This window comes from Natrix helvetica (assembly GCF_964273705.1).
Source record: "Natrix helvetica genome assembly, chromosome: 9".
NCBI classification, from domain to species: Eukaryota; Metazoa; Chordata; class Lepidosauria; order Squamata; family Natricidae; genus Natrix; species Natrix helvetica.
Window position 1 is genome coordinate 7,537,877 of NC_138560.1, and position 144,179 is coordinate 7,682,055.

The window sequence follows — 144,179 nt, forward strand, 5'->3', positions numbered from 1 at the left end:
ACTATGCCTGGGTAATCCGGGGAACCGAAAGACAGAACTAGGGAGGAAGAAAAAAACCTGAATGTCTTAGAAGATGGGCCATGACTGCACTCCTGCAACTCTGGAAATGAGGAATAAGTCGTCTGATACTGGAATTCTCTAATATCCCAAACCTTAATGGGGTTTTATTGTTGCATCGTATCTTATGATTCCCCCCGAATTAAGACCATAGCATAGAGACAGGCACAATATTTGGGGTGAGGGTGAAAGTACAGATAGAGGTCAGGAGTGGCTCAGTGGCTAAGACGCTGAGCTTGTCGATCAGAAAGGTCGGCAATTTGGCGGTTCGAATCCCTAGCGCCACGTAACGGAGTGAGCCCCTTATTAAGGATTGTCATCAGACCGGAATATCGCTGATCTGGGGTACTTCTGAAATAACCTTCCCATTGTGGCTTTCCATTTTTGTCAGATTCCCCCTCATACCCACAAACCCTGCTGCTTTTTGCAAATTTCCCCAAATAGTGTTGGGCACAAGTGGGAAAAAATATATGTAAAAGGCATTGTAGGCAGATGCTAACCAGGTATCTTTGCTGCCAGTATGGATTCACACAGGTATCCATTCTGATGTGGATCAGCAATGACAATCTTTGCTCCCCCTAGAGTCAGGAACGACTAGCACATATGTGTGAGAGGAACTTTTACCTTTATCTTACAGATAGTTAGAAGAAGTAGTTAAAACCTAACTTAAAAGGGGGATTTATGACCCGGAAGCAAAGCTCCGGTTGCCCCCCATCCATTGGTCATGTGACCACTCTTTGCTTGCTTGGCAAGACGGCCACATATATCGCCATTTGCCGTGTCTTGTGGTTACATGACAATGTTTTGCAATGCTGTTTTAAAAACCGGGCACGTTTGGTTTTTGGCAAAACTGTGCCAGAGGGAGCGATCGGTTTGCTTTGTGGAAGTAGTGTTTGCCCTTACAACCACGGTGTTCACTTACTGAGTGCCACAAAAAAGTTGTCAAATTGAGTCAGTCGTGTGACCGACCCATTTTATGACCTTACAATTATTATTATTATTTATTCACATTTCTAAACCGCCCCCTCTCCCAAAAAGGGACTCGGGGCGGTGTACAGTCCACAATAAACAACAGATAAAATACAAATATAAATAGAACTATAAATATATGTATGTATGTGGAGGAGGTTAAAATTTAGAGTACTGTACAGAAGAATAAATACAAGGCTAAAAGCCCTAAAAACAATTAAAACTAAAACATTACCCTTAAAATAACCAGATGAGAATATACTACCAGGAGTTCATAGATATAACATTTATAATCATGCCAGGCCAGCTAATCGGAACAGGTGAGTCTTCAATTTTTGTCGGAAGGAGCGGAAGTCCGAGGTGGTTCTAATGTCGGGGGGGAGGTCATTATCCAAGGACTAATTCTTCCTTTTAAACAAACCATGAACAATTGGCAGTGTGGAAAAGGAGAGGGTCAAAAAAAAGGCAATAATGGCAAACATAATTATGAAATCCAAACCACACACTTCTTTTTGTACATTGTGCCATCTGTAAAAAAAAGGGGGGACAAACCATCACACATCATTGTGGCCAATATTTGTACTTTTTGTTTAATCACCAACACCCTGTGGATAAAACCAATTCCTGTTGGTTTTATCAGCACATTGCCTTAACAATATTTTTAATGTTGAATTAAAGCTGGATATCAATCACGCAAATTTTTTAAAAAGGCTAACCTGTTTCTGTGTGGCCTGGAATCTTTGAGAAAGACAGAAACAAAAGCAGATACTGATATTAGATATAGATATTGATGATCTACGATAGATTCGGATATATTGATCCTCTGTATGTACGGTATGGTATATCTTCGTTACATATTCAACCTTTATAAATTACTATCAGATGCTGACCAATGCCTTTTTTAACTATTACATGTGGACACATCAGGGGGGGGGGGTCCTGCCAGTTCTAACCTCTTCAATTGAAGAGGTTCCACAAATCTACAGTGCCATTTAGAACCGGTTCCAAATCCCTCCCCCCGCCCGTCCGCACATCATCAAGATGAAGAGCGAGAGGAGGAATTCTGGGAGTTGAAGTCCACAAGTCTTAAAGCTGTCAAGTTTGAACACCCCTGGGGGTTTTTTTCTAAAGGGTTATGGATGCAAGGGTCTTGTAACTTGACAGCTTTAAGACTTGCGTGCTTCAAATACCAGAGTTTCTGAGCCAACATTTTGGTTGCTAAGCAAGAGCGTTGTTAAGTGAATTTCACCACATTTTACAAGTTGACCATGCCCACCCAGTCACATGACTGCCAAGCCACTCCCACAGTCACATGGCTGGCAAGCCACTCCCACAGTCACATGGCTGGCAAGCCACTCCCACCCAGTCACATAGCTGGTAAGCCACTCCCACCCAGTCACATGGCTGGCAAGCCACTCCCATCTGGTCACATGGCCAGCAAGCCACTCCCACAAAGCTGGCCACACATACTGAAGGGGTTCTAAAAAAATTTGAAACCCACCACTGTGACACATACACACACACACACACACACACACATACACATGTATACACACATACATACACATCATTTAAGTAGCATGTCATATTATATTATTTCTGCCTAAGCATAAAAATAGATTGAGTTCTTCAGGAAGGAAACATGCTCCGATGACTGGTGGAAAGTTTATTCTCTAAATTAAGTCAATCAGGAAGGACAAAATTGTCTCTTTAACATAACACATGCTTGAATCCATAAATATAACTCTGGCTGATTGATGAAAGGCACATTAATTTTAATTGGCAAGTAAGCACTCTCAAAGAGAGAAACTCTTCTTTTTAAAAGTGAAATCCTCTGGGGAGCTTTTTTGAGGGGAGAATAGTATTTATCTCAAAGATTTATTTCCTAATTGAGAAGATGGTGAGCAAGATAGATACAGATTGTTGTTGTTAGTTGCAAAGTCATGTCCGATCCATTGGGACCCCATGGACAACGTTCCTCCAGGCCTTCCTGTCCTCTGCCATCCTCTGGAGTCCATTTAAGCTCATGCCGACTGCTTTGGTGACTCCATCCAGCCCCCTCCTTCTCTGTCCTCCCCTTCTTCTTTTGCCTTCAATCTTTCCCAGCATTAGGCTCTTCTCCATTGAGTCCCTCCTTCTCATTAGGTGGCCAAAGTACTTGAGTTTCCTCTTCAGGATCTGTTCTTCAGAAGAGAAGTCAGGGTTGATCTCCTCTAGGACTGACCCAAGGGACTTGCAGGAGTCTTCTCCAGCACCATAGTTCAAAGGCCTCAATTCTGTGGCCCTCAGCCTTCCTTATGGTCCAACTCAGGGGTGGATTCCTGCTGGCATTACTACTGGTTCGGTGTTCAACAATTTCACCATACCAAAGAGTCACTAATACTATCTACTGATTTCCATCACAATGCAAGAAACTGTTATGTTTGGGAAGGTGGGGGTTGGGAACATTCTTCCTTTTTCAGCTTTCCATCCTTCTGAAGTGGGTAAAATGAAGAGCCCGATTGTTGGGGGCAATATGCTGACTCTGTAAACCGCTTAAAGAGGGCTGTAAAGCACTGTGAAGTAGTATATAAGTCTAAGTGCTATTGCTATTTTTGTACAGTACTCGAAGCTCCGGAGTTTCTGAAGGCACTGGAGTCAGCATCTCCTGGAAGCATCCAGCCCGCTAGGTGTGTCTCCCCCAGATAGCTGAGCATTTTGCTACACTACATTTAACTCTATTCTGTCAACAAAAACAGCCTCGTCAATCAGCCAGACTTCCACCGCAGATCAACCTGCTGCAGAGTTGCGTGGCACAAAAGCAAACAGAGTGATGTTATCTGGCAAAATGTCCCAAAGGTCAGGGATTGGTTAGAGGGGAAATCAGACCCGGTAATGACTTCTCTGACAGTTATCTAGCCAATGAAAGAAGAATATTGACCAAATTGCTGTTTGACCTCCCCTGCCTACAGCTGTTGTTTGCCTTCCCTCTAAGTGGTGGGCACGGTTACCCTCTCCTCACCCCAGCTCCTCCCTCCAACAATGTTTGTTGACTTGCTGATAGCTGGTATCTTTAAGTGCCACTAAAACTTGTGGATGAAGGATGCTTTACCCAGGGAGAGGGTGTAAGGATGACTTACAAAGTAATCCCATTTGCATGCCTAGCATTTGGCAAGGGAACAGGTACCCCACTCTACCTTCATTCTTCAAATTGTAATTTTCTCTGGTACTTAATGAATTGGTGAAAGGGGAAGAAGATTTCCAAATCGGCCTGGATTATATGGATTACAGCATTACACATGGGTATAGGGATTCTTCCTTTCCTTAAAAAAACCTCCCTCCCCAGCAAGTAGAAAAAAAATCTACAGCCCAGCATATTCCTCTTCTGTTCTATATTTCTAGCAAGTTGATTTTTATGCAAAGGAGCTTTGAGTCATGGGGGACACATTCTGTTATTACCGCGTTTCTCTGAAAATATGACCTACCCCAAAAGTACGTCCTAGCTTGATTTTTACATGTGCACCCAATATAAGCCCTACCCCCGAAAATAAGCCTTAATTAAGAACCCGCCCACTTCAGGGTGACCGGGTAAAAATTAAGCTAGGATGGAGATGGAGGGTGGAGCTGCCCTACTACTTACCCTCAGACAATTGCAGCCATACCTCACACACCTATGCCCATTTCTTCTGCCGCTGGCAAGCCTTTCCTGAAGACCTTGCCAGCCACAGAAGAAATTCCTGAAGGCCTCTGACAGCAAAAAGAAGACCAGGGGCAACAGTTGCAAGTGAGTTGAGTCCATGGATGACAAACCCCCCCCCCCGCCCCCCAAAATGAGACCTGGTGCCTTTTTTTGGAGGCAAGAAAAATATATAGGGCATTATTTTCAGGGAAACACAGATAGTAGGAAAGTGAATTCTATGAGAGATTATACCCACAGCCTTCCTAGAAGAACTTCAGGGAAGGAGAAAACCAACTTGACTCCATCTATTGTCCAGAAAACAAATAAGAACAAAAAAAAAGAACCCCAACATATCTTGGGACTGAGGTAGAAAAACATGAAGCTGTTTCAGTGGGAAAGTAAACCTTCTGAACATTGGAGGACAACCCAGAATGAGCTTGTCCCTAAATATATAAAGATGTGCCATCATACATTTGGGAATGACTTCATAACAGATAATAGGGACTCCTTGACTTACAGTGACAATTGGGACCAGATGTTCCATTGCTGAGAAGGCAGTTGTAAAGTGAGTCATACCAGGAGTGAAATCCAGCAGGTTCTGGAGACCCCGTAGCAGAAATTTTAAGTGGTTTGGAGAGCTGACAAATACGACCTCTGGCTGGCCCCAGAGTGGGTAGGGAAGGGGGATTTTGCAGTATCCTTCCCTTGGAGTGGGGAGGGAAGGGGGATTTTGCAGTATCCTTCCCTTGGAGTAGGGTGGGAATGGAGATTTTGCAATATCCTTCCCGCAAGAGTAGGGAGGGGATAGGGATTTTGCAGTACCTTTGCCCTGCCATGCCCACCAAGCCATGCCCACAGTAGTAAGAAAAATTGAATTTCACCACTGTCATACCCAATTTTATGAGTTTGTTTTTGAACAACACACCAACCCAATGGGCTCAGTTTGCCCAACACATGAAGCCACATCCACAAAATCATCGCTAGCTATCAAGGTGAGATAGCTCGATTTAACATACCTGGCTGAACATATCTAACTCTACTCTTAGAAGTACGGAAGGAAAACTGTATCTGGGATTATTGCTTAATTTATTTTGAAGAATTGATTGCTAATAGATCTTACATGGTTGGAACCGGTAAGCTAGAAGTAACTGTGCCATGGCAGAAGATACAACGCAAGACAATTTGATGGCCTAGGTAGCATATTCGGGTTGTCTACTCAGGAAGAACCATGAAAAAGTCCTATTTGTCAGAATTGAAAGAACCAAACTATATGAACAAGACTATGGAGATTCTCAGTCATCCAAGTCATAGTTGTCCCAAAGGTGCTTTTTTGAGCTGAAGAAGCTTCTTGGACGAGAAGCAAAACGTCTTCAAAGAAAAATAAGAAACTCCAGTTGCCTCTTGGGGGGAAAAAAGCATCTATATGAAGAAGTTTCAGCTGCTCTATAATAGTTTCTAAGGGGTGGGTTGAATATCAGACAGAGAAGAGCAAGCTTTAGCAGTCATGAAAAAAACTAGTGAATTAGGTTTGATGTGTTGACAGCTGACCATTATACCAGCCGCATACCTCCTGTTGTTGACTTGGACATACAATATAAACATACATTCTGGCTTTATTAGCCCTTTACCCAGTGGTGGGATTCAGCCAGTTCACACCTATTTGGGAGAACCATTTGTTAACTTTCTAAGCAATTCGGAAAACTGGTAGTTGGAAACCTTTTGTTTTTTTTTCACTTTGCAGGGCTAATCCTGTAAGGAAGGCAGGAAGGAAACATTCTGGTGTTGTTTCTAGCCTAATCTTTATTGCCCTCCTTACAGAAACTGCCTCTCCTTCATACATTGTAACAGCTAAGGTGAAGCGCCCATCGACCTGAGTGACGTTGATTTAGCCACTCCCACCCAGTCACATGACCACCGAGCCCCACCTACTCAGCTGGTCGTTAGGGCAGAGAACCGGTTGTTAAATTATTTGTATCCCACCACTGCCTGTACCCTATTTCATCTTTCTTCTTTTACCCACAGAACTCTGATCTACATGGCTGTAAAGAGAAAGCTTTTTAGACACACCCAACTCTAATCCCTTCCCACTCCCTAGCGGGAGAGTCCTGATCTCTGCAAACTTGAGTAGATCAGTGCTTCAGAGCTGCATACTGGATGCTGCCTTCAGATTCAGAATCTGTTTCTAAGTCAAAGTTGATGGGACGGGAGCGTGACGCTAGGTTCACCAAGGAAGAATAGTGCAGCTCCTCTTCTTCTTCTTCTTTCTTCATCACATTCTCATAATCCACCTTGGTGTCATTCTAAAATAGGAGAAGAAACTTGCTTAGGTAAAGGATATTAGATTCGGGTGAACGTTATACAACTTACGAACACAACTGAGTCCAAATTTTTTTTTATCATTAAGCGAGACACTTGTTAAGGGAGGTTTGTCCCATTTTATCATCTTTCCTGCCACAGTTTTTAAGTGAATCACTGCAGTTGATAAGTTAGTAATTCGGTTGTTGAGTGAATCAGTTCTTCCCATTGACTTTGCTTGGACAAAGATTGTAGAAGGTGATTGTGTGACCTTCAAATACAACAAGGGTGATAAGTATGAACTCGTTGTCATGCATTATGAATTTTGGTCACAATGATCATGGGGAAGCCACAAGGTCATAACTGTGAAAAAGAGTACTAGGTCACTTCCTTTCAGGAATGTAACGTGGAACGGTCACTAAGTGAACTGTTGTAAGTCAAGGATTACCTGTCCTTAAATGTGAACAGGTCCAGTCATCAGCACCTTCAAATGACCTGAGAATTATTCCACTCTACAATTCTGGAGAGCCATGATCTGTCAGTGTAGACCACATTTTTTAACCTGGCCTAATGGGTCAAGTGAGTGGGACACGGTGGCTCAGTGGCTAAGATGCTTAGCTTGTTGATCAGAAAGGTCAGCAGTTCGGCGGTTCGACTCCCTAGTTATTGTGTAACAGAGTGAACTCCCGTTACTTGTCCCAGCTTCTGCCAACCTAGCAGGTCGAAAGCATGTAAAAATGCAAGTAGAAAAATAGGTGCCACCTTTGGTGAGAAGGTAACAGCATTCTATGTGCCTTCAGCATTGAGTCATGCCAGCCACATGACCACAGAGACATCTTCGGACAACACTGGCTCTTCAGCTTTGAAATAGAGATGAGCACCGCCCCCTAGAGCCGGAAACGACTAGCACATACAGTATGTGCGAGGGGAACCTTTACCTTAATGCATCAAGTGAAACTCATCTTTTGAATGTCACCTAATCAAAACTGATCTGAAGTCAAAGTACTTCTATCAAAGTTTGCCTTGTGGTTTTCCAAATTCCCTTAGGTTTTTCTTAATTATTCTTAGTGAAACTTTTTTTTTTATTTTTCTTGGGGGTGGGGGGGCATTTGTCAGCTTACTTTATGGGTGGAACCTGGGATGAACACTGCCGACACTGCTGTTTTCTATTACACAGATTTTTGTTATTCTGAAGCCTACTTAGATGGCCATACCTCCTAAACTGTGAGAAAGTTATACTTAAACTGAAAAAATCCCATACTCTCATTATTACAGTTTTAAAAGCTCTATCATCTCTCTCTGTCCTCTCTTTAAAATGTGCATGGCACCTTTAAAAATAAAGAAAAAATGGCTTGCAAAAAGTGCACATGCCAACACAAAAACGTATGGAAAATGTGCATGTCAATTGCAAGCAAAGATCTTTGCTGGCTTTCCATTTTTCAAATATATCTACACGCTCATGCAGAAATGGACTGAAGAAGATTTCATGCCGGGAACTTGGAGAATCAGTCCAAACTGCCCATCCTTGTTCGTGATTCTATTTCTGCTTTACATGTTGCTAAAAAAAGCTACAGGGACTTTATGAAAATAAAAGCCGGCAAGCCCAGGAGGGAAGAGTTTCAACAGCAAAAGCCCTTGGGACCACATCATAGAGTAGAGAAACTCAACCTAGAAAAAGGGAAGGATATGTTTGTCTTTTAAAGAGAAATGCATTGCTATTTCAAGGGCGATCATTTCTCATGAATTGTACCAACCCAAAAAAAAAACATTCAAAAAGAAGAAGCTAAATCAAAAGACCATGACTTTCTCATAAATGATTTCATCATCTCAAGCCATCACGCCTCCTGACAGGCTGCCTGGTGGGGATAGAAGTTGTAGTCCAAACATATTTGGTAAGGGTCCCTGTTCTGACCGAGGCTTCCCAAGAGCATGAATCAAACTCCTTGTCCCGAAAAAACCTCCTTTTATTAATTGACTGTGAATTCTGCTCATTCACATCCAGCAAAGTCTTTCAAAGGAAGATTTACAGTCACAGACCTTCTCTGGCTTGGAGAGCTGACGGGCCGATATCTGCAAAACTTGGCAAGGAGTCTCAGAGAGTCACGAACCAATTAAGCGAACTAATTGTCTCCTGCAAACTCTACTCCCCTTTCGCTCCTTTTTTATTTCCTCTGGGAGGGGCCGTTCATCGTCCACCTGTGGCCTTACCCCAAAGTCGACCCCTGTTTTTTAGCTGTTTCCTTCGTCTGGCAACTCTGCGCATGTGCACACTGGGAACAGGCTCCAGATGTTCTTCTGCCTCACTGATGTCTGACTCTGAAGGCAACTGATAACTGTCAGATGGCCCTGGCCCCCTCTCTGCCTCCAACACCTCATCAGAGCCTTCCCCAGACTCCACGACTGGCCCATGTTCCTCCCCAACCTCCTCACTGTCCGAATCTGCTGCCAGCTCTGCTGGCCCCTGGTGGGCCACAACAGTCCCATCTGGTGGCTCCTATATACCTGACCCTGGTCTTTGAATAGAAAAATGGTAGAAAATAATATTGAGTATTATCACCAAAAATGGCATTAGGAATGGATCCTTTTGTAGGAGACTTATCTCTGTTCATCTGCATGATCTACTCAAACCTTTCTATCTCTCATATGGAATGAAAACAGGAAAGAAATAAAGAATTTTGCCTTCCCCAAATAGATACGTACCTTCCATATGTCCTGGTTGAACATTCTGAGATCTGCAATCCCAGCAATAACTGAACTATATGCCCACCCCCGTTCATAACCCACAGGGATCTGGATTAAAGGAGATGTACCTTGAGGTGGAGTGCAGGTTTCTTTACTACACTGTAGATCACGCTATTATCTGAGGAATCTAGTCCCACATTTGGCTGCATGACACTGTAATCAAGAAGACATTAACTGTGTGAGATTATTTGATGGCCTTGCTATAATTTTTCTTCTCTTCAGAATAACTTTTTAAATACACACACACACTATATATATATATATATATATATATATATATATATATATATATATATATATATATATATATATATATATATATATATATATATATATATATATATATATATATACACACACACATACACACATACATACGCTGATAAATAAATAAAGGGAGACTAGTATAGTTCTATTTCAAGCTATTTAGCTCTCATCCTAGCCGTACCCTTAATGGGATTTGAACCTGGGCTGTATTACATATTAGGCAGGAGTCTTAGCCACTAAGCCACAGGAAAAATATGGAAAAGAAAAGAAAAGATCCTATGATGTCATAATAAGAGATAAATTTGTGTTGCTAGTTGACTTCTACTTTGTATGTTTTTGCATAGCACCACCTACATTTCCTTTATTAACTTAGGATCCACAAGAACTTTGCTGTCCTTCTTCAAAGGACTGGAACTAAAGTGACTTTGGAGCAAATTCACTGAAAAATAAGGCTACGGCTTCAAAGATGGACCACCTGTATGGAATTTCAGCAGCTAAGGAGGCAATAATTTGCTGTTTTGTATATCAAGTCAGCTTCATGGAGGTCTAATGGAGCACTGTGTGAATCACAACTGATCATCTTCAAACTGATATAACGTAGCCTCCTGTGGATGTAAGTCACTCCATCTCTACAAGGTAACCTCAATTGACCACTTTGGCTCAGAAGTGACTTCCACTAAGCAAAGGGAAATACACAATACTCATTCCACTGGTTAGAAGAACAGTATTGGGCATTTGATAAAGACTTTGGACATAAGTTGCACTTCACTGCACCCAAACACCCCCTTCTAAGATCCACAGATCCCTAATCTAAAGGATTTTATCTTGACCTCTCCACTGAACCAGAATTAACACCAAGGGTTGTCCAGGCCCAGTGGCATCAGTTGGGGAGGGGTGGTGCATTGTCAATCCATGTGAGCTCCTGATCTTATGGCTGTTCTTTTTTTCTCCTTCCTGCTCTTCACATTCTCTCTCCAAGTGAGCAAGCAAAAGCTCAACTTGTCCATCTTCTCTGTCACCCAGAAGATCCTGGAGATCCAAAGGGAGTGGCAAATAGACCATGGGAACCATGGTGAAAAGGAAGCAGTAGGCAAAGTAAGGGAAGAGGCAGAACCTATCAAGAATCTTCTAAAAGCTGAAGCCAGCAGTGTATCCCTTGCGATTTCTTGGATCCTTTATCACTTCATCATCGTACCTGGAATAAATAGTACGGTCCTGTAACCCACTGTGGGCGAACTGGAGTCTTGCATATGAAATGGTGCCGTCTTGCTCCTCGTTCTGGCAGTCTAGGGGGCTCTCTGTTCTACCTCCATTTGGTCTGGAGTTGTTATTAGGTGGTAGTTCTCGCTTGGCCTAAGGGGAGGAAACAAAACCTCAATTTTCTAGCCAGGGAAGGCTACTAAACCTCCAACTTTCATAGCTGCAGCAAAGAGGAAGAATTTGATCAGTGCAGCTTGTTGGAAAATGAAAATGTGGATGTTGGCCAAATTGTATCCATTCACGACCTATTTGTTGCACGGATGTTCCCCTTTGATTCTTTTGAAAGCTCAAGATGATATATTAATATCTCTTCTCATGTTTCAATTCTACAAGAACTCTATGAGATAAGTTAGACGAGAAAGAGTAATTTCCTTCCCCAATTTCTTTCATTACATCCATAGTACAGTTCCAATCTAGGAGTCACTATGCTCTCTCTCTCTCTCTCTCTCTCTCTCTCTCTCTCTCTCTCTCTCTCTCCCTCCCTCCCTCCCTCCCTCCCTCCCTCCCTCCCTCCCTCCCTCCCTCCTCCTCTTTTTCCTTCCCCTTCCCTTCTCTTTTCCTCCCTCTTTCTTTCCTACCCAATTATTGCAGGTTGCAATGATGCCAACTCCCACTACATCTTGTTCTCAGACATTAGAGAAGAGGCATTCTAGGCTAATAACACAATCACTGGATTTGAAAGAAGGATGAGCATTTAGGGTATTAGAACTGGGAGGAAGCTAAAAGGCCTATGAGTCTTCCTTAATGCCCTCTCCACCTCTACCACACCATAGAAAACAATGGAAAGTGATTCTTAACCTTCCTCACAAAAAATGAGCCCTTCCTCTGTGTCCTGCCAACGTCTGAACGTCTTGTTTTCTTCCTGCAAGAGGAGAAAGGGAATTAAGTCACCTCCAAGTCATGGTTTTGGAACCAGTTCATAGGGTGGATGCTGTGATGCCGCTGGGAACATGCTCCTGTTCCTGTGAGATGGACCTGGTCCTACCAGAAGTGAGGGTTGCTACTTCAAAACCACAGTGGTTCCTGCAGAACTGTCACCACCCAATGTAGACCATTGTACTCCAGTGTCATGCTGAACACCGCTAGCAAGTTGCCTTTCTAAGGATTCACATTGGTTGAATAGAACATCTGTTTGGCTGAGTCTTATTTTGGCCTTTGATTCAATTTGATTGTAATCTCTCTGGCCTAAATTAGGCTGCAATAAAGGTTTGGTTTGGTTTTGATAGTACCTCCCTTCTCAACGTATGGCTTTCTTTTGACGTGTCCCCCATCAGCCAATTATGGAGCAAAGATAATATTACTAAGCAAAAGTCTGCCTTAGAAAAAGTGACTTTCCTCACTAACCTTCGTATCTGAAGGGCACCCTAGTCTACCAGTAGGATGGTGACCATCAAGACTATTGTTGATCATTGCCGGCAGGCCGTTGACTCTCACTTACCATCTCTTCAAGCCATAAGCCAGCAACCCCAGTAAGATAATAAGGGCAAGAACGATGCCAAGGCTAATCAAGGTGCGTTTCATCACTGTAGCCCGGCTGTCTACACAATACAAATGAAAAAATAACAAAGATTAGCAGGATCTCAATTTGATTTTGGGCCCGCTTGAGTCCATGACCTTATTTGCTCATCAAACCTATGCCAATCAATGCCCCATCATATTTCTACTCATATAGCTTGCACACTCAGAGGAACCCAAAAGCGGTAAACTATAGAACAACATTCAGCGACTGCCATTTATTTGCTTTTATAACTTTGCAGAGACTCAATTCTAACTAAGGATAATAGTAACAGGAAGGCTTAAAGCTTATTTTCTCAATTCAACTAGACCAAAAATTAATGTGCAATGTTCTCTGAACTCCTCTTCATGTCTACATGTGAATGCACAAACACACAGACACAAATGTGTATAATTGGGGCAAATGCATACACTGGGGGGAAGCTGCACAGGAATAGTTGGATATATTTGGGAAAGTTGTGTGTGTGTGTGTGTGTGTGTGTGTATAGATAGATAGATAGATAGATAGATAGATAGATAGATAGATAGATAGATAGATAGATATAGATATAGATATAGATATAGATATAGATATAGATATAGATATAGATATAGATATAGATATAGATATAGATATAGATATAGATATAGATATAGATATAGATATAGATATAGATATAGATATAGATATAGATATAGATGATATAGATAGAGATAGAGATAGAGATAGAGATAGAGATAGAGATAGAGATAGAGATAGAGATAGAGATAGAGATAGATAGATAGAGAGAGAGAGAGAGAGAGAGAGAGAGAGAGAGACATACATACATACATACATACATACATACATACATGTATGTAATAGATCATACTATGGAAACTGGTTTGCTGAAAATCCATATATTAGGGAATGTTAATATAAATATGAGAGAGGGAGAGAGAGTGAAGGAGAGAAGTACAGTTTGCAAAATATACGAATTAAATTGCAACGAGGTATCTGGTTTTTCGTTCGGTTTTGTTTCTTATGTTTTCATTTTTGCTTTGTTTTTAAGGAATCATCTATAACAGCGGTGTCAAACTCAAGGTCCGTGGGCCAGATCCAGCCTGCAGGGTGCTTGGATCTGGCCTGGGAGACCGTCCTGGAAACAGCAAAGGACTGTACAGCGAAAACAGAGCTCGAGAGCCCGTTTTCACTGGCAGAGTGCTCAGGCCACCATAGGTGCCCCAACACAAAAGTGATGTTGAGTTACCCACACCTACCATGGCCACACCCACCCCACTCTTTCAAGGTCAAACACCACCCATATGTAGCCCTCAATGAAATTGAGTTTGACACCCCTAATCTATAGCTTTCTTATGAGTTTTGAGCCATGGTGGCACAGCAGTTAGCATGCAGTAGTGCCCGGTAATTCTGCTGACTACCAGCTGCCAGCAGTTTGGTAGTTCGAGTCTCACCTACTCAAGGTTGACTCAGGCTTCCATCCTTCCGAGGTTGGTAAAATGAGGAGCCAATTGTTGGGGCAATAAAACTGACTCTGTAAATCACTTAGAGAGGGCTCTAAAGCAGTATATAAGTCTAAGTGCTAATGCTATTTCTCTTTCCAATCCAAGTATGACAATATAAATTCCACTTTGAAAACGGACTAAATTTCATAGAGAATTCTTCAGTCATGAATTGCTCGTTGAAAAAAAAATTGTACGTTAGGATCAGCCAGACTGATTTCTATTCTCATGAATCTCCAAAATATTTGCAGAAGGTGAAGTTGCCTGGTTCTCGTTTGACTAGTTGTCTCCATTGCCAAGAATTTCTTAATCAAGAATTATCCGCTAAGAACTGTAACAATATTTTTCAAGGGAAATACTCACAGGATACACTAATGGTGAGGAGCTGTGATTCCTTATTAGAGACAAAATTGAATGCTTCGCAAAGATATTCTCCTGACTGCTCAACCTTAATTTTCCTGAGTACTAAGTTTTGGGAATTCTCCATTAAGATTTCTTCTCCTTTCCAATACCACTTGTAAGTAGCCACTAATGGGTAAGCATCATTATCACATTTCAAATAAACATCCATTCCTTCAGTAACAGCTTTCTTGTCTAGAGATAGATGTACGTTACGAGGTCCGTCTGTCAGAAAAAGAAAGAGTCACTGAATTTAATCCAGCATTCGTATATTTGATTCTTTGAGTAATGTTTTTATTTTATTTTAATATAATCATTCCATCTTCATTTGAAGAGTATGTTGTCTGGATACAAATATCTTTGTTAAACAATCAATCACAGCATCCTTCGTTAAATTAATATTGATTTTGCAATATTTAGCATAATAATATTCCGCACATTAATTCTATAATATTAACATAATAATATTCAACATACTAGTCATAATATTTATTTAACTCTTTTAACATATCTTCTTTATTTTGTTTCCCCATTTCTAACTTCCGTTTTTAATTATTTAACCCATTGGTAAAATAGACCCCATACCATATAGTATTCAATTTGTTCTTTCTCCTTAATTGCCATCGTTAATCTATTCATTTCCGCACATTCTAATATTTTCCTAATCACATTCTCAGCATGTGCTGCAAGGCAAAGGAATTTAGAAGGGCTCAAGAAGAGACACAGATGGAGAAATAGGCTTCTATATTCATTATTTCTCAACCTTGGTAACTTCTTGATATTTCCACTTCTAGAATTATTAGCGGTGATCATGTTGGTTGTAAAATTCTGGGAGTTGAAGTCCACCCATCTCGAAGTTATCAAGATTGCAAAAAATGGTTTTGTCAAGTCCATGGCCTTTGCCCCTATTTAGGCAATCGCCTAAAAGCATCTGAGGACCTTAGAGAGGAAGATAGTCACCTTTCACTGTTGTTTAGAACCACAATCTATGACTGACAAGGGAGTAATCAAACAACAGATTCTCCAGTCCTTCCTTGAATATGTCTTGCCCATTTTTAAAATCACTTATCGGGTCAAGATCGCATCTGACAACAGTAAATTCCACTAGATTCCACTCAAATCATACCCAATATGGCAGACTATCCCAGGTTCTGTGAAGTACAGCTTCCATTTTTTTGAAAGGAGAAAGAAGAATTCTATGACCACTATGGTAGGCTTTCCATTTTGTTGTTGTTGTTGACTCCCGCCAAATGTCTGAACAAGTCCTGCAGTTTTCTTAACAACATTTCAAAAGTAGCTTCCCTTTGACTCTTTCCTGGCTCTGAAAAATTGGGATTGCCCCAAGGTCACCCAGATGGCTTTGTGGCTAAAGCAATAACCAAGAATCAAGCTTGAGTCCACTATGACTTCCCCTAGGGGAGAAAGCCCATTGAGCACAGCAAGAATATCATGACTATACACTGAATCTGTACTCACAATTCACATCCAGCCTAATAGTTGGAGACACTGCATTTGTTATGATGTTTTTTGAAATACAACGGTAGCTGCCAGAATCCATTGACTGGGCATTCTGGATGAACAGAACATTTTCTGTAGAGTTCAGAGGCAGAAGTTGTCCATCTTTATACCAGGTGTAGCTGAGTGTCTTGGGGTTGGCCTTTCGCACACTACAAATCAGGTGAACAGGATTACCTTCAAGGACTAATCCCGAAGGTTCTCGGTTGAGCTTGACATCTTTGGGGCCATCTGTAGGATGAAAGGAGAAATACAAGCACATAGAGTGACGCCCTGTTCCTCTTGAACATCTGCCCAGAGTGACCAGCATCGGAGGCACACATTAGCTACACTCAACAACTCAACTAATAGCATCCACTTTCCTTTTAGAACCCAAAGCTATATACTCTTACATTAAATCATTCTCAACTTTTGATGTACCCCCGGACCACTCGAAAGCATTTTTTACTCAGTTTGTTTGCTTGTACAAACCGTAGACGCAGGGGTGGGCTTCAAAAATTTCAGCAACAGGTTCTCTGCCCAGTTGCTGGGTAGGTGTGGCCATGGTGGGCGTGGCCTAATCAGCCTCCTGCACCACAGCAAGAGGGGTGTTTTTCCCTCCCAGGGCTTCGGAGGCTCTCTGGAGGCTGGAAATGGGCCCATTCCAGCTCCAGAGGCTTTCCTCAAGCTTCCGGGAGGGTGAAAACGGCCTCCCCCAGGCTCCCGGAGCCTGGAAAGGGGCCCATTTCCGGCCTTTCAGAGTCTCCGGGAGGCCCATTTTTCACACTTCCTGAGCATCCGTGCAGGCCCTGTACTTAACTGGCATCCAAATGGGCTGCGTGGAGACTCCTGGGAGGGGAGGGGAGGGGTGGTCGGGGCCACCCAGGAGTGGGATTTGGGGATTTGCCAAACCATGCAGAATTTTCGCCAGAGGATTCCCTGACCCCGGGTGAAACCAGAGCAGCCTACGCCTGCATAGGCAGCAATGCCCCACAATGATTTGATTATGCTCAGAGCTTTGTCAATATGAGGTTGTGGCTGAAATATCGAACTAGGAGTAGGAGATGCAGCTTCAAGTACACCTTCAGCTACAGATGCTAATTGAGTGACTTTGGCCAATCACTCTCCCAGGGCTTTTACTGTGGGGAACAATAGAGATGAGAGTACACCTGGGGCTCCTTAAAGTAAGGCAGGTTTATAATTCTATCAAAGAATAGAACAGAATCAAATCAAATAGAATCAAATAGAATAGAATGGAACGGAATGGAATAGAATGGAACAGAATGGAACAGAACGGAATAGAAGAATAGGATAGGATAGGATAGGATAGGATAGGATAGGATAGGATAGGACAGGACAGGACAGAACAGAACAGAACAGAACAGAATAGAATGGAATACTTTATTGACCAAGCATGATTGGACACACAAGAAAATTGTCTCCGGTGCATAAGCTCTCAGTGTACATACAAGCAATAAGTGATGAATCATGATCATTGTCATTATAAAAATACGTTCATCATAAATCATGAGATACAATACTTAGTGGTAGCCATAGGATACTACATAAGCAATCAACATAAATCATACTAGGACACTAAATAAAGCAACATAATCATAAGATACAAGCAACAAAGTTATAGTCATAAGAAGATAAGGAGATAAGTAATAGGAAAGATGAGAAGAAGAATGAATCAATAAAATAAAGCTAGGGTGTCTCTAGCAGGGTTTTCTGTTATATTTCCATTAGGGCACCTTCCAAAGTTACAGCTGAAATTCTCATTCTAACACACCAAAAAGAAGAAAAGTTTTGAGGATATGAATATATTCATTTTAACATTGAAATTGAAATTCAGTCAAAAGTTCATTAATTAATCTATCCACACCCCCTTTTTTTAGAGTTGGTGTGCTACCCAACAATGTGGTATAGCTCTGAACCCAAACAAAATGGTATGCCTTCTATCTAAAATTGAAAGATTTATAGCTTGAGTTTCCTGGAATAATCTGTTTCATGTTCAATTTCTTTATACTTGCTCTAATCCAAGACTTGAATGTGCCAATGCTCTTGTGGGTCTCCCTGGGAACAATTTAGCTGCTTAAAGGCTTCCAGCTCATCATATAATCATTCTTACTTACAGAGGACATCCAAAATGATGCTTGGGGAGCGAGTGCAGCCAACATCATTACATGCTTCACATCTGTAAGACGGGGATAGTTCAGGTACTGCGGAAAATGTCCATGTCGAGTGGTGACCTGTGTATATGATGCTGCCTGACCTTAAAAAATTGTAATGAGTGTTGCTGGGGTAGCTACTGCCCACAGCACAGTTCATGTTGACTTGGTCTCCTTCCTTGATGGGCGAATGATTTAAATGAAAAAGTTCGACATCCTTGGGGTAATCTGCAAAACAAAATCGATAGGATGTTTTTGTTTTTTTAATGCAGTAAATAAGCTATAGCAGTGATGGCTGACCATTTTGTTGTCGTGTGCCGAAAATGCGTGCCTACCCACACACCTAATGCAATGCACGCGTTCCCCCATATGCCCCACCCAGCCTGCACATGTGTGTGTGACCCCCCACCCCCATGTGTGTGCAACACGGGCCATTTTGGGCCTAACAGGCCTCCCAGCAGACTCCTGGGACCAAAAATGGGGTGCGAGGGGGAGTGCTGCCCCTCCCATGCTGCCCCTTGTCTCCCACACGTGTCTCCCATATGTGCCCCCGCATGCACAGCAGAGACCCAAAAATCAGCGGGAGGTGTGCGCGCATGCACAGAGGAGCTGAGCTGGGGCGATGGCTCTTGTGCCCGCAGAGAGGGCTGCACATGCCACCTGTGGCACCCACCGCCATTACAGAACTGTAGAGTTCTCCAGCTTTTGAGAAAGGTTCCTTGCAGGGATGACTCAGAGTTCTCTGAGGCAGGAGTCTCTTTAAGACCTTAGCCAGCTTGAGGGACTCTGGGAGTTGAAGTCCACAAGTCTAAAGTTGCCAAGGTTGGCGACCCCCTGCTCTGAAGCATCTCTGCAAAGTTGTGCCCCACTTTGAATTAGCAGAGGCACTGGTACACGAGACAGGTTGGCAGTAGAAATCCAGCAACCCCTATTTAGTTCTTTGTTGAGATGGTGCAGTGTGCAACATGCTACAGCCCACAAAATATTGAAGTGCTGCGAATTGGGAGAAAATGTCAATAAATAAAAAATACATATAAACAGCAGTACCAGATGGAGATTTTGTAGGCTTCCCAGCTGATAATTAGAACTACTTCAGAACGTTATCTTTTGTTGTCCCTGTTAGGTAGGGAAGACAAATTTTATCATTTGAGGGACCTGTGAGCTTCATCTCCAGGACTTTAGTATTGAAGAAAGAGTTCCATACCTTGGATACTTTTAGGATGCAAAATTTGCCACCAATTCAACTGCAATGGAATCTAGAAATCTGTATTTTACCCTTCCATATAATGGCTTCCAGAGGACATTATATGGATCTCAGTTCTGCATTTCTAAAGTGTGCCTTATTGGAGGAGAGGAAATATAGGACTGGGGCTGTGCAGCGCTTAGTCGCCAAGTGGTTCTTTGGAGCATGAATGGAGCAGCTTTCCATGGTGGTTTAAAACAACTGTGTCTTTTTCTCAACATCCCCAGCAACACTGGGGAGCAGATCAGTGGTGAGATTCAAAGTTTTTTACTACCAGTTCTGTGGGCATGGCTTGGTGGGTGTGGCATAACTTGGTGAGCATTGCTTGGTGGGCATGACAGGGGAAGAATATTGCAAAATCCCCATTCCCTCCCAATCAGCTGGGACTCGGGAGGCAGGGAATAGATGGGGGCGGAGTCAATCAGAGGTGATATTTACCAGCTCTCCAAACTACTCAAAAATTACGCTACTGGTTTTCCAGAACTGGTCAGAACATGCTGAACACCACCTCTGGAGCAGAGCAAACAATGGAAGAGATCTCCTGCTAATCTATAAGTAATATGCAGCCATGCCAGTGGCGGGATTCAGACAGTTCGCACCACTTCGGGAGAACTGGTTGTTAACTTTCTGAGCAGTTTAGTGAACTGATTGTTGGAAGAAAACATTAGGGCAGAGAACCGGTTGTTAAATTTTTTGAATCCCACCACTGAGCCATGAGGACAATGGAAAAGATCTCCTGCTAATCTATAAATAATACACAGCCATGTGGATTAAACAGCTTTCTGGTTTTTTGTACAACTTCCAGTGCCAGGATCTGTTTCTACTTACAATGAACGTTCAGTGTGACAGAGCGATCTGAACGGCCAATCTCATTGTGGGCCACACAATGATAGGTATCAGAATTGTTGGGTTGAATTCTCTCAAATAGCAGTTCCCGTCCAGGAATAATAATATCAGGTGTGCTGCTTTTGTACCATTCATAACTGCTGATGGTAGGGTTGCCAGTGGCTGAACAGTTCAAAACCACTTTGTCGTTTTCTTGGATGGGTGATTGTGGCATTATAATGCTGACTTTTGGCGGATCTGGGGAATTGAAAACAAAATTGGTTTCAGGTTTTTTGTAAGGCAGTTGTTTGGCAATCTCTTTCTCCTGAAGGGGCAAGGGAATAAATCAACTTGATGTGGACAAGAAGATGATGACAAAGCTGAATATTGTAATTGAGCCTGCAATTTTTGTTGTATTATTTTCTTTCTCTCTCTCTCACTCTCTCTCTCACTCTCTCTCTCCTTCCCTCCCTCCCTCCCTCCCTCCCTCTCTGATATTATGATCTTTTTTGAGATGGTCATTAAACAAACACCATGGTTGTTGAGAAAAATCATTGTTTAGTATCAGTATTTTTTGCCAAAAAACCAGGAAAGTTGGTTTCTGGAAAAATAAGAATAGCACTTAGACTTATATATCACTTTACAATGCTTCACAGCCCTCTCAAAGCTGCTTGCAAAGTCAGCCTATTGCCCCCAGTAATCTGGGTCCTCATTTTACCGACCTCAAAAGGATGGAAGGCTGAATCAAGCTTGAGCCGGTGAGAATGAAACTGCTGGCTGTGGGAACTGAAGAAGTGGGTTTGGTTTATTTACAGATGGGCTTATCTACAAGTATATACGGTAATACTTTTTTTTAAAGTACCCATATATTCTGTATCTACTTACATTCAAGCCCATTGGTGGATAAGCTGACCCTCCCATTTTTAACCAAAGTCCCGTGAAAAATGGATAATGGATGGGCTGGATTGCCCACAGGTGAACCACTTGTGAAAATTAAAACATACAAAAACATTTCTAGGGTTAGTTTGCTGTATCTGTAGCTGATATATTTTTCATGGTATTTAGGTTGGCTTATTGGCAGATGAGCGTAGACTTTCCCTTTGGAAGATGAAAATATCTTCAGAAGAACAGGACAGCGAAGAGACCTTAAGAGAGAACTGGTGCTCATCAGCATCCAATTCATCAACTCACACTGGACGTTGATGTTCAGATCTTCAGAATCGATACTTCCAATCCTGTTAGCAACTTGACACCTGTAACTGCCAGAATCTGTTTCTTTTAAACTATAAAACACTCTTCTGGCACCCCATTCCCAATGTTCACCATTCTTAAACCACTGAAAAGAGAGTACAGCAGGATTACTGCTGCCAACTATACATTCCAGAGTGAGTTTCTTTCCCTCTCTGAGTGTGCCTTCGGGATAAGCATTCACTTTAACTCCTTTGGGACCATCTAAAAGCAAACAAGATTCAGAATTAAAATAAAACAAAACAAAAATGCTTGAGAAAAATGACTGACACAATTAAGATCCAATGCTCTAGAATTCAAATTACAGCGCTCAGAATTATAGTTAGCTCATAGAGACAACGTGTTTCAATCTCATAGAGATTCCCAGAGTCAAGGATGAGTCGGCATTAAAGAATGTTTAAAAACAATACTTTTACTCAGCAAAAAATGTCTAACCTTGTTCCCCTTTTAGGCTGTGGAATATTTTTAGCCTTGTGCCTAATTTGGAATATTGTCTCTCACAGAAGAATGAAATTATTATGTGAAGCATCAAAATATCGAGCCATGCAGTTTAAGCTTCTCAACAGCCATTAGTTATGTGTAAACAACATACTTAATGTAAAGGTATAGGTAAAGGTTCCCCTCGTACATATGTGCTAGTCGTTCCCGACTCTAGAGGATGGTGCTCATCTCCGTTTCAAAGCCGAAAAGTCAGCGCTTTCCGAAGATGTCTCCGTGGTCATGTGGCCGGCATGACTAAATGCCGAAGGAGCATGGAACGCTGTTACCTTCCCACCAAAGATAGTTCCTATTTTTCTACTTGCATTTTTACATGCTTTCGAACTGCTAGGTTGGCAGAAGCTGGGACAAGTAACGGGAGCTCACTCCATTACACGATGCTAGGGATTCGAACCCCCGAACTGCCGACCTTTCTGATTGACAAGCTCAGCATCGTAGCCATTGAGCCATCGTGTCCCTTACTTAATTTAGATATTATATTAAACCAGTTTTTCTGGATTCACACAAGCAAGCTAGACCTAAACATACATTTTATCATCAGAGCAAATCTCTCTCCTGCCAAAACTATAACTAACTGAGATTATAACCAAACAAACTAGCTGGTTTGTTTTCTGAATGTAGTTCCTAGATCAGGACTGTCAAACTCACAACCCACGGGCCGGATGCATCACACATTGGCCACACCCGGTTTAGTGAAGGGGAGGGGAAGTCATGATATGTCATGTGATGCCGCTGTGATGTCATGAGTTTGACACCCCTGTCCTTGATTGTTACATAATTGGTTGTGATGTGTATGTACACAGCCACTGTATGAAATAGAATATAGAATAACAGAGTTGGGAGGGACCTTGGAGGTCTTCTAGTCCAACCCTCTGCTTAGGCAGGAAACCCTATACCATTTCAGAAAAATGGTTGTCCAATCTCTTCTTTAAAACTGTGTTGGAGCATTCACAACTTCGGGAGTCAAGTTGTTCCACTCATTAATTGTTCTAACTGTCAGGAAATTATTCCTTGGTTGCTTCTCTCCTTGATTAGTTTCCACCCATTGCTTCTTGTCCTACCCTCAGGGCTTTGGAGAGTAGCTTGACTCCCTCTTCTTTGTGGCAGCCCTTGAGATATTGGAAGACTGCTATCACGTCTCCCTAGTCCTTCTTTTCATTAAACTAGACATACCCAATTCCAGCAACTATTCTTCATAGGTTTTAGTCTCCAGTCCCTTAATCCTCTTCTCTGCACTCTTTCTTGGTTCTCAACATCTTTTTTTTACATCTTGGTGACCAAAACTGAATGTAGTATTCCAAGTGTGGCCTCACCAAGGCCTTATAAAGTGGTATTAACACTTCACTATAATCGATAACCCTTTCCCTGAAATGTCTAGAAAACTGAGACATAAATTTTTGAAGGTCATGATTACGAAAGCTCTTCATTTTACACATGGAGATTCTTCTGTGTACCAAACAACTTGAATTGTCCACCCTTCATTATTCATATTAGACAAAACATTCTTTCCATATGTCACCATTGCCATGGATGTACTTAAGGTGGCTGTCCACATAAGATGCACTTAAAAATAGACAAAGCTTTGATCAACCCATTGTGTTCACCATCTTGCCAATTTGGCCATATCCTAGGTATATCCTTGACCCCTGCATCAGCTCTTATCCCATTATACACTCACATTCCACCATCAGATTTGCAAACTGTTTCCTTATTTCTTCCCTATTGTTGATTTTTAGCAAGCATGTCAATTGTTTCTCATGGTCCTCCCACGTGGCCATGAAAGGCTGTTCAGCCATTACATTCTGGGTTCCAGTGGTCATTTTTGGGGGGAACTCGTGATGATCTTCTAGTCCTTTGATAGACAATTTTATGGGCTCAGCAAAACAATGATAAGGTATTGAACATTTCACTGTATACTTTATGCCTTCTTTCATTCCTGAGGACCACGTTTGTATCAGATCTGAAGGGGATTCTGCAATCAAATAATTGAAGGAAGAAAATATTTTACACAGATGTTGAATAAAGTTGCATTGCTTTTTAATGAAAGTAATTTCATTGAATGGAAATTTATTCATTTAGGAATCTATCACGTTCAAACCAGTGTTTTATCATATACTCAGACTGAACTCTTGAGTGAAGAAAGAAAAGCCAAAAAAAAACCCTTTAACATTTAATGCATATTTAATTTACCCCGTCTCCCACTACCATATTAAAAATTATATTTCAGAAGCAAAGGGATTTTGGATTCTGCATCCAAAATATTTTGGGGAAGGATACAGTGGCAGTAAGGCTCAGGTTGAGCACTCTTGATTGGAAAGATGGAAGGACGAGAAACCAAATATATTTTAACTATACTTCAGTCGAGCAGTCACAAGTAAAGAGCAAGATACATTTTTGGACAATCTTTCATCCTCATTTGAGAAAATATGACCAAGCTATTGAATACATCCTTCTGCTGAATTAGGAAAACAGAGTATTTTAAGTACCATAGATGGAAAGCACTATTTTCTTGAAAGTTATGTCCTAATTAATAGCCTGGAATCATTTGTAGGCTGGAAGTTCCAAGTTCAAAGCTTGTTGGTGATGTTTTGAAAAGGAACTTTTGGATTAATAGAGATAAGAAGAGAGATAGAAGAGAGACAGAGACAGAGGAAGAGGAAGATCTCAGAAAAACTTACCATGAACTTTAATATTAACTTTAGAAAGCCATTTCTTTTGCTCAGGCAGGTTTCCAGATTTCCAATAAAGTCTGATCCCATAAATGCCTGTATCACTTTGGCGGAGCTGGGAAATTTTCAAACTGCAGTTTTTGCGTCCTAAATCACCCACAAATGTCACTCGATTACTAAGCTCAGAACTGACTTCAGTTGCTGTCTGGTTGTTATTATATAAGAGCTTTCCACTGAACTCATTTAGGGCCGTATCAAATGAAGGGTTAAAATACCAAGCAATGGACACCTGGCTGATAGATCGACTATCATACTCCTCTTTGATCTTGCATGAAATGATCACACAAGATCCCTCCCAAGCACTTAGGTTTTGGGGTGTCACAGATAATGGAGCACCTAGAGAACCTGAAAAGAGAATCAAATAATGATATTTGGTTAAGTTCCATCTCCTTACCTCTCAAAACAAAATGCACTGAGAGAGCAACAAGTCTGTAGTGTTTTCTTACTTCCATGGTGAAAACCCTCCATCCCATCTCAGATTTTACTCATAGTTTGGAAGAGGATAAAAAGTGACACTATCACAAAGAAATGCAATGATCGAGCCATACCTTGCTTCTTCCAAGGAGGTCTTTCCATTTCCATCCTTGTCACTGCTCCTTCATCACAAAGTTGAAAAGAGTTTCCAAGAAGCTATTGATAGGCTCAGAGGGAGTGGCATGATAAAGAAAAAAATGCAACAGTCCCAAAGCACGCCAACTTAGAACAATAAAGAATGGAACAGAACAGAACAGAGGATAGGATAGGACAGGACAGGATAGGATGGGATGGGATGGGATGGAATCGAATGGAATGGAATATTGGATAGGATAGGATAGGATAGGATAAGATAGAATGGAATGGAATAGAATATTGGATAGGATAGGATAGGATAGGATAGGATAGGATAGGATAGGATAGGGCAGGGCAGGGCAGGGCAGGGCAGGGCAGGGCAGGGCAGGGTAGGGTAGGGTAGGGTAGGGTAGGGTAGGATACGATAGGATAGAATCCAAGTGTGATTAGGCACAAAAGGAGTTTGTCTCCAGTGCATAAGCGCTCAGTGTACACACAAACAACAGAGTGATACATCATAAGTCATAAGATACAATCATAAATCATAAAATACAACAACAATTGACGAATCATAATATACCAATAGGAGAAGATAGTAGGAAAGATGGGAGGCATGAAAGATGAGAAGATGACAAGGATAATCGCAATACAACCTACCCTACTGGATAGGTAAATACCTTTGAGCAGAAGACAGTGCTGCGTGAAAGAAATATCAGAATCTCTCCCCTCTCATTCCCTGCATAAAACTAAAACTGTTCTGGCTTTCCTTGATTCCCTCTTGATGGAAACCTATCTTCCATTATACAACAGGAGATCCGTCTACGTTTTAAAAACCGAATGTCTTCTTACCACCAGCTTCCAGTATCAGCAGTCTACAGCAACTATCACATTCTTCCTACAGGTACAGTAGGTTTCTGTGTAGATCTTACTTAACTACTGCTGTGTACCATAACTATTCAAGGTTAGTACTTTGCAACCAATCCTCACATGTATAACCATTGCAGTATCCCTCGTGTGGTCACCTTTGGCACACTGTATTTTTCAACAAGGCCACATTTAAAACTGTTATTTAGTGACCAGGTTGCCAGTCTCAATTGTGATCACCAAGTGAAACTACCTATACGTAAGCTTTAAAGCAAGGATGCACCAAACTCTAGCATTTGACTACACAAAATCTGTCAGCAATTAGCTTTTGAATCGGCTTTATGTTATTGGTCAGGTCCGTCTATTTGATTCTCTATGATCTGTTTAGTTTCACATTGAAATTTTGATTTTTATAATTGTATAAATATGACTTCTTATTAGCTAAATAGTCATAGGCATATTGTATTAACAGCTCCCAAAAGAATTGGGAGACATTGGATAGCCATTTGTCTGAAACAGTATAGGGTTTCCTGCCTAGGCAGGGGGTTGGACTAGAGGACCTCCAAGGTCCTTTCCAACTTGCTATTGTATTGTGTTAATTTGTCAAATAACAAATGATTATTTGGGTTTATTTTAGTTTTTATTTGATTCTTTTTTTGAATTTCACTGCTTCATTTCTTTTTCGCATATAGTTTGCTTTGAACAGTGTGAAACATATAAGTATTATATTTAGGTTTTCCCATTTATAATGTTTAAATCAAACTCAGTAATCATTATGATACCTTAAAAAAGGAACTGTAAGCATGAATAAACTCTCGGACTTGCTTCAATTAAGATTACAAAATATTTTTTGTTTGATTTGGGACTCTTCCCATTTATTTTACTTTTTACTATTTTTAGCAGGTTTACTTGTCTCCCCCCAGCACGGCTCTTCAAAATGTTTAAAAAATCTGGCCCCAAATTGTTGGAAGTGTAAAAAAACACCAGGCACTTTTTATCATATGGGGTGGACGTGCAATGAGGCAAAAAAATATTGGAAAATGATTCAATCATGCTTAGAACAAATGGTGGGAGGCCAAATCTTATTTAAACCAGAAATTTTTCTCCTAGGTATAATACCGGAGGGGTTTAAGAAACATGCACTTTATCTAATTATACATGTAATAATTGTGGCACGCATAACTTATGCACAATATTGGAAAAAAGAAAATATATCATCAGAGCTAGAAATAACCAGAAAAGTGTTGACCTGTGCGGAAGCAGATAGGCTCACTCTTGAACTTAAAAATAAAGGGGAATCAGAATATTTTGAAGTCTGGAACAGATTTTATGGATGGTATAAGACAAGGTGACAAGACTGAAACACACTGTATATATTGTGATTGGACAGAAGGATAGACAATGTATTAAGTAGGCTAATTGTTAATGGTTGAGGCTAGATGTATATAATGTGAATGTATGGTCACTTCGACTTTGCGGTACTGCATTGTTTTAAATGTAAAAATAATAAAAATATATTCAAAAAAAAAAGTAAACCCATTAAAAGGAAGAACCAACCTTGTCATGACATTAGTCATGTGATGTAACAAAAAGACATTTTGTGGTTGTTTGACACTTATGCAATCTTGAAACCAATGTGGGAGATTTTCAAGGGAAGCTACTGTTTGCAAAAGCATGTGATATATCAATAACATTCTCAAAGAGATTTATACAATACAATAGCAGAGTTGGAAGGGACCTTGGAGGTCTTCTAGTCCAACCCCCTTCCTAGGCAGGAAACCCTACACCACTTCAGAGAAATGGCTATCCAACATCTTCTTAAAGACTTCCAGTGTTGGGGCATTCACAACTTCTGGAGGCAAGCTGTTCCACTGATTAATTGTTGTAACTGTCAGGAAGTTTCTCCTCAGTTCTAAGTTGCTTCTCTCCTTGATTAGTGTCCACCCATTGCTGCTTGTCCTACCCTCAGGTGCCTTGGAGAATAGTTTGACTCCCTCCTCTTTGTGGCAACCTCTGAGATATTGGAACACTGATATCATGTCTTCCCGGTCCTTCTTTCTATTAAACTAGACATACCCAGTTCCTGCAACCGTTCTTCATATGTTTTAGTCTCCAGTCCCCTAATCATCTTTGTTGCTCTTCTCTGCATTCTACACTCTGTTAGAAAGATTTTTAAAATTATTAAATTTCTCACCATGGTCCAGAACAGTGGTTCCCAACCTTATTTTGGCCATGCCCCACTTAAGCATCTCTAAAACCCTGATGCCCTCCCTCCCGTGACATATAATACTTACTATTCAAAAAGTGAATTCCTATTCACTCAGGAAGCCTAAAAGGCCATTAACTTGGTTTAAACAAGGTTCAAAATGCCCCCATTAAAAATCAAATTGCCTCTCCCTGTGGGGAGTGGGCCCCACACTGGGAACCACTGGTGACTGGTCCAGACGTTACCTGAACTTAATGACTATTTATTTAAATAGCAAAAGAAAAACAAAATCTCAACAATCTAAAATTCTATATAAATTATGAAAATATCACAGAGTAGCCCTATGAAACAAATGGAGCTTATTTTTTCCTACCCATATAGTATCTGAATGCAGTGGATTAACTCCGGAAAGTTAACACCAACTTTCCTAATTATAAAAGAAGCTGAATTTAAAAGAAAAACGACTGGGGTGACATGATAGCAGTAATCCAATATTTCAGGGGCTGCCACCAAGAAGAGGGAGTCAAGCTAATCTCCAAGGCACCTGAAGGCGGGACAAGAAGCAATGATGGAAACTAATCAGGGAGAAACGCAGCCTAGAAATTTCCTGACAGTTAGAACAATTAATCAGTGGAACAACTTGCCTCCAGAAGTTGTGAATGCTCCAACACTGGAAGTTTTTAAGAAAATGTTGGATAACCATTTGTCTGAAACAGTATAGGGTTTCCTGCCTAGGCAGGGGGTTGGACTACTAGAAGATTTCCAAGTTTCAAATCTATTATTCTGTTCTGTTCTTTAAAATAATAACCCATAGAAACAAAATCTTTTGCAAAGAATATCTTACAGTAAATTCATAAAGCACAACTGGAAAATGCAACCTTTAGACATACTGATCGTTATATCACACGGTAAGAAGTGATCGCTTTATTAAGGAGAAACTTCCTAACATTGAGGACAATTAACCAGTGAAACAGCTTGCCTTCAGAAGTTGTAGGTGCTTCATCACTGGAGGCTTTTAAGAAGAGATTGGATAGCCATTTGCCTGGAAGAGTATAGAGTCTCCTGCTTGAGCAGGGGGGTGGACTAAAAGACCTCCAAGGTCCCTTCCAGCTCTATTCTGATTGATTGATTGATTGATTTCTACCCATCCATTCAGCAATTCAGCATTCCAAGGAGTTTCCGTTCTGAACCTTGAATGATCCCTGTTATTACATCCCTAAAGCCCTAAAGGCAGAGCAATCTACTTCTTTTGCAACCTTCACAAAACAACTCTCTGTTGTTACAATCTAATGTCATTCACATTCCCTTTTCTCCCTTGACAAAACATACTGACACCACCAACATCGCACACACACACACACACAGACACAGACACACACACACTTGTTCTTCAAATATTTACAACCGTTACCTGGAAGGAAGAGCAGCCATAAGAAACACCTCATTGTAAGTTTAAGCCTAGGGAAAGAAAGCAGAGTTCAGATTGCAGCTACCATTAACGGATACGATAGATCATTAATAAAGTTGGCAACATCGGATTATTTAACAAAATGGGTATTTATGGAAATATGCCAATTTAAGAATGGTTTTTTCACTCTGTGATTCTGCTACAGTTTAATTTCCAGTTTCTTAGCTGTTTCTTTTCGGGAGCTATTTCCAAGCAATCCCCTTGATCAAAAGTCTAGGCGATATTTGTGTCTCCCAGGCTGATCTTTTTTTTTTCATGCCACTAAAACGACGCTAGAAAATAAAACAGGCTGCCTAATATTATACACAGCAAGAATTGTGTATGCGCAGCAGTGGAAGAGTAAAAACACCCCTTCAGAGGAGGAGGCGACAAGGAAGATACTAGTCGGTGCGGAAATGGACAGACTAATGCTAAAAATAAAAGATAAAGGAGATACAGAATACTACGCTACAAGGAACAGATTCTATCAATGGTTAGAAAAACGAGATAGAAGTTGGAATGCGAAAGAATCAGGTTAGGTAGACATGCAAAGTGATACTATGTATGCATTGGAATGTAGGTATTAGAATGATAGATAAGTTGACATTCTAGATAATGATGGTCAAAAATAAATGTACAACACCAGCACTGTTTAAAATAGTATATTATGCTATTTGTTTTTGTCTTGGTCTCATGGATGTAAATAAGTGTGTGTGTGTGCGTGTGTGTGTGTGTGTGTTAAAAAAAATAAAACAAGCATGCCCATCCACAGATCATTACTTGCCTTGTAGATCATACTGGGGTTTTGCAAGATTGAGGTTCTGGAAGGTGACTTGCTCCTGAAGTATCCTTTCCTCGTTGTCTCAGTATGAGACAAGGGACCACAGCAATCCCTTCTATGTGATGGTCAAAAAGCTTGTATCTTCAAGCTCCAATTAACATCTGTCACTGTTACTTCCTTCTTGCCACTCTCGAGTTACACAAGATCTGCATACATCCGCTAAGGTCAAGCATGGTTTCATCTTGGTAGCTCCAGCAGTTTAAGGGTGTTTACTCGCCCTGTTTAGTGGTTGGCAGAAATTTAAGAGGTGGGCCGAGCACCACGGAACAGGATTCTTCATTGAGTGAACCTAAAAAGAGAGATTGGGCCAGCAATAGCAATAGCATTTAGACTTATAGACCGCTTTACAGTGCTTTACAGTCATCCCTCTAAGAGGTGTACAGAGTCAGCCTATTGCCCCCAACAATCTGGGTTCTCATTTTACCCACCTTGGAAGGATGGAAGGCTGAGTCAACCATGAGCCTAGTGAGATTTGAACTGCCCAAATTGCAGGCAGCCAGCAGTCAGCAGTCAGAAGTTAGCCTACATTACTGCACTCTAACCACTGTGCCACCAGAGCTCTTCCTGGCTGCCCCCATCAGCTGCCACATGAAATGATGAGTCCTCCTTTGCTTGTTGTTGTTGTTGTTGTTGTTGTTGTTGTTGTTAGTTACAAAGTTGTGTCTGACCCATCGTGACCCCATGGGCAATGTTCCTCCAGGCTGTCCTGTCCTCTACCATCCTCTGGAGTCCATTTAAGCTCACGCCAACTGCTTTGGTGACTCCATCCAGCCACCTCATTCTCTGTCGTCCCCTTCTTCTTTTGCTCTCAATTCGTTCCCAGCATTAGGCTCTTCTCCAGTGAGTCCTTCCTTCTCATTAAGTGGCCAAAGTATTTGAGTTTCCTCTTCAGGATCTGGCCTTCTCAAGAGCAGCCTTCTTTGCTAGAGTCTCCTTTGCTAGAGGCCTCCAAAGAGAAGCTGAAGGACCACCTCTCTGAGAGCCTTGACCATTGACAGAGTGCTAGTTTCAGTGACTCTCAAATAACCTTCAATTTTAGGATTCTATTACATTTGCAAAAAATCCAATTGCTTCAACACAAAAATAAACCATCTACAAATGTTGTTCAGAAACAGTTCTTCTTTCCATGCAGATCTGCAAACCAACTGTCATATTTAGCAGGTTCAGTTGATAAAAGAGAAGCTTCTGGGGGGTACAAATAGCTTTCTTTCATTTAATTTCACCCACTTCCCATATCTATTTTAGACAGAAAATACCAGAAAGACTGAAGTTGCAAAATGGTGCAATTCGAAAATGCTGAACTGATGCTGGATCGTTTGAAATTAACGGCATGATTAATACCTCTTCAGAAAATTTTACAGCACTTTAAGAATGAAAGTTCTCTGGACTGGATTGGATTTTCAAATAGCTTAATCTATCTGTGACAAAGCAGGAGAAAGGCTATGATTAAATCCGGGTTTCCCAAAGCATTCATGATGGACCCCCAGATTATATTACAATTATAATCAGATTATACTGTGTTTCCCTGAAAATAGGACCTGCCCCAAAAGTTGGCCCTATAACATCATTTGCACATGCACTCAATATAAGACCTACCCCCCCAAAAAATAAGACCTATTTAAGCACCTGTGCAGCTGGTGGGCACCATTTCCTTTGGTTGCTTGCAGTGATGTGACATGAGGTATGAAGGCAAGGGGGGGGAGAACTGCTGAATGCCTGTCTGTGCACTTTTTCTTGTTCTTTTCTATTTTATTCTTTTAATATTATTCTCTTATTGTTATAGATCATCGTCAGCCAGTTGTTTCGACTGGATATGGCATTTTTATCCATTTTTATCCATCTTTCTAAGGATCCAGGATTGGCAGGTGTTACTCTATTCTTATCTCTGTAGCATTTCACATCAACTCCTAGTCCTGAAGGTGAAGCTATTGGTGAGACAAGATTATCCAGGGTTGGATGGTTCAGCGTCAATGAGATCAGCCTTCCATTATATTAATCCTGGCTGTTGTTCTTATTGTTGTTATTTGCAATACTATTCAAGCAGTATTCACTAAATTCAGTAAATGTGTCAACCCTGAAGCTGACCTGAGCGAGGCCATTTTGAGGCTTCAGCGTTGGCACACTGGATCTGGGGAATAGGGAGGGGAGGAATAAAGATAGTGGAGGTTTGTAGCCAAAGGAAAATACTTTCTCCTGGGAACCAAGGACATTCCCACAGGTGGTTGTAGAGGGGATGAATGAAGTTACCAGGCAACCGGATGACACCTTGATTGGACCATGTAACTAATTGTTGGGGGGAGGGAGAAAACTTTTACTTTTAATTAGGTTGAAAGCATGGGAACATTCAGAGTTGATTTTCACCAGCCTCTGCCAATATGATATATCCAAACAAGACTATTCTTTGAGGATTCGACCTGCCTCGGAGTTATGTTTGCAATGGGTGTATTACTTGGAACCCTGGCAAAATATTTGGGAATCAAGAAACAGTCTGAAACTTCATGTAGCGGTTGATGGGCTGAAGAGTTTGGTGAACACTGGAATACATGCACCTCTATAGATTGCGAATAAGCAACCTTATTGCATCAAAAACAGTGCCCTTTCCGGTTTTTACTAGTTTTTAGCAATATAAGGAGCACACCGGTGCTGATTCTAAGACTGTCCTTTTTTATTTTAAAAAAATTATACTCTTCTTTCTTTAAAAACATGTTCAAGTAAGAGTTAAAATGGACACAGAAAGTAAAGTAAAATAAGTCCAAATTCACAAGAAAATAGTATGACTTCTCTTTCTTTTCCTCTCTTCTCCATTTCACTTCTTCCAGGTATTCCAATGGGGCCCATTCATCCTCCATGTCAGAGTCTTTATCCATTCTTCTGTTCCTCAAAGGTTAATGCTTTGAAGCTTCAAGTATAACGGAAAGAAAGAAGTAAACACCATCTTGTGAGCCATTAAGACAGTGCCAGTTAGATTTTACAACCTCAAAGAGTAACAGGTTATCAGTTACTACTACAAGATCAGGCATTGACGAGAGGCATTTGAAAAAGGCAACAGCTAAATAAGCCTTGGTAGCTAGCTATTCCCAGAGACCACCATATCAGTGGTACCAGAGGTGGTATTCAGCAGGTTCTGACCAGTTCTAGACAACCAGTAGTGGAAATTTTGAGGAGTTCGGAGAACCAGTAAATACCATCTCTGGCTGGCCCCGCCCCCATCTATTCTTTGCCTCACGAGTCCCAGCTGATCGGGAGGGAATGGGGATTTTACAGTATCCTTCCCCTGCCACGCCCACCAAGCAACGCCCACATAACTGGTAGTAAAAAAATTGAATCCCACCACTGAGTGGTACCCTAAAATGGCCCTTATACCTTGTGGCATTTTTCAGGGCAACTCCAGAAAAGAGTCTAGATTATGAGGAGAATGCATATTTTAGGGGAAAATTAAGGGGAAACTGCATATTTTAAGAGGAAACGCATGCAAACCCATTACAATTGTTCGCTTTTTCCAGAAGAAATATACGAAAAGCATGTATTAAAAGAGAGACGGATTGGATTAATCACTGAGGATGCCTCAAGCCTAGCATGATGCTAGATGTATGAACAGCATTTACTCACCAAGTACATGCAGTCTAATAGGTGGGGAGCGTGATCTGCCCACCCTGTTTTCAGCTTCACAGTGATAGATGCCCGAATGGCTGGGATTTGTTTTTAAGATTTTCAGGACATGGGATGTAAAATCTAGCAGTTCTTCATTTAAATACCATTTGAAAGTCAGATCCATGGGCTTTGCTATTTCTACTTCACATTTCAGGTACACCAAGGCAAATTCATGGATGTGCCCTTCTGGATTTTGCAGAATTTTCACCTCCTTGGGAGCAGCTAGAAGGCAGAATAAAGGAAAAGATTCACGTGACGGTGACCTGCTCCTTCCTTGTCACCACCTGGGACTGAGCACTGGAAAATGATGCCACCTTACAACCCATGTTCATACTACTGCAGAAAAGTCCGGTGGTACAAAATAGCAAGAGCACTTAGACTTATATACTGCTTCATAGAGCTTTACAGCCTTCTTGACAGCGGTTCACAGAGTCAGCCTATTGCCCCCAACAATCTGGGTCCTCATTTTACTGGCCTCAGAAGGATGGAAGGCTGATCCAACCTTGAGTTTGTGAGAATCGAACTGCTCGCATTGAGCAGAGTTAGCCTGCAATACTGCATTCTAATCACTGCACCACCAGGGCCAAGGAAAGGTACGGAGAAATAGCAATAGCACTTAGACTTATATACCACTTCACAAGGTTTCACAGCCCTCTCTAAGCGGTTTACAGAGTCAGCCTCTTGCCCCCAGCAATCTCGCTCCTTATTTTACTGACCTCAGAATGATGGAAGGCTGAGTCAACCTTGAGCCTTGTCAGGATCAAACTCCTGGAGTGAGCAGTTGAGTTAGCCACCAAATTGTTCAAATTGTTATAATATAATACAGTAAAATGACATCTAACCTCAATGATCCTTAAAAGAGACTCTGGAAAATCCACGAGAGTGTGGGGGCGGAGTGTCATCCCTTCTGTTCCATAGAAGGCCATTTTCATAGGAAGGAATCCCCACAGATCACTAGTTCTCAACCATGACCACTTAAAAGTTATGCTCACTCCATTACATAATGCTAGAGATTCGAATTGCCGACCTTTCTGATCGACAAGCTAAGCATCTTAGCCACTGAGCCACTGTGTCCCACTCACTTGACCCATTAGGTCAGGTTAAAAAATGTGATCTACACAGACAGAGCATGGCTCCGTCACATCTCCTGACCTTAAGTATGCATTCTCTAACTCAGGGGTCTTTGAAGACCTCTGCTCTAACTGGTTTAGTTCTCCTCCCTGCAAAACCCCATGTCTTCTGGGGAGCATTTTGTATTTCCTTTCTTGGGTGATTCAAGTTTTCAAAGCTGTAAATGCATTCGTGTTACTCACAGAAGACCTCCAAGGTGACAACTGGAGATGCAGTGCAGCCAGCCCTGTTGCATACTTCACATTCATAAGACGTGTTGTAAGGTCCAGATGTTGCAGGGTAGGTCATTAAATTTGGACCACTGTATTTATATTCAATCGTAGAGGGGTCTGACTTAAACCAGTTGAACCAATTATCGTTTGGCTTACTACTGCCAAAAGAGCAATTCATCATGATGGTATCTCCTTCCTTAATGGGAAGATCATTTAAAATATCAAGCTGGACATCCTTGGGAGCATCTGAAAAAATCAAATCAATACATCTCTCAGCAGAGGAAATAGACATGAGTATATTATGAGTATATGATAATATTAAGGAATGTGTATGCATAGAACCATTCATATTGCCTGGCAAAAATAAACCAGTTGATAATCAATCCCTGATTAAATCCACATATTTAAAATATCTGGGATCTTAACTCCCAGATTTTCACAGCAGACGTGCTGAACATCAGCTGAGCTGCTGAGATTAGAATAGAATAACAGAGTTGGAAGGGACCTTGGAGATCTTCTAGTCCAACCTCCTGCTTAGGCAGGAAGCCCTACACCACTTCAGACAAAGTGTTATCCAACATCTTCTTAAAGACGTCCAGTGTTGGGGCATTCACAATTTCTGGAGGCAAGTTGTTCCACTGATTAATTGTTCTCACTGTCAGGAAATTTCTCCTCAGTTCTAGGTTGCTTCTCTCCTTTATCAGTTTCCACCCATTGCTTCTTGTCCTGCACTCAGGTGCTTTGGAGAATAGCTTGACTCCCTCTTCTTTGTGGCAACCCCTGAGATATTGGAACAGTGCTTTCATGTCTCCCCTAGTCCTTCTTTTCATTAAACTAGACCTACCCAGTTCCTGCAACCATTCCTCATATGTTTTAGCCTCTAGTCCCCTAATCATCTTTGTTGCTCTTCTCTTTGAGCAACAAAGATTGAGATACTGTGATCTAATTTCTCCTTTTAATCCACATTGCCTTCTTCACTGTAGCTTCTATGGTCTACGTCCATCAAAGGAATGGCCCGGTGCAAAGGACACATATGAAATTATGGTATGGGAAAAGAGAACTATGTTTAGATTATGGAAAAAGAGAACCATGTTGAGATTACAGAAAAAGAGAACTATGTTTGAATTGTGTATTTAAAGCATCTCACTTTCTATGCTATTTCCCTTTTTTGTAAGGAAATAAATTGCAACAGAGCATCCAACATAGCATGGATTCTTTTATATATATACATATATACAGAGATATCAATACCATTGAGCTTCCCAAGATTCATTCCTGGAGCTTCATAGCTTTCAGCTTTCATGTAACCTAATTGAAGTCCTAGCAGAAAGTAATATTTACAGACCTTAGCAGATCTTGGGAAACTAAGCTGTTTTAGGCCTGTTTAGAAGTTTGATGGGAGCTCATCTTGAAATATGAGGATTGTGCTAGACCAAGAACTCAAAAAAAGCAAACAAACCCTGTACTAGATAACATAAAATTAACCAACTGTTTTAATAGTGCTGATTAGAAAATTGTGTGAATTTGCCCATTAAGTCAACTTGAGTCAACTCAACTTAAAAGAGACTTACTACTTTCCTAAGTTTTTTAAAGCTATAGAATATAACCAGTGGTGGGATTCAGCCAGTTCGCACCACTTTGGGAGAACCAGTTGTTAAGTTTCTGAGCAGTTTGGTGAACTGGTTGTTGGAAGCAATCATTAGGGAAGAGAACCGGTTGTTAAATTATTTGAATCCCACCACTGAATTTAACTCATCTTGAGTAGAACTTTCTCAGTCCCCAAATCAGTCAGTTACATAGTTCAAAACTATGGTCTTTATTGGTTGGCCCCTCTTCACACCCATATGACTACATGCTATGCTTGGAGGCCTTCTGTTCATTTGCTAGGTGGATTCCTAAGCTTCTAGTCCCAAATTCTGTCTTGATGGCACCATCATTCAAAAGGGCAATTTCCTTCTCCACTGTACACTTACATTTCACATCCAACTTCACAGTGCTCTGAGATAACACTTCTGCCCCTGACTTGAACAAACAGCTCAGCATTTTCCCATTGTCCTCCCACGTCGGTTCAAAGCTCAAGGAAGTCTGAATCACTCCACTTCCAACTGTCCTTTTTTGTTGCAGAAAATGTTCCTCTTCTAAACCATTGAAAGTCAAGTTTACTAACTTGTGAGGGCAATGGTAAGGTACCGAACATATCACTTGGGTTAGCTTCTTCTCCTGGGGGTTCACAGGAACAATTTCCAGAGTGGGCTCTGGAGGTAACTCTGCAAATGAGAAAGCAAAATCAATAGCCCACTTTTAGACTAAGCACAAAAGATGCTGAAATTAGAATCATAAGAAGAGAATATAAAGGGGGAGGCTATCAAACTCCTCTCTAAGTCATGAAAATGTTATCACCAAGGAAGAAGTCATGAGTTGTGTTATCTCTCCAATATGTCAGATTTGGAAAAACCTCTCAATAGTAACAGCTATTCAACAATGGTACTTATCAATAAATAGCACGATGGATGGTCCTTTCCTGTATCTCTTCAAACAGAGCAGTGTTTCTCAAATTTGGCAACTTTAAGATTTGTGGACTTCAGCTCCCAGAATTCCCAAGCAAGTCACACTAAAACAGAAGCTGAAAAAAATGGCCGGTTGCGGAAGTTCTATGGTGCAAGAAATTGGATTCTGTAAATCATAAATTTGTTGGGTGGAAAGGACCAGAGAGATCATCTGGTCTACTTATTCACAATATACCGAGAACTCCATAAAACTATCCATGAGAGGTGGCTATGCAGTCTTTTCCTAAAAACTAACAGCCCCTTTAAGTTATGGGGTTTGTTCAACATCCTTAACCCAGGCCTCTTAAAGACTGGGTGGGTCATTTGTGTAACTTAGCTAGTCTTTTGTTTTCAGGGAGGTAGTGATATAGCAAAAGTTGGGATGCCATGATCTTGTTCTCTCTGACAAGGAAACCTCTTTTAATTGTTAGTTATTTTAATTATTGTCCCTGGGGTTATATGTAGTTTGTATAGCATTATTGATATGTTTTCTTTTTATTATACTGTTTTTAAACCAATTTATGAGTGTTAGGATATATATTTCACACAGTTGTTGATACCTCGAGCAGTCTATAAGCCTAGCAAAATCAATAAAAAATAGATTGTTCAAACCCAGAAAACAAATGAATGTAACAATCAATTTACATGCGGTTACCAAACCAAGCTGTTTATTTTATTCACTACGTGATTAGTGAATTAATTCCTTTTCTGGGTCTGCCCATTACATTGACTTATAAATGGACAAAATAACCTGGGTTTTCACTATTTGCTGGGAGGAGGAGGAGGAAAGGGGGGGAGGAGGAGGAGGAGGAGGAGGAGGAGGAGGAGGAGGAGGAGGAGGAGGAGGAGGAGGAGGAGGAGGAGGAGAAGAAGAAGAAGAAGAAGAAGAAGAAGAAGAAGAAGAAGAAGAAGAAGAAGAAGAAGAAGAAGAAGAAGAAGAAGAAGAAGAAGAAGAAGAAGAAGAAGAAGAAGAAGAAGAAGAAGAAGAAGCAGCAGCAGCAGCAGCTTCGGAGAAAAGTGAAACATCTTCAAAGAAGAACCAGAAAGTCCAGTTGAAAAAGCACCTTTGGGACAACCATGACCTGGATGACTGAGAATCTGCACAGACATTCAGATATGCGCTTTGGGATGAACACCCTACGATTCTGTGATAAATTGAAATCTGTTTCTGTTGTCCTTCCTGTGACCTGAAGCTTTGAAGATGATCCAAAATGTAGACAAAAGAGAGGTGAGAGGGTTTTTTTTTAAGCCAACAAGGGATAGAAAGCCTGATGGGAACCAAGATGTATAAAAAAGTAGCGAGAACATGTCATCTGGCTTTAATCTTGCATTAACTTGTATACTAGAAGCTACCAATTATCAAAGATGCTTCTTGGGGGGGGGGGGGGAATACATGGACATAAAGAACAGAGCTTTCTGTCAGGTGAGACTCTGATTGAACATTTCTTACCTGTAACATTCAGTGCAGCAGTAAGGGACCGCTTGAATTGCCATGGGTATTTGTCAACGGACACAGTCGCCTTTACTTCATACGTGCCACTGTCAAGTGTTCGCACTGGACTGATCAACAAACTGCAATCTCTACGTGTTAAATTCCCAATGAACCATGTCCGGCTTGGTAAAGCATCCTCAGATACAGTTGTGATGGTTCCAGAGGTTTGAGAACTGTTGTACAACAGGATAGTTTTCCCCTCGCTCCAGGTATGGTTTCCAAAAGGTTTAAAATTCCACACTATGCCTGTGACATTGACTGTTTCAGAACTGAGCATCTGGTTGATATGGCATGGAATCACTATGCAGGATTTTTCCCACGCAAACAAAGCATTAGGAACTATGTTTATTGGATTTTCATCACAATGGAAACCTGCAATAGACAAATCGTTATGATTTACAAATATTTATGTAGCCCATCTAAATGTTGCACATTAAGAACAGGCAACGTTTGAAAACATGGTGTGTCCTGATTTTTTTTAATGACATTTTTAGCATCTTTGACCAAAAGTCATAAGATGTTAGGTGAAACATCTCATAGAGAATATCTGTGTAGTAGCTAGGAATCAGAAACAACTTCATGGTATAATTAATATTGCCCAAATCTGGAAGATACATATTTCTCATGCCAGACACAGTCTAATGGTGTTTTGTGCTTATTGTTTATGATAGAGGCAGTGTTCGTATTTTCTCACAGTAGGGAGTACTACAATACACTGGTTCTGAAACCTCTCTTTGTATGGCTTTCTCTGCCTTTGAAAATCACAAACTGAAAAGATTTTTCAAATCATGACATGTATATATCTGAAAATGCAAGCATTTTATTTGTGATAAATGTGGCTTCCATTCATCAGCTGCCCATTTTTAATCAAGTTATGAGTCCCGTCTTAGTGGCCAAGAAAGGGAAACTTTACCTCCAACTCCTATATGTGTTCTGCTAAGATGATGGCATCCACCTTTCTCAATTTGTGGCAAATAGATGGGGAAGAAATGGAGGTAGTGACAGATTTTACTTTCCTGGGCTCCAAGATCACCGCAGATGGGGACTGCAGCCAAGAAATTAAAAGAGGCTTGCTCCTGGGGAGGAAAGCTATGGCAAATCTAGACAGCATACTAAAAAGCAGAGACATCACCCTGCCAACAAAAGTGTGTATAGTCAAGGCTGTGGTTTTTCCAGTTGCAATGAATGGCTGTGAAAGGTGGACCATAAGAAAGGCTGAGTGCCAAAGAATGGAGGCCTTTGAATTATGGTGCTGGAGAAGACTCCTGTGAGTCCCTTGGACTGCAAGGTGATCCAACTGGTCAGTCCTAAAGGAGATCAACCCTGACTGCTCTTTAGAAGGCCAGATCCTGAAGAGGAAACTCAAATACTTTGGCCACCTAATGAGAAGGAAGGACTCCCTGGAGAAGATCCTGATGCTGGGAATGGTTAAGGACAAAAGAAGAAGGGGTTGAGAGAGAATGAGGTGACTGGATGGAGTCACCGAAGTAGTCAGTGTGAGCTTAAATGGAGTCCGGGGAATGGTAGAGAACAGGAAGGCCTGGAGGAATGTTGTCCATGGGGCGTGATGGGTTGGACATGACTTTGCAACTAACAACAACAGCCTAAAGCTACCCAAACACTGATCACCAGTGGTTAGTAACAGTAAACAGGTCTTAGCATAAATCCATTGCCATCTCATGCTTTTACTCACAGATAACGTGAAGTCTGATTGTTGGAGAAGACATCTTGCCCACACTGTTATTGGCTTCACACCAGTATCTGCCAGATTGTGCTGGATCTATGTTTGTAAGGTTCAAGTGTGCATGGGGAGAATTCCATAAAATCATTTCCCCATCTTTATACCACTTATAAAGGAGATTTGTGGGATTTGCTTCACCCACATCACAATGCAACACAACACTCATGCCTTCATCAATCTGGCCTCCTGGATCTTTCCGAATTCTGAATTTCCTGGGAGCAACTGCAACAAGATGTGACAAAATTAGTGGACCAGAGGAATGCCGTTGATATAGTTTACTTGGACTTCAGTAAGGCTTTTGATAAGGTAGACCATAACCTACTACTAGATAAAGTAGAAGAATGTGGGTTAGACAGCATCACCACCAGATGGATTGGTAACTGGCTGACCAACCACACTCAACGTGTAGTTCTCAATGGAACTGCATCTACATGGAGGGAAGTATGCAGTGGAGTACCCCAAGGCTCTGTTTTAGGCCCAGTACTCTTCAACATCTTCATCAATGATTTGGATGAGGGAATAAATGGGGAACTCATCAAATTTGCAGATGATATCAAGCTGGCAGGAATAGCCAACACTCCAGAAGATAGGCTTAAGATACAGAAGGATCTTGACAAACTTGAACATTGGGCACTATCTAATAAAATGAAATTCAATGGTGAAAAGAGTAAGGTTCTACATTTAGGCAACAAAAACGGAATGCACAGGTACAGTATAGGTGATACCTTACTCAGTAGTAGTAACTGTGAAAGGGATCTTGGAGTCCTAGTGGACAACCATTTAAATATGAGCCAGCAGTGTGCAGCAGCTGCCAAAAAAGCCAACACAGTTCTAGGCTGCATCAACAGAGGGATAGAATCAAGATCACGTGAAGTGTTAATACCATTTTATAATGCCTTGGTAAGGCCACACTTGGAATACTGCATTCAGTTCTGGTTGCCACAATGTAAAAAAGATGTGGAGACTCTAGAAAGAGTGCAGAGAAGAGCAACAAAGATGATTAGGGGACTGGAGACTAAAACATATGAAGAACGGTTGCAGGAACTGGGTATGTTTAGCTTAAGAGAAAGAAGGACTAGGGGAGACATGATAGCATTATTCCAATATCTCAGAGGTTGCCACAAAGAAGAGGGAGTCAAACTATTCTCCAAAGCACCTGAGGGTAGAACAAGAAGCAATGGGTGGAAACTAATCAAGGAGAGAAGCAACTTAGAACTGAGGAGAAATTTCCTGACAGTGAGAACAATTAATCAGTGGAACAGATTGCCTCCAGAAGTTGTGAATGCCCCAACACTGGAAGTCTTTAAGAAGATGTTGGATAGCTATTTGTCTGAAACGGTATAGGGTTTCCTGCCTAGGCAGGGGGTTGGACTAGAAGACCTCCAAGGTCCCTTCCAATTCTACTATTGTATTGTTTAAGATAAAACCAAAGCCATAAGATTAGCATCACCAGTTGCAAAAACATTGGCTTTCGCTTCAGTTTCATGCATTGGAACCAAGGATGGGTTGGACCTGACTCATACTGGCTTGTAAAACTAATTGTTAATTTTTCTGAATTTTGCAAGCCAGATGAGAACAGAACTGAGCCAGGACACCTGGTACGCCGACCAGCTATGTAATGGCTGGCAACATGGTGCAGTGGTAGCAATGGAGATGACGGAACTGGTTGTTAAACATCAACCAGCATATTACTGGCTATAACTGTAGATAAGCTGGTTCCACATAGGACTGTGCAAATCCTCTGTATGTAGCAATAAGATGGTGAAGTTCTAAGAAGACTAGGACTGTGGCTGAAATATGTGGCAAGTGAGAGCCTGTTTGGTATTGTGATTAAGGCACTGGGCTAGAAAGCAGAAGACCGTGAATTCTGCCTTAGGCAGGCCTTAACAGAATAACAGAGTTGGAAGGGACCTTGGAGGTCTTCTAGTCCAACCCTCTGCTTAGGCAAGGAACTCTACAGCACTTCAGACAAGTGGTTATCTAATCTCTTCTTTAAAACGCCCAGCGTTGGAGCATTCAAAATTTCTGGAGGCAAGTTGTTCCACTGATTAATTGTTCTGTCGGGAAATTTCTCATTAGTTCTAAGTTGCTTCTCTCCTTGATTAGTTTCCAGTGGTGGGATTCAAATAATTTAACAACTGGTTCTCTGCCCTAATGATTTCACCAGTTCATCAAACCACTCAGAAAGATAACAACCGGTTCTCCCAAAGAGGTGCAAACTGGCTGAATCCCACTACTGGTTTCCACCCAATGTTTCTTGTCCTGTCTCCAGGTACTTTGGAGGATAGCTTGACTCCTCTTCTTTGTGGCAGCCTCTGAGATATTGGAACACTGTTCTCATCTCACTCCAGTCCTTCTTTTCATCAGACTAGACATACCCAGTTCCAGCAACCGTTCTTTATCTGTTTTAGCCTCCAATCCCCTAATCATCTTTGGGCCAGTTTGGGCCAGTTGCTCTCTCTTAGCCCTAGGACAAAGGTAATGCCAAAACCTTTCTGAAATGTTGTCAAGAAAAATGCAAGGAGTAGTCCAGATAGAGACCAGGAGCCAACAATAACTCAAAAGCACACATACACACAGAGAGAGTACAGGTGTCAGGTGAGTCTCTCCAGTAAGGACAACAAACCTTTATTATTTAACCCATGATATGTTGTGATTTTTCTGCTCTCTAAATAGGTCGAGGAAAATCCCGTTGCACTTGAGTGCCACTTAACTCCCACCAATTGAGAGGTACATACAATCTTCCTCTTCTAGCGGCTTCATCTCCTGAACATGCTGTTTTTGCCAGTCAGGGTTTTCCGCTAATTAACTAATTGGCAATACTCACAGAAGATCTCCACAGTGAGCAGTGGAGATGAAGTGCAGCCATACGTATTGCATGCTTCACATTTGTAAGATGTCACTGGTCCAAACCTTGCAGGGAAGGTCAACAGCTGTAAACTGCTGTATTTATAATTAGCTACATGGAGATCGGTCTTCCACCAGTTGAACCAGATGGTACTAGAGCTACTGCTACCCACAGAGCAGTTCAAAGTGACAATATCTCCTTCTTTTATGGGCAGATTGTTCACAAAAAGAACCTGGACATCATTGGGACAATCTGGAGAGGGAAAGCCAACAGGTTAGAGTGGGTGATTTTGTATAGAAAACAAAACAGTGATAATATTTCAGAACATAATGTATATTCCCCCAAATGCAGTCATGTTAAAATATTCATGACTGGGAGAGACATGGGAACAAGATCAGCCAATGAATAATCTTAGCAACTAAATCAACCAAGGGGAGCTTAAACAGATCTGGGTCTGTGCAGAGAATTGAAACAGAAACTTAAGTAGTCTACTGCCCTGTGAAGTAAACTAGAAGTCTGTCTGGGTTTGTCTGCTGAAATGAGTCTAACTGCTTGTGTTTGCTTATAACTCTCCTGCTTTGTGTTTATACACATACACACACACACACACACACATATATACACACACATATATATATACATATACATATACATATACATATACATATACATATACATATACATATGCATACATACATACATACATACATACGTGTGTGTGTGTGTATGTGTGTGTGTGGTATTTGTGCTGATAAATAAATAAAGGGAGACTAGTATAGATCTATTTCAAGCTATTTAGCTCTCATCAGCTAGCCATACCCTTACTGGGATTAGAACATATACATGTATACATATATACATATACATACATACATACATACATACATACATACATACATACATACATACATACATACATACATACATACATACATATATATATATATATATATATATATATATATATATATATATATATATATATATGAATCAAGCTTGGGGAGATGTGACTTGAATTGTCTACTCTTGTCAGAAAAAACTACCAAGGTTGCTCAATTCTTCATAACTTCACACTCACTTTTCGTGTCCAGCTCCTGAGTGATAGATGATTTCTGTGACATGTCCTTGTTGCTCAATTGGCAAGTGATTGCTTTCCTCCGAGCTCTCGCGATTGGTTGAATGGTGACTATCTTCCGCAGTATTCCATTGTCCGTCATCATCATTTCTGGAGTCAAATAATACTTCTCTAGACCTTTGAAATTCATTCTTATTGGATCTTCTGGGCAATGGGAAGGCACAGAACAAGCCACCTGCAGGGCCCATCTTTCTTGACATTTCAAGATTTCCAATTTGGGAGTTGGAAACATCTCTGTATCCAGAAAATAAAAAGGGATTTAAAATAGGAAGAAAAACTCTGGCCTGATAAATAAGAATGATGGTACAGTATGGGACCCCAACATGCTAAATGGTGTGTTCATTAATGCAACAGTATAATGAAATCAGGTTGAAAGGCTATTCAAAGCCAGATATTTTAGTGCGTATAGTCAAGGCTATGGTTTTCCCAGTTGTAATGTATGGCTGTGAAAGTTGGACCATAAGAAAGGCTGAGGCCTTTAAATTATGGTGCTGGAGAAGACTCCTGCGAGTCCCTTGGACTGCAAGGCAATCAAACCGGTCAGTCCTAGAGGAGATCAACCCTGACTGCTCTTTAGAAGGCCAACTCCTGAAGATGAGACTCCAATACTTTGGTCATCTAATGAGAAGGAAGGACTCCCTGGAGAAGAACTTAATTCTGGGAATGATCGATGGCAAAAGAAGAGGACGGCAGAGAATGAGGTGGCTGAATAGAATCACTGAAGCAGTAGGCATGAGCTTAAATGGACTCCAGAGGATGGTAGAGGACAGGAAGGCCTGGTGGTCCATGGGGCCACGATGGGTCGGACACGACTTCGCAACTAACAACAGCTTTGTAACTTCAAGTGCTCCTGGACAACAGGAAATTCCTTCAACAACAGCAACTTGATTCTCCATAAATCACATCTTTCTGCCAGTCTGCAATGAGATGTAGACCAATGCATTTCTATTCTTTGAGTAGCCCTCTATGATCTTTCTCTCCTTGGTGATAGCAACTCAACATCATTTCTGAATGGAAAACCCTCAATGGAGACCTTGTAAATAAGACTTCAAGTTGATGGAGATTATATAGAGTGGTGCAGTGGCCTAGAGTTGGAGCTCTCACCTTATAATCAGGAGGCTGTGAGTTCAATCCTAGGTAGAGGCAAATAATTTCCCTCTCTGGGCACAATGAGAATATGTCTGCTGCAGAGGAGGATTGCTGCTGGTTCAGCCCGGTCCGGCTGAACCAGTCATGGAATTCAGGCCTGCCACGCCCCAAAACCGGTTCCCTCACTGCTTCTTCACTGCTGCCACTTTGGATTTTAATGACTGCGCATGTGCACAGAACAATTTCCATTGATCAGTGCACACGCAGGTTGCACGCAGGTTGTGAACTGGCAGTAACCCCCAGCAGCAACCCACCCTTGATCTGCTGTGAACTCCACATTAGTGACAGGAAGGGCATCCAGTCACTAAACACTCAGCTCTATTCAGTTGCCGGCACTCCACTGCGCAAGGGATTATGGGTTCATTAAATGACCCCCCAAAAGATGGAGATTATATTCAAATTAAGGACCGATATCTATACAGATAGGTCAGAGAAGAAATGAATCGCATTCTGCAAAGTTCTTACCAGAAACTTTCAGTGTAGCTGAAGTATGAAGTATCTGTGGATTAGCTTGATTTTCCACAGATGCCGTCACTTTTATCACATATGTGCCATTGTCTTTTTTCTGGAGCTGAGAAATCATCAAGCTGCAATTTCCCTTGGTTAAATCCCCAACAAACCTCACTCGTCCCTGAAAATCGAGGCTTGGTAGATATGCATGCTCATTTGGGAGTCTGGAATTATTGTATAAGATGCTGCCAACATAGTCGAACAAAGTCATATTCAAAACAGGCTGAAAATACCAAACCACAGAGGTGGCAACAATTTTCCTAGAATTTATTCTTTCCCCAATCTGACATGGGATTAAGACACAGGATCCTGTCCAGGCCTCCAAGGAATTGGGATTGATCCTCAGTGGGTTTTCATAACACCAAAAGCCTACATTGGAGAAACACAGGAGAAATCACGGTCAACTTTTGGGTATTGACACAGAAAACCAATGTTAGGGATGTAACCCTAGGCTTGGCTTGGCAATGTATATAAGCTATGATTACTTTACTGTTACTTTAAATGTTAGAGAAATGTAATTGGCTTGTTACCTCAAGCAGCCATAAGAGGGAGCCAGAATGCCTGTTACCTCTCTGTTTTTTAGACACTGGTCGGTGTATAGTGAGGTATTGTGTTTTGCTACTGTTAGCTATATTTTGTGTGCTAGACTGACTACTTAGATAACTGAATTACTGAACCGTGTATGACTTGGATTGTTAACTGGACTCTGAATACTTCTATATTTCTACATAGTAAACTACTATATTTTATACTATTCAATGTCTCTGTATGCTGGTTTGTGCGTGTTCTTCCATACCACTCTCACTATGCTTCTCTGCACACTCGCTCTCCTAATGGGGAGCTTACTTACTTAACAACCAACATATACTATATACACCCAGGAAAGGCCTCAATTAAATCCAAATGTTCAAAAATGCCTGAAATATCCATCATGAGGTCTTCGTGAAGTTCAAGGGGAAGAGCATTCCAGAATGCAAGCACTATGTAGACAATAAGGAAGATTACCTTGGCAGAAATAAGGAAAGATCTATTAGGAGCCACGATAGCACAGTGGCTAGAGTGCAGTACTGCAGGCTACCTCTGCTGCCTGCTTGTTGCCTGCAATTTGGCACTTCGAATCTCACCAGGCTCAAAGTTGACTCAGCCTTCCATCCTTCCAAGGTGAGTAAAATGAGGACCCAGATTGTTGGGGGCAACAGGCTGACTCAACAACCCGCTTAGAGAGGGCTGTAAAGCACTGTGAAGCGGTATATAATCTAAGTGGTATGGTAGTGGTATTACCAAAGCAACAAGGAGGGAAACCAACAGAGAGGGTCCTGATTCACATGAGTATCGATGCAAGAGTAGAAGGAGAATGCAGAATCAGAGTTGCAAGATTCTGTTATTATAGCCAACTAAATATATTACATTAATATATATTATAATAAACAATATTAATACATGTAGTTTCAGCCTTCATATAGAATTGATGTATGTTTGGTCTACATAAAGGGGCTGACATGTTATCACCATCTATGAATACTGAGATCAATGGATTGTGGCAACCAAAGGAGCTACTATCCCAGTGTGTAATAGCAAGGTGGTTCTTTAAGTATCTCAGGCTCAGGATGTTCAGGTTGCTTCAGATCCTGAGCAAACATGAACAAAAAATATCATCTATCCATGTAATTTGCTCTAATCTTAACTCTAGCCCTATTAACCTAAATTCTAGGCCCTGTTTTGCCCTAAAGTGAGAGGGCAATGGAGTGTGGTGTATTTTGAACCATATTGATTGAGGCAAATCAAACCTGCTTCCTTACCTTGAAAGAACAACATCCAAAGGAAATGCCTCATCATCAGATCATGTAATTCCCAATTCTGGGGAAAGAAAAGCATATGGTTGACAATGGCCTTCATCATTCATGGGGAATACACTGAGAGGTTTAACTAAAAGGGAAAGCCAATTAACTAAAAGGGAAAGCCAATTAACAAAGTGTGGCCTGCTACATCAGCAATTCTGTTGGAAGCTTCACAAGAAAGAGTCATTAAGCAAGCAAATGTTTTCCATTAGTCCTGATCTATACAATATATTAATAATATTCGCAATGACGGCTGTAAACTGAGCAACTCAGTAATGCTGATGGGAAGAATTATGCGGGCTTTCCGTAAAATATTAGTTGTAGGAAAGCGTATCTGGGTTTCTTTAATATCGTGTTACTCCTCACAGCTCATAGAATTAGAATCATTTCCACTTCATCACTAGCCCTCAAAGGGGTGGATTTCCCTCTCTATTCAGAAGTAGTTTGGTGGACATATATTCTTCTCTTCATGGCTTTCTAGGACCATGTCAAGAATCTCACTTTTCCTCCTCAGAGAGTGAAAGTATTAGTACCACTTTATAAAGCCTTAGCAAAACCACACCTGGAATCCAGTTTTGGTCATCACATTACAAAAAAGATGTTGAGACTTTGGAAAAAGTGCAGAGAAGAGCAACTAAGATGATTAAAGGCCTGGAGACTAAAACATATGAAGGACACTTGAAGGAATTGGGTTTGGCCAGTCTAGAGAAAATAAGGACTATGGAGGGACATGATAGCAATCTTCCAATACTTGAGGGGCTGCCACAGAGAAGAGGGGGGTGTCAACTTATTTTCCAAAACACCAGAAGTCAGGACAAGAAACAATGTATGGAAACGAATCCAAGGAGAAAAGCAACTTGGAATTAAGGAGAATCTTCCTAACAGTGAGGACAATTAACCAGTGGAACAGTATGCCACCAGAAGGTGTGGGTGCTTCATCATTGGAGGTTTTATAAGAAGACACTGGACAGCCACCTCTCTGAAATGGTATTGGGTCTCCTGCTAGAACAGGGGGTTAGACTAGAAGACCTCCAAGGTCCCTTCCAGTTCTATTCTGATTGATCGATTGACTTAGTGGTTTATAATACCTACATAGCAATCTTGTTGAAGTGATATAAAACCTGCCTATTATAAAGTCCATTGCTATTATATTAACACAATAGTTTAATGTCTTGATGTCTTAAGAAAACACTATAAAGAAAACAAGAATGACCTTAACTGCGTAAGCCCTACTTCGTGATTTATAAATGATCACAGTTGAGTTTTGAGATTGTTCCAGATTCAAAGCAAAGAAATCATATTACAACCCAATGTGATGTATGAATCTAACCAATGAATGCTTTGTGTTACAAGAAACCAATCATCTTATGAGGTAAACTGGGATTCCTGATCTGCAAAAATCTAGGAATTTTCCCATTTCTTTCTTGTTTCTGCAATTAAGAGAAAGAAAAAAAAAGAAATTTTGCATGTAGAGTGTATAAACAATCAGAAGCTCTACTGATCGTGGTCAATTATCAGGGATAATGAGAGTTGGAGTCCAATATATCAAAGTCTAAAGTAGTGTTTTTCAACCTTGGCCACTATAAGTCATGTGGACTTCAACCACCAGAATTCCCCATCTGGCATGACAAGCTAGGGAATCTTGGGAATGGAAGTCCACATATTTTAATATTACTAAGGTTGAGGAACATTGATCTACAGGCTTCTCATCGCCACTAAATAAGATAGACACAAGATTTAGAAGACATCAACTGCAACACAGCCTGAGAATTATTCACTAGATCGGCTTAAACGCCCTCAAATTATTTTCTACAAATGAATAATTTTATAGTGTAGGACAGTATTGAATACACTCAACTGCCTGGAATCCACACTGTATATCAGACATTAATATGATCAAGTGGGACCAGAGGAGTACTCTACTCCTCTGCTCACAATAAAATCCCTTATGCCACCAGGCTCGAAATTTTGGGCTTGGACAATCTGGAACTGCGTGGCTTGCAGTTGGACCTAAGCATAATACACAAAATTGTCTGCTACAATGTCCTACCTGTCAATTCAGCTTCAACCTCAATAATACATGGGCAAACAATCGATACAAACTCATGGTGAACAGCTGCAAACTCGATCGCAGAAAATATGACTTCAGCAACAGAGTGGTCAACGCCTGGAATGCTCTACCTGGCTCTGTTGTTACATCCTCAAACCCTCACAGCTTCAGCCTTAAACTGTCTACCGTGGACCTCACTCCATTCCTAAGAGGTCCGTAAAGGGGGCGTGCATAAGTGCACCAGCATGCCTAACATCCCTGTCCGACTGTCCTCATTAGTTTGTACTCATTTTCTTTTTTCGTGTCCATGTCCATACTTAGACCTGCTATCCTGTACATGTTTGACAAACTAATAAATAAACAAAAAAAATGAATACCCTGATGCTATCTAATCCATCCCATCCAATAATGTCAGTTAAAAGAAAAGGCTGACAACATATCTACAGCTTAAATTTACCTTTGCCCTCCCAATGTATATTATTTTTACAATTGAATACCCTGGATTATCTGGAGGAAAGCAAAATAAAAGAAAGGTGAATTAACTCACCAGCAAAATAGAATTTCAGATCCACTGTTCTTTTCTGGAAATGAAGATTTAGCAAATAGGACAGAAAAGCAGAGGGAAGTTCTGTTTACACCTGCGTGTTTTTTTCCCCCAAATCAAATGTTTGTATATCTGGGGAACATTTAAGTGCGATAATGGAATAAGTCAAGGACGGTTATTGGCAACTAAATAGCTGACATTATATCTGGCCATTATATTTTCAAATGGGTGGAAGACATTAGAAGCTTGTTTTATGTGGTGTTGCACACATAATACTGGATTCTACTTCTAAAATATGTGCCATAAAAAATCACCAAGATCTTTCCGTTCTCACTGTAGCTTGGCATTTCTCCCAGGCAAAGCTGTGTTCTTGGACCCTGAACCCTACTTGCCTTTTTGGATTGGCTAGTCTCTAGATAGGAAGGGTTGTGAGTCTTTCTTTGAAGGTAGAATTGTGCGAATGTTTGAGACTCCATAACACAACTGCCCAGATCAGCATTAATGTGACTGAGTTCCTAAAATTTGTAAAAGAACAAAGTAATCTAGTATTAGAACACTGTACCAGCAATGTCCATGTAGTTTCCCGGAGTCCAGCTCAGCTCTACTGATATCATCATCATCATCATCTTTTAATGATCCTGTAATCCCTTGTGGGGTGGAGTCTGGGCAACTGAATGGAGCTAGTGGAGTGTTTACTGGCCCGATGCCCTTCATGTCACCAATGTGGAGTTTTGTTCCACAGATATATTCTCATTGTGCCCAGAGAGAGAAATATCTGCCTCTACCTAGGATCGAACTCACAGTCTCCTGATTGTGAGGCGAGAGCTCCACCTCTAGGTTACTGCACCACTCCTTAGCTCTACTGATGTGCGTACTGCCCCAATGGAACTGGCCTGCCCCACTTGTTCTAGTAAAAGGGCTGTGAACCACATCAGTCAAAGATTTTGGCTGGTGGGATATAGAAGAGCCTTTTCTGCCATGGTCCCTGCCCTTTGGAACATCTTGCTTCTGGAGATGAGATCTTCTCTCACTTTTCAGGCCTTCACAGAGAGCCTTAAAATTGCCTCTGCCCAGTTGATTTGGGGCCCTGATAGACAAGCTGTAGGCCAGAGGTGGTTGGTGCAGTAACAGAGAAGGCACCACCACTGCTCTACCCCATGGTCATTTAATCTGTAACTTAATATTTTGTAATTTTAGGGTTTTTTTATACTTACACTTGAATAGAATATTCATTTTGGTGAAGAGAAGAGAAGAGTTGGAAGAGACCTTGGAGGTCGTCTAGTCCAACCCCCTGCCTAGGCAGGAAACCCTACACCATTTCAAACAAATGGTTATCCAATCTCTTCTTAAAAACTTGTCCCAGCTTCTGCCAACCTAGCAGTTCGAAAGCACATAAAAAATGCAAGTAGAAAAATAGGAACCACCTTTGGTGGGATGGTAAGAGCGTTCTGTACACCTTCGGCATTTAGTCATGCCAGCCACATGACCACGGAGACATCTTCGGACAGCGCTGCCTCTTCGGCTTTCAAATGGAGATGAGCAACGCCCTCTAGAGTCAGAAATGATTAGCACATATGTGCAAGGGGAACCTTTATCTTTAAGCCACTCAGAGTCACCTCAAACAGTGAGGTGGGAGGCATATGCATTTAATAAATAGATTTAATAACTAAATAAAAGTTATCTTCTTTCCCTGTTTTGCCTCTTTATGACAACTCCTGGTTTCCCTTTAAGCAACCAACTCTGACCCCAGGATAGCACAAAGGGGGAAATGGGGTGGGGGAGAATCCAGAGATTCTGGATTTCAGCTTGCACTTTGCAAACTTATGCTGCTTGCATACATTGGGTCCTGGTTTATTCTCTATCCATTTTTTACTTTTATTTTTTATTTTACTTTTACATTCTTTACTTTACTTTACAATTTCGTTGTATTTATTTTGTGCAGTGACAATAAAAACTATACTACTATTATGACCATTTGTGGCCAATCCTTCTTCCATCTTAGAACATCCTGTTGCTTCTCCTCCATCGAACATCTGTTGCAGCCTTCTTTTCCTCAACTCCGAACTTCTTTGGAGTCCTGACAAAACAAACAGCGGAGTTATCATTAACACACACACACACACACACACACAAAAAAAAAACCTCAGAATCACAGGACGCAGTTGACCTGAATTAGCCAGAGGCCCTCTTGAAAATATGTACTGCTTCTGCGGCCAGGATGTACTGTACATATAGACATGTTACACCAAAGATAGCCAAGGGGCAACCCCACAGTTGGATAGTGAGAGATCAAAGGCTAGAGAAGATGGTGCCGAAGTGAGAAATGGATAGAGCCAGGGGTGGAATTCAACCGGTTCGGGCGAACCAGATGCTAATTTTGCTTCCGGTTCACCGAACTGGTTCTTGCAAGGACTGGCTGGCCCCACCCATCCAACCACTTCCAGGAATTTCCACGTGGCCCATTCATCATGCCAGATAAGTATGGAACATGCACGAAGGATCCGGGAGGGGGGGAAATGGGCCTACTGGAAGTTCCAGAAGTCCGGAAACTGGGCCATTTCCAGCTTCTGGAAGGTCTCCAGAACCTGGGGGAAGCTGTTTTCACCCTCTCAAAGGCTCGAGGAAAACCTCTGGAACCTGGGGAGGGTAAAAATGCCCCCCGCTACCACTGTGAGAAGGCCATGCCCCGCATGGCCACGCTCACCCAGCAACTGGCAGAGAACCAGTTGCTAATTTTTTTCAATCCCACCCCTGGATAGGGCAGTTATATTTGGTGGGGTTGAGACTTTGCATTTTGCCCTAAGTTTATTGGGGGGGGGGGCTTAGGTGGTTCCTTGTTTCTTTTTTTAAAAGATAAAAAGTTAAAGCCTTTCACTACTTGTCTTGTCCCAAAAAAAATGAGACATCAAGACTTCTGGCTGCTGGTCTCAATGCTCTTGATCTTGTACACTAGATGGTGCTATCGGAATGCGAGTGGCACCCAAGGAAAAGCATGAAAAACTGTGATTCATAGACTGTCCTATCATGATTTATTTATCCAGGCCACAGTATCAGCAATGTTGTTCTTTTCATTCAATAAGATTAGAGATTAAATGCTTACCTAACCATTCCCTGGAATTTATGCTTCCTTAAATGAAGGTGAATCTCAGGGTCTCTTAAAAATAAAACGTGTGCAATACAGAGTTTAATAGATAGCGCTCACCATCATAAGCCGTTTCCTTCCATTTCTGCTTGCTTGCTTACCACTTAACAGCTTGGGAGTCTCCATTCCCAAAAGGTTTTTTTAAGCATATTATCCTAGGACGCAAAGGAAAACTTTCTAAGTCGTTGGCTCATCCTGGATCTAAAAAGGCTTTCCCACCTAAACAGCAGGCTCCTAATACAGGGGGGGGGGGGGCTCAATTTAGGACCACAATTGAATACAACCTTTATGTTGCTAAGTGAGGAATTTGTTAAGTATGTCTTGCCCCATTTTTCCGACTTTTCTTGCCACTGTTGTTAAGTGAATCATTGCAGTTAAATTAGTAACACGGTTGTTAAGTGAAGCTGGCTGACTTTGCTTGTCAGAAGGTTTCAAAAGGGGATCTTGTGTCTTCAGGATGCTGCAACCATCATAAACATGAGTCACTTGCCAGACATCTGAGTGTTGATCAGGTGGCCATGGGAGATGCTGCAATATTCCACAACTGTGCAAAAAATGGTTGCAAGTCACTTTTTTCAGTGCCGTTGCCACTTCTAAGGGTCACTGAGCAAACTGTTGTAAGTCGAGGACTAGCCTATATAATAGCCTAGTCTAGTAACAGCTTCAAAGTGTTCATCTCGATTTTTAATGTAGATTCTCCCCATTAAAGAATGTATTGGTTGCGCAAGACTTCCACTAGATGCTTGGCGGATTGAAGAAGTTTCCTTTAAAAAGTGAAGCCAATGACTGTGGCAAAGTCCAGATGAGAAGAGGATGGGAAGTTGGCCACATGTACTCCAGATTGCTGCTCTACATGATGAGACCCTGAAAACCTGTCTGTCTGTTCATCTGTCAGGCCATCAGTCTATCTGTCCACTTGTCTGTCTGTCTATCCAACCATCTATCCATCTGCCTATCCATCTGACCATCAGCCCATCCATCTTTCTGCCCACCTGCCTGTCCATCTGCCTGTAAGGAGTGAATTTGAAGACTTAAAGAGAGATTTGGATCATGGCAGTATCTCAGAAGTGGCAGCTGAATACCAAAAACGTTTAGATGAAATATATAATCTGCCCCTTAATATCGCAGTTACTGGATGTGCCAGTGCTGGGAAATCCTCCTTGGTCAATGGTCTCCGGGGTGTGAGGGATGATGATGTCTATCTGTCTGTTCAAATGATGACCTCGGTCTGTCTGTCTGTCCATTCAACACCAGGATTGAAAGTTGATGGAGATTCTCAGTCATCCAGGTCATGGTTGTCCCAAAGGTGCTTTTTTCAAGAGGCGACTGGACTTTCTGGCTTTTCTTTGAAGACACTTCGCTTCTCATCCAAGCAGCTTTTTCAGCTCTGTCCCTGAAAAAGAGATGAAGAAGCTTCTTGAATGGGAAGCGAAACATCTTCAAAGAAAAACCAGAAAGTCCAGTTGCCTCTTGAAAAAAGCACCTTTGGGAAAATCAGGATTGAAAAGTTGATGTTTTCTTATTTGCATAAAGAGAAGAAACCGGAAATGGGATGGATTTGTAATAAGATCTGTAATCTTATAAAGGGGGGAAGAGTTACTCAATTTGTCTTATACTTGGGAGGAAGCTTGAAAACCACTTCTTTATGACTTTTTCCTTTTCCTGTCTTTTCTTCTTCTTTTTCTTCTTTTTTTCCATGCATTTTTTGCTCTTTATATTTTCTTCTCTCCTTTTGAGTTCGAGTTGTGTTTGTGTGGGTATTTACTATTATTAAAACTTTGTCATCTTCAATTGGGTGAAATGGTGTTTCACATTGCAACATTTTTTTTGAGCCAATATACCTTAAATGGTAACTTACAAAGTTCAAAACAAATTATTACAAATGGACTTGAAATTTTGCAAATTCATGGACATATTGCAATGCATTTTGGAGAGGAAGCCCCTGAGGTTGTTGTGTCAAGAGTTGGTACATTCTAACAACTCTCTGCATAACTGACCTCTTCTGACTGATGAAACTGCTTCGATGAGCAGCGACATGTCTCAAGTTAACAAAGAAAAAAACAAATCAGTTCAGTTTCCAAGATGCAACCTTCAGACCTCTTTTTCCTGGAAGGCTCAGAATTTTCCTTGACATCCTTCTCATTATAAGTATCCTGGAATGCAGCCTCCAACAGTGATTGACAACTGTGTGGCAATCCCACTCCCATTTCTGTCTGACTGGCCAATGAAGAAGGGGCAAGTGAAGTAGAGGGCAGGACAAGAAGCAATGGGTGGAAACTAATCAAGTAGAGAAGCAACCTAGAACTAAGGAGAAATGCCTTGACAATTAGAACAATATCAATGGAACAACTTGCCTCCAGAAGTTGGGACTGCTCCAACACTGGAGATTTTTAAGAAGAGATTGGATAACCATTTGTCTGAAGTGATATAGGGTTTCCTGCCTAAGCAGGGGGTTGGACTAGAAGACCTCCAAGGTCCCTTTCAACTGTGTTATTCTATTCTAAGTAATGAACTTTTGCCAGGATTATCCTGGTGCATGGGCTTATGGAATGTCTGCTGTTTTTTTTTCTGGGGAAAGTGTAATCTGACCGTAGGGGTGTTCCCACTTTCAAGGGCATTTTAATGACTGATCAGATTAAGAGTTTATCAGAAGGCAACGAATGAGTGAAGAGGGGTTCTTTTTGAGAACACTTATCCAAGCCACTCCAGAAACATAGTGACACCATTAGCTAGTGCAAAATACAGCAATTCTTTTTTAATTGATGCAGAGATAATAGTATCAGTAAATGGACAAATAAGTTACGGGAATTGTAATTGGGTCATTAGGAGCCACACCCTAATACGAAGCTCAGTGTCTAACAGTACAGCATTGTTCTCCTGATTGTGAAGATCTCCAAAGTAATGGAGGCTCATTATATTCCATGTAAAGAAGCATCTAATATTACTAACTTTCTTTCTCACACAGAAGTCAGCATACAAAGAGTCGTCACCCAAATCCTTGTCTGTCTCATGCCAGTCCAAGGGTCACTTGGTCTCAGGTTCCACCTCCTTGCACCTGGTGGGAAAGCCCTTGGTTCTCAGAGGAAATAATTTTATTTTGGCTATGGTCCCCCAGCTATCTCTACCTCCACTCTCCCCTTCCCACAGCTCGACACATCTCCGCTGTGGGAAGGGGAGAGTGGAGATAGAGATAGCTGGGGAACTGTAGCCAAAATAAAATTATTTCCTCTGAGAACCAAGGGCTTTCCCACCAGGTGCAAGGAGGTGGAACCTGAGACCAAGTGACCCTTGGACTGTGACCTGATTGGACCATGTGATGGACTGCATGGGCGGGAAAAAGAAAACTTTATTTTTAACTAGGGGGAAATCCGAGGGGGGTTTAGAGTCAAGTTTCTCCAGATGTGCCAATATGACATGCCTAATAAATCTATACTTTGAGGAATATGCCTGTCTTGGAGTTTTGATTCTGTTGGGTGCATTACTTGGAACCCAGACACAATCTGTAGAAGCTCAGGCCATTTGAGAATAGTTGGCTGGGATAAACTTATAGGGAATATTTTTATGGTGAATCTGTATACCAGTAAAATTCTCGTGTCTGTTGATAACCTTTGACTGGGTAAAATGGTGCATCGTAGTGCAACCATTTTTGAATTAATGTACCTCAAGTGAGCTAACTTAAAGAATGCATCCAAAATCCAGGATTCATGTAGGATTGTAAGATTAAAATTTGGCAAAGTTGTGGCCACTTCAGTGTTGCTATGCTGTCATGCCATCACACTGCCACACTCAACTGTGGTAACCTGGTTGCCATTTTCAATGCTTTCTTGCAGCTTCCTGCAAGGAAAGTCAATGGGGAAGCCTGCAGGAAATAGGAAGTTGTTTCCACTCCCGTTGCTGTTTTGCCTACCCGTGGTTCATTCTGTTTCTCTGTTTAGATAAGAAATATCTCTGAAATTATGGCCCAATCGGTCACAGGTTATCTAGTGTTTTCTATTACCAAATGCCCAAATTACTCTCTTATTGGTTTGATGTTCTCTTAGCAAAATGTTTCAACTTTAGCTTATTTTGAGAGGTTCTTTGGTATCAACCCCTAACCTGCTGCATATCAAGTGCATATAAGTACATTTCCAGGTATTTCACTAAGCACCAATTCAATCCATATTGATATTTAATTGGAAATAGCAACTATTTTATTTACTCTGTTATTATGATATAGGTTATTTCAATGCCATTCAAAAACTCTGATTGGAAAAAGGCTACATCAATAAAAAGCATCATATGTACAAACAATGTGACCACAACTTTGGCTAAACCAATAAACACATAGTGGGGTAACAAAGTATCATAAACCCCCTATATATTAAAGGTAAACTTTTTAAAAAATCATAGTTGAAAAGCAAAATTGTTCTGGATGTAATGTATTGATATAATGTTGTATCGATGTAACGATGTATTTTGGTCCTATCTATAGAAGAAAGGATAATTCCTAATTGTGGGCACAGGATTTTAGCCCATCATGGATGTTACCTGCCACTAATTGTAGAGGAACAGTTCCATTAAGGTGATAATAAGGGTAGAAAAATAGTGGGAGGTATAATAAAGAGGAGAAACTCCCTTTTCTATGCCCAGTGTATCCAAACATTGTTGCAGAAAGTCAACATTTCATCAGCTGATCTCATTGCTATGGTCCAATCAAGCTTCTGAACCAGAGATGTTCACTACAGGACTTTTTCCTGATTTTGAGAGAATTTTCCTGTGGAAAGAAACAAAAAATATATATATGAAGATTTGCTTGTTGATCTTCCTTCTTCAGATTCTATCTATAGAGGTTATACAGTTGCAGTTCAGAATTTGATTTGTCTCTTTTTTCAACCTTTTCCTTTTTAAACTTGTTAATGAGTTTAGTCCTAAAATAAGATCAATAAAGAGGTCTTAGTTGAAACCTCAGACATCCAACTAACATAATTGGCAAGTGATCCATGATCAGAACTTTGTTTTCCTTTTTTTTATTAATTCTTCAGGATTTGACCATTATTCAGGAAGGGTCACTTAACCCCTTGCCTCACCCTTATTTTCTGAATCTAACACACATCCCCTCACCCAAAAAATCATTTCTCTACAGTCAATAAGGAAACGAATGTTAGGAGTTTCTTCTTTTTAAAAAGAAGAAAAAGCATTTGATCCTGTGAACTCTTCCCTAATTAAATGGAACATGGGACATTTCCTTATGTGCACAGATATCCCACCTTTGCTTGCTGTGGAATTCCTAAAAACTGTGGCAATCAACAAAATTGTTCAAGGCATGTATGATGTTAAATAAAAATGACTTGCATCACATGAGCTAACAAAAGAGATTGGCCACCCCAAAGGAACAATCAAATTCAAGCAGAGTGACAGAAAACCATGTATGTATGGTAGGCAGTGGAGATGAGGAGCAACAGAACTCGGGTGATGAGCAAGGACCGCCCCCCCTCCTGATCTCTGAGCATGGAGAGTGAAGAAGAGGCGGGAGCAACGCAGGCCGATCCAATGACTCAGGAGGAGATCGCCCCACCCCTCTTCACAAGGCACACCTGGGGACTGAGACTTAAGGAGACGCTGTGAGGAGGGGCGCTTGTTGGGAACAAATGCTGAATTTGTGGAGCTTTGTGTGGCTTGCTGACATTTGGAGTTCGTTGGACTTCATTGCTGCCTTGTTCCTTTGCCTCGCTGGACTTCTTGCCTTTAAGCCATTGTGCTAATGGTGTTTTGCTGGACTACTCTTAGCCAGAGGCTGCTGGAGGTGTGCGTGAGCACTTTGTCATAAATGTGGGAGCGTTTGGGGGAAAGCTGGAGCAAATAAAGGGGAATTCGAATTACCAGCTAGCTGTGTTGCCTCCATGCCTTGCCCTGGGTCATCACAATAACACTCATCTTTAACTGCTATCTACCAACTTACCCGTTGTTCTCAACTCCTGTTGTAGACGTCTTACACAGAATATTCCTTTTGCAGAACATTAAGAAGCCACACCGGCGCTTGTAATAACACAAGGCATCTATCAGCAAGAGGAGCACCAGAATTGCCAACACAATTGCCAAAATGCTGGCCCATCCCAAGCCTCCATCTGGAAGAAAAGAAGAATTTCTGCTTGAGCCAACGGATGGAAAGATGATTGAAACATCAACATTTTCTTCCAAAACTAGAGACAATAAAGGGACCACTAACACTCTGTAATCCATGAACCCGAAACACCGAAAACAATTTCATTTGCTAAATTATACCGAGCCTTATACATTTTAAGGGACAGATGTAAAATAAAGGTAGGTTTAATGGGAAAATAGCACTGTGCATTTGCTAATTTTCTGAGTTTTTCTTCCTTTCCCAAAAAAGAAACAAAGACCAGTTTATTTCATTCACTCAGAAAGTTTTCAACTTTAAATCTGTGATGCATACATTTAAAGATTTACAGTACCTGCTTTTTTAAAAGTTAGTGATTTCATTAAATATATAGTTTGGGGTTATTCCCTATATGTAAAATAGGTCACCTATTGGTTAATTCAGTGACAGTGAAATTAGAAGAATGTGCATTTTGATTAATATTCTCCAGGTTGTGACCTAATTCCCCACCAGTGGCTCATCTAACTGTCATCTATACTTCAAACATAAGCCAAAAGAGGGGGGGAAATGCAGAGATAGGAGAAAAAAACATGTAAATTCAAATGGCAGCAACATCCATGCAAAAAAAGTAGGAAAAAATGGAAAACACCCTGCAAAATGACTCCTATTTTTAAGTGGGTCTTGAAACAAGACATTCTCTTAAACTGTCAGTAAAAAAGACGCTTGTTATGAATCTTGCACCACAAAACATACTGTGAATTGAGGACACCATATATACTCATGGTTAAGCCCATTCACAGGTAAGGCAACCCTTAACATTTTCATACGCTTTAATTTTCACAATAGGTTTATCTGGGGCAGACACATTTTTCTTCTTGATATTTAGTTAGAAATGTGAGAATTGGCTTACCTGCGAGTATAGGTGAGATATAAAGGTATTTAATCTCTCTCTCTCTCTCTCTCTCTCTCTCTCTCTCTCTCTCTCTCTCTCTCTCTCTCTCTCTCTGTGTGTGTGTGTGTGTGTGTGTGTGTGTGTGTGTGTGTGTGTGTTCATATATACTTGTGGATAAGTCAATGTCATCCCTTTGAGATAGTCCAGACAAGAAGAATCAAGCACGAGTACTGGCACTATCTTTATCATAAGATTACAGTAACAGAACTTGCAACTCTGAAAATATATATCTCCCCCTCATGTTTACAGATTAAGAAACTAGGGAGGGTCTCTTGTAAGATGTTTGCCATACCCTCCTTTCTTCTGCAGGCTCAATTGCCTTTTATCTGACCACTGCCTAGTAACACCTTATCTACAAGAAAATATGGTAGTCATTTGTACATCTTCACATAAACTACCTTAACGTTCACAGAGAAAAGCCAATCTGTCAAAGCAATACACAACTCAATGTATTGCAGTACAGTGCAGGGCTATGCATTCCAACATAATGCATTTAATAACATTGTATAACACCAATATTTAATTAGGATGATTTTCCCAAAGACTCCTGGGGCTGTAGTTTAGTCAAAAAGTTGTTTATAATTCTTTAGAGACACTGTGATGTTCTCACAGAAATACAGTTGCCAGAGTTCCTGGTGAGGACAGAAAGAAAATTAAGTTGGTTTTACATTTGTTGAATAATTATCCTGAATCCAGTCCAACTGTTCAAGAGTAAATATTGATCCTTCACCTTTTTCAAAGGAAACGCTCTTCTCGGTGGTGCCCACTTCATTAGCAGCAGTTATAACAAGTTCCTGAATGTCCTCTTGTGATGATGGTGTAACCTAACGCCAAAATAAATTTGAAAAATTAATCTCCCTTCTTAAATCCACCCAAACTGCTATTAGAAAAATTCTTCACCAAATTCAGAGGGGCCAATTTAGGACTTTACACTTATAGAATACACCCTTCTCTGTAGATTTTAATAGGCTGATGTTGCTTGTTTACTTAAGCCCCGGTGGTTCAGAGATACAGATCTGGTTGATCAACTAAATGCTAGAAAAGGAAGTTTGACCATTGTCATCTAGATAGCAGGATCAGAGAATCAAAAAACAGCTGCCACTGGTGGTGCTAAGAGCTGATTATATAGATTAATTCAGAAAATTGGATTATAATTAACAAACAAGAGCATCAGGCTGGCAAGACCACACGTTTTCCAAATCAAGTTAGAGCAAAAAAATAATAACCATTTTGGAAGGCAAAATGGAGACAGAGAAGGCTATGAAATTAGATATGCTAAACACAGAAAAAGAATTATAGGTTGGGAAAGGGAGGGAGGGAGGGAGGGAGGGAGGGAGGAAGGAAGGAAAGAAGGAAGGAAGGAAGGAAGGAAGGAAGGAAGGAAGGAAGGAAGGAAGGAAGGAAGGAAGGAAAAAAGAAGTGATTCCAGAGATTGGGAAGAGTTTAGAAAGCAAGAAGCAGCCTGGAATCAGGATACATGCTAAGAAAATAGTACAAATTTGTGTCAGACTTTGGGAAGTGTTGAAATAAAGAGTCTTGAAAAAGTCATCAGGGAAAAGGGAAGAAACCACCTAATCATAAAGAGAATCATTAACCAATGTTTTTCATTTCTACCCCTATTCAAAGAATTTAGTGTAGCAATATAAAGACGACTCAAGCCTTGGCAAGTTCACCAAATGTCATGTCTCACCTCAAAGAGGAAGAAATATCTGTGTTGGTCCTGTGCTATCTTTTTGATGGTATCATCTTCAAAAATCTTCTCCTCCCAAGCAATGGAGACAGAAGGTGAGGGGTTAGCCAGGATGGTGAAGTTGACTTGGATCGGATGCCCAGTCTGGGTGACCAAAGGCACCCTTGTAAGGAGCTCTATTTTAGGAGCAACTGAATGGGAGAAAGGAAATATATATTGAAATATGTCATGAACTTTACATTTGGGTTTACACATTTCCTTAGGCAACAAATTATGGTTTACAAGCCACTTGTATGGTTTCTAAAGTGTACAACAATATTGTCCGCTAAGTTTTGGAAATACAATCAGACCCCAGGTACCTTTTACCATATGTGGTGGACGTGTAGCAAAGCAAGAGAATATTGGGAGAAAATACAAAACTGGCTGGAAATGATAATCAAACAGAATATTGAGTTGAAACCAGAAACATGTTGTCAACTCCTAAAGTTGTCATAATGAGAGAAGGGGGAAGCACATTCCACGCATACTTTTGGCTCAGATGACTACAGCAGGCTTGGGAGGGTTGCACCTCATTGGGGAATGTGATTTATGACACAGACTGAGGGGAGGGAAGGAACAGGGGTAAAGTTCAGCTCTAACTCAAACAAAGCTTAGATCTGACTGCAAAAAGATCTTGCCAAAAATAAATGCTCCTAATAAATGACTAATTTTCCTGTGAAGTTTGGTCTAAGGCTCATGAATCAATTAGGGCATGTTTTGGAAACCTGACACATGTCTCCTAGATATACTACCAGAGGGCTATGATAAAGGGACCACATATTTAGTTTTACACATACTGACAGCAGCAAGGATCATATATGCTAAATATTGGAAAAATGTAAATACCCCACCAGACGAGTCTGTAATTCAAAAAAAAAAATTGACTGTGCTGAAATGGTTAGATTCACCTTTTAAATTAAAGAAGATTCAGAATACTATATGGTTTGGAATAAATTATATGAATGGATAGAAGCAAGAGGTAGGAATTAGAGAAAAGTAAGATCATAAATGTTAGTACTGAAAATAAGAAGGTAAATAATTACAATACTTTAATGTAAGAAGATACCTAACTAAAAGCTTTTGGGTTATGTTATTACTATTGTTACTATATCATTATTATTGTTATTAGCTTGTATGTCAATGCTTAACACCACTCTTCTTTTTTTATTTTTTTTTATTTGTAAATGGTATACCCTGACAATGCACTGTTTTCCCCCCCCCCCAAAAAAAGGGTCTATAAATAAAATTTATTAAAAAATAAAAATAAAGTGTACAACAACAACTTCAAATCAGTTGGAGTGAAAGGAATGGAGTAGTCATAAATCAAATCTTTACCTTTATTATTTGAGAGGTGGGTTTTTTTAACCTTGATAAATAATATTGTGGATATTTTGACATTAAGCTCAAAAATTTACACTTCTTATTATCATGAAAGCAGAGTATTGTACGCTGCTCAGACTCTTTTCTTAGTGTTATACTGAGCATCGATGGTATAATTTCAGTAATTATCCATAGCTATGACCTACTTTTTTATTTAAAAAACTGTTCTCAATTTCTAAAAAGTAGGGGAAGTTAAGGGCAGGCGTAAACTTTTCACTTCTGGGGTTTTCAAAATCTGCCTGCAATATTCAGAGTATTAGCACACAATCTGCAAAGATTCAGAGGCAGCAATCTTCCTGTCAAAATGAGGAAGGCTGGCTGTTGCTGGCAGGTTTCTCCACAAGAAACCAACCACAACACAGTGGAAGTGTTGTCAGAGTGAGAGTAACAACTGGTCATCTCTCTGCGTCAATCCAGAATACAGGCTGCAATAAGATTAGGCTGGAGTCCAAGTCTAATTCTTAGCACACATATTCATACCTTATTGGCAGCATATATTTTGCAGAAAGTGGTTGAAACCGAAACTTGATGTTTTTGTCTTCTGCATGAAAAGATACCGCTTTGATTATATTGTCAATTGTCTACTGCATTTAGGAATTCCATTCCAACAAAAGAGAGCCTCACAGGTTACATAAACTGGCGTTGTGGCCCGCTAGTGGCCAGCGGAGCTGGCAGCAGATTCGGACAGTGAGGAGGTTGGAGAGGAAGATGGGCCAGTCCTGGAGTCTGGGGATTCCAGCAAAACGCCATTAGCATGATCCATTCAAAGTTTCTCAGACTTCATCCTGATATTCGATCATGCCCCCTTCTCAAAATCAGATTCATAGCATGCCAGTCTAATTGTCAAAGCCAATTTGGCTTAGTTGTTAAGGCATCAGGCTAGAAGTTCAGGAGATCATGAGTTCTAATCCACTTGGGCACAAAGCAGTGATGGGTTCCGGATCCCGTTCCAACTGGTATGGTTGGAACAGGCCCAGCGGTGTCCACATGGACGCACGCAGCCCGTGCATGCGTCTTAGCACCTCCGCGAGCTTCCGCGATGCTCCAGCTGCTCAGCAGAGTATCGTGCAGGCTCTGTATGCGCCATGGATGTGCGCGGAAGTGCTGAAGACTTAAAAGATTGGTAAGGAGCTAGGGCGGGTGGGTGGGCCCTCCAGAGCACCGGAACGGAGTGGTATCCAGTGCTCCGAAAAGCCTTTGTACGCCTGTACCGGGGCGTACCGCCTGCAACCCACCACTGGCACAAAGCTAGCTGGGTGATCTTGAGCCAGTCAATCTCTCTCAGCCCTAGGAAGAAGTCACTTCAGAAAGATCTTGCCAAGAAATCTGGGATTTTTGAAATGTTTCCATCCCCAATTATTTTCATAGGGAAAAACATAAGCATGCTGGCATACTCCATTCGGCTGCTGAAAACAAAGATGTATTTCAATTTTTTTTTCACCCACAGGGCTGTAGGAATAGATAATTGGTCAGGCAGGAGTTGGTAAGAAAAGCAATATGGATAGTCCTTGACTTACAACCATTCATTTAGTGACTGTTCAAAGTTGCAATGGCACTGGGGAAAAAATGACTGATGGCCATTTTTCACACTTCAAGCAAAATCCTCATAGTCATGTCATCTTGGGAGCTTGGCAACTGACTCATATTTATGACGGTTGTAGGGCCCTCAGGCCTGAGGAGAGAGGGGTGCTGCCGATACAATGTTCCTGGGCCCATGGAGTTCAAAGGGGGCCCATGAAGGGGGATTTTTTTTTAAAAAAATTACAAAACCCAATTTTTAAAAAGAAAAACAATATTGGATATATACTTCATACTCTGCACTTGTGTGCGCAGCAAAACCACCTTGCAGCCTTGTTTGACATAACTTTTATTAATCTCAATCTCTGTGAACAGTTATTTATGTTGTTTGTTGAATTTTAATTTCATTGTGCAAGTTTAGTTTCATTTCGTTTATGAATATATTTTACATTTCACTTCAGTTTATGAAGGGGGATGAAATGTCACCTCCAAAATCTGGAGCTCAAAAAAACGCAAGGAAAAACAGAAAAGTGATGAGCCAAATGAAAAGGGGCGACAAACGCTTTTTCAATTGGGCGTTAAATGCAAAACAAGCGAAAGTAACCAAAATGAAACTTTAAATTCAGAACAATGTGTGAGACATGTGCAGAACTGAAACAAGGGGCAGACTCTCAGTTTACATGCTCCTTGCATAGCTGATGTGGCCCATATTAGTCTTGTCCCAACACTTAATAATCCTCTCGGCAGCCATTCTACATTCTACACCAGTGTTTCTCAAACTTGGTGACTTTAAGTCCTGTGGACTTCAACTCCCAGAATCCCCCAGCCAGCTGTGCTGGCTGGGGGATTCTGGGAGTTGAAGTCCACAGGACTTCAAGTCACCAAGTTTGAGAAACACTGGTCTACACTGATTTGAAGTCATTAAAAAAAATCCCAATAGAAAAGTCAGTGCTTCCTAACGTGGCACAGTGCCATGAGACAGAAAAAGAGAACTTACATTGAATGTTGAGCGTAAAGTTTGCAAAAGCTACTTCATTCCGTTCTTCAATGGTTGCCTCACAAATGTAAACCCCAGCATCTGATAATTGGGTATCCTCTATCAGCAGCCTCCCATTTTCAACCAGTATTTGCCCTGTAAACCCAAAAGAAATGGCTAGGATAATTAAATCTGTCTCTAATTGCGATTTGCAGCCCCAGGCAGTCTTGAGGCTAAATGAAACCCATCAACCCATAATTAGAAACAAGAACAAGTTTCTTTCATTTTGAGGACTCCCCCAAACACAACAACTATATAACATATGTGCTTTCAGAATCCATTTCAGACAGTTTTCAGGTTTAGACTTGAGAGATTATATGGTGTGCCTATCCTCAACCTCTTCCCCCTTCCAACATAGGACTGTGCAGTTTCTGAATTTGGACGTTTTCTAGCTTTATCAAATTCAGGATGGTCTTTAAAGGTAAAGGTAAAGGTTCCCCTTGCACATATGTGCTAGTTGTTACCAACTCTAGGGGGCAGTGCTCATCTCCGTTGCAAAGCCAAAGAGCCAGTGCTGTCCAAAGACATCTCCATGGTCATGTGGCCGGCATGACTAAACACCAAAGGTGCACGGAACGCTGTTACCTTCCCACCAAAGGTGGTTCCTATTTTTCTACATGCTTGCATTTTTTACATGCTTTCAAACTGCTAGGTTGGCAGAAGCTGGGACAAGTAATGGGAGCTCACTCCATTACATGGCGTTAGGGATTCGAACCACCGAACTGCCGACCTTTCTGATCGACAAGCTCAGCATCTTAGCCACTGAGCCACCGCATCTCTTATGGATGGTCTTTACCCTCTCCAAAAATATTACTTCTTGTCTCTCCCCACAAAAACGTTATCCCTTCTGTTAAATAGGGATGTCCATAAATCATCTCATACTCACTTTCCTTATTATTTTTGATGTCCTGGTCTCCAAAAATCCATCTAATAGTTGGTGGTGGTATTCCTTTGACCAGGCAGTTGAATTCTACCTTTTGGCCCTCTTGAACTTCCTTCACAAGATCCATTGTCTTCACAAACGTAGGTCTCTCTGTGATCAAAGTCAGAGATTAGAAAACAAAAAGCACTGAAAGAATTACTAGGGATGGTCTACCTCAATAAGGTGCTTCACCTTAAGGCAGCCCATCATTTTGGGATGCAAGAAAAGAGCATTAAACCGCTATGAACTGAATTTTGAAAGTGTTCCTTAATGTTCTGTGGGACATCTAGAGTTCAGCAATTGTTCAAAAAGTGAATGAGTCTCTTTTCTGAACAGTGAGAATGAAAACGTGGAAGTAAACAAGAAACTAAACTTCCTTGAGTAGATAAGAAACCATTAAAGAGACTTTCTTTCTTACTAGGGGAAAAAAAGTCAAGATTATTACATTAGTCACATGATATGAGCCGTGGTGGCACAATGGTTAGAAGACAGTACTGCAGGCTACTTCTGCTGACTGCCCACTGCCTGCAATTTGGCAGTTCGAGTCTCACTGGGCTCAAGGCTGACTTAGCCTTCTATCCTTTCGAAGTTGGTAAAATGAGGTCCCAGATTGTTATTGGGGGCAATATGATGACTCTGTAAACCACTTAGAGAGGAAGGTAAAGCACTGTGAAGCTGTATATAAGTCTGCTGTTGCTATTACAGCAATCATCTTGATTTTTTTCAACCCCACCTCCAATGGGTGCCTGTTCTGACCCCCCTTCTTCCCTCGCCCACACAGAACACGCTCCGGAACAATACTACTTTAACAGGATTTATTTCACAGACAGACAGACAGATCCTTCGCAGTAAACCACCACGACAAAGCTCACAGACACGAGACACGATAGCAGCTATCCAGCATGCTACGTTTCCAAGACCAAACTTTTTGAATAATTCCTATGTTGACTTCTGCAAAGGGTGTATGCTCAGTCAATCCTTTTATAGCCTGAAGGGGAGTCTACTTATCAGCAGCTGAGAGCCCTTACCGCCAATAACTGTGCCCTTGCTCCCTGCGTCTGTGGGCGCGGCGGTAACGAGCATCCAAGAACTCCCTGCTGATCTCTGATTCACTGTCCCGTGACTCCTCCCCACTGCTCCAAGGCATGGCATCAGGAGCCCCCCTCCTTTGGCTCTCACTGCTGCTCCATGCCTCAGGCGCCTCCTGGTCGCCGACCAGACTCTCTGATCCCTGCTCAGACTCAGAACCCTGCCCAAGGTCCTCCTCATTCTCCAGAGCTGACTCATAGGGACCCTCACTCTCGGAGTCTGGTGGCAGCTCCAATGGCTCCTGCTGGGCCACAACAGGTGCCCTAGTGTTTGCAGAACATTCTGAATCAAATTAATGTATTTCATTTAATTGCATTACTGTCATGAGACAAGTAACATTAAAGAACATTCAGTTCTTTGTTTATTTCTTTGATACATTACCTGACTCAAACAATTCTTAAAAGGGAAGAAATGAAATAAAAACATAAGTGAATTCAAAATGAAGAAGAAAGTGTTGGGGAAAACCCACCAACTATATTTACCACTGAGAAACCTGTAACCTTTGAAAGTAACACAAAACTTAATAACTTTATATAAGTGATGGATTTTTTTTTTCTAAAAAACACTAAAACAGAAAATAGAGAAAAGTTGGCAGCGGATGCCAACCATTTAGCTAGGAAGAGGACACTGGGTGTGATCCACACTTGCTCTAGCAAAAGACATATAGAAAGAGGTGAGTTTAACATTCTCCTTCAATCTCCTTCAATCTTGAATCCGCAAGATCGCATGTGGTTTTCTTCCTTGGCATGCTCTGGAAATGCATCAAAATAAAAATGCTCTCAATATGTTCTGTGTTTCTAGAGTAGTTAAAACACTAGTGTCCATGAAAACAGAATTAATGGATTGCACTGCATTTTATTGGGGTTTTTTTTTAGCTTTGTTCTCTCCACCATTTTGTCTATTGTCCCATTTGGGTCTCATCTACTAATCAATTTGGGTTTCATTCTGCAGATGTATTCTATATTCCCCTGAAACCTCTTCCTGGATGCTCAAATAAATACTACTTACGGATCACGTGGATTTCAATTTGATGAGTAGCCTTTTTTCCAGAGTCAAATTCTCCATCACACCTGAAAATCCCACCCAGATCTGGACGAGTGAGGGTTATCTCCAGCCCCTTGGACAACTCATCAATGACCTTCACCCGGTAAGGCTCTGAATCCTCTTCAATTTCATTCCCATCTGGATCGGTCCAAGTCAAAGTGGCTTCTCCACCTCCTCTCACTGGCAAGTCAAAAAAGGTACAGTTAACATAGCATGGGAGGGGAAGGTCATATTACTTCATTTCACTTCAAGAAGGTACTTGGCCTTCCCTCAAAGCTGTGGAAGATTGTCCCAGTGCTTCCAAAAGAAAATGTTTCTGAACCTGTGCAGTGCACACAACTAGAGGAGACTTAGAATAACAGAGTTGGAAGGGACCTTGAAGGTCTTCTAGTCCAACCCCCTGCTTAGGCAGGAAACCCTACACCACTTCAGACAAATAGATCTTAAAAACTTCCAGTGTTGGAGCATTCACAACTTCTGGAGGCAAGTTGTTCCATTGATTAATTGTTCTAACTTTCAGGAAATTTCTCCTTAGTTCTAAGTTAGGATTCTCTCCTTGATTAGTTTCCACCCATTGCTTCTTGTCCTGCTCTCAGGTGCCCTGGAGAATAGCTTGACTCCCTCTTCTTTGTGGCAGCCCCTGAGATATTGGAACCCTGCTATCATGTCTCCTCTAGTCCTTCCTTTCATTGAACTAGACATACCCAGTTCCTGCAATCGTTCTTCATATGTTTTAGCCTCCAGCCTCCAACTTTGCTTAGTGTGTTTGAGATCAGCCAAATTCACTTACATGCTGTCACTAGTTTGGCATAAAGATGTTGCAGAAATATCCATATAGTTTACTGGGCAACAAATAGCACTGGGGATTCATTGGAAACCTGTTTCTAGCCCACCATAGTTATGTTATATAACAAATGTGGCAAACCCTTTGCACTTTTAGTATTAAGTTGACAACAGGCCACACAGTTTATGGATTTTAGTATAGTTAGACCCTGTAAAATTGACAGCTTGGATTTTATCATAGATTTTAGTTGTTATTTATTATTATATACTATAATTTTTAATTGTATATTTACTGAATGTTTTTTATTTGTTCTGGTCTCTGGTCTATGACTGTAATAAACTGAATTGAAATTGAATAGGCAAAAAATAGATGTAGTTTGCCATTGCCTTTTGGGGGATTTTTCAAACTTCCCAATCGATTTTACAGCTCTAGGATCCCTATCCAAGAACTAACCAACCTGCTCATTTTGGCAAAACTTTCTTGTAAAGTTTAGTGTTAAACCTATTGTTGAAATTAAGAAGCCTCTCAAAACAAGAAAGTAACCCTTAATGCATGCATGTTTGGAGACTGGATGAATCAGAGCTGGATTTTGCCGGCTTAAAGCTCTTATGATAATTCTGAGAATTTTTTTTTTAATCGCACTTGATTCTTTTTTTTTAACCTCACGCTATTTACCGCTTGGTGAGGAAGTAATTTACTGTCTTGCTAAGTTCCTGTCTAAAAACCAGCTGAATGCAATTCTCTTTAGTCTCTTTTACTAAATCCCTTTGAACAATGTTGGCCACAATCAGTGTTTGGATAGACATGTAAATGTGTAGACACTTCTGAGAAAGTTTAGACACACATAAAAATAAAAACCACTAATTATAGATATAATCTTCACCTGGCCGTCAAGTTTCCCAAAAAATCCCAACCACCCACCAATATGAAATTCTGCAGAGGATCAAGTCATGGGAAACTCCCTAAGAATTATGACATCCTGAGCAGTTTTCTCCATCTTTCCATAGAAATTTTAAACTTCAAACTAAAACTGTTGGTTGTTCAAATCTGTGCTAGAGAAATTTTGGTCGTCTGATGATGTATAATATCAATCCACATCAGCTTCAGCCAATGTGGCCAATATCAAAAACAAGAGAGCAGAACAGCAATAGGTTTGAAAGACCCCAGATCTGCATTAATAATTTCCTATCAAATAATATTTTAAACCTATAAGTTTTGGGGAGGGTGGGGGAGGAAAGAGTCAGCCTGGGAAAAGCTGTTGAGACTCTAGAAAGAGTGCAGAGAAGAGCAACAAAGATGATTAGGGGACTGGAGGCTAAACATATGAAGAATGGTTGCAAGAACTGGGCATGGCTAGTCTAGTGAAGAGAAGGACCAGGGGAGACACGATAGCAGTGTTTCAATATTTGAGGGGCTGCCACAGAGAGAAGGGTGGACAAGGGTGAATAATCAACCCTGGAACAGTAGTTGCCTTCAGAAGTTGTGGGAGCTTCATCACTGGAAGCTTTCAAGAAGAGACTGGACTGCCATTTGTCAGAAATGGTGTAGGGTCTCCTGCTTGGGTGGGGGGTTGGATTAGATGACCTACAAAGCCCCTTCCAACTCTGTTATTCTGTTAAAGCAAAGTGTGATCAATATAACAAAAGCACACTGAATATATTCCTAATTGTAAATTGCTTGTCAAAAATGGAATAGGGTCTCCTCTGCTTCAGCAGGGAGTTGAACTAGATGACCTACAAGGTCCCTTCCAACTCTGTTATTCTATTCTAAGGTCTTGCCTTGGACAGTCTTGATCTAAGTAGGACAGTGTGATTCAGTTTTATTCAAGGATTTTTTCTCTCTTTATCTGACCAACATACAGATGTTACAGGACAAACTGTGTATTTGGGTTGCAATGCATAAAACTGAGATCCATCAATCCATCCTCTCTCCCCACTGGGTAAAATATTGCCCTGATGACACCTTTATACATGTAGGGTTCATTTTTCTGCATTTACCTTTGCAAAGAAAATAGTTCTGTGTGTTCAATTCCACTTTCCCATTTATAGGAATAATTTCCAGAGATTCCTTAGCACCCTGTACTGCCCCTTGGGAGAGAGAAAAACATATCAATGAAAAACTTCCATTAAAAAATCTTATTTTTCTGATGATGAACAAAACCATCTCAATAAATTAGACTATATATTTTTTTTCTAATGATATCCAAAGGACTGCAACTGAAGACCACACTTGGCAGTAAAGTAACCGTGTAGGATCTCCACTTCATAAAGCAGGTAGGGACATACAGAGAAGTGGACAAGAGCCAGGATTCAACAGAAATTGAACTTAAATGAAAAACTGTTCATGTAATTATCAAATGCAATGTAAAGTAATTTTGCACAATCCCTTTAAAAAGTATAGCTCATCAGTTATTCCTGAGGACTATATCAGGCTTTCAGAGATCCAGATGTTCTGGAGTCATGATAGCAATAGCAATAGCAATAGCACTTAGACTTATATACTGCTTCACAGTGCTTTTACAGTCCTCTCTAAGCGGTTTACAGAGAAAGCCTATTGCTCCCATCAATCTGGGTCCTCATTTTACCCACCTCAGAAACATGGAAGGCTGAGTCAACCTTGAGCCGGTGAGATTTGAACTTCCGAACTGCAGCTAGCAGTCAGTTGAAGTACCTTGCAGTCCTGCACACTAACCACTGCGATGTTTTGCAGCTGGTTGTAAGCGGTGATTTGCAATCTGTACTAAGCAAACTTTGCGACCAAGCAATCATTTGGGGTAACAATAACATTTTTTGGATTGCACTGGATTTTTGTTACTGGGTATAGTACCCATACTTTAAATCTATTATTATTAGCCATTTTTTACTATGAGAAAAAGAAATGAAAACATTTATCTATGTATGGTAACCCCTATGGCTTGGAATGTATCAAGTGTGACCAGATGTTCACGTCCTTCTCACTTTGCACAATATTTACAGGTATCTTTGTTTGACTCAAAATATTTTGAAGCCAAACAAAATATATTTTATCAGGTATTGCAGAATGTTCTACATGCCAACACACAAATACCTATAGGATTATGAGGTTTAATGTGGAAACGTCTCCTACAGAAATTGCATTCCACAAAAATGACTATTTTGGAACCAATGTGTGCTTTAGGGAAGATGAGGGAAACAAAAAAAAGGGGGAACAGACTAACAAATCTGATAAGTAGTGGGAACTAGAAGATTTTTTTTCAAAATCCAGTTTTTGCATCTTCAAAGGTAACACACACCCTGTATTAAGTATGGCTTATCTCTAAACACTTGGGAACTCTCCTGATTATAACAGATTCTAATGCCAACATTTGTGTTCTCCAAAATAACTTTTATCTCCAGAAATTAGTTTAGTTGGGTGGAAGGTATCTGACTGTCCCAGGATGCCCTAACTACCATGGATGAATCCAAATGAGAAGATCCAAAGATTCAGAGATATACCAACTTGCTCAATAGCCATCTATAGAAATTCTCAGTCATCCAGATCCTGGTTGTCCCAAATGTGCTTTTTCAGGAGGCAACTGGATTTTCTCGTTTTTTTTTTCTTTGAAGGTATGCTGGTCATTTGCATCCTTTTAGAGGGTCGTTGAAGGAGGTAGAGGTTTATCTGTGTCTTCAGGGTCACCTCAGTAGTGCTCCTGGTTCCTGTAGTCTGCAATTTTGAGACAACCATGACCTGGATGACTTGAGACTCTCTACAGATGAGAGTCTGCAAGGAATGTAAATCCTTCCATTCCCCACTATCCTTTCACAGCTGAAGAAGCTTCTTGGGTGTGAAGCAAAAACATATTCAAAGAAAAAAAAAATCAAGAGAAGTCCAGTTGCCTCCTGAAAAAGCACCTTTGGGACTCCTCAACAACGTTTAAGCAAACTCTTAAGAACAGAGGTTTGTTTCTTTTCTTAAAGGTGAATATAAGGAATCTGGAACCACAGAAAAGTGATATTGCTGGACGAAGAAGTTGCAGTTAATAAGCCATAGAGCTACTCCTTTGACTGCACAACCTCCTTATGTCTTTACATCAGTCTTCTTTGCCCTTGATGGAAACCAGAAGGGTTGTACTACAGCTCCCATCACCTTTCCCAGCAACATGGAGTTTTGTTGCCTGTGGAACATAGGAATTATAGTTCAAACCCATCTGCCAAGAACCTTGTCTAGGCAGGCTGCCTTGAGTTAATCATCTGAGAATGAAATAGATTCAGACCCTTTTCTCCAAGCCCTGGGGTGCTGGATTCTAAACATGCCCCTACCAAAATGTCTCCCTGATCCACCTTCAAAATTCTTGGCCTTATGCATCTTACCTGCTGCAAAAAGGAAAATGAGAAAATGTTCTGCTCCCATCTCAGAGGGGGGGTTAGGATTCAGAATTGGACTTCTTCCTTGGCACCAGCAATCTGAAAGGATTCCTGGACCCTGGGAACTTTATAAAGACACCCTCCTCTCTCTGACCTCCCTCTCTGCCTACCCTCCTCCCTGTCCTATATCTCTGTGTCTGCAGGGGAGGAAAAGGAAAGAGGAAATTAAGCTGGGAGGGGGGAAAAAGACAGAGGAAAGGAAGGTCTATACATCTGTGTGTCTTATAGATGGGTGTGTCTCTCCATGGGTGTATTTATGTCATGGGTGTGTGCATGTTGTATACTCCTTAGTCGCGCATTTATTTACTTCTCATATGCATTTCCACTGGTTTTTTTATCATCTTTGGGGGTGACTGAATACTAGAGCTCAACAGACCAGCTTTTCTCTTTGATTTATAATTTCTGAGGAATATTAGAAAGGCGGAATATTATATTTCCCCGGATGAGAAATGGAGGAACATGCTCTTGTAAAGCAGCCCCCACCTTCCTTAATAGCCCACAGCAAATGTCAGCACTTAAGAGATAAAGAGATAGCTAGCTCTGTTCATAAGCAAATTCCCTGCAGCAAGGTCTAAACAAAGGTAGGATTAGCCCTCAGCCACAATAGGAATTGCCCAACAAGCCCCTTCGTTGGATCACCTTCCAAACTTCAACCAAACCTAGGAGCTGAGATAACCTACAGAGCCAGTTATGAGCCCTACAACAGCCAATAGAATACATGTTCTTGCACAGGAACAGGAAGCTCAAGTTCAAAGCCCAAGAGAAAGCATTAAAACCCCTCACTCTCAACTCCATGTGGTCAGCTGCCCAGAATCACACATGCTTGGTGTTTCTGCTGCATCATTAAACCATCTTTCCAATCAGCCTCCATGTTTCCAGTGTCTTTCTCTCATCTTGGAACTGAACGAGATGGATATTTCTTCCAACACATTCATACAGTGTCTCCATTAATAAAGGCATTGTACACATTTGTTCAATTTATATAGTTGCCTATCTCGCATACATCTCCCTGGGTAACTTACAGAGTGTTTTTTTTTAAGTACAAAAACAACCAAAATCTTAACAACAAAAGATTATTGAAACAATAAAAAGCATTGAAACCATTTTCAAAAAACTGCAGTGTAATAATCTTTGTAGGCTCCACCTCCCCGCTACCTGATCCCCAGGCTAGATGGAAAAGCCACTATCAGGGTTCCAAATAGCATCCAAAAGTAAATCAGAGTCCAAGGCAAAGTATTGCTCAAAGTTCCAATTTATTAAGAGAGCCATGTTGACACATCTGGGAAAACCTGAATCTGAAAGTTTCCAGGTTTTCCCCACCCAGTTGAAAGTTCAAGATATTGCCCCCCCACACACACACACACACACAAGTCCACCTCATGGTCCAGTCTTCCACTGCCATGCTGGCAGCATTTCCATCCATCCAGTTCCGGTCAGGTGCAGAGGTGCAAAGGCAAAGGATGACCTTGGCTTTCTAGAAAGAATGTTGTTATGGCTACATAACATCTAACTCCTACAATCCCCCCTCCCATTTTCCCACAATAGAAAATGCATAGTAGAATAATAGAAAGTGTGGCAGGCCAAAGACCCAAAAGAAAAGATGGCTGCAGGCTGGCAGCCACATCTTCAGGCCCTTCTGAAAGGCCAACAAAGGCAGAGCCAGTCTGATCTCAAAGTATATGAGGTCCCACAGGGCAGGGACCATGGCAGAAAAGGTTCTCTTCCTGGATCTTGCCAGATTTATTTATTTAGGAAGTTTATATGGCACATGGCAACTCAAGGCGGCTTACAAGAATATAAAAGCCTCATATAAAAAAACAATAAAACTAAAAAAAGAGAGAATCATATAATAAATGGGACCCACAACATTCCTTGCCTCCCTACTCTGGCAGGTCGGGTAGATGTGACCTTCAAGAGACGATCCCTCAGATAACCTGGTCCCAAGCCATGAAGGGCTTTAAAGGTGACAAACAGCATCTTGAATTGCTCCTGGAAGCAAATCGGCAATCAATGCTGTTCCCGCAGGAGAATTGATACATGTGCAGACTGAGGTCTGCACCATACCAGGTGATGCTCCCTGGCTGATGGAACCTGGAGTACACACCTCTTGCTGAACTGACACGACTGGAAGGCTGAGTGAACCTTGAGTCTGGTGGGATTTGAATTGCCAAATTGCAGGCAGCCGGCAATCGGCAGAAGTAGCCTGCAGTATCTAACCACTGCACCATCAAGAATAGAATAGAATGGAATGGAATGGAATGGAATGGAATGGAAAGGAATGGAATGGAATGGAAAGGAATGGAATGGAATGGAATGGAATGGAACAACTTTATTGTCACTTTGAATGTACACTAATTGGCATATATTAAAAATGAAGTTTCATTGCATACAGCTTTTAAAGGGTCACAACCTCCAATTTTATGCTACATAAACATGACAGAATAAACAAATAAATAAATAAATACAAAATGATGTATATATCCACATATATTATATGAGACAGAGAAACAACACAGTCTGCTTTGGATGTATACATGGACATAGTGAGAAAAACGGATCTTGTGAGTTTGCCAGATAGATGGCCTAGGGAACAAAGCTGTTACAGAACCTGGTAAAAATCCTGCTGAACTCTCAGTTTGTTTCATTCGGATAAGCTCAACTACCCAGCATGGTTGAAAAACCAGATTTTAGCATAAAGCAGGTTTATTCCACAAAACAGGGTTAAGGCAAACCACAAATTGACAACGTAGGCCTCTAACCAATCTGGTTTATCATGAGTTGTCTATCGTGCAGGCAGCTGTAGTTACATTCTAATTACAACTCTCTTTACAGTTGTTCCTTTTACAACTCCAGCTAAATCCCATAGCAAACCTTCTGTTAAGGACATTGCTGTCTCTCCTTGTAAAATGATCGGTCTGTTTTATAGATGGAGGATTGCCTGCTAGGATACGCTGTAGATGCAAGTAAGCCAAGGAGTGGCACAGGATGGGGAAAACAACCCCATGTCCTACTCACTGGAAGACACGTAGGATGGTTCCTTATGAAATCCTCAGGGAATGCAAATGATTAGAGCCAACCACTTGGAAAACAATGGATGTTTATTGTGGTGCAAAGATCCTGACTCATCCCTCCCAGGTGGACGGGAGGGTCTCCCTCGGTCGCTCGCTCGCTTGCTCTGAGATGGAAGCCAGGTCAGGTTGGAAAAACCATTATCTGCATCTCTCTGGATGGTAAACATTGAACAGAGGACAACAAAGATAAATAAAGCATCCAGCACACAATGGACTTTGTCCAGAGACAGAAACATCCTGTTGTATTTTATCCCCTATTGTCTCATCTCACAAACCCCACCCCAATGCAAAGGGACAATGTAACATGGATTTTCAGTGACGCAACGGACAACATTAACTTGTAAATAAACTTGCTGTCCAATAACCACGTTGGAAACCAGAAGTCTTGCCTTTCAAACACCCCTAAATTAGTCTGGATGTCTTTTCTCCCCAAAACCATGAAGCATCAAGGTAAAGGTAAAGTAAGGTAAAAGTTCACCTCGCACATCTGTCTCTAGAGGGCGGTGCTCATCTCCGTTTCAAAGCCGAAGAGCCAGCGCTGTCCAAAGACTTCTCCATGGTCATGTGGCCAGCATGACTAAACACCGAAGGTACACAGAACACTGTTACCGTCCCACCAAAGGTGGTTCCCATTTTTCTACTTGCATTTTTTAACGTGCTTTCGAACTGCTAGGTTGGCAGAAGCTGGGACAAGTAACGGGAGCTCACTCCGTTACGCGGTGCTAGGGATTCGAACCGCCGAACTGCCGACCTTTCTGATCAACAAGCTCAGCGCCTTAGCCACTGAGCCACCGCATACCCTTATGAAGCATCAAAAAGTCCCCTAAATCTTGAAGAGATCCTTGAAGATCGTCTGCCAAGTTTTGCTCGGTTGGTTATTCGAACATCTCCAGAGGTTTTAATTTTTGCCTTGATTGTTAATCATCAGCCTGAATGAAGTCACGCTTGATTACCCTGCGTTGAATTTCAGTTAGGCTCTGGAAACAAATTACCTGGAACCAGAGGTAATGAAAGCTTTTTGAAGTTCTAATCCCTCTTATGTCCTCCCTCCATTCTGGTTTATTTTTTTCCTCTTTTTTCAATCTGATGCAACAGCACCGGGGTTAAGGGTCAAATCAGGTGACAAGTGACAAGTCAGGGATAAATGTTGCGCTACTAGGCTGAACATGTGCATGACATGTTTGTCAACCATTCGTAGTCAATGAGTTTCCCAGGTACAGACTCAAATTAATCTTTAAGGACTTCACTGGGTTTTGTTGGGGGGGGAGGGGGGAAGACATCCAGCATTTCCCTCTTTTTTAAAAAAAAAATCTAATTATTCAAAAGGAATTCCCAGTGGAGAAAGTTGCTTCCAAACACTCCAGCGTATCTCATTATCCTAAAGAGCAATTCTCTACTCTAGACAATGCAGCATCTGTAGTAAAACAATGTGGTTTTTTTTTTCCATGCAATGCCAACTTCCTAAATATAGCTCTTTGGTGACTTGTATAAGCATCTTACTTTAGCATTAGCTGTAATTACAATTCACTATCTAATATATAGTCCAATAATGGATTTTGCTTGTAATACAGTATATGAAAAAGGGGTAATAGCAATAGCACTTAAGACCATTAACACAACTTATATTTTAGAAAACGTCCACTACGTTGCCCAAAGCGGAAGTTTTAATAAATATAAAAGAACAATAATAATTTCATGAGGCAAAATCCATTAAGATCCTTCTCAGCAAACTCATTCTACCCACCTTCCTTGTCGCTCATAATTTCAACAGATTTTAGGCCAGAGAAAAGCAACTTTATTCTGTGTTCCCATTTTATTCCTGCAGAGATCATTTACCAGAACGATCATCATTTTCATTTAACGACCCCATAACCCCTTGCAGGGTGGAGTCTGGGCCACTGAACAGAGCTAGCAGAGTGTTTTCATAGCTGGATGCCCTTCCTGTCACCATCATTTACCAGGACGGTAAACCTTTAAATCCATCAATGAATGAGGCTTTTATCCAAAATGGTGTTCTCTCTTCATCCCCTCTTTCTGCTCTATCATTCCTTTTGTACTCCTTTTTTCAACACTTTGTCCATAACGATGGGTCGGTAGTTCATTCAGACTAAACTCTGCCCACTGCCAGGAGTTCAATTCTGACCAGCTCATGGTTGACTCAGCCTTCCATCCTTCCCAAGTGGGTAAAATGAGGACCCAGATTGTTGGGGGCAATAGGCTGACTCTGTAAACTGCTTAGAGATGGCTGTAAAAGCACTATGAAGCAATATATAAGCCTAGGTGCTATTGCTATTGGTAGTCTCTCCTATTAGGTTTGCCATTCTTTTCTGGATGGCATTAAGAACTCTGCTGTTTACAAGGCAATATCTAAGGCAGGGGTGTCAAACTCAAGCCTTTGGGACTTGATCCAGCCTGCGGGGTGCTTAGATCTATCAGTGGGGTCATCCTAGAAACTACGAAGGACGGGCTCGCAATGTGTCTACCAGTGAAAATGGAGGTCGGGAGGGCTAGGCTCTGTTTTAAGCTGCAATGGCCTCCTGCCACCCTCCGCCAGTGAAAATGAAGCTCGGGGGCTGCACGTCCCCCCCCCTCTAAGCTCAGTTTTCACTGGCAGAGGGCAGCAGGAAGCCGTCGCAGCTGAAAACAGAGCTCGGGAACCCGTTTTCATTGGCAAAGCAATCGGACTACCACAGACGCCTCCGACATGAGTGACATCAAGCTGGCCATGCCCACTCCAGCCATACCCACCCTGGCTCCCAAGGTCAAACACAATCTTGGTGTGGCCCTCAATGAAATTGAGTTTGACACCTCTGGTCTAAGGTCTCATTCCACCCTTCCATTCCATAACTCAGCAGCTAAAAATAAGACTTCTAAATATCTCCCCGTTTCCTGCTCCGATGCATGGCGTCCTCAGCGTCCCAAAGCATCCGTGAATGACAGAGGCCCTAGAAGTGGGTGAGGTCTGGGAAAAAGAAAACAAAGCTCAACATGATGTAAATTATTTAAACTTCCATATCCCCCGTGGAAGGAGACAAGGTGTCGCAATCTGGGGAGAGGGAACTTCACAATAGGCAAAGGGCAGCTGGATAAAACTGAACAGGTGATCTGTGAGTCATGAAAGGACCTTTTATTTCTGACTCTGGCGCCACAGAGGAGCATGGCAAATGTTCGCTAGATTTAAGACAGATTTACTCCATCCTTGGCTGAAAGCCAGCTCTCCATTGTGCAATTTCCTAGATACCAAGAATCAGTTGCAATTGCTCAGCTCGTGAATTCTGTCAATGTTGATGTGCTTGAACAGTGCTACCACTTTCCGCTAGTGAAGCTCCAGTGAGTGTTTCTCAAACATGGGAACTTTAAGATTTGTAGACTTTAATTTCCAAAATTCTGGAAGTTGTAGTCCATACATCTTAAAGTTGCTAAGGCTGAGAAACGCTGCTAGAATAAACTAGACTAGACTAGACTAGACTAGACTAGACTAGACTAGACTAGACTAGAATAGAATAGAATAGAATAGAATAGAATAGAATAGAATAGAATAACAGAGTTGGAAGGGACCTTGGAGGTCTTCTAGTCCAACCCCCTGATCAGGCAGGAAACCCTACACCACTTCAGACAAATGGTTATCCAATCTCTTCTTAAAAACTAGAGCATTCACAACTTCTGGAGGCAAGTTGTTCCACTGATGAATTGTTCTACCTATCGGGAAATGTCTCCTTAGTTCTAGGTTGCATCTCCTTGATTAGTTTTCACGCATTGAAACTTCCATACATAGTGCTCCATTTGGGATTCAATGGATTAAAAGAAGGGGGGAGAAGACATCTTGCAGATAGGCTGATTGAATTGATGTGCTTTATAAAGATACAGCTGCCAGCAAAATTCCAGATGGCCACTAGATTTCACTATATCTCTTTCTTGACAGCTCTGGTAGGCTTCCTATTATTGTAGCTGTAATAACGGGAATGATGAATACATGTAGAGCATAAGGAAGTTGAGTTTGACAGAGACAAAGATATGCAAACACCATTGCCAAGAGGGCAAGAGACAAAACACCGTACAAATTCAGAACATCCAGATAGCATTCACAGGCAAGTCAAATACCTCCTTAACTCATGAAACTATAAGAAGGTGCAGGAAAAAAATACACCAGACCTGTAAAATTCTGTAATGGACTGTAAGAATAACAGAATAACAGAGTTGGAAGGGACCTTGGTGGTCTTCTGGTCCAGCACCTGCTCAAGCAGGAAGCTCTACGCCATTTCAGATAAATGGTTGTCCAATCTCTTCTAAAAACCTCCACTATTGATGCAGCCACATCTTCCACAGTTACAAGAAGTAATCACTGGAAGTTGTGGGTACTCCAACTGGCAGGAAATTCCTCCTTAGTTTTAGGTTTGCCCTCTCCTTGAGCAGTTTCCATTCCACATCCATTGCTTCTTGTCCTTCAGGTGCTTTGGAGAGTAGGTTGACTCCCTCTTCCTTAGACGTTGGAACACTGCTATCATGTCACCCCTGGTCCTTCTTTTCATTAAACTAGACCTACCCAGTTCCTGAAACTGTTCTTCATATTTTAGCCTCCAGACCTCTGATCATTTTTGTTGCTCTTCTCTGGACTCTTTCTAAAGCCATGATGGTGAACCTATGGCAAACGTGCCACAAGTGGCATGCAGAGTCCTCTCTGTGGACACGCAAGCCGTCGCCCCAGCTCAGCTCCACCGCGCAAGTGCCTGTGCCTCCCATCAGCGAGCTGATTTTTGGGTCTCTGCCATGTTTGCCCAGGATGCATGTGGGAGATGTAAACACATGTGCATGGGGTCATTTTTGGCCCCAGGAGGCTACAGGGAGGTCTACTAGGCCCAAAACGAGTGCAAGGCGCTTGCGTACACATGTGTGGGGTGCACAGGGAGTGTTGCACATGCATTGCAATATGGGTGTGGGCGCGCACTATCGCGCATGTGTTTTTGGCACTCGACGACAAAAAGGTTAGCCATCACTGTTCTAGACGTCTCAACATCTTTTTTATATCGTAGCAACCAAAAGAAGAATAGGAGGAATATCCTCAACCAAGACAACAGTCAGATAAAAGAAATTTGCGCCCAAGAGAACATTCTGAACTGTACCTTCAGAAACCAGCTCAAACGAGATCTTCCCTACTTTTCTTGAACATCAAGGGAGGGAGAGGGGAGACACATTCAGATTTGCAAGACTTTGCTACTATAACCTTATAATAAATGTTAGCATTCATAATTTTGTTTTCCTGGTCTGGTCTACCGCAAAGGGGTGACAGATCCTGTTATTCTAGGTCCATTGGATAGCTATCATTTTTGTTTTTCCTGATATCAGATTAAAATAACCACAGCATGATACCAGATTTGGATAGAGAAGTTGTGGTTGAGATTCTTTCTACTTTCAGTGATTTAATCTCCTCATGAAAGTAAAAAAGGGGAAGAGCTGGGGTGGGTAAGAAATCCCATAAAGAGGCTGCTAAATCATTGCTCTTCCCAAATCTTTCTCTTATGCTGTTTGTCTAGATCATGGAGACAATGATTATTCAGAGGCCTTAGCAAAGATTCCCCACCCACCCACCCAAAGTCAATACAGATTGCCTTTGTTTAGATTTTGCAAGGCAATTCAGTTTGCATTAACACATTTCTTCTTCTTCTTCTTTTTTGGGAATATATTTTTATTTATTTTTACATTTAAAACAATGCAGTACCACAAAGTCGAAGTCACCATACATTCACATTATATACAGCTAGTCTCAACCGTTAACACATTTCTAACTTGAGGAGGAGGGATAAATCTGCATTCTTCAAGATGACCTTTCCATGAGTGAGCCATGCTATACTCTAGCATGTGTGATTAAGGTCCCACTCATGGATACACGGTGGCTCAGTTGCTTGTCGATCAGAAATGTCGGCGGTTCGGTGGTTCGAATCCCTAGTGCTGCGTAACGGAGTGAGCTCCCATTACTTGTCCCAACCTAGCAGTTCGAAAGCATGTAAAAATGCAAGTGGAAAAATAGGAACCACCTATGGTGGGAAGGTAACGGTGTTCCGTGCGCCTTCGGCGTTTAGTCATGCTGGCCACATGACTTAGAATGATAAAACTATAAAATTGGAAGGGACAACAAAAATACTAACCCAACCTTTCTTTATTAAGAAAGATTGACATTATACGGAACATACTTAAATAACTTGGCCAGGATAGGCTAGATTAACAGAAGACAAAGGACTTTGAATAAGCAAATCCATATATCATTTAGAGAAGGAGATTTAATAAACCTGCTCTGACGTCAGTGGAGAACTATTTCTAACCTATATCACACGTCTGTGCCCTATATGTAAGTGATCGTAAAAACAGCTTCCTTCCGTTCCATATCGCAGAATCTTTGCAACAGAGACACACCCTCCCCCTATTGTTGCAGATACTTCAGTGAAAGCCTCCTCTTGAGCAGTGCCTTCCCCATCTTTGCAATTCATTGTGGCAGTTGCTTTTCATCTCTAAACCTTTCTATAGATGGAAAAAGAGGAACCGCAGATTAATTTAAGGGGGCCTGGGGTGACCTTCAAGCAGCCAAGTTGTCAGAAGCAAAGCATTGTTCCATCAGAACATCAAAAGCTTCCCTATTTCTTCCACTTTTATAAACAAGCCATGCCGAAACATGGACTGATATACTGTGCCTAGAGTGTCACGACATTCTTTCCCTGATAACAAAATGGCTCTCAGAAGCTCCATTTCCCTAGAGAGTTACATAAATTCCAGTCAATGATTGTATGCTTTTTTTTCCCTTTGGTCCTAAGTAAAGGTAAAGGTTCCCTCGCACATATGTGCTAGCCGTTCCCAACTCTAGGAGATGATGTTCATCTCCATTTCAAAGCCGAAGAGCCAGCACTGTCCAAAGATGTCTCCGTGGTCATGGGACCGGCATGACTAGACGCCAAAGGCACACGGAACTCTGTTACCTTCCCACCAAAGGTGGTTCCTATTTTTCTACTTGCATTTTTACATGTTTTTGAATTGCTAGGTTGGCAGAAGCTGGGACAAGTAACAGGAGCTCACTCCATTATGTGCCGCTAGGGTTTCAAACTTTGTCCCAGTTCCTGCCAACATAGCAGTTTGAAAGCATGAAAATGCAAGTAGATAAATAGGTCCCAGCAGTGTCCTGGGATCATGTGATTCCCCCTTTGTGACCTTTTGACAAGCAACGTCAATGGAGAAGCCAGATTCACTTAACATCCATGTTACTAATTTAACAACTGCAGTGATTCATTTAACAACTGTGTCAAGAAAATCCCTTAGCAAATGTCACTCTTAGCAACAGATCGCTATTGTGGTTGTAAGTTGAGGACTGCCTGAATTTGGGGAGAATCTGGTGAAACTATTCACAGAATAGTTTGCAGGATCAGCTTGGATTCCTTACAGGTAAGTACACCCCAGTATAAATGGTATAAACAGAGTGCAACAGTTGTTAAAGTTCAGGCTGGTGGTGTTAAGTAACTCCCTGAAGAGCATCCTATAATATCTTTATGTGAATTCACTCACTTAATGTGGATCTGAGGCACCAAAACTGTTGACAGATTTTAATACAATACAATACAATACAATACAATAGTAGAGTTGGAAGGGACCTTGGAGGTCTTCTAGTCCAACCCCCTGTCTAGGCAGCAAACCCTATACCGTTCCAGACAAATGGCTATCCAACATCTTCTTAAAGACTTCCAGTGTTGGGGCATTCACAACTTCTGGAGGCAAGCTGTTCCACTGATTAATTGTTCTAACTGTCAGGAAGTTTCTCCTCAGTTCTAAGTTGCTTCTCTCCTTGATTAGTTTCCACCCATTGCTTCTTGTTCTGTCCACAGGTGCCTTGGAGAATAGTTTGACTCCCTCTTCTTTGTGGCAAACCCTGAGATATTGGAACACTGCTATCATGTCTCCCCTAGTCCTTCTTTCTCTTAAGCTAGACATACCCAGTTCCTGCAACCGTTCTTCATATGTTTTAGTCTCCAGTCCCCTAATCATCTTTGTTACTCTTCTCTGCACTCTTTGCCTGGCTGGGGTTTTCCCCCCAATGGGATTTCCCCATGTATTTTACCAGGAAACGTGGATAAGGCAGGCAGGAAAAGTCTTTGGCCTCCTAAGCATACTGAAGTACTCTGAATCCGTTGGCAATATCCATTTTTCTGTATGGGTTCATGGGGAGCTAACCCTAACCGTAAGTGGGTTTTCCCCCCAATAGGATTTCCCCATGTATTTTACCAGGAAACGTGGACAAGGCAGGCAGGAAAAGTCTTTGGCCTCCTAAGCATACCGAAGTGCTCTGAATCCGTTGGCAATATCCATTTTTCTGTACGGGTTCATGGGGAGCTAACCCTAACCCTAAGTGGGTTTTCCCCCCAATGGGATTTCCCCATGTATTTTACCAGGAATCGTGGATAAGGCAGGCAGGAAAAGTCTTTGGCCTCCTAAGCATACCGAAGCGCTCTGAATCCGTTGGCAATATCCATTTTTCTGTACGGGTTCATGGGGAGCTAACCCTAACCCTAAGTGGGTTTTCCCCCCAATGGGATTTCCCCATGTACTTTACCAAGAAACGTGGATAAGGCAGGCAGGAAAAGTCTTTGGCCTCCTAAGCATACCGAAGCGCTCTGAATCCGTTGGCAATATCCATTTTTCTGTACGGGTTCATGGGGAGCTAACCCTAACCCTAAGTGGGTTTTCCCCCCAATGGGATTTCCCCATGTATTTTACCAGGAAAAGTGGATAAGGCAGGCAGGAAAAGTCTTTGGCCTCCTAAGCATACCGAAGCGCTCTGAATCCGTTGGCAATATCCATTTTTCTGTACGGGTTCATGGGGAGCTAACCCTAACCCTAAGTGGGTTTTCCCCCCAATGGGATTTCCCCATGTATTTTACCAGGAAACGTGGATAAGGCAGGCAGGAAAAGTCTTTGGCCTCCTAAGCATACCGAAGCGCTCTGAATCCGTTGGCAATATCCATTTTTCTGTATGGGTCCATGGGGAACTAACCCTAACCCTAAGTGGGTTTTCCCCCCAATGGGATTTCCCCATGTATTTTACCAGGAAACGTGGCTAAGGCAGGCAGGAAAAGTCTTTGGCCTCCTAAGCATACCGAAGCGCTCTGAATCCATTGGCAATATCCATTTTTCTGTACGGGTTCATGGGCAGCTAACCCTAACCCTAAGTGGGTTTTCCCCCCAATGGGATTTCCCCATGTATTTTACCAGGAAAAGTGGATAAGGCAGGCAGGAAAAGTCTTTGGCCTCCTAAGCATACCGAAGCGCTCTGAATCCGTTGGCAATATCCATTTTTCTGTACGGGTTCATGGGGAGCTAACCCTAACCCTAAGTGGGTTTTCCCCCCAATGGGATTTCCCCATGTACTTTACCAAGAAACGTGGATAAGGCAGGCAGGAAAAGTCTTTGGCCTCCTAAGCATACCGAAGCGCTCTGAATCCGTTGGCAATATCCATTTTTCTGTACGGGTTCATGGGGAGCTAACCCTAACCCTAAGTGGGTTTTCCCCCCAATGGGATTTCCCCATGTATTTTACCAGGAAACGTAGATAAGGCAGGCAGGAAAAGTCTTTGGCCTCCTAAGCATACCGAAGTGCTCTGAATCCGTTGGCAATATCCATTTTTCTGTATGGGTCCATGGGGAACTAACCCTAACCCTAAGTGGGTTTTCCCCCCAATGGGATTTCCCCATGTATTTTACCAGGAAACGTGGCTAAGGCAGGCAGGAAAAGTCTTTGGCCTCCTAAGCATACCGAAGCGCTCTGAATCCATTGGCAATATCCATTTTTCTGTACGGGTTCATGGGCAGCTAACCCTAACCCTAAGTGGGTTTTCCCCCCAATGGGATTTCCCCATGTATTTTACCAGGAAAAGTGGATAAGGCAGGCAGGAAAAGTCTTTGGCCTCCTAAGCATACCGAAGCGCTCTGAATCCGTTGGCAATATCCATTTTTCTGTACGGGTTCATGGGGAGCTAACCCTAACCCTAAGTGGGTTTTCCCCCCAATGGGATTTCCCCATGTACTTTACCAAGAAACGTGGATAAGGCAGGCAGGAAAAGTCTTTGGCCTCCTAAGCATACCGAAGCGCTCTGAATCCGTTGGCAATATCCATTTTTCTGTACGGGTTCATGGGGAGCTAACCCTAACCCTAAGTGGGTTTTCCCCCCAATGGGATTTCCCCATGTATTTTACCAGGAAAAGTGGATAAGGCAGGCAGGAAAAGTCTTTGGCCTCCTAAGCATACCGAAGCGCTCTGAATCCGTTGGCAATATCCATTTTTCTGTACGGGTTCATGGGGAGCTAACCCTAACCGTAAGTGGGTTTTCCCCCCAATGGGATTTCCCCATGTATTTTACAAGGAAACGTGGATAAGGCAGGCAGGAAAAGTCTTTGGCCTCCTAAGCATACCAAAGTACTCTGAATCCGTTGGTAATATCCATTTTTCTGAACAGGTTCATGGGCAGCTAACCCTAACCCTAAGTGGGTTTTCCCCCCAATGGGATTTCCCCATGTATTTTACCAGGAAACGTGGATAAGGCAGGCAGGAAAAGTCTTTGGCCTCCTAAGCATACCAAAGTACTCTGAATCCGTTGGTAATATCCATTTTTCTGAACAGGTTCATGGGCAGCTAACCCTAACCCTAAGTGGGTTTTCCCCCCAATGGGATTTCCCCATGTATTTTACCAGGAAACGTGGATAAGGCAGGCAGGAAAAGTCTTTGGCCTCCTAAGCATACCAAAGTACTCTGAATCCGTTGGTAATATCCATTTTTCTGAACAGGTTCATGGGCAGCTAACCCTAACCCTAAGTGGGTTTTCCCCCCAATGGGATTTCCCCATGTATTTTACCAGGAAACGTGGATAAGGCAGGCAGGAAAAGTCTTTGGCCTCCTAAGCATACCGAAGCGCTCTGAATCCGTTGGCAATATCCATTTTTCTGTACAGGTTCATGGGCAGCTAACCCTAACCCTAAGTGGGTTTTCCCCCCAATGGGATTTCCCCATGTATTTTACCAGGAAACGTGGATAAGGCAGGCAGGAAAAGTCTTTGGCCTCCTAAGCATACCGAAGTGCTCTGAATCCGTTGGCAATATCCATTTTTCTGTATGGGTCCATGGGGAACTAACCCTAACCCTAAGTGGGTTTTCCCCCCAATGGGATTTCCCCATGTATTTTACCAGGAAACGTGGCTAAGGCAGGCAGGAAAAGTCTTTGGCCTCCTAAGCATACCGAAGCGCTCTGAATCCATTGGCAATATCCATTTTTCTGTACAGGTTCATGGGCAGCTAACCCTAACCCTAAGTGGGTTTTCCCCCCAATGGGATTTCCCCATGTATTTTACCAGGAAACGTGGATAAGGCAGGCAGGAAAAGTCTTTGGCCTCCTAAGCATACCGAAGCGCTCTGAATCCGTTGGCAATATCCATTTTTCTGTACGGGTTCATGGGGAGCTAACCCTAACCCTAAGTGGGTTTTCCCCCCAATGGGATTTCCCCATGTATTTTACCAAGAAACGTGGATAAGGCAGGCAGGAAAAGTCTTTGGCCTCCTAAGCATACCGAAGCGCTCTGAATCCGTTGGCAATATCCATTTTTCTGTACGGGTTCATGGGGAGCTAACCCTAACCCTAAGTGGGTTTTCCCCCCAATGGGATTTCCCCATGTATTTTACCAGGAATCGTGGATAAGGCAGGCAGGAAAAGTCTTTGGCCTCCTAAGCATACCGAAGCGCTCTGAATCCGTTGGCAATATCCATTTTTCTGTACGGGTTCATGGGGAGCTAACCCTAACCCTAAGTGGGTTTTCCCCCCAATGGGATTTCCCCATGTATTTTACCAGGAAACGTGGATAAGGCAGGCAGGAAAAGTCTTTGGCCTCCTAAACATACCGAAGTACTCTGAATCCGTTGGCAATGTCCATTTTTCTGTACGGGTTCATGGGCAGCTAACCCTAACCCTAAGTGGGTTTTCCCCCCAATGGGATTTCCCCATGTATTTTACCAGGAAACGTGGCTAAGGCAGGCAGGAAAAGTCTTTGGCCTCCTAAGCATACCGAAGCGCTCTGAATCCATTGGCAATATCCATTTTTCTGTACGGGTCCATGGGGAACTAACCCTAACCCTAAGTGGGTTTTCCCCCCAATGGGATTTCCCCATGTATTTTACCAGGAAACGTGGCTAAGGCAGGCAGGAAAAGTCTTTGGCCTCCTAAGCATACCGAAGCGCTCTGAATCCATTGGCAATATCCATTTTTCTGTACGGGTTCATGGGCAGCTAACCCTAACCCTAAGTGGGTTTTCCCCCCAATGGGATTTCCCCATGTATTTTACCAGGAAAAGTGGATAAGGCAGGCAGGAAAAGTCTTTGGCCTCCTAAGCATACCGAAGCGCTCTGAATCCGTTGGCAATATACATTTTTCTGTACGGGTTCATGGGGAGCTAACCCTAACCCTAAGTGGGTTTTCCCCCCAATGGGATTTCCCCATGTATTTTACCAAGAAACGTGGATAAGGCAGGCAGGAAAAGTCTTTGGCCTCCTAAGCATACCGAAGCGCTCTGAATCCGTTGGCAATATCCATTTTTCTGTACGGGTTCATGGGGAGCTAACCCTAACCCTAAGTGGGTTTTCCCCCCAATGGGATTTCCCCATGTATTTTACCAGGAAAAGTGGATAAGGCAGGCAGGAAAAGTCTTTGGCCTCCTAAGCATACTGAAGCGCTCTGAATCCGTTGGCAATATCCATTTTTCTGTACGGGTTCATGGGGAGCTAACCCTAACCCTAAGTGGGTTTTCCCCCCAATGGGATTTCCCCTTGTATTTTACCAGGAAACGTGGATAAGGCAGGCAGGAAAAGTCTTTGGCCTCCTAAGCATACCGAAGCGCTCTGAATCCGTTGGCAATATCCATTTTTCTGTACGGGTTCATGGGGAGCTAACCCTAACCGTAAGTGGGTTTTCCCCCCAATGGGATTTCCCCATGTATTTTACAAGGAAACGTGGATAAGGCAGGCAGGAAAAGTCTTTGGCCTCCTAAGCATACCAAAGTACTCTGAATCCGTTGGTAATATCCATTTTTCTGAACAGGTTCATGGGCAGCTAACCCTAACCCTAAGTGGGTTTTCCCCCCAATGGGATTTCCCCATGTATTTTACCAGGAAACGTGGATAAGGCAGGCAGGAAAAGTCTTTGGCCTCCTAAGCATACCAAAGTACTCTGAATCCGTTGGTAATATCCATTTTTCTGAACAGGTTCATGGGCAGCTAACCCTAACCCTAAGTGGGTTTTCCCCCCAATGGGATTTCCCCATGTATTTTACCAGGAAACGTGGATAAGGCAGGCAGGAAAAGTCTTTGGCCTCCTAAGCATACCAAAGTACTCTGAATCCGTTGGTAATATCCATTTTTCTGAACAGGTTCATGGGCAGCTAACCCTAACCCTAAGTGGGTTTTCCCCCCAATGGGATTTCCCCATGTATTTTACCAGGAAACGTGGATAAGGCAGGCAGGAAAAGTATTTGGCCTCCTAAGCATACCAAAGTACTCTGAATCCGTTGGTAATATCCATTTTTCTGAACAGGTTCATGGGCAGCTAACCCTAACCCTAAGTGGGTTTTCCCCCCAATGGGATTTCCCCATGTATTTTACCAGGAAACGTGGATAAGGCAGGCAGGAAAAGTCTTTGGCCTCCTAAGCATACCGAAGCGCTCTGAATCCGTTGGCAATATCCATTTTTCTGTACAGGTTCATGGGCAGCTAACCCTAACCCTAAGTGGGTTTTCCCCCCAATGGGATTTCCCCATGTATTTTACCAGGAAACGTGGATAAGGCAGGCAGGAAAAGTCTTTGGCCTCCTAAGCATACCGAAGTGCTCTGAATCCGTTGGCAATATCCATTTTTCTGTATGGGTCCATGGGGAACTAACCCTAACCCTAAGTGGGTTTTCCCCCCAATGGGATTTCCCCATGTATTTTACCAGGAAACGTGGCTAAGGCAGGCAGGAAAAGTCTTTGGCCTCCTAAGCATACCGAAGCGCTCTGAATCCATTGGCAATATCCATTTTTCTGTACAGGTTCATGGGCAGCTAACCCTAACCCTAAGTGGGTTTTCCCCCCAATGGGATTTCCCCATGTATTTTACCAAGAAACGTGGATAAGGCAGGCAGGAAAAGTCTTTGGCCTCCTAAGCATACCGAAGCGCTCTGAATCCGTTGGCAATATCCATTTTTCTGTACGGGTTCATGGGGAGCTAACCCTAACCCTAAGTGGGTTTTCCCCCCAATGGGATTTCCCCATGTATTTTACCAGGAATCGTGGATAAGGCAGGCAGGAAAAGTCTTTGGCCTCCTAAGCATACCGAAGCGCTCTGAATCCGTTGGCAATATCCATTTTTCTGTACGGGTTCATGGGGAGCTAACCCTAACCCTAAGTGGGTTTTCCCCCCAATGGGATTTCCCCATGTATTTTACCAGGAAACGTGGATAAGGCAGGCAGGAAAAGTCTTTGGCCTCCTAAGCATACCGAAGCGCTCTGATTCCGTTGGCAATATCCATTTTTCTGTACGGGTTCATGGGGAGCTAACCCTAACCGTAAGTGGGTTTTCCCCCCAATGGGATTTCCCCATGTATTTTACCAGGAAACGTGGATAAGGCAGGCAGGAAAAGTCTTTGGCCTCCTAAGCATACCAAAGTACTCTGAATCCGTTGGTAATATCCATTTTTCTGAACAGGTTCATGGGCAGCTAACCCTAACCCTAAGTGGGTTTTCTCCCCAATGGGATTTCCCCATGTATTTTACCAGGAAAAGTGGATAAGGCAGGCAGGAAAAGTCTTTGGCCTCCTAAGCATACCGAAGCGCTCTGAATCCGTTGGCAATATCCATTTTTCTGTACGGGTTCATGGGGAGCTAACCCTAACCGTAAGTGGGTTTTCCCCCCAATGGGATTTCCCCATGTATTTTACCAGGAAACGTGGATAAGGCAGGCAGGAAAAGTCTTTGGCCTCCTAAACATACCGAAGTACTCTGAATCCGTTGGCAATGTCCATTTTTCTGTTCGGGTTCATGGGCAGCTAACCCTAACCCTAAGTGGGTTTTCCCCCCAATGGGATTTCCCCATGTATTTTACCAGGAAACGTGGCTAAGGCAGGCAGGAAAAGTCTTTGGCCTCCTAAGCATACCGAAGCGCTCTGAATCCATTGGCAATATCCATTTTTCTGTACGGGTTCATGGGCAGCTAACCCTAACCCTAAGTGGGTTTTCCCCCCAATGGGATTTCCCCATGTATTTTACCAGGAAAAGTGGATAAGGCAGGCAGGAAAAGTCTTTGGCCTCCTAAGCATACCGAAGCGCTCTGAATCCGTTGGCAATATCCATTTTTCTGTACGGGTTCATGGGGAGCTAACCCTAACCCTAAGTGGGTTTTCCCCCCAATGGGATTTCCCCATGTATTTTACCAGGAAACGTGGATAAGGCAGGCAGGAAAAGTCTTTGGCCTCCTAAGCATACCGAAGTGCTCTGAATCCGTTGGCAATATCCATTTTTCTGTATGGGTCCATGGGGAACTAACCCTAACCCTAAGTGGGTTTTCCCCCCAATGGGATTTCCCCATGTATTTTACCAGGAAACGTGGCTAAGGCAGGCAGGAAAAGTCTTTGGCCTCCTAAGCATACCGAAGCGCTCTGAATCCATTGGCAATATCCATTTTTCTGTACGGGTTCATGGGCAGCTAACCCTAACCCTAAGTGGGTTTTCCCCCCAATGGGATTTCCCCATGTATTTTACCAGGAAAAGTGGATAAGGCAGGCAGGAAAAGTCTTTGGCCTCCTAAGCATACCGAAGCGCTCTGAATCCGTTGGCAATATCCATTTTTCTGTACGGGTTCATGGGGAGCTAACCCTAACCCTAAGTGGGTTTTCCCCCCAATGGGATTTCCCCATGTATTTTACCAAGAAACGTGGATAAGGCAGGCAGGAAAAGTCTTTGGCCTCCTAAGCATACCGAAGCGCTCTGAATCCGTTGGCAATATCCATTTTTCTGTACGGGTTCATGGGGAGCTAACCCTAACCCTAAGTGGGTTTTCCCCCCAATGGGATTTCCCCATGTATTTTACCAGGAAAAGTGGATAAGGCAGGCAGGAAAAGTCTTTGGCCTCCTAAGCATACCGAAGCGCTCTGAATCCGTTGGCAATATCCATTTTTCTGTACGGGTTCATGGGGAGCTAACGCTAACCCTAAGTGGGTTTTCCCCCCAATGGGATTTCCCCATGTATTTTACCAGGAAACGTGGATAAGGCAGGCAGGAAAAGTCTTTGGCCTCCTAAGCATACCGAAGCGCTCTGAATCCGTTGGCAATATCCATTTTTCTGTACGGGTTCATGGGGAGCTAACCCTAACCGTAAGTGGGTTTTCCCCCCAATGGGATTTCCCCATGTATTTTACAAGGAAACGTGGATAAGGCAGGCAGGAAAAGTCTTTGGCCTCCTAAGCATACCAAAGTACTCTGAATCCGTTGGTAATATCCATTTTTCTGAACAGGTTCATGGGCAGCTAACCCTAACCCTAAGTGGGTTTTCCCCCCAATGGGATTTCCCCATGTATTTTACCAGGAAACGTGGATAAGGCAGGCAGGAAAAGTCTTTGGCCTCCTAAGCATACCAAAGTACTCTGAATCCGTTGGTAATATCCATTTTTCTGAACAGGTTCATGGGCAGCTAACCCTAACCCTAAGTGGGTTTTCCCCCCAATGGGATTTCCCCATGTATTTTACCAGGAAACGTGGATAAGGCAGGCAGGAAAAGTCTTTGGCCTCCTAAGCATACCAAAGTACTCTGAATCCGTTGGTAATATCCATTTTTCTGAACAGGTTCATGGGCAGCTAACCCTAACCCTAAGTGGGTTTTCCCCCCAATGGGATTTCCCCATGTATTTTACCAGGAAACGTGGATAAGGCAGGCAGGAAAAGTATTTGGCCTCCTAAGCATACCAAAGTACTCTGAATCCGTTGGTAATATCCATTTTTCTGAACAGGTTCATGGGCAGCTAACCCTAACCCTAAGTGGGTTTTCCCCCCAATGGGATTTCCCCATGTATTTTACCAGGAAACGTGGATAAGGCAGGCAGGAAAAGTCTTTGGCCTCCTAAGCATACCGAAGCGCTCTGAATCCGTTGGCAATATCCATTTTTCTGTACAGGTTCATGGGCAGCTAACCCTAACCCTAAGTGGGTTTTCCCCCCAATGGGATTTCCCCATGTATTTTACCAGGAAACGTGGATAAGGCAGGCAGGAAAAGTCTTTGGCCTCCTAAGCATACCGAAGTGCTCTGAATCCGTTGGCAATATCCATTTTTCTGTATGGGTCCATGGGGAACTAACCCTAACCCTAAGTGGGTTTTCCCCCCAATGGGATTTCCCCATGTATTTTACCAGGAAACGTGGCTAAGGCAGGCAGGAAAAGTCTTTGGCCTCCTAAGCATACCGAAGCGCTCTGAATCCATTGGCAATATCCATTTTTCTGTACAGGTTCATGGGCAGCTAACCCTAACCCTAAGTGGGTTTTCCCCCCAATGGGATTTCCCCATGTATTTTACCAGGAAAAGTGGATAAGGCAGGCAGGAAAAGTCTTTGGCCTCCTAAGCATACCGAAGCGCTCTGAATCCGTTGGCTATATCCATTTTTCTGTACGGGTTCATGGGGAGCTAACCCTAACCCTAAGTGGGTTTTCCCCCCAATGGGATTTCCCCATGTATTTTACCAAGAAACGTGGATAAGGCAGGCAGGAAAAGTCTTTGGCCTCCTAAGCATACCGAAGCGCTCTGAATCCGTTGGCAATATCCATTTTTCTGTACGGGTTCATGGGGAGCTAACCCTAACCCTAAGTGGGTTTTCCCCCCAATGGGATTTCCCCATGTATTTTACCAGGAAACGTGGATAAGGCAGGCAGGAAAAGTCTTTGGCCTCCTAAGCATACCGAAGCGCTCTGAATCCGTTGGCAATATCCATTTTTCTGTACGGGTTCATGGGGAGCTAACCCTAACCGTAAGTGGGTTTTCCCCCCAATGGGATTTCCCCATGTATTTTACCAGGAAACGTGGATAAGGCAGGCAGGAAAAGTCTTTGGCCTCCTAAGCATACCGAAGCGCTCTGAATCCGTTGGCAATATCCATTTTTCTGTACGGGTTCATGGGGAGCTAACCCTAACCGTAAGTGGGTTTTCCCCCCAATGGGATTTCCCCATGTATTTTACCAGGAAACGTGGATAAGGCAGGCAGGAAAAGTCTTTGACCTCCTAAGCATACCGAAGCGCTCTGAATCCGTTGGCAATATCCATTTTTCTGTACGGGTTCATGGGGAGCTAACCCTAACCGTAACTGGGTTTTCCCCCCAATGGGATTTCCCCATGTATTTTACCAGGAAAAGTGGATAAGGCAGGAAGGAAAAGTCTTTGGCCTCCTAAGCATACCGAAGCGCTCTGAATCCGTTGGCAATATCCATTTTTCTGTACGGGTTCATGGGGAGCTAACCCTAACCCTAAGTGGGTTTTCCCCTCAATGGGATTTCCCCATGTATTTTACCAGGAAACGTGGATAAGGCAGGCAGGAAAAGTCTTTGGCCTCCTAAGCATACCGAAGCGCTCTGAATCCGTTGGCAATATCCATTTTTCTGTACGGGTTCATGGGGAGCTAACCCTAACCGTAAGTGGGTTTTCCCCCCAATGGGATTTCCCCATGTATTTTACCAGGAAACGTAGATAAGGCAGGCAGGAAAAGTCTTTGGCCTCCTAAGCATACCAAAGTACTCTGAATCCGTTGGTAATATCCATTTTTCTGAACAGGTTCATGGGCAGCTAACCCTAACCCTAAGTGGGTTTTCCCCCCAAAGGGATTTCCCCATGTATTTTACCAGGAAAAGTGGATAAGGCAGGCAGGAAAAGTCTTTGGCCTCCTAAGCATACCGAAGCGCTCTGAATCCGTTGGCAATATCCATTTTTCTGTACGGGTTCATGGGGAGCTAACCCTAACCCTAAGTGGGTTTTCCCCCCAAAGGGATTTCCCCATGTATTTTACCGGGAAACGTGGATAAGGCAGGCAGGAAAAGTCTTTGGCCTCCTAAGCATACCGAAGCGCTCTGAATCCGTTGGCAATATCCATTTTTCTGTACGGGTTCATGGGGAGCTAACCCTAACCGTAAGTGGGTTTTCCCCCCAATGGGATTTCCCCATGTATTTTACCAGGAAAAGTGGATAAGGCAGGCAGGAAAAGTCTTTGGCCTCCTAAGCATACCGAAGCGCTCTGAATCCGTTGGCAATATCCATTTTTCTGTACGGGTTCATGGGGAGCTAACCCTAACCCTAAGTGGGTTTTCCCCCCAATGGGATTTCCCCATGTATTTTACCAGGAAACGTGGATAAGGCAGGCAGGAAAAGTCTTTGGCCTCCTAAGCATACCGAAGCGCTCTGAATCCGTTGGCAATATCCATTTTTCTGTACGGGTTCATGGGGAGCTAACCCTAACCCTAAGTGGGTTTTCCCCCCAATGGGATTTCCCCATGTATTTTACCAGGAAAAGTGGATAAGGCAGGCAGGAAAAGTCTTTGGCCTCCTAAGCATACCGAAGCGCTCTGAATCCGTTGGCAATATCCATTTTTCTGTACGGGTTCATGGGGAGCTAACCCTAACCGTAACTGGGTTTTCCCCCCAATGGGATTTCCCCATGTATTTTACCAAGAAACGTGGATAAGGCAGGCAGGAAAAGTCTTTGGCCTCCTAAGCATACCGAAGCGCTCTGAATCCGTTGGCAATATCCATTTTTCTGTACGGGTTCATGGGGAGCTAACCCTAACCCTAAGTGGGTTTTCCCCCCAATGGGATTTCCCCATGTATTTTACCAGGAATCGTGGATAAGGCAGGCAGGAAAAGTCTTTGGCCTCCTAAGCATACCGAAGCGCTCTGAATCCGTTGGCAATATCCATTTTTCTGTACGGGTTCATGGGGAGCTAACCCTAACCCTAAGTGGGTTTTCCCCCCAATGGGATTTCCCCATGTATTTTACCAGGAAACGTGGATAAGGCAGGCAGGAAAAGTCTTTGGCCTCCTAAGCATACCGAAGCGCTCTGAATCCGTTGGCAATATCCATTTTTCTGTACGGGTTCATGGGGAGCTAACCCTAACCGTAAGTGGGTTTTCCCCCCAATGGGATTTCCCCATGTATTTTACCAGGAAACGTGGATAAGGCAGGCAGGAAAAGTCTTTGGCCTCCTAAGCATACCAAAGTACTCTGAATCCGTTGGTAATATCCATTTTTCTGAACAGGTTCATGGGCAGCTAACCCTAACCCTAAGTGGGTTTTCTCCCCAATGGGATTTCCCCATGTATTTTACCAGGAAAAGTGGATAAGGCAGGCAGGAAAAGTCTTTGGCCTCCTAAGCATACCGAAGCGCTCTGAATCCGTTGGCAATATCCATTTTTCTGTACGGGTTCATGGGGAGCTAACCCTAACCCTAAGTGGGTTTTCCCCCCAATGGGATTTCCCCATGTATTTTACCAGGAAACGTGGATAAGGCAGGCAGGAAAAGTCTTTGGCCTCCTAAGCATACCGAAGCGCTCTGAATCCGTTGGCAATATCCATTTTTCTGTACGGGTTCATGGGGAGCTAACCCTAACCGTAAGTGGGTTTTCCCCCCAATGGGATTTCCCCATGTATTTTACCAGGAAACGTGGATAAGGCAGGCAGGAAAAGTCTTTGGCCTCCTAAGCATATCAAAGTACTCTGAATCCGTTGGTAATATCCATTTTTCTGAACAGGTTCATGGGCAGCTAACCCTAACCCTAAGTGGGTTTTCCCCCCAATGGGATTTCCCCATGTATTTTACCAGGAAAAGTGGATAAGGCAGGCAGGAAAAGTCTTTGGCCTCCTAAGCATACCGAAGCGCTCTGAATCCGTTGGCAATATCCATTTTTCTGTACGGGTTGATGGGGAGCTAACCCTAACCCTAAGTGGGTTTTCCCCCCAATGGGATTTCCCCATGTATTTTACCAGGAAACGTGGATAAGGCAGGCAGGAAAAGTCTTTGGCCTCCTAAGCATACCGAAGCGCTCTGAATCCGTTGGCAATATCCATTTTTCTGTACGGGTTCATGGGGAGCTAACCCTAACCGTAAGTGGGTTTTCCCCCCAATGGGATTTCCCCATGTATTTTACCAGGAATCGTGGATAAGGCAGGCAGGAAAAGTCTTTGGCCTCCTAAGCATACCGAAGCGCTCTGAATCCGTTGGCAATATCCATTTTTCTGTACGGGTTCATGGGGAGCTAACCCTAACCCTAAGTGGGTTTTCCCCCCAATGGGATTTCCCCATGTATTTTACCAGGAAACGTGGATAAGGCAGGCAGGAAAAGTCTTTGGCCTCCTAACCATACCGAAGCGCTCTGAATCCGTTGGCAATATCCATTTTTCTGTACGGGTTCATGGGGAGCTAACCCTAACCGTAAGTGGGTTTTCCCCCCAATGGGATTTCCCCATGTATTTTACCAGGAAACGTGGATAAGGCAGGCAGGAAAAGTCTTTGGCCTCCTAAGCATACCAAAGTACTCTGAATCCGTTGGTAATATCCATTTTTCTGAACAGGTTCATGGGCAGCTAACCCTAACCCTAAGTGGGTTTTCTCCCCAATGGGATTTCCCTATGTATTTTACCAGGAAAAGTGGATAAGGCAGGCAGGAAAAGTCTTTGGCCTCCTAAGCATACCGAAGTGCTCTGAATCCGTTGGCAATATCCATTTTTCTGTACGGGTTCATGGGGAGCTAACCCTAACCCTAAGTGGGTTTTCCCCCCAATGGGATTTCCCCATGTATTTTACCAGGAAACGTGGATAAGGCAGGCAGGAAAAGTCTTTGGCCTCCTAAGCATACCGAAGCGCTCTGAATCTGTTGGCAATATCCATTTTTCTGTACGGGTTCATGGGGAGCTAACCCTAACCGTAAGTGGGTTTTCCCCCCAATGGGATTTCCCCATGTATTTTACCAGGAAACGTGGATAAGGCAGGCAGGAAAAGTCTTTGGCCTCCTAAGCATACCAAAGTACTCTGAATCCGTTGGCAATATCCATTTTTCTGAACAGGTTCATGGGCAGCTAACCCTAACCCTAAGTGGGTTTTCCCCCCAATGGGATTTCCCCATGTATTTTACCAGGAAAAGTGGATAAGGCAGGCAGGAAAAGTCTTTGGCCTCCTAAGCATACCGAAGCGCTCTGAATCCGTTGGCAATATCCATTTTTCTGTACGGGTTCATGGGGAGCTAACCCTAACCCTAAGTGGGTTTTCCCCCCAATGGGATTTCCCCATGTATTTTACCAGGAAACGTGGATAAGGCAGGCAGGAAAAGTCTTTGGCCTCCTAAGCATACTGAAGCGCTCTGAATCCGTTGGCAATATCCATTTTTCTGTACGGGTTCATGGGGAGCTAACCCTAACCCTAAGTGGGTTTTCCCCCCAATGGGATTTCCCCATGTATTTTACCAGGAAACGTGGATAAGGCAGGCAGGAAAAGTCTTTGGCCTCCTAAGCATACCGAAGCGCTCTGAATCCGTTGGCAATATCCATTTTTCTGTACGGGTTCATGGGGAGCTAACCCTAACCGTAAGTGGGTTTTCCCCCCAATGGGATTTCCCCATGTATTTTACCAGGAAACGTGGATAAGGCAGGCAGGAAAAGTCTTTGGCCTCCTAAGCATATCAAAGTACTCTGAATCCGTTGGTAATATCCATTTTTCTGAACAGGTTCATGGGCAGCTAACCCTAACCCTAAGTGGGTTTTCCCCCCAATGGGATTTCCCCATGTATTTTACCAGGAAAAGTGGATAAGGCAGGCAGGAAAAGTCTTTGGCCTCCTAAGCATACCGAAGCGCTCTGAATCCGTTGGCAATATCCATTTTTCTGTACGGGTTGATGGGGAACTAACCCTAACCCTAAGTGGGTTTTCCCCCCAATGGGATTTCCCCATGTATTTTACCAGGAAACGTGGATAAGGCAGGCAGGAAAAGTCTTTGGCCTCCTAAGCATACCGAAGCGCTCTGAATCCGTTGGCAATATCCATTTTTCTGTACGGGTTCATGGGGAGCTAACCCTAACCCTAAGTGGGTTTTCCCCCCAATGGGATTTCCCCATGTATTTTACCAGGAAACGTGGATAAGGCAGGCAGGAAAAGTCTTTGGCCTCCTAAGCATACCGAAGCGCTCTGAATCCGTTGGCAATATCCATTTTTCTGTACGGGTTCATGGGGAGCTAACCCTAACCGTAAGTGGGTTTTCCCCCCAATGGGATTTCCCCATGTATTTTACCAGGAAACGTGGATAAGGCAGGCAGGAAAAGTCTTTGGCCTCCTAAGCATACCAAAGTACTCTGAATCCGTTGGTAATATCCATTTTTCTGAACAGGTTCATGGGCAGCTAACCCTAACCCTAAGTGGGTTTTCTCCCCAATGGGATTTCCCCATGTATTTTACCAGGAAAAGTGGATAAGGCAGGCAGGAAAAGTCTTTGGCCTCCTAAGCATACCGAAGCGCTCTGAATCCGTTGGCAATATCCATTTTTCTGTACGGGTTCATGGGGAGCTAACCCTAACCCTAAGTGGGTTTTCCCCCCAATGGGATTTCCCCATGTATTTTACCAGGAAACGTGGATAAGGCAGGCAGGAAAAGTCTTTGGCCTCCTAAGCATACCGAAGCGCTCTGAATCTGTTGGCAATATCCATTTTTCTGTACGGGTTCATGGGGAGCTAACCCTAACCGTAAGTGGGTTTTCCCCCCAATGGGATTTCCCCATGTATTTTACCAGGAAACGTGGATAAGGCAGGCAGGAAAAGTCTTTGGCCTCCTAAGCATACCAAAGTACTCTGAATCCGTTGGCAATATCCATTTTTCTGAACGGGTTCATGGGCAGCTAACCCTAACCCTAAGTGGGTTTTCCCCCCAATGGGATTTCCCCATGTATTTTACCAGGAAAAGTGGATAAGGCAGGCAGGAAAAGTCTTTGGCCTCCTAAGCATACCGAAGCGCTCTGAATCCGTTGGCAATATCCATTTTTCTGTACGGGTTCATGGGGAGCTAACCCTAACCCTAAGTGGGTTTTCCCCCCAATGGGATTTCCCCATGTATTTTACCAGGAAACGTGGATAAGGCAGGCAGGAAAAGTCTTTGGCCTCCTAAGCATACTGAAGCGCTCTGAATCCGTTGGCAATATCCATTTTTCTGTACGGGTTCATGGGGAGCTAACCCTAACCGTAAGTGGGTTTTCCCCCCAATGGGATTTCCCCATGTATTTTACCAGGAAACGTGGATAAGGCAGGCAGGAAAAGTCTTTGGCCTCCTAAGCATACCGAAGCGCTCTGAATCCGTTGGCAATATCCATTTTTCTGTATAGGTTCATTGGCAGCTAACCCTAACCCTAAGTGGGTTTTCCCCCCAATGGGATTTCCCCATGTATTTTACCAGGAAACGTGGATAAGGCAGGCAGGAAAAGTCTTTGGCCTCCTATGCATACCGAAGTACTCTGAATCCGTTGGCAATATCCATTTTTCTGTACGGGTTCATGGGGAGCTAACCCTAACCCTAAGTGTTTTTTCCCCCCAAAGGGATTTCCCCATGTATTTTACCAGGAAACGTGGATAAGGCAGGCAGGAAAAGTCTTTGGCCTCCTAAGCATACCGAAGCGCTCTGAAACCTTTGGCAATATCCATTTTTCTGAACAGGTTCATGGGCAGCTAACCCTAACCCTAAGTGGGTTTTCCCCCCAATGGGATTTCCCCATGTATTTTACCAGGAAACGTGGATAAAGCAGGCAGGAAAAGTCTTTGGCCTCCTAAGCATACCGAAGTGCTCTGAATCCGTTGGCAATATCCATTTTTCTGTACGGGTTCATGGGGAGCTAACCCTAACCGTAAGTGGGTTTTCCCCCCAATGGGATTTCCCCATGTATTTTACCAGGAAACGTGGATAAGGCAGGCAGGAAAAGTCTTTGGCCTCCTAAGCATACCAAAGTACTCTGAATCCGTTGGTAATATCCATTTTTCTGTATGGGTTCATGGGCAGCTAACCCTAACCCTAAGTGGGTTTTCCCCCCAATGGGATTTCCCCATGTATTTTACCAGGAAAAGTGGATAAGGCAGGCAGGAAAAGTCTTTGGCCTCCTAAGCATACCGAAGCGCTCTGAATCCGTTGGCAATATCCATTTTTCTGTACGGGTTCATGGGGAGCTAACCCTAACCCTAAGTGGGTTTTCCCCCCAATGGGATTTCCCCATGTATTTTACCAGGAAACGTGGATAAGGCAGGCAGGAAAAGTCTTTGGCCTCCTAAGCATACCAAAGTACTCTGAATCCGTTGGCAATATCCATTTTTCTGTACGGGTTCATGGGGAGCTAACCCTAACCCTAAGTGGGTTTTCCCCCCAATGGGATTTCCCCATGTATTTTACCAGGAAAAGTGGATAAGGCAGGCAGGAAAAGTCTTTGGCCTCCTAAGCATACCGAAGCGCTCTGAATCCGTTGGCAATATCCATTTTTCTGTACAGGTTCATGGGGAGCTAACCCTAACCGTAAGTGGGTTTTCCCCCCAATGGGATTTCCCCATGTATTTTACCAGGAAACGTGGATAAGGCAGGCAGGAAAAGTCTTTGGCCTCCTATGCATACCGAAGTACTCTGAATCCATTGGCAATATCCATTTTTCTGTACGGGTCCATGGGGAACTAACCCTAACCCTAAGTGGGTTTTCCCCCCAATGGGATTTCCCCATGTATTTTACCAGGAAACGTGGATAAGGCAGGCAGGAAAAGTCTTTGGCCTCCTAAGCATACCAAAGTACTCTGAATCCGTTGGCAATATCCATTTTTCTGTATGGGTTCATGGGGAGCTAACCCTAACCCTAAGGGGGTATTCCCCCCAATGGGATTTCCCCATGTATTTTACCAGGAAAAGTGGATAAGGCAGGCAGGAAAAGTCTTTGGCCTCCTAAGCATACCGAAGCGCTCTGAATCTGTTGGCAATATCCATTTTTCTGTACAGGTTCATGGGGAGCTAACCCTAACCCTAAGTGGGTTTTCCCCCCAATGGGATTTCCCCATGTATTTTACCAGGAAACGTGGATAAGGCAGGCAGGAAAAGTCTTTGGCCTCCTAAGCATACCAAAGTACTCTGAATCCATTGGTAATATCCATTTTTCTGAACAGGTTCATGGGCAGCTAACCCTAACCCTAAGTGGGTTTTCCCCCCAATGGGATTTCCCCATGTATTTTACCAGGAAAAGTGGATAAGGCAGGCAGGAAAAGTCTTTGGCCTCCTAAGCATACCGAAGCGCTCTGAATCCGTTGGCAATATCCATTTTTCTGTACGGGTTCATGGGGAGCTAACCCTAACCCTAAGTGGGTTTTCCCCCCAATGGGATTTCCCCATGTATTTTACCAGGAAACGTGGATAAGGCAGGCAGGAAAAGTCTTTGGCCTCCTAAGCATACCAAAGTACTCTGAATCCGTTGGCAATATCCATTTTTCTGTACGGGTTCATGGGGAGCTAACACTAACCCTAAGTGGGTTTTCCCCCCAATGGGATTTCCCCATGTATTTTACCAGGAAACGTGGATAAGGCAGGCAGGAAAAGTCTTTGGCCTCCTATGCATACCGAAGTACTCTGAATCCATTGGCAATATCCATTTTTCTGTACGGGTCCATGGGGTACTAACCCTAACCCTAAGTGTGTTTTCCCCCCAATGGGATTTCCCCATGTATTTTACCAGGAAACGTGGATAAGGCAGGAATGAAAAGTCTTTGGCCTCCTAACCATACCGAAGCGCTCTGATTCTGTTGGCAATATCCATTTTTCTGTATGGGTTCATGGGGAGCTAACCCTAACCGTAAGTGGGTTTTCCCCCCAATGGGATTTCCCCATGTATTTTACCAGGAAACGTGGATAAGGCAGGCAGGAAAAGTCTTTGGCCTCCTAAGCATACCGAAGCGCTCTGAATCCGTTGGCAATATCCATTTTTCTGTACGGGTCCGTGGGGAACTTACCCTAACCCTAAGTGTTTTTTCCCCCCAATGGGATTTCCCCATGTATTTTACCAGGAAACGTGGATAAGGCAGGCAGGAAAAGTCTTTGGCCTCCTAAGCATACCGAAGCGCTCTGAATCCGTTGGCAATATCCATTTTTCTGTACGGGTTCATGGGGAGCTAACCCTAACCCTAAGTGGGTTTTCCCCCCAATGGGATTTCCCCATGTATTTTACCAGGAAACGTGGATAAGGCAGGCAGGAAAAGTCTTTGGCCTCCTAAGCATACCAAAGTACTCTGAATCCGTTGGCAATATCCATTTTTCTGTACGGGTTCATGGGGAGCTAACCCTAACCCTAAGTGGGTTTTCCCCCCAATGGGATTTCCCCATGTATTTTACCAGGAAAAGTGGATAAGGCAGGCAGGAAAAGTCTTTGGCCTCCTAAGCATACCGAAGCGCTCTGAATCCGTTGGCAATATCCATTTTTCTGTACAGGTTCATGGGGAGCTAACCCTAACCGTAAGTGGGTTTTCCCCCCAATGGGATTTCCCCATGTATTTTACCAGGAAACGTGGATAAGGCAGGCAGGAAAAGTCTTTGGCCTCCTATGCATACCGAAGTACTCTGAATCCATTGGCAATATCCATTTTTCTGTACGGGTCCATGGGGAACTAACCCTAACCCTAAGTGGGTTTTCCCCCCAATGGGATTTCCCCATGTATTTTACCAGGAAACGTGGATAAGGCAGGCAGGAAAAGTCTTTGGCCTCCTAAGCATACCAAAGTACTCTGAATCCGTTGGCAATATCCATTTTTCTGTATGGGTTCATGGGGAGCTAACCCTAACCCTAAGGGGGTATTCCCCCCAATGGGATTTCCCCATGTATTTTACCAGGAAAAGTGGATAAGGCAGGCAGGAAAAGTCTTTGGCCTCCTAAGCATACCGAAGCGCTCTGAATCTGTTGGCAATATCCATTTTTCTGTACAGGTTCATGGGGAGCTAACCCTAACCCTAAGTGGGTTTTCCCCCCAATGGGATTTCCCCATGTATTTTACCAGGAAACGTGGATAAGGCAGGCAGGAAAAGTCTTTGGCCTCCTATGCATACCGAAGTACTCTGAATCCATTGGCAATATCCATTTTTCTGTACGGGTCCATGGGGTACTAACCCTAACCCTAAGTGTGTTTTCCCCCCAATGGGATTTCCCCATGTATTTTACCAGGAAACGTGGATAAGGCTGGAATGAAAAGTCTTTGGCCTCCTAACCATACCGAAGCGCTCTGATTCTGTTGGCAATATCCATTTTTCTGTATGGGTTCATGGGGAGCTAACCCTAACCGTAAGTGGGTTTTCCCCCCAATGGGATTTCCCCATGTATTTTACCAGGAAACGTGGATAAGGCAGGCAGGAAAAGTCTTTGGCCTCCTAAGCATACCGAAGCGCTCTGAATCCGTTGGCAATATCCATTTTTCTGTACGGGTTCATGGGGAGCTAACCCTAACCCTAAGTGGGTTTTCCCCCCAATGGGATTTCCCCATGTATTTTACCAGGAAACGTGGATAAGGCAGGCAGGAAAAGTCTTTGGCCTCCTAAGCATACCGAAGCGCTCTGAATCCGTTGGCAATATCCATTTTTCTGTATGGGTTAATGGGGAGCTAACCCTAACCGTAAGTGGATTTTCCCCCCAATGGGATTTCCCCATGTATTTTACCAGGAAACGTGGATAAGGCAGGCAGGAAAAGTCTTTGGCCTCCTAAGCATACCGAAGTACTCTGAATCCGTTGGCAATATCCATTTTTCTGTACAGGTTCATGGGCAGCTAACCCTAACCCTAAGTGGGTTTTCCCCCCAATGGGGTTTCCCCATGTATTTTACCAGGAAACGTGGATAAGGCAGGCGGGAAAAGTCTTTGGCCTCCCAAGCATACCGAAGCGCTCTGAATCCGTTGGCAATATCCATTTTTCTGTACGGGTTCATGAGGAGCTAACCCTAACCCTAAGTGGGTTTTCCCCCAAATGGGATTTCCCCATGTATTTTACCAGGAAACGTGGATAAGGCAGGCAGGAAAAGTCTTTGGCCTCCTAAGCATACCGAAGCGCTCTGAATCCGTTGGCAATATCCATTTTTCTGTACAGGTTCATGGGGAGCTAACCCTAACCGTAAGTGGGTTTTCCCCCCAATGGGATTTCCCCATGTATTTTACCAGGAAACGTGGATAAGGCAGGCAGGAAAAGTCTTTGGCCTCCTATGCATACCGAAGTACTCTGAATCCATTGGCAATATCCATTTTTCTGTACGGGTCCATGGGGAACTAACCCTAACCCTAAGTGGGTTTTCCCCCCAATGGGATTTCCCCATGTATTTTACCAGGAAACGTGGATAAGGCAGGCAGGAAAAGTCTTTGGCCTCCTAAGCATACCAAAGTACTCTGAATCCGTTGGCAATATCCATTTTTCTGTATGGGTTCATGGGGAGCTAACCCTAACCCTAAGGGGGTATTCCCCCCAATGGGATTTCCCCATGTATTTTACCAGGAAAAGTGGATAAGGCAGGCAGGAAAAGTCTTTGGCCTCCTAAGCATACCGAAGCGCTCTGAATCTGTTGGCAATATCCATTTTTCTGTACAGGTTCATGGGGAGCTAACCCTAACCCTAAGTGGGTTTTCCCCCCAATGGGATTTCCCCATGTATTTTACCAGGAAACGTGGATAAGGCAGGCAGGAAAAGTCTTTGGCCTCCTATGCATACCGAAGTACTCTGAATCCATTGGCAATATCCATTTTTCTGTACGGGTCCATGGGGTACTAACCCTAACCCTAAGTGTGTTTTCCCCCCAATGGGATTTCCCCATGTATTTTACCAGGAAACGTGGATAAGGCTGGAATGAAAAGTCTTTGGCCTCCTAACCATACCGAAGCGCTCTGATTCTGTTGGCAATATCCATTTTTCTGTATGGGTTCATGGGGAGCTAACCCTAACCGTAAGTGGGTTTTCCCCCCAATGGGATTTCCCCATGTATTTTACCAGGAAACGTGGATAAGGCAGGCAGGAAAAGTCTTTGGCCTCCTAAGCATACCGAAGCGCTCTGAATCCGTTGGCAATATCCATTTTTCTGTACGGGTTCATGGGGAGCTAACCCTAACCCTAAGTGGGTTTTCCCCCCAATGGGATTTCCCCATGTATTTTACCAGGAAACGTGGATAAGGCAGGCAGGAAAAGTCTTTGGCCTCCTAAGCATACCGAAGCGCTCTGAATCCGTTGGCAATATCCATTTTTCTGTATGGGTTAATGGGGAGCTAACCCTAACCGTAAGTGGATTTTCCCCCCAATGGGATTTCCCCATGTATTTTACCAGGAAACGTGGATAAGGCAGGCAGGAAAAGTCTTTGGCCTCCTAAGCATACCGAAGTACTCTGAATCCGTTGGCAATATCCATTTTTCTGTACAGGTTCATGGGCAGCTAACCCTAACCCTAAGTGGGTTTTCCCCCCAATGGGGTTTCCCCATGTATTTTACCAGGAAACGTGGATAAGGCAGGCGGGAAAAGTCTTTGGCCTCCCAAGCATACCGAAGCGCTCTGAATCCGTTGGCAATATCCATTTTTCTGTACGGGTTCATGAGGAGCTAACCCTAACCCTAAGTGGGTTTTCCCCCAAATGGGATTTCCCCATGTATTTTACCAGGAAACGTGGATAAGGCAGGCAGGAAAAGTCTTTGGCCTCCTATGCATACCGAAGTACTCTGAATCCGTTGGCAATATCCATTTTTCTGTATGGGTCCATGGGGAACTAACCCTAACCTTAAGTGTGTTTTCCCCCCAATGGGATTTCCCAATGTATTTTACCAGGAAACGTGGATAAGGCAGGCAGGAAAAGTCTTTGGCCTCCTATGCATACCGAAGCGCTCTGAATCCGTTGGCAATATCCATTTTTCTGTATGGGTTCATGGGGAGCTAACCCTAACCGTAAGTGGGTTTTCCCCCCAATGGGATTTCCCCATGTATTTTACCAGGAAACGTGGATAAGGCAGGCAGGAAAAGTCTTTGGCCTCCTAAGCATACCGAAGCGCTCTGAATCCATTGGCAATATCCATTTTTCTGTACAGGTTCATGGGCAGCTAACCCTAACCCTAAGTGGGTTTTCCCCCCAATGGGATTTCCCCATGTATTTTACCAGGAAACGTGGATAAGGCAGGCAGGAAAAGTCTTTGGCCTCCTAAGCATACCGAAGCGCTCTGAATCCGTTGGCAATATCCATTTTTCTGTACGGGTTCATGGGGAGCTAACCCTAACCCTAAGTGGGTTTTCCCCCCAATGGGATTTCCCCATGTATTTTACCAGGAAACGTGGATAAGGCAGGCAGGAAAAGTCTTTGGCCTCCTATGCATACCGAAGTACTCTGAATCCATTGGCAATATCCATTTTTCTGTACGGGTCCATGGGGAACTAACCCTAACCCTAAGTGTGTTTTCCCCCCAATGGGATTTCCCCATGTATTTTACCAGGAAACGTGGATAAGGCAGGCACTAAAAGTCTTTGGCCTCCTAAGCATACCGAAGCGCTCTGAATCCGTTGGCAATATCCATTTTTCTGTATGGGTTCATGGGGAGCTAACCCTAACCGTAAGTGGGTTTTCCCCCCAATGGGATTTCCCCATGTATTTTACCAGGAAACGTGGATAAGGCAGGCAGGAAAAGTCTTTGGCCTCCTAAGCATACCGAAGCACTCTGAATCCGTTGGCAATATCCATTTTTCTGTACAGGTTCATGGGCAGCTAACCCTAACCCTAAGTGGGTTTTCCCCCCAATGGGGTTTCCCCATGTATTTTACCAGGAAACGTGGATAAGGCAGGCAGGAAAAGTCTTTGGCCTCCTAAGCATACCAAAGTACTCTGAATCCGTTGGCAATATCCATTTTTCTGTATGGGTTCATGGGGAGCTAACCCTAACCCTAAGTGGGTTTTCCCCCCAATGGGATTTCCCCATGTATTTTACCAGGAAACGTGGATAAGGCAGGCAGGAAAAGTCTTTGGCCTCCTATGCATACCGAAGTACTCTGAATCCATTGGCAATATCCATTTTTCTGTACGGGTCCATGGGGTACTAACCCTAACCCTAAGTGTGTTTTCCCCCCAATGGGATTTCCCCATGTATTTTACCAGGAAACGTGGATAAGGCTGGAATGAAAAGTCTTTGGCCTCCTAACCATACCGAAGCGCTCTGATTCTGTTGGCAATATCCATTTTTCTGTATGGGTTCATGGGGAGCTAACCCTAACCGTAAGTGGGTTTTCCCCCCAATGGGATTTCCCCATGTATTTTACCAGGAAACGTGGATAAGGCAGGCAGGAAAAGTCTTTGGCCTCCTAAGCATACCGAAGCGCTCTGAATCCGTTGGCAATATCCATTTTTCTGTACGGGTCCATGGGGAACTTACCCTAACCCTAAGTGTTTTTTCCCCCCAATGGGATTTCCCCATGTATTTTACCAGGAAACGTGGATAAGGCAGGCAGGAAAAGTCTTTGGCCTCCTAAGCATACCGAAGTGCTCTGAAACCTTTGGCAATATCCATTTTTCTGTATGGGTTCATGGGCAGCTAACCCTAACCCTAAGTGGGTTTTCCCCCCAATGGGATTTCCCCATGTATTTTACCAGGAAACGTGGATAAGGCAGGCAGGAAAAGTCTTTGGCCCCCTAAGCATACCGAAGTACTCTGAATCCGTTGGTAATATCCATTTTTCTGTACAGGTTCATGGGCAGCTAACCCTAACCCTAAGTGGGTTTTCCCCCCAATGGGGTTTCCCCATGTATTTTACCAGGAAACGTGGATAAGGCAGGCAGGAAAAGTCTTTGGCCTCCTAAGCATACCGAAGCGCTCTGAATCCGTTGGCAATATCCATTTTTCTGTACGGGTTCATGGGGAGCTAACCCTAACCCTAAGTGGGTTTTCCCCCCAATGGGATTTCCCCATGTATTTTACCAGGAAACGTGGATAAGGCAGGCAGGAAAAGTCTTTGGCCTCCTAAGCATACCGAAGCGCTCTGAATCCGTTGGCAATATCCATTTTTCTGTACGGGTTCATGGGGAGCTAACCCTAACCCTAAGTGGGTTTTCCCCCCAATGGGATTTCCCCATGTATTTTACCAGGAAACGTGGATAAGGCAGGCAGGAAAAGTCTTTGGCCTCCTAAGCATACCGAAGCGCTCTGAATCCGTTGGCAATATCCATTTTTCTGTATGGGTTAATGGGGAGCTAACCCTAACCGTAAGTGGGTTTTCCCCCCAATGGGATTTCCCCATGTATTTTACCAGGAAACGTGGATAAGGCAGGCAGGAAAAGTCTTTGGCCTCCTAAGCATACCGAAGTACTCTGAATCCGTTGGCAATATCCATTTTTCTGTACAGGTTCATGGGCAGCTAACCCTAACCCTAAGTGGGTTTTCCCCCCAATGGGGTTTCCCCATGTATTTTACCAGGAAACGTGGATAAGGCAGGCGGGAAAAGTCTTTGGCCTCCTAAGCATACCGAAGCGCTCTGAATCCGTTGGCAATATCCATTTTTCTGTACGGGTTCATGAGGAGCTAACCCTAACCCTAAGTGGGTTTTCCCCCCAATGGGATTTCCCCATGTATTTTACCAAGAAACGTGGATAAGGCAGGCAGGAAAAGTCTTTGGCCTCCTAAGCATACCGAAGCGCTCTGAATCCATTGGCAATATCCATTTTTCTGTACAGGTTCATGGGCAGCTAACCCTAACCCTAAGTGGGTTTTCCCCCCAATGGGATTTCCCCATGTATTTTACCAGGAAACGTGGATAAGGCAGGCAGGAAAAGTCTTTGGCCTCCTAAGCATACCGAAGCACTCTGAATCCGTTGGCAATATCCATTTTTCTGTACAGGTTCATGGGCAGCTAACCCTAACCCTAAGTGGGTTTTCCCCCCAATGGGGTTTCCCCATGTATTTTACCAGGAAACGTGGATAAGGCAGGCAGGAAAAGTCTTTGGCCTCCTAAGCATACCAAAGTACTCTGAATCCGTTGGCAATATCCATTTTTCTGTACGGGTTCATGGGGAGCTAACCCTAACCCTAAGTGGGTTTTCCCCCCAATGGGATTTCCCCATGTATTTTACCAGGAAATGTGGATAAGGCAGGCAGGAAAAGTCTTTGGCCTCCTATGCATACCGAAGTACTCTGAATCCATTGGCAATATCCATTTTTCTGTACGGGTCCATGGGGTACTAACCCTAACCCTAAGTGTGTTTTCCCCCCAATGGGATTTCCCCATGTATTTTACCAGGAAACGTGGATAAGGCAGGAATGAAAAGTCTTTGGCCTCCTAACCATACCGAAGCGCTCTGATTCTGTTGGCAATATCCATTTTTCTGTATGGGTTCATGGGGAGCTAACCCTAACCGTAAGTGGGTTTTCCCCCCAATGGGATTTCCCCATGTATTTTACCAGGAAACGTGGATAAGGCAGGCAGGAAAAGTCTTTGGCCTCCTAAGCATACCGAAGCGCTCTGAATCCGTTGGCAATATCCATTTTTCTGTACGGGTCCATGGGGAACTTACCCTAACCCTAAGTGTTTTTTCCCCCCAATGGGATTTCCCCATGTATTTTACCAGGAAACGTGGATAAGGCAGGCAGGAAAAGTCTTTGGCCTCCTAAGCATACCGAAGTGCTCTGAAACCTTTGGCAATATCCATTTTTCTGTATGGGTTCATGGGGAGCTAACCCTAACCGTAAGTGTGTTTTCCCCCCAATGGGATTTCCCCATGTATTTTACCAGGAAACGTGGATAAGGCAGGCAGGAAAAGTCTTTGGCCTCCTAAGCATACCGAAGTACTCTGAATCCGTTGGTAATATACATTTTTCTGTATGGGTTCATGGGCAGCTAACCCTAACCCTAAGTGGGTTTTCCCCCCAATGGGATTTCCCCATGTATTTTACCAGGAAACGTGGATAAGGCAGGCAGGAAAAGTCTTTGGCCCCCTAAGCATACCGAAGTACTCTGAATCCGTTGGTAATATCCATTTTTCTGTACAGGTTCATGGGCAGCTAACCCTAACCCTAAGTGGGTTTTCCCCCCAATGGGGTTTCCCCATGTATTTTACCAGGAAACGTGGATAAGGCAGGCAGGAAAAGTCTTTGGCCTCCTAAGCATACCGAAGCGCTCTGAATCCGTTGGCAATATCCATTTTTCTGTACGGGTTCATGGGGAGCTAACCCTAACCCTAAGTGGGTTTTCCCCCCAATGGGATTTCCCCATGTATTTTACCAGGAAACGTGGATAAGGCAGGCAGGAAAAGTCTTTGGCCTCCTAAGCATACCGAAGCGCTCTGAATCCATTGGCAATATCCATTTTTCTGTACAGGTTCATTGGCAGCTAACCCTAACCCTAAGTGGGTTTTCCCCCCAATGGGATTTCCCCATGTATTTTACCAGGAAACGTGGATAAGGCAGACAGGAAAAGTCTTTGGCCTCCTAAGCATACCGAAGCGCTCTGAATCCGTTGGCAATATCCATTTTTCTGTACGGGTTCATGGGGAGCTAACCCTAACCCTAAGTGGGTTTTCCCCCCAATGGGATTTCCCCATGTATTTTACCAGGAAACGTGGATAAGGCAGGCAGGAAAAGTCTTTGGCCTCCTAAGCATACCGAAGCGCTCTGAATCCGTTGGCAATATCCATTTTTCTGTACGGGTTCATGGGGAGCTAACCCTAACCCTAAGTGGGTTTTCCCCCCAATGGGATTTCCCCATGTATTTTACCAGGAAACGTGGATAAGGCAGGCAGGAAAAGTCTTTGGCCTCCTAAGCATACCGAAGCGCTCTGAATCCGTTGGCAATATCCATTTTTCTGTATGGGTTAATGGGGAGCTAACCCTAACCGTAAGTGGGTTTTCCCCCCAATGGGATTTCCCCATGTATTTTACCAGGAAACGTGGATAAGGCAGGCAGGAAAAGTCTTTGGCCTCCTAAGCATACCGAAGTACTCTGAATCCGTTGGCAATATCCATTTTTCTGTACAGGTTCATGGGCAGCTAACCCTAACCCTAAGTGGGTTTTCCCCCCAATGGGGTTTCCCCATGTATTTTACCAGGAAACGTGGATAAGGCAGGCGGGAAAAGTCTTTGGCCTCCTAAGCATACCGAAGCGCTCTGAATCCGTTGGCAATATCCATTTTTCTGTACGGGTTCATGAGGAGCTAACCCTAACCCTAAGTGGGTTTTCCCCCCAATGGGATTTCCCCATGTATTTTACCAAGAAACGTGGATAAGGCAGGCAGGAAAAGTCTTTGGCCTCCTAAGGATACCGAAGCGCTCTGAATCCATTGGCAATATCCATTTTTCTGTACAGGTTCATGGGCAGCTAACCCTAACCCTAAGTGGGTTTTCCCCCCAATGGGATTTCCCCATGTATTTTACCAGGAAACGTGGATAAGGCAGGCAGGAAAAGTCTTTGGCCTCCTAAGCATACCGAAGCACTCTGAATCCGTTGGCAATATCCATTTTTCTGTACAGGTTCATGGGCAGCTAACCCTAACCCTAAGTGGGTTTTCCCCCCAATGGGGTTTCCCCATGTATTTTACCAGGAAACGTGGATAAGGCAGGCAGGAAAAGTCTTTGGCCTCCTAAGCATACCAAAGTACTCTGAATCCGTTGGCAATATCCATTTTTCTGTACGGGTTCATGGGGAGCTAACCCTAACCCTAAGTGGGTTTTCCCCCCAATGGGATTTCCCCATGTATTTTACCAGGAAATGTGGATAAGGCAGGCAGGAAAAGTCTTTGGCCTCCTATGCATACCGAAGTACTCTGAATCCATTGGCAATATCCATTTTTCTGTACGGGTCCATGGGGTACTAACCCTAACCCTAAGTGTGTTTTCCCCCCAATGGGATTTCCCCATGTATTTTACCAGGAAACGTGGATAAGGCAGGAATGAAAAGTCTTTGGCCTCCTAACCATACCGAAGCGCTCTGATTCTGTTGGCAATATCCATTTTTCTGTATGGGTTCATGGGGAGCTAACCCTAACCGTAAGTGGGTTTTCCCCCCAATGGGATTTCCCCATGTATTTTACCAGGAAACGTGGATAAGGCAGGCAGGAAAAGTCTTTGGCCTCCTAAGCATACCGAAGCGCTCTGAATCCGTTGGCAATATCCATTTTTCTGTACGGGTCCATGGGGAACTTACCCTAACCCTAAGTGTTTTTTCCCCCCAATGGGATTTCCCCATGTATTTTACCAGGAAACGTGGATAAGGCAGGCAGGAAAAGTCTTTGGCCTCCTAAGCATACCGAAGTGCTCTGAAACCTTTGGCAATATCCATTTTTCTGTATGGGTTCATGGGGAGCTAACCCTAACCGTAAGTGGGTTTTCCCCCCAATGGGATTTCCCCATGTATTTTACCAGGAAACGTGGATAAGGCAGGCAGGAAAAGTCTTTGGCCTCCTAAGCATACCGAAGTACTCTGAATCCGTTGGTAATATACATTTTTCTGTATGGGTTCATGGGCAGCTAACCCTAACCCTAAGTGGGTTTTCCCCCCAATGGGATTTCCCCATGTATTTTACCAGGAAACGTGGATAAGGCAGGCAGGAAAAGTCTTTGGCCCCCTAAGCATACCGAAGTACTCTGAATCCGTTGGTAATATCCATTTTTCTGTACAGGTTCATGGGCAGCTAACCCTAACCCTAAGTGGGTTTTCCCCCCAATGGGGTTTCCCCATGTATTTTACCAGGAAACGTGGATAAGGCAGGCAGGAAAAGTCTTTGGCCTCCTAAGCATACCGAAGCGCTCTGAATCCGTTGGCAATATCCATTTTTCTGTACGGGTTCATGGGGAGCTAACCCTAACCCTAAGTGGGTTTTCCCCCCAATGGGATTTCCCCATGTATTTTACCAGGAAACGTGGATAAGGCAGGCAGGAAAAGTCTTTGGCCTCCTAAGCATACCGAAGCGCTCTGAATCCATTGGCAATATCCATTTTTCTGTACAGGTTCATTGGCAGCTAACCCTAACCCTAAGTGGGTTTTCCCCCCAATGGGATTTCCCCATGTATTTTACCAGGAAACGTGGATAAGGCAGGCAGGAAAAGTCTTTGGCCTCCTAAGCATACCGAAGCGCTCTGAATCCGTTGGCAATATCCATTTTTCTGTACGGGTTCATGGGGAGCTAACCCTAACCCTAAGTGGGTTTTCCCCCCAATGGGATTTCCCCATGTATTTTACCAGGAAACGTGGATAAGGCAGGCAGGAAAAGTCTTTGGCCTCCTATGCATACCGAAGTACTCTGAATCCATTGGCAATATCCATTTTTCTGTACGGGTCCATGGGGAACTAACCCTAACCCTAAGTGTGTTTTCCCCCCAATGGGATTTCCCCATGTATTTTACCAGGAAACGTGGATAAGGCAGGCACTAAAAGTCTTTGGCCTCCTAAGCATACCGAAGCGCTCTGAATCCGTTGGCAATATCCATTTTTCTGTATGGGTTCATGGGGAGCTAACCCTAACCGTAAGTGGGTTTTCCCCCCAATGGGATTTCCCCATGTATTTTACCAGGAAACGTGGATAAGGCAGGCAGGAAAAGTCTTTGGCCTCCTAAGCATACCGAAGCACTCTGAATCCGTTGGCAATATCCATTTTTCTGTACAGGTTCATGGGCAGCTAACCCTAACCCTAAGTGGGTTTTCCCCCCAATGGGGTTTCCCCATGTATTTTACCAGGAAACGTGGATAAGGCAGGCAGGAAAAGTCTTTGGCCTCCTAAGCATACCGAAGCGCTCTGAATCCGTTGGCAATATCCATTTTTCTGTACGGGTTCATTGGGAGCTAACCCTAACCCTAAGTGGGTTTTCCCCCCAATGGGATTTCCCCATGTATTTTACCAGGAAACGTGGATAAGGCAGGCAGGAAAAGTCTTTGGCCTCCTATGCATACCGAAGTACTCTGAATCCATTGGCAATATCCATTTTTCTGTACGGGTCCATGGGGAACTAACCCTAACCCTAAGTGTGTTTTCCCCCCAATGGGATTTCCCCATGTATTTTACCAGGAAACGTGGATAAGGCAGGCACTAAAAGTCTTTGGCCTCCTAAGCATACCGAAGCGCTCTGAATCCGTTGGCAATATCCATTTTTCTGTATGGGTTCATGGGGATTTTCCCATGCATTTTAGTTCCATCGTATGCTTTTAAAAGTGTCTGTTTTATCCAGCACCTACTGTACGTTGGCTGAAAGCCAGCTCAAGTACGCAGCTTTGAGCATTGTAATAATTTCCCTTTTCAAATCTGGAATATCCAGGTTCACTTTACGGTTGTGGTTCATAGTTGGAATTGTTATATGTTCATTCCAGACTAAGCGGCTGCGTGACTCCCTCAAAACTGGTGGGCTGCATTCCTGTGATACTTTCATAAGGTGGATAAAGGAATGGATGGATATCATGGAACCAAAGATGGCTTTTAAGAGAAGAAAAAGACAAGCATGTCCTCAGGGTGCGGTCAAAATTTTTCATCTTGGTGACCTTGACAGCGTGATTGAAGTTCTGCAGATTTTTAATGCGTGAGAGATATAAAGAGAAATTAAACAATATCTCAGGGGCTACCACAAAGAAGAGGGAGTCAAGCTATTCTCCAAAACATCTGAGGGCAGGACAAGAACCAATGGGTGGAAACTAATCAAGGAGAGAAGCAACTTAGAACTGAGGAGGAATTTCCTGACAGTGAGAACAATTAATCAGTGGAACAGAAGTTGCCTTCAGAAGTTGTGAATGCCCCAAAACTGGAAGTCTTTAAGAAGATGTTGGATAGCCATTTGTCTAAAGTGGCGTAGGTTTTCCTGCCTAAACAGGGGGTTGGACTAGAAGACCTCCAAGGTCCCTTCCAACTCTGTTATTCTGTTCTATTCTAAAGCTAGATTTAAAGTTTGACTGCATGTCAGAGTCAATTGGTTGCTTTCTATAGTCTATCCATTTGCAAAGAGCTATGACCGAGCTGCCCTTTGACCATTGCTCTTTCCCTACGTGTCTTGGTTGAGACACTTGCTGAATCCATTAAAGAGAATGATGAAAAGGCAAATCTACCTGTTTATGATGTTATAATGTACAGTACATTCACAGGTCAGTTATTATCTCAAACAGTTTTACAGATGGCACACATGTCTCACTAAGCCATAAAAGCAACGGATAAGCCGTGACAATAGAAGCCATATGGTTTTGTATCTGAACTCAACAGCAGAGAGAGCAATGGAGAAGATGGAAAGCTATTGTGATGCAGTGGTAAATGCATCACCCTGGAAAACAAGACATATGAGTTCTAGTCCTGCCTTAGACATGAAGGCAGCTAAATGACTTTGGGCCAGTCACTCTCTCCTGGCCCGAAGAAGCGAGCAATGGCAAACCACTTCTGAAAAAAACTTGCAAAGAAAACTTCCGGGACTAGTCTAGGCAGCCACCAGGAATCAACATTGTCCTGAAGACACCCAAACAAACAAACAAACAAACAAACAAAAAAGATGATCACTATATGGAAAAGGGGAAACATTGAAGGAAAAGGTAAGGTATACCTTGAGAAGATAAAAAGAGAAGAATTCACACATTTCCTCACCCAACAATTTTGATGAGACTTTTAAAAGGCTATTGTTCCCAGCAAACTGTTAGACAGCTACTTTCTCCCTAACATGAGCTGTGTGAAATGATAACCATCATGATGAGAAATGATTCGGACGACTTACTGAGAGGGTCCCTGGGGGGAAGAATGGATACATGTTTCCTTATCACATAGAAGAAATAAGATTGCAACTGTTGAGCAAGGTCATCCCCCTTTTTTCTAGGCGCCACACCTAATATTAATCTAGCTGGGTTATTCATTGTCTAATTCTTCGTTCTATGGACTTACCAGCACCTAAGACTGGAAGTCACTGGAAAATAATTCTACTGAAGAACCATTTGCAAATTCTAATAGGTCCACTAGAAGCATTTGACGGTGGAAAACACAACAGTCTTCCATCAGCAGATGAGTTGTTGGAGTGTGGAGAGCGGAGGAAGGAGTTTTGCTGGCCATCGATTGAGTAAATATTATTGATTGGTTGACTGAAGAAAGAGAACCAGGAAATCCAAAATCTGATGCCATGAATCCACCACCGTATTCAGGAAGGGAGAACTTTTCAATTCCTGCTCCGGACTATCCTGTTGGACCACCATACCCTATGGATAATACAGCGCCTTCTGCCATGCCACCCCCATACCAAACTTTTTACATATCCCCTGATGCAGGATCCAATCAAGGTCTCTTTGTTCAACCTCAGCAAGCTACAATCATCACCCCATCCCAGCCAAGTAATGAACCCGATTATTTTGCCTACTCCATCTTCACCATGCTTTGTTGCTTTCTACCCATAGGTGTCACTGCCTTGATTTTCTCAATACAGGTGAGCATTGAGAAGGGGGAATTGTAGGGGGGGAGGACAGAAAGAGGCTGGGGAGAACATAATGTGAGTTGCAAAAGAGATGCTTTGGTGTATAGGATCCAAGATAAAAAGGTAAGTGAAGAGACAAGAGATATTAAGGACTAACATTCACTGTCTTTTGCCCCTGAAACTAGACCACAGCAAGGGCAACTTATGCTTAGGAGAGAGAGAGAAAGGGAGAGAAAGGAAGAGATGGAGGGAGGGAGGGAGGGGGAGAGAGTGAGAGAGAGAATTTGGGACTGAGCTCCCAGGAAAAATGTTGTACAGACATTTTAATGTGTATCTACCTCCTTCAGTAAGGGAATCTCAGCAAGTGCTGTAAACCACCACCAAAATTCAGCCGAATGTTCATTTTCGAAGGGTGATGTGAATTTACAGGTAGCCTTCTGCTGATGAGAGTTATTAGGGCTTAAGCATGCATTCATTTTAAATGCAATGGTTTTAAAAGTCATTAGACTTTAGAGTAGGTTGCAAGCTCCAGGGGTTTTCCCAGATCTCTCAAGCCATGTTTCTGAACCTGGGAAACTTTAAGATGTGAGGCTGTATCTTTCTGCATAAAAAAAAAAGTTGGAAGTCACTGCTTTTGGTTTCTTTTCTTTTTTTAATTTTCACCTCTTCCCTCACTTTATCTCCTCTATCCCCTTTCTTTCCATTTTTCTCCGTTGTCTTTATTTCTGTTTGCATTTTACATTAAAAATGTATTTTAAAAAAACAAGACATGGCTGGCTGAGGAATTCTGGGAATTGAACCCCACACATCTTAAAGTTGCCGAGGTTCAGAAGCACGGCTCTGGATGATGAATCTGGAGGACACGAGGCTGAAAAAGCTGACATTAAATTGAGTTTCAAGGTTGTCCCAAAAAGAGGCAACTAAACTTTCTGTTTTGTTTTTTTCTTTAAAGACGCTTTGCTTTTTCAGAGATGAAGAAGCTCCTTGGATGAGAAGCGATGCGTCTTCAAAGAAGAACCACAAAGTCCAGTTGCCTCTTGAAAAAGCACCTTTGGGTCAACCATGACCTGGATGACTCATCTATGGAGATTCTCAACCAGGGTCTGGATGACTGAGAATCTCCATAGATGAGTTTAAGGTTCTTAGTTTTAAAAATTGGAACAACCGTTTGTAGAAATGCTTGTTTAGCTATCTATTGAGTCAGCTTCTATTGACTCGTATCGTTTCCCAGAAACTTTTATATTGGCTCTTTATCTATCAAAGCAAGCTTTAAAACGATGTGAACTATGGACTTCGGTTCTGGCAATCCCTAGTGATAAGAATCTTTCACTGGCAGGAACAACAGAAGTTCTGGGGACGTACTCCAGATGTACATTTCCTGCATGTGAAATATTATTCAGTATGAGTTCATCATAAATTTCATTTTTTTCCCCCCGCAGACTCAGCAAGCTAACAAAATTGGTGACAGAACAGCTGCTCGGAGACTCTCCATATTAACCCGCTCCTTCGCCCATATAGCCCTTGGTGTTGGAATCCTATTAATATTAGTTTTCATCGCTATAATTGCAATCAATTTAATTGGAGTCTATCACCACTAAGAAACTTCATCTGACTCAACTCATCAGAACAAATTCCCAGAAGAGGGCTTCTACTGTTGTTTGAATGGTATCACAAAATTGACAAACTCTGGGCTGGCTCACTCGTGCCAGCGAATCTCATGATTTTCATACTCTTGGTTCTGTGATCATCAAAGATATGTTTGCTCTACGTTGCATTGTATTTGAGGGGACATCTGTAGGCTGGAAAGAACCATCTATTAAAAGATTTGCAATGGACTATCTGTGTCTCATATTCAGTGTAGATTTTGTGAATCGGCACCGGGCAAGGCAGTTTTAAATCTTCCCCTTTCATGAAGAGGCAGGCATATTTGAAACCAAGCAAATGAAAAGAGGGAGCTGCTTTAATGAGGGTGTTCACGTTTGAAGTGAACTTGGCTGATGCCATCTTTTGCTGCCTCATATTTGCCGAGAACTCGGTGGGGGGCGGGGAGAATGAGGGAAGGAGTAGATAGACTGGCTAGCAGTCATAACAAAAAGCTTTCTCATGGGAACCAAGGTCGCCCCAACAGGTGGCAGTTGGTGGAGGAGAGGAGCCCGTCAAAAGCCTTCATTGGAAAATGTGACTTGGGACACTTGGGGAGGGAAACAATTGCTTTTTTAACTGCTACAAATGACAGGAAATTTTCAGAGTTGGCTTTCACTAGCTGTGCCGATATGATGCGCTCTATAAACATGTTCTTTGTGAAACCTGCTTGCCTCGGAGTTCTGCTTTCAATGGGTGTGTTACTTGGAATGCTGACAGAGGGCTTAATCCTGGCCATTTTCTACTCTCTCACATCTTACTTATTCAGCTTGTGCAGGGTGATGAACTGGATAGGATATCTATAGTATGAGTTCTGCCATCTTCGGCGTGGATCCAGACCTTTCCTGGCTCCTTCAGGCAACTGAGGATGTGTTGCAGGGCTACAGACAGGAAGTGATCATGCCCTGTCTCCAAATCGCCTTTCTGGGAAGACGATTGTTCAGAAATAAAATGCCATAGAGCAGGGGTCAAACCTAAGGCCCACATGCCGGTTCCGGCCTGTGGGGTGCTTACATCTGGACTGCAGGGCCTGGAAACAGTGAAGGACTGGCCCCTGGTGCCTCTGCAGAGATGGGCTGCTGGGGGTTCGCAGGGGTTTGGGAGAACCTCTAGCTAAAATTCTGTACAGTTTGGAGAACTCCCAAATCCCACTCCTGGCTGGCCCCGCCCACGCCGCCCCTCCCAGGAGTCCCCATGCGACCCGTTTTGGATGCAGGTAAATGCAGGGCACACACAGAGACTCCGGGAAGGGCAAAAACGCTCTCCCCCACTATGATGCAGTAGGCCAACTAGGCCAAGCCCACCATTGCCACATCCACCCAGCAACTGGGCAGAGAACCCCTTTCTAAAGATTTTGAAGCCCACCCCTGTGCCTCTGCCAGCAAAAATGGATATTGGTAGGGCTGTGTATAGCCCTCTTGAGCTCCGTTTTAGCTGGCAGAGGGTTGCAAGAGGCTACCTGGAGCTGCAGGAGGCTACCTGGAGCTCCAGCCGAAAATGGAGCTCAGGAGCCTGTTTTCGATGGCAGAGCGCTTGAGCCACCCATTACAGGCACCCATGACACAAGTGACGTCAAGTTGGCCACACACACTCTGGCCACACACACACACCCCATCCTCCCCCCCTCCCATGGTCAAACACAACCCAGATGAGGACCTCAATGAAATCGAGTTTGACACCCCTGTCATAGAACAAAATAGATGACAAGAAGCTCTTTCAGTCCATATTCAAGCCACAGCAAAAGATGGAAACAGAGTTAGTCACTATGTTCTATTACCATCAGTGGAACATGTTTAATTGATGGAAACTAAATTCGGGCAACAAGCTTTTAGGTCATCCTTGGGGTTTCAAAATTTTTAAGACCACGCTTTAGTTTTCCACTTCAAAGGTAGAAGTTAAGGTCAGATATGCAAATGTCACTTTTGAGAGATCACCGTCTATTTTCCCAGCAGCTTCGTGACTGATTGCTTTTTGAGTTTGGGAAATTCCAAACTTGCAAACTCTGAAAGCCAGAGGTTAAAAGTCAATAAGCAAGGTAGAAAGTGCAACTTATATATATAAGAACAGGAAACATGTGTAATTAGGTCAAAGCTTGGGTTTTGGAATGACAGCCCTCTAACACAAAGCAGATATATTATATTATATTATATTATATTATATTATATTATATTATATTATATTATATTATATTATATTATAATATAATATAATATAATATAATATAATATAATATTATATATATATATATATATATATATATATATATATATATATATATATATATATATATATATATATATATATATATATATATGCTTTGTGTTAGAGGGCTGTCATTCCAAAACCCAAGCTTTGACCTAATTACACATGTTTCCTGTTCTTGAATAATAGCATTACCCCCGTTTTAAGAAACCCTCTGTTGAGAGGTCCTTGGTGCTCTCTGAGGTTGGTTGTTTTCTTGCAAGACATTTCATTACCCAAACTTGACAAGATCAACATTCCAGGTACGTTTGCTGGCATTCCCCAAAAATATAAGATCTCCACCAATCCACCCTCAACTTTCAGGAAAACGATAGAAAATTGTAAGCAACACGCTAATAGCTTTGAATTGCCTGTATGTAGTGCAGCGATGGCGAATCTTTTTTGGTTCGCGGGCCATAAGTGGGAGGAGCGCAGGGGGGTCATGCATGGGTGTGCTGCACCCATAATGCAATGCGTGACACACACACCACAATGCGTATGCGTGCATGACAGGCACGACATCCCATTTTTTGCATGCCTTTTTCACCCTCCCCAGGTTCCAGAGGCTTTATAGGAGCCTGGGGAGGGTGAAAATAGCCTTCCCCGCCCCTCCGGAGTGCAAAAAACAGCCCCTACAGGCAAACCAGAAGTTCGGGAATGGACCTGCGGTTTGCTTGTATTTAGTCCTCAGGAGGCTTCTCTGAAGGCTCCGGAGGACTAAAAACAGCCCTACGAGCAAACTGGAAGTGACTGCTGGTTTGTCTGTTGGGTCGTTTTTCATCCTCCGGAGGCTTCCCTGAAGACTCCGGAGGGCTTAAACCAGCCCTACAAGCAAACCGGAAGTCAGTTCCTGAACTTCCAGTTTGCCCTTAGTGCCGTTTTTGTGCACTCCGGAGCCTTCAGGGAAGCTCCTGAAGCCTCTGGAGGGCCTTGGGGAGCGGTGGAGGCTGTTTTCGCCCTCCCCAGGCTCCTATAAAGCCTCTGGAGCCTAGGGAGGGTGAAAAATGGCTTTAAAAAAGGCTCAACTCAGCTGGCCAGGGGGTGCATGCGCACTGGCCAGCTGATAGGGCAACGCCCCGAATGCCCTGACAAATGGCTCCACGTGCCACCTGTGGCATGGGTGCCACAGGTTCGCCATCCCAGATATAGTGTTTACATTTGAAAGCTAAAGTACTCATTAGAATTGCTGTGACCTTCATCTTTTTTTTCCTAATAATAAACTAAATTGAAAAGGAGATTTATTCCTTGGCAGCCTGTTTTCCGACACCCACAAATATAAACCCAGAGACTGCAATCCCCACAAACCATGAAGGATGTGGACATTTGTATGAGAAAGGAGGGGAAATATGCGGCTTTGCAAAGCATAAAGTATCTGGTCTGATGTTATGATAGCAAAACAAACCTTAGAGAAGATTTAAAGCGTAAATAGTCAGCACCAGAAGCACATTCGAGCAATGCCAGATGGATGCAGTTGAGCAATCAGTACAAAGCTTCATGCTTTTACAATTGAATTTGAAGAAAAACATAAAATTTTATTACTGCTGTAATCCGGTTAGGAATCCTTGCTTTATTCTAGTGGGCTGTTTATTCCAGAATTTTCTAACTAAAAGCAACCAATGAAAACCCTCCAGAAAACCTACTGGGGTGGCACGACAATCTCTCTATATTAAACTGCCTTGGAACAAGGAAAAGTCACTTAGCAAATTGCAGCAAATTGTTTTAACAGACCTCTGCCCTCGGTTAATCTTAAAGACCAACAATGAAAAGACTCTCTCTTTCTTTAGGCACAAAAGAATAGAACATAATGCTTTATTTTTTCATTTCAAATGAAAGTTGCCATGTCTGAGCTGCAAAAATCTAGACCACCACTAGATGGCAACCAAGTAAAATAGGAAGTTCTTTCTTTGCTGCCATCTAGTGACAATGTGGGGTTCTGCAATCCAGATATGGTGTCCCGTGGTTATAAATCTGCCAGCATTTTTCCTAATAGTCTCAAATTATGCTTGACAGTTTCCTTAATAGGTTGACCAATCTGGCAAAAACCACTGCTGCAATACAATTCAGTATTTGAGTTTGGGCCAAATTACATAAAATCAGTTCATGCCAATTAATCTTGCAACCACCGAGTTCCAAAAGGTAAATTACATTTAGATATCGGTTATAAATGGGATTTGTTTTAGAAGCATGCTCCTTTATTGAGCTACCAAATGTTCTACATATGTCCATCCAGGATCACAGCATTCCACATGCAATATCCCAAATAGTGCATTCATTGCCCACTTCTAAATTTCACGCAAATGCATTATTTCAAGCTGTAGATGATATTGTGAAATTCAGCCCAGCCCTAAAATAATAAAATAATAAAATAATAAAATAATAATAAAATAATAAAATAATAAAATAATAAAATAATAAAATAATAAAATAATAAAATAATAAAATAATAAAATAATAAAATAATAAAATAATAAAATAATAAAATAATAAAATAATAAAATAATAAAATAATAAAATAATAAAATAATAAAATAATAAAATAATAAAAGAATAAAAGAATAAAAGAATAAAATAATAAAATAATAAAATAATAAAATAATAAAAAAATAAAAAAATAAAAAAATAAAAAAATAAAAAAATAAAAAATAATAAAATAATAAAATAATAAAATAATAAAATAATAAAATAATATAAAATAAAAAGTAAAGTAAAGTAAAATAAAATAATAAAAGAAAAGAAAACAAAACAAAACAAAACAAAAAAATGATGATGATGATGATGATGATAATAATAATAATAATAATAATAATAATAATAATAATAATAATAATAATAATAATAATAATAATAATCGGGTAACACACCAGACATCACACTGGTTGAGAAAAATAAGGTTACAATCATAGACATCCCAATACCAGGTGATAGCAGGGTAGACGAGAAGGAACATGAAAAAATCACGAAATATCAGGACCTAAAAATTGAAATTCAACGATTATGGCACAAACCAGCAGTGGTAATTCCAGTGGTAATCGGCACACTGGGTGCTATTCCAAAAGCACTGGAATTACATTTAAAACAGTTAAAACTGCTTTGTGCCTAGGATGGGACTGGAAGAAGCTTGGCTCTTATTTTTCAGGTGGTTAGAAACAGTCAAAAGAAACCATTTGCTGCATTCATCCCACCAGCAGAAATTGTCCTTCTGCAGTTATTCATTGACTAACTTCCCGTTTCAGCCCACTTCTTTTCTTAGTCCCGGCTGGACTGCCAAACTGCACTGCGTCAGAAAAAAAAGTAATCACAGAGACCTTCCTAAGCAGAAGGAGATAACAGCCTGCTGATAGAAAAGATGGAAAAGCTGAGCCGAGCAGCTGGGCTGCATATATCACTGAAAGAGGAGAACGAAGGACCAGGAAGGCTTGCCGATTCAGCCAAAGGGGAGCCATCCAGTGAGTCAGACAACTCAGCAAAATTATTCAGAAAGATTCTGTGACCAAACACAGAAATAAAACTGCTGCATTTGAAGAGGTAAGAGAAGACTAGAAGGACAAGATGAGCAAAGCACAATACAAGAATATGGAAGAAGATGCATCTGAAGTCCAGAATCCACCCCCCTATGTAGAAAATCAACCGGCATATTTCGGTCACGATTTCTTGGGGGAGCCCCAGTATCAACCTCCTTATGATCCAAGATACAACCATGGTTTGCTTATTCAACCAACGCAGACCATGAACTTCATCCCGTCTCCAACCCACCAAGGAGCCTGATTACATGGCCTACTCCATCTTCACCATGCTTTGCTGTTGCTTACCTCTGGGAACTGCTGCCCTGATTTATTCCATACAGGTAAGCCCCTGTGAGCATAAACCACAGGATGTCATAAGAGGGAGGGGAGGCAGACACAGAATATTATAAAAAAGCGAGGTGGGCTTGGGTTCACAGCTCACATAAAGAGAGGACTATTTTATTTCTTTGTTTAATCAAATGGTCTTTTTATCATGTGGCAGGGTCAGCATGGAAGGAACCAAGACATTATAAGTTGCAAATATATTAATATGATTAAAAGAAAGGATCTAGAATTGATGTGACATGTAGGGAAGGGAACTGTAAAGACCACAAAAGGCCATCAAGAAGTAATACTACTACACAGAGTGGGAGATCATAAATCAAAGCTGCATGGCTAACTACACGTTCTTCTCCACTGCTGAGTTTAATTGTTCGCAAGCCTCAAGTCAATCAAAAACTATCCAGTTAGCAGCATGAAGTTGGCTATCCTCATTTTTTATCCTGCATTTGTTCAGACTGATCTTGGATGGTGTTGGAATAAAGGAGAAATTATTGCTTCAACATAGGGACATGAGAATTAGCATAAGAGCTATCTAATGGTCTAGTGGTTAAGGCAGGGGTGTCCAAACTTGGGAACTTTAAGACTTGTGGAGTTGAAGTCCACAAGTCTTAAAGTTCCCAAGTTTGGACACCCCTGGGTTAAGGCAAAAGGCTAGAAACAGGAAGATGGTGAGTTCTAGTCCTGTTTTAGGCATAAAAGCTGGCTGGGTGAGCCAGTCAGGCTCTCTTAGCCAATTCCACCTCACAGGGTTGTTGTTGAGAATAGGAGGAGGGAGGAGTATTAGACCCTGCACTTGCGGGAATAGGCTGAGAAGGGGGGGGAGGAGGGGGGGAGGACCTTGAGTTATTTATAAAAATTTAAAAACATCTTGTCTCAGTCATTTATGGAGATTCTCAGCCATCCAGGTCATGGTTGTCCCAAAGGTGCTTTTTCAAAAAGCCACTGGACTTTGTTTTTCCTTGAAGATGTTTCGCTTCTCATCCAAGAAGCTTCTTCAGTTCTGACTGAAGAACTTGGAATGTGCATGATCCGAAGACATGAAACGTCTTCAAGGGAAAGACAAAGTCCAGCTGCCTCCGTCTCAGTCATGAGTTGAGGAATAGCTAATATCATGAGAGCATGACAGCGAAGGGAAGATGCTGGGGCATGTTTGTATTATGAGAAGATTCAGGTGCAGGGAGTTTGTGCTTAAGCAATTTCTGCAGAGAAAACCCACTCTGCTAATCTACTGCAGCAAAGGGAGGCCATGCTGATGTTGAACTTTGGAAGTATCTTGTCCCACTTTGGCTGCGATAGCATCATTTACTGGAACGAGAACAAATGAGCCAAACAGTCTCATTTGTGGGAAATCAAATATATCGCGCAACTCTGGTGAATCCTGCCAAGGGGAAAAAGCTTTGCGTGCTTTATTTTTATTTGGGGAATCAAGGAATCCTTGTTCCTCTAGCATGATTGCATACCAGCAGGGACAAGTGACTACTTCATACAGATAGGCCTTGATTGTCAACTACAATTAGGACTGGAATTTCTGCTAAGAAGCAACTCACACCCAAAATTTATGACCTTTATAACCCTAACCCAGTGTTGGCAAACCTTTTCAGCACCATGCCCAAACCGGAAGGCGCACGCAGGTGTGTGCATGTGTGCTTGCCGGAGCATCAGAAACCTGAAAACCAGCTGGCCGGCGCATGCATGTCTGTGTTTTTTTTCTGCTGTTTTGGGGGGCATTTTCAGGCCGTTTTGGGGCCATTTTCAGCCCAAGAAATGACCCCCAAAATAGCCTGGTTTTTTGGCCATTTTTCGGGCCGTTTTCAGGCCATTTTGGGGCCATTTGCCAGCACTCTGACATCAGCAAAGACCAGCATGTGTGCAAGAAACCAGAAGAGCATCTGGCAACAGTGTGCATACCCGCAGAGAGGGCTCTACATGCCACCTCTGGCATGCCCTAGGTTCACCATCACAGCCCTAACCCATTTGTACTGACAGGCTGGAGATGCTCTTTCCTGCCCTCAAAAGTATTTCTTCACTAATATGTCCCTTATTTTTCTTTATTCTCAGACCCAAGAAGCCAACCGCACTGGAAATGCAGAATCTGCTCGACGAAGTTCAAAGCTGGCGCGCAATTTGTCCCATGCAGCACTTGGAGTGGGGCTGGGGGCCCTAACTATATATATCATCTTTGTCATATTCCTATACACTCGAAAGAGTCTCTGAGCTGATAGACAGTCCCTATACTATGACCCCATAATTCTAAAATACTAGAATATAGGAAAAGTTCTAAGGCAGTTCAAGCAAAATTCAAAGTGCACTTCTAGTAAGTATGCAGAAAGAGCTCTCTTGACAAGAGTATTAATGGGTTTGGTATGACTTTCTTCCAGAATGTGCTTAAACCTCTCAAACTACATTTGTGATTTCTCACCCTGTTTCCCTGAAAATAAGCCCTCCCTGAAACTATTGCAACACAGCAGCAGCCATGAGCTGACCACGCTCGCGGCCTCCTGCACCTCAGAAATAATAAGATTTCCCCGAAAATAAGGCCAAGTGCTTATTTGGGGGGGGGGATAAGACCCTGTCTTATTTTTGGGGAAACACGGTAGTAGCCAACTCTGCCCTGCTTACCACTAAAAGAGACTATTTGTAGATCCGAATTGAAATGAGGGGTCCTTGATGCTAAGTTTGCTTCTTTTCTTGCAGACGTTTCATTATCCAACTAGGTAACATCGTCAGTGCACTGGTAATGAAACGTCTGCAAGAAACAGTCAAGCTCAGAATACACCAAGGACCCCTGCCCTGCTTAGCTTTTTCAAGATCAGCTAAGAAATCAAGAGGCTGTCCTATTGTAGAAAGCCTCCAGTTAGCCATAGACTAGGCCAGTCCTTCTCAACTCAATAAGTTTAAGATGTGTGGACTCCAAAATATAAACCAAGTTTCTGGACTTTTGACAATCATAGCAAATTCATCTTTCCTAGTTAAAAATGTGGTTCAAATTTTGTTATTTTATTACTCCCAATGGGAAGGTTTCAACAGCTACATTTGAAAAGGCTATCCTATAGTTTTATTCTTGCAACAGAGGGGTCAATGCCTGGAATGATCTACCTGACTCCGCTGTTACATCCTCAAACCCCCACAGCTTCAACCTTAAACTACCATGGGCCTCACCCCATTCCTAAGAGGTCCGTAAAAGGGGCGTGCATAAGTGTACCAGCGTGCCTAACGTCCCTGTCCTACTGTCCCCCTTTATTTGTATTTATTTCTTTCATTCATCTCCATGTTTATATTTATCCCTGCTATCTTGTACATGTTTGACAAACTAATAAATACAAATACCAATACTATGGGCCAATCACTTTCTCTCAGCTCTAGGAAAGAGGCAGTATCCAATCACTTCTGAAAAACCTTGTCAAGGAAATTGCAGGCAGTCTCCAAAAAGCAGACATAATCAAACAGAAGAAAATACATATAAATGGCAAAATAGACAGTGCAAAACTTAATTAGAAAAAAAAAAGACAATTTCTGCTAACTGGAAGACTTTTTGCATGAAACAAGGAAAAAAGAACTTAGGACTTGTAGTTCTGAGGATAAGAAAAAAAAATAGATTTAGGTAGTCCTCAACTTACAATAGATCATTTGGTGACCGTTCAAAAGTTACGACGACACTGAAAAATGTGGTTTATGTTTTGACCCTAACAGCGTCCCCATAATCATGTGATCAAAATTCAGGCACTTGGCCACTGACTCATATTTATGACGGCTGCAGTGTTCCGGGATCACGTGATTCCCCCCCCCCCTTTTTTAAACAAGTTTTATTGATTTTACAATTTTTTCCAAGGAAAAAGGGTTAAAAGGCATTTTGACAGCTACATCGTGCGGGGGAGAGCAATCCCCCCAAGTCTCACAATTTTTACAAACAAGGGTAGAAAAACATCAACATTTGAATAGATATTAGCAGTTTTGAGTTTAACACTAAATCATCAGTATATTTCAATCATTTTGTTTAGTATCACTTCCGTAAAGGTACATTGTAACAACAATTGCAATAATGTTTCAAATCACTTTTGTGATTTGAGTCTTCTAGTTGTTGCATCCCCCCCCCCCCCGTCTGTTGGCAGAGCCTCAGCCCCTCCCTCCCTCATCTTTTGTGTAGCATCCCCCATTTCATCTAGGAGAGCATTGTGTTTTTTGGTGAAAGCCTCCGCCTCCACAACTGTATTAATTCTGATTCTGCTGCCCTCCCAGAAAATCAGCATGCCTTCTGGTAATAGCCACCTGAACCAGACCCCTTTGTTATATAATTTTTTTGCTAAAGAGGAGTATTTCTTCCTCTTATCTCTTACTTTCTTGGGGATCTGTTTAAGAATGGTTATTTCCTTATCTTTATATTTTAGTGGTCCTCCCCTTTGAGCTCCTAAAACCTCATCTCTTGTGGCCTTTCTAAGAAATTTAACATGAACTTCCCTTGGAACATTGTGTGTTCTTGCATAGGCTGAGTTAATCCTATAGATCAAATCAATGTCCCACCAAAGCTGTTGTTTATCTCTATTAATATATTCTGCTAGTATTGTGGTCATAATCTCCTTAAGATCTTCATTCTCAACTTCTGGCAGATTTTGGAACCTAAGGAAAAAAGACATCCTTTCAAATTCCATTTTTATCATGTGATTTTCAAATTCTACATTCCCTCTTTGAATGGTCTTCACCTCGTCCCTCATCCCAACCGCACCCTCCTCCAGTACACCTATTCTCTGTTCATTCCGTGTGGCTTGTTGTTTCGTTTCTCTGAACTGGTCATTTAAGTCTTGCAGTTGTTTTTTATTTCATCCTGTCCCTTTAAAATAGATTGAAGCATCTGGTGGGTAGACAAATTCCTTGCACTCTCTTTAGGGGCTTTAGGTTGCAGAAATGACCCCAGTTGTGACTGCTGGGCAATCGGACTTGACGTAGATGATGTCGGGGCCGATGAAGCTTTGCCAGGCAGTAATTTTTTTGGACCCATCATGAAGCTCAGAAATAGTTATTAATCTGTACAAAGAAATGGCATCTGCAGGGAAGCACAGCCGGTAGAGATCACAAGGCCGGCAAATCCAAGAGAGAATAAATCTTCTAGCGCTGGGCTAAATCAAATAAGTAAATCAAAATATTCCAAATCCAAGGGGAAAACATATTTAGACAGGCTCCTGGAGATCTCTGGGGTGGAAACTAGTTCACAGCCATAAAATCTTCCAAGGGAGGAGTTTCATTCATAAAGACAAAGTAGAAAGAGGAAGTTGGCATCTTGGCTCAGCCTTTATAGGTGGTCAGGGAACAACAAAACCAAAGTTCCCCTAGATAGTTTAGACAAGAGTCAGTTCAACCATTCTTTCTCTCGCAATTGTGGTCAGAAAATTTTTCTTCCCATTGTTTAAGGGAAGTGAGAGTAAGCTTTTAACTCTCTCTCTCTCCTATGAGAGGGAGAGATTTTGCAAGTGCCGCTTTTCTGAAGGGGGTGGAAATTCCCCCCCCTCCAATCTTAACTCTTCCAAAGGTTGAAACAAAGTCCTGAGAAAAACTGCAATTCAATCAATTGAGTAAAACAATAAAAGACTTGGGGAGACCTCCCACCTCACTGCACTTCAGCTGCGTCTTTCAAATTGCTCGTTTCCTTCCAGGCTCCGTTCGGCGAAGGCGCGCAGTGTCCGCACACCCCCTACGCTTTCTGGCTCCTGGGGCAAAGCTGGAGACCCCCCGTGGCCACCGCCATTCCAGGAGGTCCCAGCAAGCCGTCCCTATGGCAGGGTGCCCCTCCAAGGCACCCTGTGCTCCCCCTAGACTTAAGGGGAGCCCACCGAAAAGATGAACGGCAGACGCACGCGTCCGTCGCCTTCAGCTACCGGAAGTTCTCTCCACGTGATCCCCTTTTGTGATCTTCTCACAAGCAAAGTCAAGGGGGAAGCCAGATTCACTGAGCAACTGGGTTACTGACATCAACTGCAGTGATTCACTTAACAACTGTGGCAAGAAAAATCGTAAAATGGGGCAAAACTCTCTAAACCAATGTCTCACTTCACAAGTGAAATGTTGGTCTCAATTGCAGTCGTAAATTGAGGACTAGCTGGGTGTGTGCATGGGTGTGGAGAGAAAGGGGGGAGAAAAAGAGAGAGAGAGAGAAAGAAAGAAAAAGAGAAAGAGAGAGAGAGAGAGAAGGAAAAAGAGAGAGAGAGAAAGAGGGGGGAAGAAAAAGAGAGAGAGAGAGAAAAAGAGGGGGGAAGAAAAAGAGAGAGAGAGAGAAAGAGAGAAAGAAAAAGAAAGAGAGAGATAGAGAGAAAGAGAAAAAGAAAAAAGAGAGAGAAAGAGGTGATAGTAGGGAAGGGATTTACCGAGCACATTTGCACATGTAACAAGGGGGAGTAAAAGTTATCTCAGAGGTGTCTGTTTCTGAGAAATGTGTTCTGATGCTCAAAAGGTTTGCCACATCCTGGAGTAATTGCAATTATTTTATGCCTTACTTCTGATTTCACCCACTTACTTCCTCGGCTGTGGTGTCCGCTCACCTCCCCTTGTCTGAAGTCAGAGCAACAAATGAATTATTAAACAAAGAGGTGGAACGAAACAGCGAGCAGTGCAAGGTGCTTAGTTGCTGTTGGAAGAGGAGGCAAGCAACTGGCAAAGAAGAGCCCTTGGAGAGAAAAGACCGATTGCAGAGCGCTAAGAAGAGCAGAAACAGCCTTTTCAGAACAGTCACGGATGGAGAGAAAGGAGACGGCTCACACAATGAACAATGCAAGTTACGAAAAGGTCACAGGCAACGTGGCGAATGCCCAGGAGCTACCACCCCCTTATTCTGATCCACTGCAGCCTCCGATTCAACCATCTGCCCCCAATAATGTTCAACCTCCTCCTATGCCAAGCCATCTTTATTTTGTCCCGGCTGCCCAAGACCCGAAAGAAGAACCAATTCTTCAACCTGTTCAAGTCACCAAGGCACCTGACTACCTGGCCTACTCCATCTTCACTATGATCTGCTGTTGTCTACCCTTGGGTGTGGCTGCCTTAGTTTGCTCTATACTGGTAAGTTCGATAAGGGTAGGGTTCAGCGGATAAGTGGGTTTGGAGAAAGGATCTTGCTCAGATTCCAGATTTCGCTCAGATTTTGGTAAATCGGGACGGAATGATCTGAGCTTCGCCTTTTTGCGTGAGTTCGAGCATTAACGTAAATGGGGAGGGGGGGGAATTGAAGAGTTACAGGGTAAGAAACCAAAGGAGGAGGAAGCAGGATACAGATAGTAAATTGGTCTCGTAGTTAAGGCACCAGACTACAAAATGGGAGACAGTGAATTCTAGCCTGCCTTAGGAAGGAAAGCTGGTTGCGTGAATTTGGCCTACTCACTCTCTCTCTCTCTCTCAGCCCAATTCATCTCACGGGGGAGGTTGCTGTGGGACAAATTACAGGAGGAAGGAGCATAAAGTATTTGTAACGTTGAGTTACTCATTAAAAAATAATAGAGATGGGATGAAAATAAATAAATTTGAATTGTGTCTGAAAAGGATGTGGATTTGAATGTTGCCAAAGACAAGTTGGCTATAAATATACATATACATATACATTTACATATACATATACATATACATATACATATACATATACATATACATATACATATACATATACATATACATATACATATACATATACAAACACAAACACAAACACAAACATAAACATAAACATAAATAATATAAATATAAATAATGTAAATGCAAATATAAATATATAGTATTCCACCCTTTTTATGCCAGTCTGTGACATAATAAAGATTTGTTTGCCAAAGACCTCTTGACTCTAAGGTTCAAGTCCATCAGTTTCCCGATATAGGAGAAGGAAGAAGAGAAGCTCGGGATAATTCTGAAGCAAGTCAGTTTATTGTTTTCACAAGTCTCTCTTTGCCTCACCCAAGATCAGGATTTTTATGGGCTCTGCTATTGGAGTTTTATCTCCACTTCCACTCCCTTCTCAGATATTCGAAAGTCTTGTAAGATTGTGCAATCTTGCCCATGTTTTATGACTAGTTTAGTCCCACAAATGCTTTTATAGAAACTGCATTGGCTTTTGGCTCCTTCCAAAAAGGAGTCCTGATGAGACTGGCTGGGAAAAGGGATTTGACTCCCAGAGTTAGCTTTTAGATTTTGGAAAGTATTTATTTATCAAATCTTAATAGCCACTCAGTTCACCAACGGTGACTGGGTGGGATTCAATTTTGTTTACTACCGGTTCTGTGAGCATAGCTTGGTGGGTATGGCTTGGTGAGTGTGGCAGGGGAAGGATACTGTAAAATCCCCATTCCCTCCCGATCAGCTGGGACTCGGGAGGCAGAGAATAGATGAGGGCAGGGCCAGTCAGAGGTGGTATTTACCGGTTCTCCCAACTACTCAAACTTTCAGCGACCGGTTCTCCAGAACTGCTTAGAACCTGCTGAATACCACCTCTGGTGTGCAGCATTCTGTGTCAGGACAGGATGCAGTTGTTTATAACGGCTCACCAGTTAAAAACATCAACCTTTGAATGGTGTGTGGTTCCTCTCCTTTAACATCTGCATTCGATTTTGTTCTCCTTTTTCCTAGAATAACTTTCTTGAAAAGGGACTTTGACTTTCGGTTACACAGACATAGATGGCGAGCAATTTCTCTGTCAATCATGAGTATTTTCACGCAGAATGAAGAGACAACCGTGTTCAGGCAAGGGGAAAAAAATAGAGGCAATTATTAGGCTGTGCTTTGTAGACGAGGAACATGTGTATTCTCCTTTTACAATTAGCTCCATTTCTGGGTTTGCATCATACACAGGAGAGGGCCAAGTTCACACAACCTTTTAAGTTGCACTAAAGAAAGAAAGAAAAATGTATGCAACAAAATTAGGTGAGTTGTAGTCCTGCTTTAGGCACAAAGCCTTCTAAAAAGAAGGCAAGGAGCCAGTTTGATCTAGACCATTGGTTCTCAACCGTCCCAATGCCACAACTCTTTAATACAGTTCCTCATGTTGTGGTGACCCCCAACCATAAAATTGGTGTCTCGGTTCCTAATACCATCAAAAATATGTGTTTTCTGATAGTCTTAGGCGACCCCTCTGAAAGGGCCATTCGACCCCCAAAGGGATCCCGACCCACAGGTTGAGAACCACTGATCTAGACAATAGTTAAAGCATTAAACTAGAAAGCAGGTCACCGTGAGTTCTAGTCCCACCTTTGCCCTGAAAGCCAGCTAAGTTTACTTTGGGACAATCACAATCTCTAAACTCAACTCACTTCACAGGGTTGTTGTTGTGGGAGAAATAGGAGGAGGAAAGTGTGTTGGATATGTTCACCACCTTGAGTTACAATTAGAGTAACAGGGACTTTGGAAAGACCTTGGAGGTCTTCGAGTGCAGCCCCCTGCTTAGGCATGAAAACCTATACCATTTCAGTCCCTGGCATTGTATTTTTATTCTCTTGTTCTTGTGCTCGTTGTTGTTCCAATAAATAAATATTCCAATAAATAAAAAAAATAAGAAAGAAAGAAAGAAAGAAAGAAAGAAAGAAAGAAAGAAAGAAAGAAAGGAGGTAGGACGTAAAATGAGGCAGGACATAAAGTGAGGCAGGACACAAAAGAAGGCTATACAAGATTGCTTGTAGATGAGTAGAAGAACAAGGAAATGGAAAATGCCAAACCTCAAGTTCACACCTGCCTCAAGTTCAGACATAGGATTCAAGCTTAGAGTTAACCACAAACATACTGCTGGAAACTTAGATGTTTTTTGCAAGACCCTTGTGAGCTCAATCCACGAGAGGGTGGGCAAGATATTTAGCTTCTTTAGCATAGCAACAGGGGGCTATGAATCATGTAACCAATGAATGCGGACATGTTACATTTCCTTGTTTTACTGCTTTTGGAGAATATATAAGCACTTGCTTCTCTGTAAGGGGGTGTTCAGATGTTGCTTCAGGTGGCATGCGGAACCCCCCTCTGCGGACACATGAGCCTTCACCCGGCTCAGCTCTACCATGCATTTTTGGGTCTCTGCTACACATGCGGGAGTTCTGTGTGCATGTGCAGGGGTCTGTTTTTGCCCTCCCGGAGGCTTGAGAAAAGCCTCCGGAGCCTGGGGAGATTGAAAAACAGGCCTACCGGAAGTACCGGAAGTCCCAAAACGGGCCAGTTTCCAGGCTCCGGGGGGCCTCTGAAGCCCGGGGGAGGCCATTTTCCTCTTCCCAGAGGCTTGAGGAAAGCCTCCGGAGCTGTGGTACAGGAGGCCCAGTAGGCCGCGTGGAGGGATCGTGCATGGTGCATGCGCAGGGGGCGGGCATATTGCACTGTGGGTGTGGGCACACGCGCGCCTGATTTCGGCACACAAGGAGAAAAGGGTTAGCCATCACTGGTATAGGACATATAGCAAGTTCTATACACTACTCTAGAACCGTCCACGTCTTCATATCATGAATGTTCTCCAGAAGGTCAATTTTATATGCATTGCAACTCTTGCATTTTCTTTTTCTCCCTTCTTCAGACCCGAGAAGCCAACTACACAGAAAACAGACCCTCTGCACAACGCAACTCAAGAATGGCACGGATTTTTGCCCATTCAGCCCTCTTCGTGGGCCTCGCCTTCATCACCTTATACATCGTCTATTTTTTATTTACTTCTGGACTCCTCCAATGAACACCTCTCCGTTTCTAAATGACCCAAAGAGGACATGATACATCATTTTTTTAAAAAAAATGACACCCACAGGCAAGTGATGAATCGTACACTTTGGGATGTGAGAAAGAATTCAGAAATCGCTATGTTTTCCGCTCCATTCCTGTTCGCTCAATTTACCTTCCTTTATGAATTTAAATAGGCTGTACTCTTCCAGAAGGAAATGACTCACATTTTTGGGGTGGGGTGGGGTGCGGGTGGCCTCCTGAACCCACAGCTTCCACTGTGGTTAGAAAAAGCCTTTGCACAGATTTGACTTGTGCACCAATTGGACACATGTCAGGATCGAGACGCTGTTCTCGTGACAACTTTACTCCTCTCCTGGATGGATTACTGTGAAGTTCAATCCATGGAGTTGCCTTTAAACAACATTCAGAAGCTGCAACTGACCCCCAAAATGCTGCAGTGCAGGCAGTTTGTGGCATTTCATGATATCCTCATGTTCTGTGAGCTGCAGGAGGCTTCCAGATGCAATCCGAGATGCTGGCTATTATCTAGAAAGCTCTGCATTGAGCCAAGATACCATGTTTCCCCGAAAATAAGACAGGGTCTTATTTTCTTTTGACCCTTGAAATAAGCACTTGACCTTATTTTCGGGGAGGGCTTATTATTTTTGAGGTGCAGGAGGTGGCGAGCATGGTCACCTCATGGCTGCTGCTGTGTTGCAATATTTTCAGGGAGGGCTTATTTTCGGGGGAGGGGTTATTTTAGTGCATGCACTCAAAAGCCCGATTGGGCTTATTATCAGGGGAGGTCTTATTTTCGGGGAAACAGGGTAGTTGCAAGGTAGCTCTTAGCACTTAGACCTAGCTACTGCTTCATAGTGCTTCACAGCACTTCTCTGAATGGTTTACAATGTTAGTATATTGCCCCCAACAATATGAGTCCTCATTTTACCGATCTCAGAGAAATGGAAGTTTAATTTAGTTTAGTTTAGTTTAGTTTAGTTTAGTTTAGTTTATTGTCATTGCACCTCGTACAACGGAATGAAATGCCATCTTCAGTGTACATTATAACTATAAAAATAAAAACACAAACACACATCCTTCACATGCTATATAATTGAAATTGAAAACTTGATATTGCATTAATAGCGCACTAGACTGTAGTAGTTACTGCCCTGGGATAGAAGCTGTTTTTCAGCCTAGTTGTCCTTGTTTATATTATCCTGTACCGTCTGCCAGATGGTAATAGTTCAAAAAAAAAGGTTGCCCAGGATGAGATGGATCTTTAAGAATGTTTTGAACTTTCTTAAGGCAGCGGGCGCTATAAAGCTCTTCCAAAGAGGGGAAAGAGCAAGCAATGATCCTCTGGGCAATGACATTGACCCTCTGGAGCGCTGTCCTATCTGCTACTGTGCAATTGGCAAACCAAACACAGGTGCAACAAGTTAAAATACTCTCTGTGGTGCAGCGGTAGAAAGTCACCAGCAGTTTTTCATTCACTTGTTTTTTTCCTGAGAAGTCTCGGGTAGTATAATCTCTGCTGGGCCCTTTTGACCAGTTGAGTCAATCTTGAGCTGGTCGGGATCAAACTCCTGGCAGTAGACATCACCTGTGTCTGCTTATTTTAGTCCAGGGGTCCCCAAACCGGGCAACTTTAAGATTGGCTGGAGAATTCTGGGAGTTGAAGTCCACACGTCTTAAAGTTGCCAAATTTGAAGGCCTCTGTTTTAGACAACATCACCTTTGAGATCCAGGAGTCAACCCTATTCAATGGTGGCACATGCCTATGGAACAGCTTCTCCCCAGACATCTGGTTTGTTCCTCATCCTGTTTCACAAGATACTCCTCCTTTAGACGATGAGGCTCCCTTAACCCTGCTGGCAAATTTGTTTAATTCTGTTCTTTGAATTAGAAGCTATATTTTACATACTTTGCATATTTGTAATAAATATGTGTGTTTTCTATACAATAATAACTTGCACTTTTCATTTGCCTCTGTGTTCCTCCCCTCAAATAAAGATCATTCAATTATACTAGCTGTTTTTCTTCCTTGCACACCATGTCCAGCAAAACTCAGAATAAAACAATGGATCAAAGGAACTTGAGAATAATGGAGCAATGGTGCCTCTGAGCATATTTTCAGCCTAGGAATTTAGGAATAAGTGCCAGAATTAAGACTCGGACTCTTTGCACTCAAACATCAACTTGCTTCTCTTTCAGAATTTTTCATTCTCGGCAAAATAACTTTCTTTTGCAGAGTTATCCTAGACTAGGTTTCATGGACTATATTAAGCTTTTTACTTAGTAAGTACATATTTGCTGGGGGGAGGGAGCTACCTTTTTTATTTATTTAAAATTTTATTGGTTTTTAAACATTTATAGGAAAGGGTAGGTGGATGTACAAAAATTTTGGCAACTACATCGTGCTAAAGGTAGAACTCTCTCCACAAATCTCACAACTTTTACAGAGGAAAAAAAACAAGAAATAAAAGATAAGCAGAAACAGCATCTTGTTATCCATTGTACCAATCATATGTTCAATCATCTCTTTTGCCACTTTCTAATATATCAACAATTACAATAATATTTCAAATGCATTTATTTTTGTAACCTGTGTTTTTTTCAATATTGCTCAGGAGGCAGCTACCTCTTAAATAATACTATTTTTTCTTCAATAAATGCAAGCAGTTGAGTTTCCAAACAGCTTGCATTTATTTATGTTCTTTCATAAATCTTGTCGTCTTCCGTAGCTCGACCGCCGCTGAACAGAATGTCCTGATTCTAAAACTATCAGAATGAAATGAATGTTAGACAGCGTCTCTCAGAATGTTCTCCTTTAGCTTCCCTGCTCACAACCAATGTTCATTCTAAAACAAGGGAATCCTAATTATATTTGCACTGGTCCCCTTGTCTAACAGGGTAGAAATGCAGAAGCTAAGAAATAGAAGATTCAGCAGCTCCGTTATGCATTATTTGACATCTGGAATCAGAGATATTCCTCTCAAAGATTAACAACTCATATTAAATCATGCTCAAAACGCTGCTCCTTCCACTAGGAAATTGCTCATAATAGATGGGGAAGGATAGGCTGGAAAGTAACAGAAAGGATAGAGAAATAGCTCCCATCTTATCCCAAAGGTGCTTTTTTTCCACAGGCAACTGGACTTTCTGGTTTTTCTTCGAAGATGTTTCACTTCTCATCCAAGAAGTTCCTCCTCCTCCTCCTCCTCCTCCTCCTCCTCCTCCTCCTCCTCCTCCTCCTCCTCCTCCTCCTTCCAATTGCCTCTGGAAAAAAGCTTCTTCCATCTTACTTGGCTCAATGTTAGCTTGTTTGCATTCCCGGCTTTCAGAATGAGTATTAAAGTTCACCTGCATATAAACTATATTATTAGTGTGTAGCTTGAGAACTGGGATATCAAGAAAGACAATAGAGGGTCATGAACCTCTTATAGATCCAACTTTGGATAGAGGAAAACAGGATACACCATATAATCCACTTTACTGTCTCCATTCATACCAAACTGTTGTGAACTTCAGCCAAGTTTTAGTTTTTCCTCTCCTGTCTTTAAAGACCACCTGGTGGAACCTACGGTCCATTTGTATTCCTTTAACATAATAAACCTTTCTACCTAAGGACAATATAAAGCCATAAATCATCTAACAAGACACTGTTAAATGTAAATATCCCCTTTTCTTTTTCTTTTTTTTCTCTTGTTATTTGAACTTCCAAAGTGCTGATGCATTTAATATGCCCATAATGTTTAATGCAAACTGTAATCAGGATGTTACTCTCTTGTATAAACAAATGACATTCTACCACTCCTTGTAAAACAATGATTCACGACTTTGATTGATCACACACAACAGATTTAATCAAAGACTTTTTTCAAGGGAAGGTATATACTAGATCAGCAGACCCCAACGGCAGCTGGGCTTGGGGAAGGGGAGAGGGGAACCAGGCCCCACGAGGTCAACTTCCTCAACTTGCACAAGCAGCAGACAAGAGCTCATGTGGATGTACACACAGCTTGACTGCATGTTGAGCTGCGCGCACATGCCTGAGCCCGCCAACCCACCACGTACACAAGTTGAGTTGCCCATGTATGCCAGCCCACCTCTTGTGCAGCCCAGTTTCAAATAAGCCACGGCTCATTAATGGGCCCCGGCTCCAAAGTTGGAGACCTCCTTTTTTTTTTGTAAAAAGTTTTATTGGTTTTAAAAACATTTATGGGAAAAAGGTAATAGGGTACATAGAAAATTTTAGTAGCTTCCATGTTGGCAGTAGAAATCCCCCCCCCCCAATCTCGCACTTTTACAATTTTGAAAATAACATGTAAAGGATAGCTTAAACAGAATTCTTACTTTATGTCAACAACATGTTCAATCATCTCTTTCTTTGTCACTTTCTAGTATATCAGCAATTGCAATAATATTTCAGATGTTTTTATTTTGAAAGTTGGAGATCTCTATAGTAGCTCTTATCAAGCTACTTATCTATGGCAATACCATGCAGCTATTTCACTGTTTACTACTAACTCATTCAGCTGCTATAAATGCTATAGGTAGACACAGAATGAGGGTTTTTTTTAAAAAAGAAACTTTTTTTCAGTCCTGTCCTAACTTCGAATATTCACTAAATGAACAGTTGTAAATCGAGGATTACCTGTCCTGTAAAGCAGTGTTTTTTCAAATGTGGCAACTTTAACATGTCCGCATTTCAATTCCCAGAAGATGAAGGTTTACGCTGGCAGAAGAATTCTGGGAACTGAAGTCCAGATATATCAAAGTTGCCAAGTTTAAATCAAAACAAAACACTGCACCTAAAGTACCACTTTCACCCCTTTGATGGAATTTTCTGGCTGAATTCAGTCGCCTCAACTAAATCAATTTTTATTTCCAGTCTTAGCGCAAAACAAACTATAAAATAGTACACTTTTTTTAAATGAAGCAGCAGCGAAACGCAGCGAGAATGGAGTAGCATACAACTTAACTAACTGCTTGCAAGTGTTGCATAGGCATGCTGCATTTAGCCAACATACGTATTATTGAAGGGTCTTTGAATTTAAAATTCATCCATATGGAATAGCTTAACTAGGAGTTCAAATAGAGGAAGGATGTCAAACTCACGGCCGGGGGCCAGATCTGGCCCATGGAGTTCTTAGATCTGGCCCACGGGGCCACCCTGGAAACAGTGAGGGACCGGCCCACGGTGCCTCTGCCAGCAAAAATGGGCTCCCGAGCTCCGTTTCGAGCTGTGAAGGCCTCCTGCATTCTGCCAGTGAAATCAAAGCTCAAGAGGGCCGCACGCAGCCCTCCCGAGCTCCATTTTCGCTGGCAAGGGGTTGCAGGAGGCCTTCACAGTGGGAAACGGAACTCGGAAGCCTGATATCGCTGAGCACTTGGGTTGCCATAAGTGTCATGTGAGTGCCATTGAGCAGGCCACACCCACTCTGGCCACACCCACCCTGGGCCCCCCGAGGTGAAACACAAGCCTGAGCCGGCCCACAATGAAATCGAGTTTGACACCCCTGCAACAGACAAGTTTCTAAGGTCTCGGTAAAAGTTTGGCTCCTGAACAATATAGGCATGCCAAT

The 144,179-nt window shown here is 42.7% G+C and overlaps 3 protein-coding genes and 1 long non-coding RNA gene across 5 annotated transcripts; 1 reads left to right on the forward strand and 3 right to left on the reverse strand.

The window, feature by feature from the left end:
* Positions 1 to 5,571: 5,571 nt before the first annotated feature.
* Positions 5,572 to 30,471, reverse strand: LOC309396987 (B-cell receptor CD22-like). 2 transcript variants are annotated; one of them, XM_081962639.1, is made up of 14 exons: positions 29,883 to 30,471; positions 25,401 to 25,448; positions 24,802 to 25,197; positions 23,802 to 24,095; positions 21,569 to 21,829; positions 20,381 to 20,635; positions 18,274 to 18,537; positions 16,121 to 16,390; positions 14,609 to 14,869; positions 12,687 to 12,786; positions 12,047 to 12,110; positions 11,184 to 11,341; positions 9,790 to 9,874; positions 5,572 to 6,984 (listed from the first exon to the last, which is right to left on the reverse strand). In XM_081962639.1, exons 1-14 carry the CDS (start codon positions 29,914 to 29,916, stop codon positions 6,814 to 6,816), a joined length of 2,661 nt encoding a protein of 886 aa, XP_081818765.1. In that variant the 5' UTR covers positions 29,917 to 30,471; the 3' UTR covers positions 5,572 to 6,813. The 2 variants fall into 2 exon arrangements, with proteins under 2 accessions (XP_081818765.1, XP_081818766.1); XM_081962640.1 differs by lacking the exon at positions 25,401 to 25,448 and having other exon boundaries at positions 29,883 to 30,470.
* Positions 30,472 to 32,391: 1,920 nt separating this feature from the next.
* Positions 32,392 to 51,740, reverse strand: LOC309396988 (B-cell receptor CD22-like). The gene is made up of 11 exons (XM_081962641.1): positions 51,610 to 51,740; positions 48,974 to 49,031; positions 47,130 to 47,543; positions 45,459 to 45,749; positions 44,360 to 44,632; positions 41,485 to 41,754; positions 39,750 to 40,163; positions 37,727 to 38,020; positions 35,724 to 35,999; positions 34,369 to 34,632; positions 32,392 to 33,658 (listed from the first exon to the last, which is right to left on the reverse strand). The coding sequence occupies exons 2-11, from the start codon at positions 49,008 to 49,010 to the stop codon at positions 33,645 to 33,647; spliced, it is 2,547 nt and encodes an 848-aa protein (XP_081818767.1). The 5' UTR covers positions 49,011 to 49,031; positions 51,610 to 51,740; the 3' UTR covers positions 32,392 to 33,644.
* Positions 51,741 to 57,933: 6,193 nt separating this feature from the next.
* Positions 57,934 to 75,791, reverse strand: LOC309396990 (neural cell adhesion molecule 1-like). Its single transcript, XM_081962645.1, has 9 exons — positions 75,631 to 75,791; positions 73,297 to 73,386; positions 70,480 to 70,695; positions 68,347 to 68,493; positions 67,422 to 67,556; positions 63,488 to 63,678; positions 62,528 to 62,621; positions 60,687 to 60,852; positions 57,934 to 59,501 (listed from the first exon to the last, which is right to left on the reverse strand). Exons 1-9 carry the CDS (start codon positions 75,668 to 75,670, stop codon positions 59,441 to 59,443), a joined length of 1,140 nt encoding a protein of 379 aa, XP_081818771.1. The 5' UTR covers positions 75,671 to 75,791; the 3' UTR covers positions 57,934 to 59,440.
* A 51,421-nt stretch (positions 75,792 to 127,212) lies between these two features.
* LOC309396993 lies at positions 127,213 to 139,156 on the forward strand. The gene is made up of 3 exons (XR_014176187.1): positions 127,213 to 127,934; positions 134,479 to 134,979; positions 138,449 to 139,156. It is a non-coding gene; the product is annotated as an uncharacterized lncRNA (long non-coding RNA).
* Positions 139,157 to 144,179: the final 5,023 nt, after the last annotated feature.

Bases quoted from the DNA above. Each gene is read 5' to 3' on its own strand.
- LOC309396987 (XM_081962639.1), bottom strand. From the start codon at position 29,916: ATGAGGTGTTTCTTATGGCTGCTCTTCCTTCCAG. The intron at 18,538-20,380 runs GTAAGTAGAAAC...TTTGTTTTGCAG, and splicing joins TGTCACACTGAACGTTCATT to ATTACCCCAAGGATGTCGAA. The intron at 14,870-16,120 runs GTGAGTACAGAT...TTTTTCTGACAG, and splicing joins TATTAGGCTGGATGTGAATT to ACGGACCTCGTAACGTACAT.
- LOC309396990 (XM_081962645.1), bottom strand. From the start codon at position 75,670: ATGGGAGCAGAACATTTTCTCATTTTCCTTTTTGCAGCAG. The intron at 62,622-63,487 runs GTGAGACATGAC...TTTTGGCGTTAG, and splicing joins GATATTTCTTCCTCTTTGAG to GTTACACCATCATCACAAGA. The intron at 60,853-62,527 runs GTGAAGGATCAA...CTTTTCTTCCAG, and splicing joins GAGCGTTTCCTTTGAAAAAG to ATGGAGGCTTGGGATGGGCC.
- LOC309396988 (XM_081962641.1), bottom strand. From the start codon at position 49,010: ATGATGAGGCATTTCCTTTGGATGTTGTTCTTTCAAG. The intron at 47,544-48,973 runs GTAAGGAAGCAG...TCTCCAATGTAG, and splicing joins TTGGATGTTGTTCTTTCAAG to GCTTTTGGTGTTATGAAAAC. The intron at 36,000-37,726 runs GTAAGTGTACAG...TGATTTTTTCAG, and splicing joins TGTGAAGTTGGATGTGAAAT to ATGCTCCCAAGGATGTCCAG.